The 144,179-nt window shown below is 40.6% G+C and overlaps 5 protein-coding genes across 10 annotated transcripts in view; 4 read left to right on the plus strand and 1 right to left on the minus strand.

Annotated features, from left to right (window-relative positions):
- Window positions 1-918: 918 nt before the first annotated feature.
- cUnh11orf65 (chromosome Un C11orf65 homolog) lies at window positions 919-5,237 on the plus strand. 2 transcript variants are annotated; one of them, XM_079661386.1, is made up of 9 exons: window positions 919-1,186; window positions 1,780-1,882; window positions 1,964-2,056; window positions 2,133-2,186; window positions 2,288-2,497; window positions 3,626-3,756; window positions 4,381-4,551; window positions 4,692-4,747; window positions 5,135-5,237. In XM_079661386.1, exons 1-9 carry the CDS (start codon window positions 1,182-1,184, stop codon window positions 5,200-5,202), a joined length of 891 nt encoding a protein of 296 aa, XP_079517512.1. In that variant the 5' UTR covers window positions 919-1,181; the 3' UTR covers window positions 5,203-5,237. The 2 variants fall into 2 exon arrangements, with proteins under 2 accessions (XP_079517512.1, XP_079517513.1); XM_079661387.1 differs by lacking the exon at window positions 4,692-4,747.
- A 1,127-nt stretch (window positions 5,238-6,364) lies between these two features.
- pomp (proteasome maturation protein) lies at window positions 6,365-8,485 on the plus strand. The gene is made up of 6 exons (XM_079661712.1): window positions 6,365-6,457; window positions 6,765-6,862; window positions 7,358-7,418; window positions 7,642-7,743; window positions 7,982-8,075; window positions 8,168-8,485. The coding sequence occupies exons 1-6, from the start codon at window positions 6,380-6,382 to the stop codon at window positions 8,233-8,235; spliced, it is 501 nt and encodes a 166-aa protein (XP_079517838.1). The 5' UTR covers window positions 6,365-6,379; the 3' UTR covers window positions 8,236-8,485.
- A 1,999-nt stretch (window positions 8,486-10,484) lies between these two features.
- On the plus strand, window positions 10,485-119,876 carry mmp16a (matrix metallopeptidase 16a (membrane-inserted)). 4 transcript variants are annotated; one of them, XM_079661403.1, is made up of 12 exons: window positions 10,485-10,696; window positions 17,426-17,467; window positions 73,147-73,295; window positions 74,342-74,356; window positions 74,715-74,837; window positions 80,893-81,197; window positions 98,687-98,848; window positions 102,053-102,270; window positions 110,067-110,205; window positions 113,559-113,709; window positions 114,440-114,555; window positions 117,788-119,876. In XM_079661403.1, the coding sequence occupies exons 3-12, from the start codon at window positions 73,192-73,194 to the stop codon at window positions 118,120-118,122; spliced, it is 1,668 nt and encodes a 555-aa protein (XP_079517529.1). In that variant the 5' UTR covers window positions 10,485-10,696; window positions 17,426-17,467; window positions 73,147-73,191; the 3' UTR covers window positions 118,123-119,876. The 4 variants fall into 4 exon arrangements, with proteins under 4 accessions (XP_079517529.1, XP_079517530.1, XP_079517528.1 ...); XM_079661404.1 differs by having other exon boundaries at window positions 10,485-10,669; XM_079661401.1 differs by lacking the exons at window positions 10,485-10,696; window positions 17,426-17,467 and adding an exon at window positions 59,411-59,928.
- On the minus strand, window positions 90,836-93,334 carry LOC307026205 (general transcription factor II-I repeat domain-containing protein 2-like). The gene is made up of 2 exons (XM_079661405.1): window positions 91,832-93,334; window positions 90,836-91,752 (listed from the first exon to the last, which is right to left on the minus strand). The coding sequence occupies exon 1, from the start codon at window positions 93,083-93,085 to the stop codon at window positions 91,844-91,846; it is 1,242 nt and encodes a 413-aa protein (XP_079517531.1). The 5' UTR covers window positions 93,086-93,334; the 3' UTR covers window positions 90,836-91,752; window positions 91,832-91,843.
- A 10,445-nt stretch (window positions 119,877-130,321) lies between the features above and the next one.
- Window positions 130,322-144,179, plus strand: part of LOC307026252 (cyclic nucleotide-gated channel beta-3-like) — a 91,589-nt gene continuing 77,731 nt past the window's right edge. For both annotated transcript variants that reach the window (XM_079661502.1, XM_079661501.1), the window contains exon 1: window positions 130,322-130,659. The gene's annotated coding sequence lies outside the window, so the exon portion shown is untranslated. The remainder of the gene's footprint in view (window positions 130,660-144,179) is intronic.

Here is a 144,179-nt window from a genome sequence, read left to right on the forward strand (position 1 = left end):
TCTAACAATAATGAACAGAACAGCAATGTCAACAAACCTAAAATTAAAAGCCAACTTAATTTCACACTAATTTCACTGCTTGTCAAAACTGATTTGTCTCACACAATCCGAAATGTATTGTGTGTGGTAGCCTATAGGAAATTGACAAAAGCTTGCTTATCCGCCTCTGCCTTCACATTGGCAGTCAAGCCAACAACATACTTAGAAATCTAAAATGTAGTCGTCAAAAAAGTTGGATTTCGAGAGTATTTAAATATAATAGGCTACTTCCACTATGTGCTGCAAGTCTGGGAACATTTAAATACAAATGATCGTCCTTGTTTGGAGTCAAGATAATAAACAAGTTGAAAGAAGAAGCCCACTTTTGCTTTGAAGAAAACTGGATGGAATTTTGTGACATGACCAAAGGCTTTGGTTAGGAAATGCATTCTGCAGATATTTACATAATGGACATCTGTCTAGTTAGCAATTCATATCAGCAACTGTTTTGGTTATGAATTATGAGCACAATTTGTTTGGGAAGCACACATGTCTATGAGATGGGTTATCTGTGAGCAACAAACATGTATATTTGCATATCCAGCCGCTCATAAATACAGAGAGTTTCACACTGGGTTTTTTTCTTCTTTTGATTTAAGTGTGAAACTGCCACAGTTGCCACAGTTTCACACTACATTTAGTGTTTTTTTGTCATTTAGATCTGTCAATTTTTAGCTGAAATTGAAAGTTTTATTTTTGGATGTAACTGGATTTGTATTTGATTCATTGGGTTCAGCATGCATGCTATTGGTGACAAGTTGGTGACTGGCCCTATAACATTTAATCAACTCAAAATATGAAGCACCAGTCTTCATTTTGCCAGAACACTGCAAATATGGCATGGGATTCTGTCTTCAAAATAAAAGCATACATTTTGGTCGTTTCAGGCAGCATTTTTATTGATATCACAAAGTGACCTACGTTTTTGTATTTTGATAGTTTTACCCGAAAATGTGGCTGCTGCAGTACTATATCAACTTGACCGTCAACTAACCCTTTTGTTTTGAAAGTAGTTCCGGCAGCTTTAGCCACTTGTTGCTAGGCAGCCTAATGAAATGATCTCTCAACTCGCGTTAGCATTTAGCTTAAACTAGCTAGTTAGCTTTTTAACTTTAGACATTCATGTAAGTACAGAGGAAGTTATGAGGTAAGAATATGTTCTTTTTGTATATATTGAGCGTGAATGCTAATTAACAACGTTTTATTCACGCTGTTAAATCTGGCATTATCAAATAATGTATCTGAAGCACGATGTGTAGCCTGTGTTTTGTTTTGTTTTTAAATGGTAGCTAGCATAGGATACTCTTTGACATGTTTAAATAATTCATGTAATTATGTATCACACTACACATATTTATTTATATATCAGTCTTAGACATCATTTGGATAAATAATTCATAAATCAAATCAAATGTTCTGCTTTCAAAATCAGAAACAAAGTTAAAATAGGGCTACAACAGTTGTATAGGCAACATTTAATGACATTATATATACATTTTTTGTATGTAAACTAATTGTTAATACAGGTTGTAGAACAAGAGGTATACTATTTCCCTCTGAAATGAAGTTAAGCCAAAGTGTAAAGAAGCGGATAATGATTCGGACTGTGCTTGCAGATAATACTTGAATACAAACAGAGCACCTTACAAGAAATATTATTAATAGTTTCATTTTGTTACACCTGACCTCTACCCATCTTCTCATCCTTTTCTCTCTTCACATTTCTCAATATGCCTCCAGCTCTCAGGACAAGGGTCCCCAGGAGCATCGACAGGAGACCCGACAGGAGACCCTGCAGCAGATAGCAGCCACAGTAATCCAGAAGGCCTGGAGAAGACATGTGGTGGGCGTACACACTGTAGTACATGCAAACATAAAAGTCAACAGACATTAACTTAAACTGTTTCTCTTTTCCAAACTGTAGTGCATAGAGGTGTTCAAGTATGTCAAATATCTTATCAACGAGTGCAACCAGCGCGATCCCAAGAAGATCCTAAAATCTGTCAATCCTCGAGAGGTAACAGAAATGATACTCCCTATAAAATGAAAAGAAGAAATACAATAAATAGTGAGATTTAATTTTCCTGTGGCAGGCAGAGTTGCTGGATGCTGCAGCTGGCGTGTTCATCAGATTTCGACTTGGAGGGGTAGGAGCAATATAATGAATAAGCGCTAAATCCCCTAACAGCTAAGTAAATGTGCTAATCAGACATACCTGATTACATTTTGCTAATCCTTTTTCCTCAAGATTACCTTTCCACCCAACATCTATTACAAGATCTACACCCATCGACCCATTACTGATATGTGTGCCAGCAGCCCGAAGGACTACACCCAGCCAGACCTGAAGAAGCCTGCGGCTCAACAGAATAAACAAGGCCATCCTCTTAAGCAGGAGGACCGATCAGGATGGTACCGGCGATTGGAGAACAACAGCTGGAGGCTCTTCTGTAGCAAGGTGAAGAGCGTGTCAGAGAAAGTTATCAGTTCTGCCTGTTATTTATCTGTAAAGAAAAGTATGCACTACAGATGCAGTGTTCCCCCTATATACATTCAACAGTAATGCTGCTGCTTTTTTTTGGTATACATTAAAATAATAACACGTGGCGCTCGCCTCATCGCCACGGAGGAGCACACACACAGCCTCTGTGAGCGAGCGAGACAGAGAGAGAGCGAGAAAGCTAGAGAGAGCACACCTTTGTCTATTCAATATAGTTGTAAAAAATAAATTAAGAAATCATTCCAATGTGTACTATAGGACAGTAAAAAAAAAAGTTTAAAAGGGGAGTGATTAGTAAAATATGCATAAATAAAAAGAAAGAATGCTAACTAGGTAACATAACATAAGAATAAACAAGTTTAAATGATTTGTTATTGGTTGTGATCATATTCTAAAGATTTTTGTATTATTGAAAAGTATACCGCTCCCTTTCATATGAGTGTTGAGAGCTGTATCCATAAATTCATTTTGTGCTCAAAGTGCACCAGATTGATGCATTTCACTTCAACATTTAAAAAAAAAATCTTCCCGGGGCTGCATGAGGGGACCCCCCTAGAGGAGGTGAGGCCCACCCCCAAATAAAGCAGGTTAAAATAATTAAATTGCATACATTTTATTTTGATTGTTTGTTATGTGGATGTGTAGTATTTGTGTTACTGTATGTTCAATAAAGGTGATTTAACAAAATACACCTGTAGAGCCTCCAAAGCCTTTCTTGTGCTGGCAGACACATACTAACATATTGGCTGGGCGCACTTCGCGAGCGCACACACTGAAAAATTCCAAGCGCTCCGCGCTCACATTTTACTGGACCCGCGTGCCTTAGCACCACTGCTATGACTCCATCCTAGGGAAACACTGAGATGAGAGGTGATATTTTCACTTTGTGGCTAACTGTCATGAAAAAACTAAACAAGCCTGGATCGTGCCAGGGTAGTTTGATGGACATTTCCTTTGGAACAATTTGAAAGGAGAACCACCTGTTTTGTACATTTACTTAACCAAACACATGGTCAGATTTGAGATCAACTGTTAACCACTAAAAGCTGATGTCAGTGTTTTTATGTTTCCTTTCCTATCTGATAGGTGGCATCCATGAGTGAGCCCGAAGAGATCGGCGCTAACAAGGAAATGGACTTTCACCATTCCAGGTTGCAGCGGCAACAGGATGTAGACATGTGGCGGAAGAAGAGGAAAATAGAATGGCTGAAGCACATGTGAGTTTTATGTATTTTTCTAAAGCAAGGCATTTGGTTTGTGCAACAGCCCCTGTGGCCTCAATTTGTCATGACAGGGTAACTGTAACGGCCCGTCCACACAGCGGCGTGCGTTGAAAGCTTCACCATTCACTTTGAATGGGGTGATGTCACTTTTCGCCGAACTGCATTGTGGGAAGCGAAGCGGAGCTTTGCTGGCGTGGCTCGCTGCAAAAGTTGAGCAATGTTCAACTTTTGAAGCCCCGGCAGAAGCGTCAGCCAATCGAATCATATGCCAGTACAAGCTCTAGCCAATCAAACCGCTGCTTGTGTGTCAGGGGCGGGGGATTCATGTGATTGGTTGTTGGTCGTGTTTCAGACACGCCCGCCGGCAAGCTTCAACGCACGCCGCTGTGTGGACGGGCCGTTAAGGCTAGCCTCGATTGTGTATTATTATCAAATTCCAGTCACAAAGCTGAACATCAGTTTTACTTAAAGACAGATTGCTATTGACTTTTGAAAACCCTTTCATTAACAAAAAACAAATGTTGTGGTATATTTAAAGATGTGAGAGTCTAATAAAAAACATTAGGGAATACAACTCAAAGGTGTGATTACATGTATGTCCTTTTGACTTGCATACAGGTATAACCAGGGTCGTCTGCAGACTCACCCGGTGCATCGACACATGGCGATACTGGTGGAGAATTCAGCACAGGAAGCGATGGGAACCATTAAGGAGAAGGGAAATGCTGAGATACTGGAGTGGGAGCTGGATGAGCTGCTGGCCTGGACCAACACTCTCAACTTTGAGGAGTAAGATCCTCTGCTCCACTGTCAACAAATGTAGCAAACCTTTGTGACATTCTGATGCTCTCGGTTGGAAACACTGCTTGTCATTTGAAATGATTTCATTATTTGTAAAACAATATATATATATATTCTTGCCTGTGCAGGTACATGCAGGATTGGAGAGGTTTGGCTTGCAGTGACTCCTCTGAGCCAAGCAAAAGTAAAAAAAAAATGTTTTGTGTATATGTAGTAGTCTGATGTTTTGTCTAACAGAATTATTAAGCTGTCTTTGAATAATAAAAACAAATGTAGTAAGCAAGATCAGGAATCCAGGAATTACAAAGCCAAAGAGGTAAACTAAAGTGGGGAAAGGGGAATATAATCTTTGTCACATTGGAAATCATGTTATGGTATACTGTACCGCCATCTGCTGTTAAAGTTCAGTAAGGACTACCAATGCTTAATTTATAGTGTAAATCTCACGTACTGTAATAGAAAACCTATTGATGAGCATGGCTTTGTTTCTTACAGTTTGCCATTGATCTGTTTTTCTTCCCTTCTTCTCCCTTTTATTTATTTGTCTCTTGCCCTCCTGTTCCTCTTACAGATTCATATTCATATCCACCCAGGTTAGATCAACACGAGCTTGCTGCTGTGGCTGCTGAAGACGGTTAGATTCAACAGAATAAAGTCATTTATGTTAAAACCATCACAGTGCTTATGTGATGATTTAACTATACACATTTAAACATAATTTCTGAGAGACATATTATTCATGCAATCAAGTTATTATCGATGCTATCACTTCAGAAAAATATGATCAATGCGATGAGTTTATGTTGATTTGTACTATTACAGCGGTTAAGTGATTATATTCAAATAATTATTAGTCATTAAAAGTGTTTTAATGAGATGAACTCCTGTTACCCACAATCAACTATCTATTATTGAATCTCTGTGACATTGAATAGGATCAAACTGATATTAGCTCGAGACATCTGGCTGCATCCACAGAATTCATTCATGTCTCTGACTATCACAGGACTCTAGGGTCTCATTTGGATGTTTTTACCTAGTTAGCCTAGTTGCCTGTTGGCCAAATATATAACTTTGAGTAAAGGCATCAGTATGTGTCCCTGATTTTCCATGTATGTAAAATGAGTGTTCAAAAAGGAAAACATGGGGTACTGTTCAAATTCACAAAGATGGCTTCAATAATTGGCATGTAAGTCAAATTAGTTGCTAAGAGAGACACTATTATAATTTATCAAAAAGTATTTTTGAGTCATTTCGAGGAAAGGGTGATCCCTCCTTGTGGCGCCTGTAGACGTTTTTATTGTATTTATTTTTGTTTTTTCTAATAACATTATGATATTTACTAGATGTCATCAAGTATCATCAAGTATCATCAAGTGACGAGCGCTGGTCAATTACTCTGAGACCCAGCTATGAGTGTTAGGAGTGTATGAAGAGGAAATGTTTAAAATTAAAAGCATGTGATGGATCGATTGCACTGATGTTAGTCTCTGTCTACCTTTCTCTTTCAATTGATTTCAAATATAAACTCAAACGTTGCAAAAGAGGGGGCATCCGGATTTGAACCGGGGACCTCTTGATCTGCAGTCAAATGCTCTACCACTGAGCTATACCCCCATATATCTACCACCTCTCATGGAATAATTTAAAGATATCCATGCAAGATGTTGACGTTTGCTGTATTATTTAGGTATGGTAGACCTGTCAAACATTACACAAATATTAAAATAAAACCTACTACGCATACTGTGCGCGAATTTAACAGACAACGGGACATTTTTACAAGTGAAAGGTACAGAGCATCGTCTTGAACCGGATGTGTCGTAAAGTAAACGGGACTCAACCGGATATTCAAGTGTATCCAACAGAAAGTGGAAGAAACGGAATCACAATGGTATGGCTATAGTCTTATCTCATGTAACATGACTTATTCTATCGTTAGCATATTTACTGTAATGTAATTGTTTTCTATATTTATGCGCATATTTATTCCACCTGCCCACATCTTTGTTTCTGTCTTTGAATTCTCTGAAGTCCATTTACGTTGTGAATTTGATTAGTCACTCGAGCTAATGCTAGTTAGCTCTTAGCTAACTACGAGGCTCCCTAACTTAGCTAAGGATGATGTTAGCTTTTGTTTTTTGTAATTTAGCTATTCTTATTAGATATTAGTTGTGAATGTGAATATTTTATTGTTACAGAATACACGAGGACTCCGCTCTCAACTGAAAGACAGCGTACCTGTGGCAGGCTTGTGTCCACAGGGAGCTTATGGTGTGCAGGACTCTCTGCGTAGTGGGTGAGACATGGCCACAAATAATATTACTGTTGTGTAATCTAATGCTATATATGAACCGTATTCTATATTGTTTGCACAAACAGTGCGACAGTTAGTTGTATGTTTGCCACTTAATTTACATGGATAGTTGTCCAAACACGATTGCCCTTTTCAATTTGTTTTGTTGTAAATATTATTGTCCATCCATCTTCTACCGCTTATCCGAATATTATAATTAACTCAATAATATTGTTTATTAATTTCATTAATTATTATTTATGAAATTGCTAGTCGCAACTATAACATAATCAATATTGGGTCGTTTGTACCTGTTATTATCCATTACATCCTGCCATCACACATAGTCTTGTGTCTGACAACTTTCCCTTGTAAGAGGAGGTTGAACTAATTTGTTTCTTTTTTGGTCAAAGTTTATAATAGTAGCACCTCTTTAAACCAGTACATTTACATGATACTGTATTTGACCTGGTCACGTTTCTTTTTGTTGCTACACAGATTTACCAGCGTTAAGAATGAGCTCCTTCCAAGCCACCCGCTGGAGCTGTCCGAGAAAAATGTGAGTAATCTTTAGAAAACTCGGCACAGTATATTTTCTTTCTGGTGTTTTAACAACAAAACCGTTTTGAGTTAGAATGTCTTCACTTTTAAATAGAACACAGAAAGCTATGTATTCTTGTTACAGCCATCAGTAGCAGTAAGAACAAGTGAAACATTGAATGTGTGAAAATGTCCTTGTTGTCCCAAAGTACTGAAGATGTTTGTCTTTCTGTGGTGTGCAGTTCATGCTGAACCAGGACAAGATGAACTTCTCTTCTCTCAGAAACATCCAGGGTCTGCATGCTCCACTTAAACTACAGATGGAGTACAGAGCCGCTAGACAGGTAACACACACACACACACACACACACACACACACACACACACACACACACACACACACACACACACACACACACACACACACACACACACACACACACACACACACACACACACACAGCATGTTCCTACTCCCAAATCCAGACTGTCAATTTTCTTTCTTTCGCCTGTCCCTGTACATTGTTTGTTCTTTTAAGTCTTCTCCCTCCATAACTCTTGTTGTCTGACTCCCCCTTCCAGATCCAGCGTCTGCCGTTCTTACAGAGTTCAAACCTGGCTCTAGATACGCTGCGAGGAAACGATGAGTCCATTGGCTTTGAGGACATCCTCAACGGTGAGAACCTCAGCCCTTCATCTTTACACAGCTATTCACTCAACTTTCTGAATAAGATATTTAACCTGTGTTTGTATTCTGTTCCCCTGCAGATCCAACCCAGAGTGAAATGATGGGCGAGCCACACATGATGGTGGAATACAAACTTGGACTGATGTAAAATATGATGGACACACATATTACACAGCTACATGCATAGATTTAGGTTTATTATTTGTCTGCATCCATTTGTTTATTGGCTTAAGGATTAAGTTGGTAATCTTTTGGGAAAGAAAAGGGGTTTGATGGGGTTGTGTGTGTTGAGTCACCCTGTCAATCAAATAGATCTGGAGTTTTAAACAGCAAGTATTCAGTCCTGCTTTTGTATGATTCCAATCCGGTTGTTATTTCTAATAAACATCATAACTTTCCTCATGTGATGTGTCGGGTTCATTTGATAAATTATTTACCTTGCAAGACAAGAATAATGTTTCATGTCTAAATATGTCCATTACAAATTCTGAAAGTGTTCATCAGGTCACAGGATGTTGTATTTATTCTTTCAACAGCTGCTATTCTTCAGTTTCGGGTAGTCTTTAAAGATAATCTGACATTATTTTATAGATGTCTGCTGTTTGATACCAATTATGCTACATTGCAACACTTAAAACTACTAAAGCTGTCATATACCCTAATACCGTGCTACTGGCGATTGTGTAAACTGTTTTTTTTACTCTTATCTGAGTACATTTTAAAACCATGTAGTTTAACTTTTAACTGAGACAAATGCTGTACTGCTCAACATTATTACTTTAATATACAGAGCTCTCTGTAAGGATGTGCTATAAATATGTTATTAAAACTCGAAGCTAAAACAGTCAAAAAGCTAGTCAATGCCGGCGGTGAGGGAGGGGAGAGAAGGAACGTAAAGGTTCTGTAACTCACTGTTGCAATCAATTGAAATCGGACCAACTGAGAATCGGAACAGAAAGTGGTGTTGTACTTATACATCAGCCTGGCTATGTGTCTCTCAGACACGGTGGAGAATTATTAAAACGACGGTCCACAAACGGATATAAATTATGAGTAAATATCCATGCCAATACAACATACATATTTGAGTAGATAATCTTGAAATGGCCAAATGTACAACAAATCCTGTCCCGCAGAGCATGCTGGGAAAAACGTCACAGCAGAGAATTTAGTTTAAAAAAATTTTTTTTTCTGATAGGCAGTGATTATAAGTGTTCATTGGAACTTTGAAAAATAAGTCTGTAGTCTGAACAATGGTGTACAAGTAAAACAAATACGATAGTCCGGCTGTATTTGAAGATAAAACGGTAATTATGACACTAACTAGGCTAGGCTGACTAACTATCAAAGATGATGAGTAAGTGCCGAGAGAGAAATCCGTCTAGTCACAAATCTACACTCAATGAAATAACTGTAAAAGTTGATGCTACTGCTGTTACTTTTTTAATAAGCTATAACGATCTAAGATTTGTTTTGCCCAATTGAAACACGATATAAACTCATAGTCGCTTGAGAAACAACACTAAATGTCATTACTTTAAAAATCAAAATGAAGAGAAAGATGGGATAATAAATATGACATAAATCTTCTAAATATGATACAATAAAATCGTTTGGTTATCCTTAAGTAAGGCTTCATGTGCCGACTGCAGCCTATATGATATTCATACTTTTAATATATTGCTTTGATGGTTTTAATGGTGAACGAGTAACAGACCCGTTTCAGGCCAAACTGATGCTGATGAAACACTGATGAAATGCATAAAAGGGAGCTTCAACCAACCCCCTTGGATCTGACTTTTTTTGAGGAAATATATGTGAAACTTCCCTATTGATTAAAAATGAATATAGCATACACTCGCGGAGTCAGTCATTCCCAACTTAAACAACTTGAACTTTAAAGCTACTTTGATCATGTTAGAAGACAGCCTGGAGAAGATACACCATAACGAACACAGTGTAGTTTGAGCAGAGTGGAAGGGAGATAGGATTTCTAACAGTTATTTATTGGATCTATTTAGTTTGGGTGATGATAAAATTATAAACAAAAGTAAGGAGCTTGACCTATTTAATTTTAGGCCTGTTATTGATTTTAGTGGTGGCTGTAGATTCAGAAGTTTTATAATAACAATTCAGCCTATTTACTTTATTTTATAGGGTATGCTGTATTGTTTATGGTAACCTGTCAACATCGAAGTGCACATTTTCAGTGACATTTAAACGTTTTAACTTATCTAAGCTAACTATAAAGCAAGAAATCTCATCTCATCATCAATGCGATCTACTTTACACCTGGCGGATGTATTCCTGCTGCGGAGCAAATGGCGTGCAGTTTATTTCACGTTTAATATTAATACGCTTTGACAAACAAGCCGCAATGCGGCCGACATGTTGTCTGCTGCAGGCCTTGTTGACAGCAGTTCACTATTGCCGCTGTATGCTAGATAAACTAAAGTTACATGCAAACAATTAACACATCATGAATGCTAGATATATAATAATATAAACGATTTCTTTTTCGTGACCCTGGAGTCAACGAGAATGAGGAGATATCCTAAAAGAAGCAGAGGGTACACCTGCACGTGAGTTAACAATTAGCCATCACTTGGGTGAGTTTTTGTTATACTGTTTTTCTCCATTATATGAACTCGTACTAACTTATTACACTTTACCGACCCAAGTTTCCGCCAGATACGTCAGGTATTATTATTATTATTATTATTAATTATTATTATTATAAAACGATTAACATTGTCTCGCTAGTAAGGCTTACTGGTTATCAAAGGAAAGTGTATGGTTATAATTGCTTTAGTGTACGAGCTTTGTGACCGTTTTTGATCTATACGCGGATTTCTCTCTTGACACTTAAAATACTCTTTGATAACTGTCAGCCTTACTTTCCGAGACAAAACAAATAATAACGGCCCATAAATACACTGTAATAGTCCAATTTATTCAATTTATGATTTTAAGTGAAGTTATAAGATTCGTATCATCTCCAAAACATTTACTTACTTTCTGTATGTAGCTTTTAATTAAATTGTTATGCTGATTATTTACGTCTTCAATTTACATCTCCTCCTTGACCACAAGATGGCAGTATTAATCCACACTGAGCTTTTCACATTGTCCTGCAGTGTTTCTGTTAACCCACTTTCTGATCCAGTACATTAGATAAACAGGTCCTGTGCTGGTAAAGGCTCAGCTATGAACATTTAGTTTTAGTACCTAAGGGGACTCAGTTGACAGCCTGATGCCATTCTTCATACATGGCTGGAAAGCAGCTTAGCGCAAGGCTGTTAAAGCCTCATGATGCTGTCTTTGACAACAAATAACACTCCCTGTGGGTCAGCCCGGGACAGCTGGTAGCCATGATACATACACTAGATATGTTTTCCCCTGATCCACAGTGACTTTATGCTAACATTGCATGTGCTATCACTGAGAAAATCCATATTATACAGCATGTAAAAGCAATGCCTGGAAATATCCGGCAAGCATTAAAAAGTGCATTGCTCCAGTGATCTCAGTGAATTTGAAACAAAACTTAACATTTAAGAAAATAAGTCATTAACACAAGGATGTTTTACTGTCACTGCTTAATGTTAATGAATACAGTTTACAGCTTTCTTCTGAGTAATTAAAATATTTTCTAGCGTGTGGGCATCACATAAAACTTACACTGTGGAACCAAGGATTTCTCATTAGGCTGCTTTGGCTCCTTATTTCTCTTCAAGGAAGAGAGAGGGAAGCGAGGAGACAAGCATCATAATTATGTCCTAGACAAAATACCTATAATCCTGTTTAAAATGTCCATGGAGCTTGTACTATACACAAACTTCACTTTTGACCTGAACAAGAGAACAAGAGATTCTTTAATTATTTACTGTTTGGGGTGTAACACTAAATCCATTAATCTTCTTTCCAATCGGTACACCTTCAAATTGATCTTGGCACAACATATTTATCTGTGACTGTATGAGTTAGTCTTTAATTTCACTGTGCACTGTAGTTGCTGCAGACTGCCTCTTTAGCTACACATACATGTAGCTCTGTGGTGACCATGTTGGTCCAGGCTGGAACTTTTGTACAAGTTGCATGAATTATGGTCGACAGGATAAATCATTTTGACACAAAGTTTACACTTTTGTTTTTTAGAGAAATGTCTTGACAACTGTTGGATGGATTGCCCTAGAACTTCCTTTAGGCACTTATGGATGAATTCCAATAACTTTTGTAAACACTTAACATTTCATCTAACGCCATCTTTCGGGCAATATTTTCAGCTTTGACCAAATATCCGCAAACTGTATGACATCGTTGTTAGCCTTAGCTGCAGGTTGTATTGTTGAGTACTAATCGACAATTTTAAACTATACCAATACTTGCTATACCATTAGCATGTTAGCTTAGTCATTTTGAGCATGTTAGCAAACAGATGTAGCTCAAAGCACCGCCGTGCCCAAGAAGAAGAAGAAGAAGAAGAACCCTCTTTAATGGTCACACATGCAGAGCACACAGCACACACAGTGAAATATGGCCTCTGCTTTTAACCCATCCTACTACCAGGAGTCTAGTACAAGGAGCAGTGGGCAGCTATTGTACAGCGCCCAGGGAGCAATGGGGGGGGGGGGTGTCCGGTGCCTTGCTCAAGGGCACCACGGCAGGGCAGGAGGTGAACTGGGACTTCTCCAAGAAGCAGTCCACACTCCATATTTAGGTCCGGTCGGGGACTTGAACCGGCTACCCTACAGCTCCCAGTCCAAACCCCTACTGAGCCACTAGCTCTGTACACTCTTGTTTATGTAGAGTCAAAGGCAGATAAGACATAATTACGATGATGTCAGGGAGACGCATTTATGAAAAAAGGCAAATAAAGCATGTTTTGGTGTTGGGAGGATACTTTCTCTTGTGAGATTTCCCAAACACTGCCTCTGATTTAGCTCTTGTTTCAGGGCACTGTTCACTGAGCTGCAGAGCTTTTTAATCCCAGTTAGTAAATCAACACTCTCTGCTTGACTTTATATTTCAGCTTTCAGACACTCTGGGATACCTTCTCACCCAAAGCAAACTTTTCGACCCCATTTCCATCTTCAACTCACACACAACATGTGGTTTCCTCCCCCTCCAGACTCAGGTGCTGGCCCCTGAGTGAGAGCCCGTGGTAGCAGACAGCGGCAGGATGTCACGCATTAGGCTGGACAACGACTTGTCTCGCTGAAGTGCTGCTTCTCCTCTAGCTGCGTGGTAATTGCTCCACAAATCACAATGAGTGCCGGAGGAAGTGCAGAGACGACGAGCCTCACTGCCCCTCACCATTCGGGAGCGGGTTGCCATGGTCACAGATGCACTTCAACTTCCTGGGAATGAGATTAGTCTTAATTAATGCTAATGATCAGCTTTTCCGCTGTATACAGTACAGTACACACTTCTCTTCTTAACAGTATATCAATACACCTCCCCTGATGAATAATAAACTTCTATTTACACCTGTGGCTGATCATCACACATTGGCTTCCTCTTTAACTACAAAGAGAAGAAGTTCTGTGACGCAAAAAGAATCAAATGTTTTTCCGCTATCTAGTTTCAGACTTGAACCCACACTCTGCAGTCTTTAAATAGCTGTTGATTGGAGCTGTTGCACGAGAATATGTGCGTTCCCGCGGAGCCTCAGTGGGAGGCGGATGCTATTCTGCGCGCTGGCTCTCTCAGCCTCTCTATTGACGGCCTGCGCCTCAGCAGCACCCACTGACAGGAAAACTGCAGGCTTCTTATCTCCCCTTTTAGGCAAGTTGATGATATAAAAGCTGCTGGTCGAATACTTTGAAACTCTTAAATCTAATTGTCAATATGCAGAAAAACATAGGCCGCAATGCAAATTCCTCGTAACAAGAAGGCGTCTGGGATGTGTGCAATCAAAATAGACAACTTCCTGTCCTCCTTTCATGGGGATTTGACTGATGGTGCGTAGCCTAACATCAATTTGTCGTGGGTGTTAAACTCTCCCTCCTTCTTTCTCTTCATGTCTCCCTCTTAGTGGGTGGGGGACGTCTCTACATCAATCGCAGTGCAGTCACACAATTTAAACTTGACTCCCACACCTTGTAAAGGACAGGCCTCTCCTCCCACGCCATCATCAAATGTCAGACACCCTCGCAGTCCCCGCTGCTTCCGCCACATCTCACAGATGGATAAAATGTCATGCTATTTGTCTCTCACCTGCCCCTTCCTTTCTTTTTTCTTTCTTCACAAATGTCAGTTCAAGTCAGACAGCTCCAATCTAGAGAAGAACAAAGGGATAGGCATAAGGCCTATCACCATGCTGCCTGGCCAAGTGGCTACACATTAGCTCCATATTGAGTCAAGCTGACTTTTTGTCTGTTTTTAACAAATGCTTAATGCCATAATTGACCTGCTATCACATCAAAGCATCTGACTGATGCTACATCAGTTAAAGGTGCTGATTCATGTGGAAGCTAAAGCTAGCTGGTGAGATAGCTTTAGAGCTGAACTCAAACCAAACGTAATCATTTATCTTTTTAGTTGTAAATAAAACTAAATGTTACAAATGAAATCTGTTTTCTTTTTAGCTAACATTATGGTAATTTGGTTAGGTACTCGATTTACTTTAGCAGTAAAGAACAGCTTGAGTCCTACTAATGAAGCTAGTTTAGCAGAGAGGCCGTATGCTAAGTGGCATTTCAGCATTTGTCTGTATACATTGATGTGATTGGGTGAGTTTAAGCTACATTTGAATTGCCATATGTGTCAATTCAATTAACTCATTTTTAATAAAGTAGCAAAACATAGACAACTGTTTAAATATAGCGATGTTTCTTGAGCCTATAAGGTCAGACTCAAACACTGCAGCTCATCTCAAATTGTTTTCACAAAGGGTTTGACACTTTCTCTGTCACTTAACATGGCATGCAAACCATTTCCAGTAGCTCTTGTTTATTCATTACTACAGACACGTGAATATGAGCCACATGCAAAAGTCCTTTAACATTTATTAGGGAACTCAGTAGTGCCGTGACTGGGCTTTATAAATGCACGCAACCTTTACCTTCTATAAAACACAGCTAAGAGATGAAAAGCCCAGCATGAATCTCTGTGACACTGGAGGATGTTTCTGTTCGCTTTGAGTGTTGTCTCTTTAATGAGATGGAAAAGAGAACTGCTTTGCCTAATGTTATGAGCTGATCCATCTTTATCTAGAACGACATCGAGAGCCACGCCGGCATCCTCCTCGACTGAACCACTGCCAATAAAACCAATCGGAGCGGAGAGACCCCCTCCGGCAACCTGGGGATGTGGGAGGCAAAGAGAGGGCGGGGGGGGAAGGAATAAAAAGTCTTTAAGTCACACTACATGATGTCTCTCAAGGACACAAGGAGGATTCCTCCGAGGCATAGCACTAGTTTGGAGAAACTTCTCACATTTCTCTCTTTACTTCCCACCTCACGTAGATGCAGCTCAGCAAATCAGACTGAACCGCGATAAGTCATCATGGAGGGGAGAGACAAAGTGCCTTTGCATACTTAAAAAAACACCAGTCTTTGATATATTGTGTTTTGTTGGGAATGTGCTAAATTTAAAGAAGTTTAAAGGTTCACTCGGGAGCCTTTCTAGATCCTCATGCCTATAACGTCTTAGAATTCAAAGCAACTTTATTCTGATCGGTATGGATTTACAAAGGCAGATACAGCCTTTGAACTTGCCATACCAAAGCCTTTTTAGTTTTTTCACCACATATATAAAAAAAACACAACTAGTATACAAAAAGGCTGCATTTATTTATTAGACCATATAGTTTGAAGGTTTACAAAGTAGGAAAACCCTCGTTCTTTTGCAGATGATGGTGGCTCAAAGTAGCAGCTCCTATTTAAATAATTCAATGCTTGTAGAGATTACTGCATTTCTTTATACTGCAGGAAACTCATGATTCATACTGAAGCTACAAATATGTGTATCATGTCTGACTGAATGGGTTAGATTTGACTCTGAGAAGTTTCCCAGAGGTTTACCCTGCACATTGAAGTGTGTTTATGAAAATGTTAGATCGCAGCAGTAGATGTGTGTACCCGCCCCCCCGGCCTGGACTCCCCTCTGCTTTTATCACAGTCAGACGACACGGCTCAACCTTTGACTTTCCTTATTCGATTAATCTAATATGGCAAGGCAACAAAGCACTGCTCTGGATAGCTGCCAACACACCTTTTTAGAATAAAAGTAAGATCCTGTCTCACAGATTAAAAGGATCAGTTTATTTCTATTCATGTTTTTCTTACGTCAATCCTTTTCCTCAGACGTATTTTATCCATGTTTCTAAAATTCCTCAGTCACTATTACATAATGGTGAAAATGGCCCATGTCCAATGTCAAGTAATCCCAGTGTATTGATTATTTGACATGAACTCTCCCTGTTGCTAGTGTCTCAGCCCTGAGACAGAGTATTACCCAATATACTAATCAGTATGTATTACATGCTGTGAGCTCAAGTGATGATTCATCACCATATGATTAGCAGAAAATTGCAGTGTGCTCATAACATGAGTCACCTTTAACTACAATGATTCCTGCTCACAAACCGTACACCATTTATATTAATGGGATTATCCAAGCCCCTCGGAGGGACAAAAATATGCAAATAAAAATCAGGAGGACAGAATTATTCCCATTACCATTTCTAATGTAAGTGTAATCGGTGGATTTTTCTGCACTCACCTGGAGGCATGGCTGCATAATAATGCTGTAATGTCTTAGTTTTAGACATGTTAAAAGTCAACACGTAAACATCCAAGTCCCCATTACAACATGATTTTACTCAAAGGCTTCAAAATATTGGATTTGGAACTTGATATCCAATAGTTGTTTTTTTTCAGTTTAAATTCAAACCACTTCTAAGCTGCGCAAAATTGTGCAGAATATAATTTGCCAACCTTTTTCGTTCAAAGTCTACATGAAATGGATATTAGAGAGGTTATAAAAAACAGCTGTTTTCGTTAAGTCTCTAAATAAGTTGTATGAACTGAAGAAAGATCTGATTGGTCGTTACCAAACCCCCATCCATCCAGGCAGGATTGTTGTCCAAACTTCTTGGTTGACAGGCTTCTAGTCATCAACTGCCGTTATAGTCCCTCGGCTCTGTAGGAAATGAATGAACTTCCTGTGAATTGTTGATCGTTTTTTCTCACAGTGCAAATGCACAGCTGGCGTTTAAGGATTTATCACTCTGGATTAGAATCAATGCTGCTTCTGCATCCTTGCTCCATACTTCAGATTTGTTGTGTTTCTTTGTTCTGCATACTAATCTCTTCCCTTTCCCCCCCTCCCAGGTATGGTTCCTATGTGTGTCTCCCTTTGGCTGTCCGTGGGTGGTGAGTTGTTTATTCTTATCACATTCTTTCTCTGAAGTCCCCCTCCAAAAAAATCACAATCTCTGCTGGGCCTGTAAACTCAATTTACACTGAGTAGCCCAAGTGGGTCCATTCCTTTTGTTTTGTAACAGCCAAAACAGCTGTTGCGTATGTTCATTGTCAGATTATCATGTTAACAGTAGTGGTTGGCTGATTGCACGTCGACAGGAGCGTTTTCATTAGCGTCACTCATCCCTGCGTGCAAGACCTTTCCCAACCTGCCACATTGGACACTCACAACATCTATTAGGGGAACATTTCTCATGACGTGACATGTGAAAATAAACTCGAGCATGCAGGCTTACGGGAGGTGTGTGTCGGGGAAGGGAGGAAAAATAGACCCCATACTGTACTGTCGAGCGAATCACGTCAGCTGTCGCCCTGACCTTTATGTAAATGTTTAATTAACTCATCAAAGACGTCAATAACAACATTTTGAGTTTGGATTGAATCTGGTTGTTCTGCTGGAGGAATAGTTTATATTTAAAAATGAGAGGAGGAATGAGCCAGCACACAGGAAATGGCAGCGTGTTGCTGTTTCTGCAGAGGCGAAAGGTTGAACTACAGGGCTGATTTCATTATTGCAATTCCTTGAGCACAAGTCTTTCACCCTCTGCACAGCCAGGCCGCCTTACAACGGAGGAGTATTGAATTAGTAGATTTAAAACCATGGTTACTGCAGGAGCTGATAATCCTTTAGTGATTAATTTATGATATCATTTACAATTCTAATGACAACTGTGGTTGCTGAAGACAAAGTATTTGCAGTGTTATTGACTGAAGCAGTGGGAGAGGTTGGTGTGTGGGAAGATGTAGTTATAAAAGTAGTGTTAATAGTGGTGATAGCATCAGTTGTGGTTTCTTTATGAACATTTAGTGGAAGATGGACCTCTTCTGTGGGGCCTGGGGTAAGCAACTCGTTTGTGTCATTACACACAAAGCAGTTGTTCTGATGCACACCATGTAAGTGCACTAATAACTGAAATTAGGAGGTAAATAAAGAACTTCATTTCAACTCAGCCCCCTCTACAAATGTGTGCCTCAATGTTATGCCAGTATAGAGCTACTTGTTTTTTGGTTTATAAGCTTTAGTTATTCACACTATCTCTAAACTCATTTGCTATGCATCAAATGAATACCATCTCATTGTTGAATTTAAAGTAGCCTTTGGCTCAAGAGTAAAAGTACTTTAATGTCACAAGATGTTTGGCTATAGGAACTAGAAAGGTTTTATCATCAATTCAAATGTTGATAATTGAAAGGAGGAACAATACGCTGACCTCTTGCAACCATTGCAATTATGACCGTAGCAAAGGATGAAGGTCCATTGACAACTTCATTATTCTGGGGGGGGGGGTTGAAAAAGTAAAAAACACTGGATAACCAGGGAGCTCACTGAACCAGTTTGGCTGCTATCACATTGTTTCCTTTGTTAAAGTATTAGTTTCTTTGATTGTTATTTCACAGTAAACTACTTTTTCTACTCAGTGTCTCACATCGATGCCTTCTTCCTGCCGTGGTCATCTCTGTCCTAGGATGGCCCGCAGCTCTGTCCCCCGCCGAGCTCCAGTGCCCGGCCAAATCAGCCATTTGTTTCCGTTTAACCTTTCACATAAATGTGACACACTGGGGCTGGTATTGATGCTGACAGGCCATTTGTGTTTGCAGGATGCATTTCTACTGGTGTGTATGTGTGGTGACTATTCCTCTGTGTAGTCCTCCCCCCCTCTCCCCCTAATGCAATGAGTTCCCTGGCCCATCAGTCTCCGGCCAGAGAGACACTGAAATGCTGCATCTCGTTTTTCTCGCTATCCAAGCTCGGCTTGCTAACAACGTGACAGTGTGTGTGATCACGTTTGAGGAAATTGTTTGTCTGGACAGAAGAGCTTTCGGAAAGTTTCATATTTTCCTCCTGACACCTGAAATGGCATACAGCTTTGTTTGGTTATATGCTATTATTTTGTGCCAATACTCCTGGCATGGGGGAAAGCAGGCTTTTGGAAAAGAGACAAAACAGAATTAAACACCATGGAAGGCCTATCAAATAAATTCACAAACAGGATTTCTTTGAAATATCAATTTGTGTATTTGGATTTCCTTTTTAGTGTTTTTCTCCAGTGTCCCCTCTTTAATCTGCTGTGTTTGCTGCTTGGTACACCACAGTGTCTGCAGATGCTAACTGTGCTCAGCCCGCTCTCGCCTTGGCACAGATTAGCGGCAAACAAAATAAAACCTGTTGCTTTTTTCTCCCTCGCTGCCTTTGAAATGCCTTTCTTCTGCCTTTTATAAGGCTCGCTTAAACAACTTTATGGAATGGCACATTGAAAAGGCATCAAAATAGGCAAGGCTCTGCTTCCATCTGTGGCCCAGAAGTGAATCAGCAGGAAGTTGGATGACACTTTAACTAATGTCAAACACAGCTTCGAAAGACACCACACTAGCAGGAGACGGCTGGTCAGGGGTGGAACTGTAGCTGTAAGAAAGAGACAGGATTATAAATGCTCTGTGGGTGTGCATATGTATGCGAGCATAGCTGTGTGTTTCACCATGTGGGCACCAGTGTGTGGGCACTCTAACAGGCATAATGAAAGTTTGGAGAGATGTGCGTATGACAAGCTGACAGCTAGCACATTATGCAAATCTGACAGGAATTCAATTACAAGACACAGACTTGTCTCCATGTTGTCAGTGAGTCTCCCGTGCTCCAGAAGCAAAGCCTTATTTTGCTCTCCTTTAACCATATTTCAGTTTTTATCTGTAGAAGACTTTTTTTAAAGACAGAAAGTCGATGGGAAAAAGCTGCAGGTTAGCCACTTTGAACAGATTATAATGTGTTTTGTATGATACATTTACTGTAGACTGCTCTGCTTAAGCCTCCCCAGGCTGATCAACATGTTTGTGAGTGGTGCATGTGGCGAAGGGTTAAGAGGGGAAAAGATAAGCAAGACCCCTTCGATCTGTGTTGTGGGTTTTACATTTTAAATTCTTAGTTTTTACCCACTAACTGATGCTAAAACTCCTTGTTTTTTTGTTTGCCACCATGCTCCTTGTGGATATGGTGCATGACCTCATCGCCAACAGATGTCTCAGAGATGCTTTATGTGTTAGAAAAAGAAAAGAAACATGTTTATCCTAATGCTAATCTTTAAATCCTGGGTCAGATGGAGAGTTTTCTCACTCCACAGAGAAACCTTCTGTTCACCATAATATCCCTCGTTGTTTGAGTAACGCCAAAGAAGTCAAGTATATTGGAAGGTCTTGTAAGGCCATGTGTGTTAGTAGGCTAAGCATGGTGTGTTGTCGGGCTTTGTGCATCAGAGGCTGGGGTGAACTCAGGTCAGACTCTTGCTGTAGTTTGTCCAGAAGACACAGATTGCTGAGACGCTGACATCGGCACCGCAGGCTGTTCAGGGATCAGCTTCCACCCCCCAAAGTGTTAGTCTTAATCCGCCCCCCCCCCCCCCCCCCACTAGTCCTGATGAGATTTAAGTCCTTCACTCTTCAAAATACCATCAACAGCAGCTCTGAATTGGGAGAATTGGAAAAAAAGAAAAAAAGGTCTCTGTATAAATAGATTTAAAATCAAACAGGGTCTGCTTTAAGTCCTTTGGGACCTTTGTTTGAGTTTAGACATCAGGGCATAATGTCATATTCTTTATTCCCCTTGTTCAGAGTTAATTTGTGGTCGCAGCAGTCTGCTAAAGCTCTGCCTTGCTGTTTTCTGAGGGAGGCTTTTTCAGGACATTTTTCAAAGCTTAGATACTGACTGTTCCTCCATCCATTTCAACTACTTAATCTCAACATATGCACAACCCTGTCTGTTGGTGCTTCAGAGGAAGCCCTTTCTAAAGACAAATGAGTTAGAAATAATTCTCACTTTGTTGTTGGCTGGTGATTGTTAACCAATGGGTTTAGCAGTTTAGCACAGCATTGCTGTTTTTGTTGGATGTTGATGGAACATGCGAAAGACATATCTTGCGGACTAAAAAAGCGTTTCATATACAGAAATACGCATGTGTGTGTGCTAAAGGGGCCATATTTAGTTTATTTGTGCTTTCCTGTAGTGTATTCTATAGGTTATTGTGTATGTTAATGGTCTCCAGAGGGTGTGTCTCTCCCACAGACTCCCCCTCTCGCCTGAAACGCCTCCATTTGACTCCATTATTCACTTCAGTAACATGTTGACATCAATATGTTATATTGCGCTTCTATTGGCTAGTGTTCCAACACATTGTACGTGATTAGAGGTGGGACATCTCCAATCTGTTGACCAATCACAACAGAGCCGGCCAGCTAACCAATCAGAGCAGCCTGGGCTCTGGTTTCAGACAGAGGGTGAAAAGAGGTGCTGCAGCACAGGCAGTATGAGAACAATAAAGACCTTTTTGAACATTAAAGCATGGAGACGTGTCCCAGTAGAGACACTACATACTGATATGAACCTGAAAATGAGCAGAATAAACTCCTTGTAATAGTCTCTGTTAGCTCTGTAGAGCCATTTCAGATTTGTAGGTCTTATTTTGTGTGGATCTAATTAAAAAAGAAATGCCCTTGTCATTAGAGTAAGTTGTGTCTTGAACATCATTGGATCTCTTGGCTAGTATTACATGATTTCTGATTGGTAATCTATTTCCAGTAATACACACGGTTGCCGAGATGTGACCATTAGTGGATGTGTCTTCAGGGGAGGCGAAAGAGTGCGTGGACACCGTGTCAACAGCTGATGGTAAAAGGAATAAAGGTGAATTTAATTATAACAGCACTTCAGGGTAGCAGCTGCCCATATCAATACTCCACATTCCTCCGAGTCTAATGAGAGGTTTCATTTACAGAGAATCATTTGATTAAATTCACCTCACTCCGGCAGAACTCATGTGAGCAGAGAGAGGGCAAGAGGAGCTTTATTTTGATATGACTGGCCAAAGCTCTAAATGAATTCAGAATTCAACTGCGAGCTATTATTTTCCTTGAATATGCAAATGATATGAAGAATTCATAAATGCTTGAATTGGATAACAAGCACATGCTCTTAGAGTAAAATGAGGTTGGAATTGACTCTTGAGCTGCAAACTGACCTACTATCGAACTCTAGGCATACAGTATGATGTATTATTTAACATGTACTGTATATCTACACTATAACAATATTATGTTTAACATGGAGAGTCTGTACACCATTTAAAGTCAAATGCAACAAATATATAAAATAAATAAACAATATTAATATTATTAACCCTTGTGCCCTCCTCGAATTTTCAACCTTTCGACCCCTCCGTGGCAAAAACGTACATGCCCATAATAACTGCTATGAAATCATCATACATCAATATTTTTTCTACTTTTTTTTTTTTCATGAATCACTTAAACAACTTATTTCGTACTCAAAACTACCAAACATTCAATAATGTTCTGGATTTTAATTTAAAAAAAATTTTTTTTACCATCTAACCCTTTTAACCCTATCAAAAAAAAAGTCAGGAAGAATGTACAAAAATGCCCGAGGAGGGCACAAGGGTTAAAACAGATCTTAACATAATTCTTACTCGTTTATTTGCATGATAACAAAATGTTTGAATGTTACTTTATTTTAAAAGTTATTTGGGCTGGCCATTTGCCTTAGTGGGAAATTCACTGTGAATTTGAACGGGACTTTCTTACGGCCCGTCCACACTACAGCTTCAAAAAAAGCTTGCCGGCGGGCGTGTCTGAAGCTCGACCAACAACCAATCACATGAATCTCCCACCCCTGACACACAAGCAGCGGTTTGATTGGCTAGAGCTTGTACTGGCATATGATTTGATTGGCTGACGCTTCCACCGAAAGCTTCAGAAGCTTCAAAAGTTGAACGGAAAGCTCTGCTCTGCTACCCACAATTCAGTTCAGCGAAAAGCGAGGCAACGTGACGTCACACCATTCAGGAGAATGGGCAGACGCGTTGGAAACCGTTTTTGAAGCTGTCGAAGCTGTAGTGTGGACGGGCCGTTACTGGCACTTGGGCTTTCTATGATCTATTTCACATTGAACTCATCAGGGCTCCATGCAACTCATGCTCGCTGTCAATCACTCCGGCGTGAAGATATTTTAGAAAAAACAAATCAGTCAGACTCACGTTGTCAATCGCTTCACATTTCTCTGTCCGGCTGCTCTGAGTCGATAAAAACTGAACCATAAACACATCAAACAAATACAAGATCTCCTTCTCCAACACTTTGCCCTCCTTTTCATCGTTCTAAAAGTGCGGAGCCCAGTCAGGCATAAACAGATCCTGAGGAGAAACAAAGACTATAAAAACCGAAGAGATGTGCTGCCGCAGATAAACATAACAGACAGACCACGGGGAAGCAGAGCAGCTTTGAGTGCCCTGCGGGATTTCTTTAACATAAAAAGAGAGGGAGAAAGACTAAAGGGTTTTCCCAAATGAAGTGGTGTTGTTCTGAGCTGTCGTACGTCAGTAAACAACATCATAAAATAAACATATCCGCAAAACAAACAACGCCATAAAACAAATGAGCAGTGCAGACAACGGAGCTAATTGCTGTGGGGTACATCATAAAAAGAAGTCATTGTGTTTTTAAAGTGTTCACTCCTGCGTGACAGCAATATGAATGTCTGTCATAGTCTCCTATTCATTATTAAAATATTGTTATTTTTGATTTGGCCCCCGAGTTGTCTATGCACACACTCACGTTATCCTCAGCAGATAAGCACGGGTTATTGCCAGCTAATCGAATCAATATTAATTACAGCAGAATTACCGATTCAGAATGCCGCTCATCATTCCCAGCGTGTGGCCTTATATCTCTTTTCAAGTCCTACAGTCATTTCATCATCAGAGTGATTCATCATGCCAGAGCTGTAAGCCTTTTATTTTTACAGAGAGCAGGACAACTTTTTTTAATTGAATATCCTGCAGGGCCGAATTGACTCCTCCATCTCTTCTCTCTTGTTGAAGGCCGTCTTGTAAATGTTCAGTCGAGCTGACCTTTTTCTGCCGATGACTCATGCGCGCCTGTTGTGCTGAGTCAGCAGACGATCACCTCAACACTTGGTTGAAGCTGGGGAAGTCAGCTTCAGTACCGAAGGAAAGTGGTTCTACTAAGTTGTAAGCTCGGGTTGTGAATCAAACAACAATCTTTATCATTTGATGCTGCACATACATGTCCTTTTGGCTATGTTGCATCCACTTGTGATGTTTGCAATTCAAGAAATCTTTGTGATCCTGGGTCGTCATTTGGCAGGCAATTATCCTTATTACCATTTTATAGTTATGCATAAAAAACCAGGGCAACAACTAGCATGTAAAACAAGTCTAATACAAGTAAATGTAGGATGGAGTGACGTAAAGGTAAAACATGAAAGATTCTACGATAAATGGACTACTGTTTGAAGTTGGATTTCCTTTGCCATTGTTTTCTAGTCACTTCACTATTCTATGAATATCAACAGGCGAAATGTACTTGAGATAGCCGAGCAAGCACTGAATACAAGTCTTCTTTATTATACTCACAAAACAGTTTTTTTAAGCGTACTATATTACTATAGGTTGTTGTTGTTGTTATTGTTGTTGTTGTTGTTATTGGCCACCAACCAAAAACAAAATGCTGGATCATATTGAAGCTAACTGGTTTACAACAGCAGTACTACACATGTAATATAAAGTCACATACATATAGGTCAAAATGTCAAGTTTCCAATTCCCTGAATGCAGACTTTGCAAATGTCCTGGCATAAAATGTATCTTTAAATGCATTTATAATAGTCAATGGTACTGCACCGGAATACACCGCAGTGCAAACCAGCAGTACGTCTTGAAAGGCTCACTATAGGAAGCACAGATAGATTTATTATGTACATACTGTGTTAGTTTGTGTATGCAGTGTGTGTGTTCTGTGTGTGTGAGGTCAATGCGATTGAATGCGAAGCAGCTTTAATGCATTTTTTTAAGGTAAATGAAAGGCAGCGGGGTCTCTGTGTCACCGTGGTTAACATAAGTGTTTGTGTATTTGGGCGGAGGTTGTGCTGAAAGGTCAGACTCATTGCATCGCTGCTTTTTAAATATGTGGCAAAAAGATGACCTTCACCTCTCCACGTTCCTCCAGCCCTCAGTGAGTAGACATGTGGCTTCAAGGATATGTTGAGTTTTCAAAGTAATTCCTGAAGTCTGTAAAGTTTCTGAACAACTATCTGGGGAATCACAGTCTTGCGTACAGTAGAAGCAGTTTATTGATTGCCTAAATGACACAATTTCCCACAATCTTCATAGTATGTTATTCTCTGTCTTGGCGTATTTTTGTACTTGAAATTCGAAGGCGGTGTTTGTTTCAGATCTTCTTGGAACATCTCTCCTACCGTTTCTGTTTTTGTGTGCTCTGTTTTTCTTTGCTTGCCGCTGATTTCACACTTACACGCAGTGCCCTCTGACGTCACTGTGTTTCCTTTTCCCCAAGAAGTGCTTTAGGGACACTACATGTCACACCCTGATTCAATGGCCGCATGTTTATTAGTTGCTCATTTTAAATGAACTTTCTCTCTCTTTGTCAGTTTCTAGAAGGTTGTTTTTACTATGCCTTGATAATGTGCTAATTTCATAGCATTACAAGAGGACTGGTAGAAGGCGTGACTCACTTGACATTTAAAGTTCCTCATCAACACATGTGTTTGACTGTAAGCGCTCTCCTGGCTGTGATCTCATGTTACTGTGAGTGGAGGCCGTATGGATTCATGCTACTCAGACTGATATCATCTGTGACTTTCTATTGGATGACCGCTCCTCTGATGTGCCTGTTTGGCCCTTGAGTTAATTACATGATACTCGATCGGAAAACTATTGTAACCCGAGAAGTAAAGGTGCATCACAGCAGCATGATGTCACAGAGCATGAAGTCACTGTGAGAAGATAAGGAGTATAGCCTCTACTCTTTATTCACCAGACATATTCTGCAAAAATGAAAAGGTCCCGGAGTGTCAAGACAAACGTGTGAATATGAATGTTTTCTTTGATATTACATTACATGTTACTTACATACTCAATACTGTGGACAATCCCCACAGGAGCAATTTGGGGTGAAGTGTCTCAGGGACACAACGACATGCTGACTGCAGTGGGGTTTGAACCTGTAACCCCTTGATCCCAACACCAACGCACAACCCACTGCGCCACACACCTCTTCTGATATGGAAAACAAAGTAAAAAAAAACCCACAATGCCTCTGCATGTTAAAAAGAGAACTGGGTTAACATCCCACACATAGTGCCACAAATAACATGTCCTCAAACATATGCTACATCTACGACCAGATCCTTCACATGCTAGCTTTAAGCTCATTTTCAGCCAAATCGTTAGCCGACAATTAGCATTTGTATTCCGAAATTGGATTTTGCCCTATGATTTTGCACCTAACATGATGTCAATACTAAACGGACTACAAATGCAAATCAAAATGCTCCTCTTACCATAATCTTTTCCCGTCAATCTGTTTCTAGAGATTACTGAGATGGTGCACATGACGATATGAAGATACATCTGTAGATCCACCTCCTGTCATCATGAAGCACTTCACATCTGTTCAACTCGAAACACTTGTTGATCTTTCTGGATTGCAATCCCTTTTTTTTTGCTCTCCATTTCCTGTTTTTTTTTCTACCATGTGTTTCCCACTTAAATAATAGGGGGTGTTTCCTTGACCTTGAAAGAATTTAATCAACTCACACATAACATCCGCCCACAAGGAAAGAGTCAGTAAGCAATGGCCCAGCAGCCGTAGTAACATTGTTGATTTGTAGAGCTAATAATTGATAAAAGTGAAAACTAATAAGCTCACACGCATAATTGGCCGAAGTATCTAAATATGCAGCTCAACATTAAACCATATGGCAGTCGTCACCGCGCCTTTAGGATGTTGGGAGCATATTGACTTTTACATGTCGGGCTCTTTCCACAACCATACATATTTAATAATGGAGCATATGGTTGTCATCGGAGGAGGTCAGTGCTAGAGGCAAAGCCGTGGCGGCGGCGTCCTGTTGGCTTTACATCTGCCCTTCCCCTCCTCTGGTGGGGGGAGGGAGGGAGGGAGGTATCAAAGAGGTGAGACACTTGAGCTGCACGAAGGAATGTATGCGTAGGAAGCTATGAATAAAATTCAGACAAAATAAAGTTGAAGTTACTGTATTGTTGTCTCCTATTTTACAAAGGTCAGTTGAGTTATCTTTTGAATCCCACAGCTTTATAAGACAGCAATACCAAATGGAATGAACCAAAAACATTGGACAAAAATAAACTATGTAGGGTTAAATAAAACTCAAAACCCATACCGGTAAATGATACCCGTCACATCAGAGAAATGTCAGCAACTGTTGCTTGAGGGAAAACATTGGATGTATTAACAAGTCAAGCAGATGTTACCATCATGAAAACAAAACCTAAGAAGATTGTCAACCATTTATGTTATTTTTTGTTAGATAGTAAAATATGTAAATGTTTTACCATATAAAACCCCAAAACACAAAAATGTCTCACTGCTTCAAATGTCATCATCATTTATCAAGTTCATGCTTTGAGTTTTGAGCAGAAACACACTTTGAGTGATTCCAGCACTGTTGCATGAAAAGATAAAGAAAAAAACGCATACAGTTGTAAGGAGACGTGAAGCAATTTAATATACTTCATCTTAATGAAATACACACACACACAGACAGACAGACAGACAGACAGACAGACAGACAGACAGACAGACAGACAGACAGACAGACAGACAGACAGACAGACAGACAGACAGACAGACAGACAGACAGACACACTGTATAGCGGTCTTTTCTTTTGCATTCTCATGGTGGCTTGTTGCAGCATGGCGGGGGTTGACGAGGCTGATCTTCCTAATGCACCCTCCTCTGCAGAGGTCATAAATTAGTCTGAAATACGGAGCGGTCCACCGTTGCCAACCTCATCTGCAAAGTGAGTGAAGTGAAGCGGAAAGAGACTGAGATGCAGCGTCAGGCTGTTCTCAATACAGAAGTCTGGCATGTCTTCAGAGCCCCTCCGACTCAGAAAGGAGATATTACATTTTGTCCTGTCAGAGTCCTCGTTCTGCTCCACAGCGAACACTGCATGCAGCGAGCACTGTACATCATTTTGACTGATTGGCCTCATTTTATAAACCCGGCATTAATTAGAATTTCTATGAGTAATAAAATGTATTGGATTTCCATTATTATAGAGAGCGAGAGATAAGGAGCTCTTTTTGTCTGAGCGGATTGTCTTGGCTTCGCAGTGCCTCAGGCGTGAGCCACTCTTTGAAAGGAAAAGAGAAAAGACATGAAGCAGACATTGCTGTTTCAAATGCACCATTGTAATTTCATTTCCCTAACCTTTTGGACCATAATGGAAATATAAAATCGGGCGTTCCAGGGAAAAGACACATTTTATTTTGACCCAAAAAGCAACCTTTTATCTGCATCTTTGTATTGTGTTCTCAAACGGTGTCTTTGTTTGGTTTGATTGGAAGGTAATTGCACACTGATTGATATAAACTCAACAATAGTTGCTTTTATTTCACTTCTAGACCAATATGTCTATTTATACATTTTTATTCGCCAACAAATATGATAATTTACAAGCAACTAAACTAAATTATACTGCCAGCAAACATCACATGAAAACCAATTAAAGGAAGCTGGAGGTCGTGCTCTATCAATCTACTTATTGCCTGAAAGACTCCCATTAAAAATGAAGAATACTTTTTGAGTATTAAGAAAGAGTATCTATCCTGCAGTCTAGACTGTGTGTTCATCCAGATTTCTATTAGATTTTACACCACTCTTAGAGAAAAAAGGTTACCTTGGCAGGGAAACATTTATTTTCCTGAGTTGTACAAACTAAGATTGATTAGCTTCCCATTCATGTGGCTGAGTAACAATTCATTTTGATGATGCAGATAAATCACAAGTGTCTCTGCTTGGTTGGCTGCATCGCTGCTGCAGGGGTTGGCTTTGAGGGAATGTGTCTCATGCGCACACTTGCACTACATTTCCAAGTAGTAAAACATAGTCCACTCACTTGATTTGGTTACAAAATTTGAAAATACATCTGTGAGAGCTATTTTTATTTTAACTTGGGTCATATAACCTGCGAACAAATTAACTGTTGTGTTACTTTGACCTTATGACAAACTATGAGGTTTTCTTGATGAGTAAATTGACCACACAAACTCGCAAAGTTCCTCCTCCTGTCTCGCTTAAGCAATATCAGCCATTTAACATTACTGTATAATCAGTAGGAGAAGAAGGAAGTCAGGTACAGGATTAGTTCAATCAGCCTCTTCCTCTTCCTGGCTCATTACAGTCATCAAGGTGCAAATTGCAGGTGAGGCTGAAACCTTTCCTAATCACTCCCAGCACAGGAAACCAAATTATTTTTAATTTCAATAATAAGCAGTTACAACATTACCTCACGCACATGATGTTTGTGACAGAACTATCTGAGAGGTCGTCTCTGAAAACTGATTGGACAAAGCAGGCAATTAAAAAAAAATACTTGCCATCTGTCAATCAAACGCAAAGCCAGTTGAGCGAAGAGCAACATGCAATGAAGATATACATTTAAGTTGTGATCAAATTAAAGGACCCATGACATGGCTATTTCTACTGATCATAATTCCATTGTTGAGTTCTACTAGAATAGATTTACATTGTTCAATGTTCCAAACTCACAATGGTTTCTCATACAGCATCTCTTTATAGTATGTGTATTCACTCTCTGTCCTAAACGCCTCAGCCTGAGCACACCCTGGCTGTGAGTGTGTGGCGAACTGTGAGTGGAGATCCACGGAGCCGCGGCTAAAAAAAGATAAGGCTGAGTGAGTGTGTGAGAAGCTCCACGGATTGGTCCATTTGGACCTGGGCATGGTTACGTCACCATACTCGGGAAGAAAAAAATGTAAAAAGAAAAATGTCCAACGAGGCGTAATGGGGCAGCATAGACAGGTGTGTTAGAGTTTCACTCTCTACAGGGTGTACTTTGAGGGTTTGTGACTCTGCAGACCGTTTAACTGCAGAAGAAGCTACATAACACACAAGGGGACGGGTAATAACCAGGACAGCATGGCTATTGCAGCGTCTACCCTAGCTTTTATGAAACCCGCCTTTTTTTTCTTTATAAAAACGGCTACATCTCTGTGTCCCTGTCACATCCCGCACAACTTGAAGCATGACAAGACAGATTTTTGTGGAATGTGAGAGGATGCATTATCTTGTGCTATCACGATAATCCAGCTCCTGTAAACAACGTATAGCTACCAATATCAAATCTTATGAGTTAACAAAAAGTATTGCCAAGTTCTGTACACTTCTGCCCCTGGAAGTACATTTTTGAGACAGTATCAGACTCTTAAATGGGGGCCAAGTTATAGATGACCTTTTTAGAATAAAAAACCTTGTATTTGTGCATCAATAAGCTAAAGTCAGCCGTCCTAATCAGACGATCCTCTCATTATTAACTGCGTCCCGTCAGATCTTCCCTTTTTGAAATGCTCATTTCAGCAGTCTTTCCCATCATGCCTCTGAACGCTCCCTGCTCACTGTCTGCTGCAGACACACTTAAGGTAATGAATAGCTGGGGGGGGCTGGCGTTCTTTACTGCAGCCCAGTAAAAGGGCACCCTGTCTGGATCCACAAGGCAAAATAAAATATCTTTCCGCCGGCATCTGGTTTGACTGTGCGAATTAGCACACTGAAGCTCTTTGGTTTTAAATGAAATCAGATGGTTGTATTACAGATACTTTATGTTGCTATAAAGGATCTCAAAAGCAAAGTAGATACAAATATATGTCTTTGCATTCTTCCCCTTTTCTATATTTGTCGTCCTGTATATGTCCGTGACTCTCGACAGGAAGTTCTGCTGTGTCTGTTCTTTGCCAATAACCTCGGTAAAGGTGAAGGGGGAGCGGTTTGGAGGACCTTTAGAAGAGGCTGATGAAAACACGGGCTTTTAATTGTCATCATATTTATTTGCCAAGATGATGTTGGCAGCATCTTTGAAACCTATTTTAGTGTTTACTAACGAATTCATCACATTGAGCCATATTGTTGGAATTGGCACTTTTAATGACCCTTTTTGGAGTCACGAGGGAAAAGGACTGCTTCATGCTGCTGGGTAAAAACGTGCAACACTTGTTTTTTGGCATCCCTAGTGTCATACCATAAGTTCTAACAGACTCATGTTACATAGTGATGGATGCAACTGAAACCCAAATACATTTGATTTAGGTTTAAGATTTTTCAAAAAGTGCAATTTAAGTGTATGTGAAATAAGTTCATACATGAAAGTTTTAATAAATATTTAACTTCGCAGATTTTTATATTATCATTTTGAACCTATAAATAGAAAATAATAGAAAACCATAAATAAGATACCACTATTTTAAACAAAGACAGACAGACAGAGCAGTGGCCCTATTTAAATACATACAATTATACATATTATTTCTATTTAAATCAGACAAAAATGTCAATCTGCTAATTGTGTGGACTTCTTTCAAATAAGAGGCTAACATTACATCACTAAATTACCCTGCACAAATGGCTTCAATTTCTCTTATTTATACAGAATCGGCTGAATACTCACAGTCAATAAACTCTTTTCTCTTCTGTTATGTTTCTGGTCACATTTCTATATACAGCTGTAATTGGTGACGCCTTCAGACTGTTGATCAGACTGCCTGTTATGCAAGAAGTGGGTCAGGGGATGTTCAGAGACAAGACATTGCTCGGGGAGTGTAGACGGGAGGATTCTGAGGGATTGGAAAAGCTGTTTGTTTCATCACCATTTGTTATTGAAGCAGAGGGGATTATGAGGGTAGGCTTGCATTTTTTTCTATCACTGTTTTCAGCACTACACTGTAAAGTGTGGATCTTTAGTGAGCTGAATTAGGTCAAAAGGGCACTGTAAAAGGCAAGAGATCCTTTTCAGGCCGCCGGTTTACTGTAAGCCATTTACATGAAATGCTGCCTGGATAGTAAGTGTTCCCAGGATTGTTCAGGGTAACTGAGGCTACATAGTGCTGGGCGTATGCTAGCATGGACATACTGAATAACATTTCAATATGAAAACATTTTGTACTGAAAAAACATATGTACATCATAGTAAACTCTCAATGAGTTATTTCTAAATATATCAACACAAATTAAAAACGACTCATCTCTGTGTGCATTGATAGCAGAACATTACCAACATGACCTTCCTAAGCTGAGGTTTGATTTGGGAGATGAGAGCAATAAATCGCACATTCACTGAGATTTAGGCAAACAGAAAACCAATTACACAGATCACACTCTTTTTAGGAGATGACACGTGTCCAACACTCATTGGAAACATGATGATTTGCCTTGTAAAATATATACTGTACACTTTGACGGATAGAAAAGTAAGAGGCAGCTGAATAAATATTAAAGTTAATATAAAATGCAATGGATTAACATTTCTCTGTCAGGGCTATACAGCGTTGAAAACTGTGTTTTCTTTTTCTCAGAATTCAAATGAACACATTTGTTCAATTAAAAGGAAAGTTAAACTGTCTCTATTCTCAAAAATGATTGTGACCATAGCATATTCTGTGCTTTTACAATGGAATCTGCGAAGTTGGAGACATTGGTACAGACCTTTGGCATAGGTCTTCAAGAACTCGAAATGATAAATATTTATAAGATGACGTTTTTCTCCCATTTGCCTAGTACCCCCGGGTGTCTAGCAGCATGTACCGTCAGTATCACAGATGTGTCCCCATCGACTTATTTCAGCCTTATTCAGGTCAGGCAATGAGACACACTGTAGCGCCGAGGGGCAGTGTACACTTCCATCCTCAAACTGTATATTGACATCAGACACTCACACACATACACGCTCACACACACACACACACACTGTAACCATGCATGCGTGAACTAGCAAGCAAACACAGACTAGCAGGCATGTACTCACACAAAAACACTCTAACATACACAAACACATATACAGGGTCATTTCTCGCTCTGGCGTGCTTCCCTTCGCTGAAACACACACACACATGCTGGGCGAGGAGGCCAGATGGAATCACAGCGTGGGCTGTTGGCCTTTCACTCTCTGGAGACTTGATTTCTCACTGTTTCTCCTCCTCCACCGGCCCTTTTTCCTCTTCTTCCTCCTCCCATTTACCCGCGTTCTTCTGCACTCTCATCTTTGTCAATGCGTCCTCGCCTCGATTTCACCTTTCATTCTGACCTTTTTATTCATTCTTCAGTTCTCTTTCGCATCTCACAAACAATACATGACAAAGGGCGATCGTATTGGGCAGATTGTTCAATTCACTTGGAGGCATGCATCTTTCTGAAGACACAAGAATAGTGGAAAGTCAATAGTTATCACAGTGATCCTTTGGATACAAATCACCATTTTGTCCTAAAATATAACCAGTAAGCGCACTATCAGTCTGACTGCAGTCTTTCTTAATCAAATCAGAGCCCAGAGAAAAGGAAGAAATGCTTAGTCCTTCAAGCCTTTAGGTTGTCTGTGTCGTAAATATTGATTACAGGTTAAAGGCAATTAGAATAATGGAGCAGAAAAACTCTGCAGCCTCGGCCAAAACCCTCTTGGCTGTGGTGTGCACTTCATAGAATAAAGATGGTGGACTACGCTTGCAAGCAGGCCGGGTTCTGATTTAAAGAGCCTGAGTGTCTTACCGAAATAAGCCCTTAATACGTCTTAGAGAGGATAATGCACATTTTACACAAACGATGAACATCCTGAGCAAGGGAAATCGCTTGCCAATGCCCAAGAGCCAAACTTAAAAGGTAAACCCAAAATTACACTAGGAAGTGTTTAAGGAAATCGACTGCCCGAAAACGCTGAAGATCTAATTAGTGAAAAACAAGGGAAAGTGTTTAAAGTCCCAATAGTCTCTATTCCGAAGAACAGGACGCCTGAGAGGCAGACGCACTGTGTCCTGTAGACCAATGAGATCCAGAGTTTTACTGTCTGATGTTCCCCACAGCCAAGTCGTATAAATGTAACATTTCTTCAATACCACTTTTTGTTCCTAATGTTCTTTTTATTGGATTCTTACTTAGATAGTATTCAACACCTATGAATATTTTAAGATCGTTTTTATTGCATTTGATCTTAATAGCTTTTTCTTCTGTCAGCTACACTGAACAAAAATATAAATGCAACAATTTTGTTTTTGCTCCCATTTTTCATGAGATGAACTCAAAGATCTAAAACATTTTCTACATACACAAAATAACCATTTCCCTCAAATATTGTTCACAAATCTGAAAAAATCTGTGATAGTGAGCACTTCTCCTTTGCCGAGATAATCCATCCCACCTCACAGGTGTGGCATATCAAGATGCTGATTAGACAGCATGATTATTGCACAGGTGTGCCTTAGGCTGGCCACAATAAAAGGCCACTCTGAAACGTGCAGTTTTGCTTTATTGGGGGGGTCTGGGGGGGTCCGAAAACCCTAGGGTTAAACCCTAACCCTAACATGTCACCCATTGAGCATGTTTGGGATGCTCTGGATCGGCGTATACGACAGCGTGTTCCAGTTCCTGCCAATATCCAGCAACTTGGCACAGCCATTGAAGAGGAGTGGACCAACATTCCACAGGCCACAATCAACAACCTGATCAACTCTATGCGAAGGAGATGTGTTGCACTGCGTGAGGCAAATGGTGGTCACACCAGATACTGACTGGTTTTCGGACCCCCCCAGACCCTGAGGCTGTGTATACGCCGATCCAGAGCATCCCAAACATGCTCAATGGGTAACATGTTAGGGTTAGGGTTAGGGTTAAACCCTAGGGTTTTCGGACCCCCCCAGACCCCCCCAATAAAGCAAAACTGCACATTTCAGAGTGGCCTTTTATTGTGGCCAGCCTAAGGCACACCTGTTCAATAATCATGCTGTCTAATCAGCATCTTGATATGCCACACCTGTGAGGTGGGATGGATTATCTCGGCAAAGGAGAAGTGCTCACTATCACAGATTTGTTCAGATTTGTGAACAATATTTGAGAGAAATGGTTATTTTGTGTATATAGAAAATGTTTTAGATCTTTGAGTTCATCTCATGAAAAATGGGAGCAAAAACAAAAGTGTTGCATTTATATTTTTGTTCAGTGTAGTTTTACTGTCACCTTTTGTTAGCTAAAAGATACTTTAGTAACTTGTTCAACTACATAAATTACTTATTGCTTTTTCACCATTGTAGCTAGCTAAATATTTAATCTGTTTGTTACCAACGGTTATGCATATTTATAGTTTTAGGTGGTTATTATTTTCCCCAGACTTTCAAAAGCCACACAAAGTAGTCAAGTGTTTTGGCAGACTCGGCATTAAACGATAATCCCTGTTTAAGTCTTTTTTAGTGAGTTGCACCAAATATGATATCTTTGCTTTTAAATGGAGAACAGTATAACTTAACATAAGATGATGGGAAATGTCTTCAGTGACCGTGCACCTGATGGTATATCACAACATGATCTGTGACTCCTCTTGATGCCAGGCTGCAGATGGCAGTAACCCCAGGGTCCTGTTTCAAAGCTAAGCATGGGGCGCAGTTCAGTTCTGTCTTCTTCATGTGTGCCACACATCTCAGGGCAAAGTCCCTCTCTCTCTCTCTCTCTCTCTCCCCATCTCTCTACATTTCTCTACACAGGCGCTGTCTGTGTGAAAATGTAATAAATATTTAAAGTGTGATCAGGGGACAGCAGCCAGCCAGAGATTCCCGGAGGGTCGAACTCCCATTTCTTACTCTCAATGCAATCCATTTTCTGGTCAGACTCCACGCTTTCCCACAGGTCAGAGTGTCCAACCCACACTCGCACACATACACACAAAGTCACTTTCTTTATCAATACGACCATTCAATCAGCAGCACAGGGGGAGAGCGCTGTGGAATACTCTTTAAAACTCACATTGGACTGAAAGAAAAATATTAGCTCTATAGTGAAAAAGCTTCTCTCCCTTTTGAAAATGGAAACTTCTCTCTGAACAGCAGCTATTCCTTGTCCTTGCAACTGGCTGCAAGATCGACCAGACGTAAATCCTACACAATTTCTGAGTTTCAGCAACCTTAGGGGGCAAATAACCGACTCGCTTGTAAATAACTAACACATATCCACCTCCAGTAAGAATCACCCCACTGTGAGATACTGTAGGATTATTTGTTCCAACTGAGACCAAATAAAGCGTACTATGATGATGATTCAGCTTCTAAAGCCATAAAGATCCTACATCCTAACTCGGCTCTGGTTTTACTAAATAAATCAGCCTTGCTTGTCCATTGAGTCCCACCGAGGGAAGGAATGTAAAGTGGCTGCCCTGTGAGGAGGGTTTTAAGGATGTACTGTCAGGCTTCTCTCAGACTGACAAGAGAGTGTGCAAGTGCAGGCATGTGGGGGCGCGCATGTTTGCTAACTTTAGTAAAAAATATGTGCATGAGAGGGGGATGCCGAGCAACTTTTATGAAGGCTTGTGTTTCATGCTTCTCTTGGTAATCTCTCAATCACACAGAATTGTATGACATTTTCAGAAATACATTAATTTGCAGTCTTGCCCAGAGTTTGATTGATTCCGCTCACACGTTCATCAGCTAGATATGGGTTAAGGCCAGCAAACAATTGGCTGAGTTAAGCATACGAATCCGGGTTTTAAAAGAAATCCCTCTCTCAGCAGCTCTTAATAAAAATAACAGAAATTGACAAACATGTTTAAGCTATGCTAATTGCCTGCTCTATCTTCATATGTTGTGTGCAGAAACGTATCCAATCCTCCACTGCAGTGGAAGCCCAACTCCAGCAGTAAGCACTCCAGGGCTAACAGCATTTCACCAAAAATCCATGAAACAAAATGTAATTATAAAATATTCAGGTTTCTTCCCTGCTAGATTCACAACAGCCTGATGGCTGATAAAGGCAGCAGACTGGTCCTATAATTACCTGAGCACATGAAATACTTATTTTTGTAGATATTAACAAGCCGTCTACTAAGTATATGTTTGCCTGAAGAGTGATCATTTACCCGATGTGTTCATTAAGTTCTATTCACAAGACAATTACAAAAACATAGAAAGACTATATTTTGACTATGCTCTTAAGCAATAGGCTATTATTTCAATTTAAATGAGGACGTTTTTTAAAAGCTAAAACTACCGCTGCTTTGTCAGAGACTAACACTAAAACCTGTTTTGTCACAGTAATCTGGATTTGGAAAGATTTATCCAAATAAAACGATTATTTTTTTATTATTACTACTTTTTTTTGAATTTTTTTGTTTTTGTGTTTCAGTTGAATTATACTTAAAGTTCAGGGTAATCAACTGTTAAAAACATACTGTTAAAAAAAAAATTCTCCAATAAATGGATGTTTTCAAAGTCAACGAATAATCACATTTAATAATCACAATTACAATTATTGACCCAAATAATCGAGATTATGATTTTTGCCATAATCGAGCGGCCCTATTTCATTCTAGAGCAAATTGGTGATGGATTCATTCATATTGCATCAAGAACGAAGATAAAAATAACCAAAGTCAGGATTCATCCTCTGGGAAGAATGAATGTGTAAAGTAAATTGTATGGCGATTTTTTTAGTAGTTGTTCGAGGTATGTTTTGTCTGACTGGCAAACTGAAGTGACACTGTCAAACAAGCTTTTCCCATTAGGGGTGGTATAGTTTGACGCTACATAATCTGAATCAGACAGTACAAATAGGTCGTCTGACAGTGGATCATCCCGGAGCCCAGAACTGATCTCTAAACCTCAGAGTTAACTCACTTTGATCCTTGATCCTCCTCTATCCTCTCTCTTTCTCTCAGAAAGTCCCAGAGGAGTTTGTGAAACAGAAACACATCAGGCAGATCAAACAAGGACCATGCATACAGAGACCATAAATCGCTGAAAGTAAAGAAAATGTGTGTGTGTGGAAGGTGAGATTCTGGGAGTGGAGAATTTAAAGCAGTTGTAGAGCAGAGGCATATTGATGTGCCGTGAGCGCTTTTATATATCCCATCGTCTGAGAGTGTAAAATAAGTTTCTGTAGTGCAAATATGCTTAGTTCTTGTTTGTGTTTGCACAGGACAAAGGTTGTGTGATATAGGCTATGCCCAGAGTGAGGGGAGGAAGAGAGAGTTGGCAAACCCACTTGGCTAAAATTGCTTCCAGCTTTAAAAGAAAAGAGGAAATACCATTCTGGAAGAGAGATCCTTTGCGTCTGTTAAACATCATTGGCATTGTTCATGTCTGCAGAATTTAAGCTGAAACACCTGCTAAAAGAGGCCCTGTCAAGCTGAAAAGCCTGTTTTCCCCCGTGTTCACTGTTGAAGTTTGTCTTTCATACAAAAAGATTTGGACTGCAGAGAGTTGTCATAATGGCCTCGGGTTAACCCTGCCAGGGCCATTAGCATTTGGTTCGGCTCAGGAAGGCAGAAATGTTCCACAGACTAAAGCACACTGGTGGTTTGAGGAGAAAATCACAAGGATCTGCTTGTATTGAACATGTGCTGCAGACAGGCTTTTGAACATTTAACTACTTTTTCAAGGCTACTCTAACAACTACTGTTCTGTTTTTACATCTCGATGTAGCGACGTGGGCACGCTATAAGCTTACATAATACAGCACTGCTGAGCCAGCTCCTACTACTGCACAAAGAAGGATTTCACCCACTGATACCTCATTCACACCAACAGTGTTTCAAGGCCGGTTCGGAGCTGGAGCTTGAAAAGCACCGGGTTTTCCTGTTCACACCGCAGCGGAGCAGCGTCTTAGTTCCGGAATCCGGTTCATTTCGAGCACCACATTTTTTTCCGGCCAGAGCAAAAGCACCGCATACATCACGCTTACGTCGAGGCGGGGCAGGGGCAGGGGCGGGATCAACTCCTGAACAACAAGAAAAAGCTGGCGTTTTAGCCAGTTCGTACACAACGATGGAGCAAATTAACAAGCAGCAGTAGTCCACTGAAGAGACCAGCTACCTACTGGGAATCTGGTCTTCCGAAGAGGTACAGAGGAAGCTGGAGCACAGTCGGCCATTGTTGTTGTTGTCGATGTGAGCTGTGAGGGGTTACCGTGCAGTTTGGCATCATGAAGCAGGCACGCAAACGGTTATGTCATGACGCAAACGATGACGCAATGACGCAGCACCAGTCGGACTCTGGGCAGTGTGAAAAGAGCCGGAGCTAAACCGAAGAACCGGTTCTGAACCTGAAAGGTGGAGGTGTTTGCAACCTGTTACTATATGTTTACGTTAAGGTTAAGTGACTACATCATCTTTTTGATATGTGGACTAGTATGTCCTCCTTCCCTGTAATGTAAATGGCATTATACGTTTTTTTGGTTGTTGTTTGGGTTTTGTTTTTTGGAATATATGCCACACCATCAGTGATGTAAGACTTTCCTAGCTTTAGAAGACTAAACATTTAAAAAGTTTGCGTCTCACTATGAAGTGACGACGCCTGTTAATACAGTCAGACAAGAGTGGGTATAGCTTTCGTTAATGTTCACTCTTTAATTGGACTATTTTTCGTGGTTGTGGTGGATGATGACCAGTAAGTCAAAACTCACAGTAATGGGTAACCACCTCAGCACTTTAAGAAGTAACATAAGCAATGTTTTTTTATCCCAGATGAAACTAGCAACTTTGAAACTTGGTAAGCTTGTTTACTGCCTCCGTATCTGTTGGAAATTAAGTGATATCCCCCCAAAAAATTGCACGCTTTGAAGCAGTCATAACAAATACCCAAAATATAAAATAAACTTCAAGAGATGTGTCTGCAGAGGATCACATAGTATAACACTACTGGTTAATAAATGTTCTAACAAATGGCCTTTTGTATATGGATTTTAAGAACCTGAACATATTGTGTTTATACATTCAGCTAAGCAGACATTGATTGAAAGGATCCGTGAAAGCTCCGTGTTCACGATGTGCCGGCTGATCCAAAGTACAAATGCATTTTTGTGTTAAAACATATAGAAACCAGCTGAAAGGAAAACCCCATTAAACCACTGAAAATATGCCAAGGAGAAGAAAAAAAAAGTCAGACATTTCCTGAAAAGAGGCTGATAAAATCAAAGGCACATGTTGTACATACCATGCCAGTGAACAAGATGTATAGCTGAAAAACATAAATCACTTGGAAATAAATGTTCTGTATTTGATGTCTTTTGATGCTGCTCGTCGGACAGGTTGTGAGGCCTCACGATGGTCACGCAGTACAGGACATAGTTCACCCACCCACCTCGTCTTATGTATGATTCTTTGGCTCTTCATCTCTCTCTTTCTCGGCGTGGAGTGAAGTGTGCACACGGTATCTCGTCATCGGCCATTTGGGTCCAGACTGCAGCGCCAGATGGATAAAACAAGAATCTTCAGCACTGTGAAAAGAACATTTTATAACTAATGTGATAAGAAGCGGGATGTTTTGACATAATCCAACTTCTCTTTGCCAAATTGTTTCTTATACAACCTGCCTCATTGATCATAAATGACACATAATTCAGCAATAGTTAAAGAAGTACCTCAAGGGACAAGGTCAGTTTGTGACTCTTTGCAGGGAATGTTGCTTAATTATAATGTGCTAAGATATTTATTGAATATATGCGAATTAATCACAGTGAATGTGTGAAATGACCTTAAGAGCAGAGTATAAACTGCTTATGAGGGACATACAGAGGAGATTAAGAACAGGGTAAATAATGTGACTGTCCCATTTATCATTTTCTATGAGCCTTTTATGAGCAAATAACTATTTCTGTGCTGTCATAACACCTGTGCAACATTACACTAAAATGTGATCTCTTTTTCAACCTGCGAGCATCTGCAAAATCCCACATTGTAAAACAGTATCCCCCACTAACCGAAAAAAGCAGCATGTTGCATTTAGGTGCCGAGTCATAGACGTAAGACAATAACAGTTTTATAGACTAAATGCATAACAAAATCCAACTTAAAGTTGTTCAAGAAGCAACAGCATAACAGATTGGACAAAACAAGAAATCTATATGTTAAGAGCACTTTCTGTTTGTTGTTTTTTGTATTGACTTCCAAAATGAATCACAGTGAGTGAACTATCTAAATCTAAACCAGGTGTTTTCTCCAGCAATATTACAACACCAATGCTACCCAATGTTTTAGCTAGCAAACATCTCAGCACTCGCGTACGGTTATTCGGTCACATAGAGTTCCCTGTTAAAACCTCAGGGGAACAATGGAAATGTTACCCTTTCAGTGTTATCCAGCAGCAGCAGGTTAAGGCTCATGATATTACAATGCTATCACAGTTGTCTTTGGGTTGCATTTGGAACCATGTGGCCGTAAGTTACATCATCGAAAATGGGATTTATTCTCAAGCGAGGACGAGAAGAATATTATGGTTACCACAAATTAGACTAAAATGAAACCAAAACTAAATCAGGTGCCAAAACTGCTTTTCACCTTGTAAACACCTTGCATGCACTTCTAGTTTAGCCAAGGTTGCCTCTACAAAGAGCTATTGCCATGCTGCTGCAAATACAGCTCTCCTGTGTGACTTCTCATGGATGTATCGCCCGATATCCTCACGTGTCCTCCTGTTCACCCCAAGGGCGCCTCTAGCCATTCTTCAGTGTGTCATAGAGCCAATCGCTCATATGATGAATAAGCTGTTTGGAGGCAGTGATACCCTTGAGGGGCACAATTAACCGAGTGAGTCGGCAGATATAAGCAAGGTAATATGGAACCCTTAACGAGAGCGCTGCTTGGTTGTCATTGATCACTGGAAGCTGTCATGAGGATGAACATGGGCTTAGATTTACTTTGTGTTTACAGTGAGTTAGAGTTGGAAGTGTTGGCTGGACATTTGAAATGGAGGCAGACAGACGGGGAGCAAAGGTGAGAGCTCAGGAGAGTGAAACGACGGTGATCACAGGTCAATGGGAACCTCATCGGGAGAATGTCAGGTATAAGTCAAAGAATGTTGACAGGACTGAGTGCCATACACTTCAGTCTAACCTACTACTTGGATTTGCAGCTTTCTTGCCCTTGACAAACCAGCCTTGAAACACTGGAGCAGAGTTTGTACCGGAATGAAAAATACCTCTCATCGAAAGGAATTCAGAGACTTCGACTCCCACAGTTAACATATGGAGCTGAAATGATCTGTTGACCTCCCTCTGAGACACAGAGGAGCATTTCCTGCCCCGGTGAGTGCCATGAAGTTGAATCAAATTCTATTCAATTACTCTCTTCTATAAGTGCAGCATGACCTCGGTGAAAATAAGCACTACAGGGCTCGCAGAAGTGAAGAGATGGGACTCATTCGGACAATCTTTAGCAGATTGTCAAGGGTTGACAACACCCATAACCCCCCGGTGAGTCAGAGTTTCAAGGTTCCACAGGAATTGGACATAAAAACAGTCCCTTAGGGCAATCATGCCATCTTGATTTTTATGTCACAGTATACTCCGACTCCATAAAATGGAGTCCTCTCATAGCTGACCTTGCCACACTTGAACGTTGTATTCGTTTTTTATTGATCACGTTTTTTCTCTTTCTTCAGCCACTTTCACGGTTGCTGCCTGCAGCGTGCGACACAAACAATGGGGGGTTAATGTCTTTTTGTTGTGCCTTCATGAGTCCTTTCTGCGTATTAATATTAGTTTTATTATTATTGCTCTCAAAGGTGCACTCTCATTGTAAAAGTTTCACCAGTTCAGTAATACACAAGCAGCAGTGATGGCCACAATGTAGGCTTTCAGCAACTTCTGAGCGTAACTAGTGTGCCTAAAGGAAAGATAAAAAAAGAATGGAAGAGAACCCTGTTGTTTTATGATCCTTTTTAATATTTTTCAGAAAATAAACTTTTGACTTTAAGCTCCAATACGACTCATTCAACAAAACAACTATTGCTGCTACTGGCAACAGTTTGCTGGTTGATTGGGTTTATTGTCTAAATTGTGATTTCGCCACAAATGTCTTCTGATTAACTCTTGAAAATGCACTTTAAAAATTAAACGAGATGGTCGAGAAAGAATATCCACAAATGACAAAAAAAGTTATTGCCTCCCGAGAAATAGCTCTGGAGATTGTCTCTTCGGGTGAGAAATCAAGTTTAACTAGAGGATGCTCACTTCTCACAGTATTTAAAGTTTGGGATAAAGAAGTACTTTAGTGAAAAGTAGACTTCCAATAGTCTTACATGTTGGAAATATAGTTTTTTCCCAAATTAAAGCAGTTATTTCCTGAAATTCTACCTTTTTAGCAAGTAATATGATTGTATTTTGGCCACGTTCTTATGATATAATCTATTCGTACTGTATTCTAAATTGCCGTTAAGACCAGTCATGTTGATTGTTGTAAGCCGACAGTTACTTTGATTTAAAGGTGGGGTGTGTCATTTTGGAGAAACCAGCTTGAGTGCGCTCGAATTTGAAAATACACAACCGGAAAAAATCTGCTACTTCCTTACAGAGCCCCTCCTCCAACACACATAAACGCGCACATTACCAATGAGGGCACGAGATAAGTTTGTGGACAGATGGAAGGCTGACAGGCAGGTAGGCCATCCAGTTACTTTAGCCGGGCCGGCTAAAATAACTGGATCAACTCAAATGATTGGTCGTGCTTTTTACAGCGCCACGGCTTCCACAGATGAAATATTTGTATGTATTTATTGTCAAAGCATTTAATATATTCATTGCTATCGGGATGTTAAGAGCATTCCATGGAATATAACAAATAATAAATTTTAAAAAAGTGTTTCTGAAATAAATTACATACCCCACCTTTAAGGCATTCAAACGACATGAAATGATTCAGGCCAAGACTTCTATGAAAAGTTCATGGGAACCTGTTTTAAACCGTGTGCGTTGCCAGAGGGCATTAACAGAACGACCTCCCAAATGTCTCCTTGGTGGGATGAACATTTGGACGAGCCGGTGTTCATTTTCTGACGCAGCAGGCTTGGAGGTTCTCTCAAAGTGAGTCGTAAAGTCTTCTCTTGAGTGTTGACTTCCCTCGGAAGTGTAGAGGGATATATAAAAATCATGAAATGAGCTATTAATGACCAGGGGAGCATTGTGTAATAAGCCCCAGACTTTTTATTTTCTTCTGTTTGAAGATTTGCTGACTGAACCTGCATTACAATTGGAAGCATTTTAGTTTATTCACAGCTGATCTGCTTATGCTGTGCTGTGATTTGGTATTGTCTGGACATAGTTACAGTTATACTCTGTATAACAAAAAACTAAAAATGGACTCGCAACAGGCTTATCTTTGCCCTCTATCAAAATGCATTTGTTAACATTTCTGTCTAACTATGTTACTTCCTATAGCTTTAAAACATATGTGATAGTTTATAGTTTGATCATAGCACAAGTGCAAATATATCGAAAATGTCAATGACACATTATTTTCTACTGCTCTGATGTTGTGTATGTAATGAGTATTTATTTCCCGACATTATCTCCTGCTCTTTGATTTAACTAATACGGTTTTCTTAAAGAAATACATGATAAATATTCAGGAAGTCCTGAGTCGATGTTTTTATCCACCCAAAAGTTGAGAGCGTTTTCCTCCACGGCCAAACGTTTGGCCTTCGTTAAAGCTTGTATGTTGTCGGGTGAAAGGAAAAAGATGTAGTGTCCAGTTCCAACACTTTATTTCTCTGAGAAGCGGCTGATGCCTGTACAGAATGTGAGCGAGGATATGTTTTGAAATAACCTGTAATCCAATCCGATCTCCCCAGTTCCTCCCTGATGGGACTCCCTCTGCAGCCGCTGTTGTTTTCATTTCTGACAACATGCTGGAGCCCATTTCATCTCCACAGTGAGCGACCTCCTCTGCAGGCCGACATGTCGGGCTGGTGTTACTGAACCAGGTGCCCTCGTTCAAAGAGGACATGCATTTTCGGGATGGTTGTCTCCTGTGGTGAGCAAACCACAGGCTTTTATGATAACAAGCTTTACACACTGAGTTTCACAGGACCAGAGCGCTCATAGCTGGGAACTCTGACTACCCTGCAATAACATTTGACTTTTATACCAAATCGTAAATCAATGGAAATACGAAACGTTTTCAAAAGCACAGGTATAATGTCAACCTATTTCCTCCATCTTGGATAAGGACATTGCATGCAAATGGTTGCAATTAATTTGTTTTGTGATTATTGTATTAAACAAGGAAACGATACTTTTAGTATGTGTTTCTGCAAATAAGACGGTATACATGGTTTACTTTCAATACCTGCGCCAAATGTCTTTCCTTTTGTTTAAAGCAACTCTTTACCGTTTAGCTTAGTCTCCTAGGCAAAACTTTTCATTGGTATCTTTTTTTCCTCTCTTTGCCCTGAAGCATTTATTTCTGCAAAAATGAGGCTGCACAGCTTCAGCTTCCTTCTCAAGCAATGGCTCCATCTGGGCATCAAATGAGATGTGGGTGGAGGGAAGGGGGAGAGAGGGAGAAAGAGAAAAAGAAGTGTGCAAAATGACCGGAGTCCCTCCCCAATGTCAGCCCTGTAACAGAGACAGATTGAGGTGGGAGGGGAATGTCCCATTTCTGAGTGAGTAACACTGAAAGCAGATGACAACATGATCTCATTCAAAGAGTCTGTCAGCGTTGGAGGGATGGACACAGAGAGAGCTAAATAAATGTATGTATTGTAAAACTGCCTCACACAAAATAAAATGTTTTTCGTGGGGCAAACCAAAATCTGTTGGGATATAGATTATTTCTGATGGCTTTGCAAATAAACTACTCTGATCCGTCCAATAATGCAACATGAAATGCTAGTTCTAAAAACGTTGTCTGTAAGAATATGTATCTTTTGCTGATTGTATTAAGCCTCAAGTCTTTGGGGGTGTGTTTCCCATGGCGGAGAGGTTCAGCCAACAGCAATTGTATTCTTCTCAGAAAGTGGAAGCTAGTGAGCTTAGCTTGATAACTTTCCTCAGAGCAGATGACTATCAAATCTAAAAGTCTTGTTTCTTCAGAGTTCACCATGTTAAATGTAAGACTTTTATCACATAGATTGAAATGTAATACCTTTTGTACAATTCAGAATTAGCATACCTTTATTCGTCTTACATACACATACATGTACATTGTTGCAGCAAAAGTGTAGATAGAGACAACCAATAAAACACTATTAGACAAAGGGCATGTGCACTCTAAAAACGAATTCAGGCGACCTTTCACCTCCACTTAATTAAATGCATGGTTGCAAGATAAAAATGTGAGTTAATTGATTTAGATAAACATTTTGAGTTGCAAACATTAATTTATAAGTTGTGTTGACGTAATAATGTTGGTAATTACATCAACTTAACATTGTGTGTAATTTGAACTCTGATTTCTGCGTTAATTGACTTAAAACAAAATTCAAGTTGTAGTAAGTAAAGCAATTGGCTTGATAACTTCATTGTTCTACACCTTGAGTTAAGGATGTCAAGTCCACTCCCACTTAACATGCCTGGACAAGTTCCGACAGTTAAGACAAATAGAAATATACAAAGGACATTTTAAGGTGAGTGTCATCTTTTGTCATTCAAATACAGTAGATAGCCTTGTAGTTGCACTGTATAGGCAAATTGCTGTTTGACCAAAATTAGCAGCCTTTGAACTGTGAATAGTTCTGTGAGAGGGTACAAAGTAGTAGAGGCTACTGTGAGAGTACAAACACTTTGGTTACTATTGTGATATCTCTTTTTATTCAAAATGAATCTCGGTGAAGCAGATCAAGGACATGCTTCTTGAGGTAGGATCGTTATTTAGAGTTGTCATTGAAATGCAAGTTGTTGGCAGTCACCCATTCAGAACATATTCATTTAGGTCATTTCTCTTTTTTTCCTTTTTCAAAAATAGCACAATACAATTGAAGTATGCAGAGAACTATAGCCATCTGCTGCCTTGTCGTGTACCTTGGAGAAAAGGAAGAGGACCTTTTCAAGGAGTTTAGCGACGGAATTAAAAATCTTGAAATAACATAAAATCCATGGGCACAGGACAAAAGCACTGCTCTCTGTCAGTTACATTTTGAAGCATATTGCATTTTTGGCCACACCCCAATCAATAATATCTTAGCAACGTTCAGCATGGATAGGTGTTGACAGCAATGGCATGGGAAAAGGATGGTGTACCATTTGAAAAGTGGCTTCTGCTCTTCACTTAACCGGTTCAAATATTGTATGGAACCTGCAAAAAAGATGAGAAGATACACTAAAACTTGCACGGTTGTGATTAACATCTGTCCACATGCATTTAAACACTAGGCAAAGTACTCAAAAGCACCTCTGTGTGTCTTCAGGACCACATTGCCATGATGACACACACATGCACTCAATAGGTGAAAACAATAAGCGTTGCTTTAGCAGCTGGTAATAATGGCTCTGAATTCGCTAAGAGTGACAGTTTAAAAAGTATGCAATTACCTAATTCATTATCTCTTAGGCGCTAAGCTACTATTTAATGTGCTTCAAAAGGACATGAATATCGCCTTCATCAGTGACCGGTCCACCCCAGGATCTGACCATACGATGGCAACCATCGTGGTCAAGGGAAACAAATGAATGAGCAAGCATTCTGCGTTAAATGTGTAAATAATGACTGTCGGCAGTGTAAACATCTTTGTTACACATTTTGCTAAATCGATGTGTGTGATCTCTAGATTGGTGGCCATTGAGAGTTTGTTTCTGTAGTTTTACAAAAACTTTACAGATTTTAAATATTTAGCACTGGTTTTAAATATGCAAAGGCCTCTAACTTCGTTGTGATGGCAGCATGTATTTGCTGTGTCCCCATTTCCCGTGGTAATATGGCTAATGTGTTTATTTATTATTTGTGGGGCAATTTAAATTTGTGTTATCTTTTTTTTTCAAGATTTAAATGAAGCTCAGCGCAAGTTCTTTCAGGAAGACTGGGTGTATATACATTCACTCCACAGCTGCATATAATCAGCTCATCACAGGCGTTCTCTTTAACCTATTACATTTCACCTCATTCTCCAGCAGCCAATCAACGTGCTGCAGCCAAACTATAAAATGGTTCTCCTCTCTCCTGCAGTCAGCTGTGATTTCAGGTGTTCATGCACCTTATCAAATGGCATGTGTCAATAAATGTTCAAACTAAATGAATTCTCTCCTGATTGAAACATCATGTGTTGAAATAAACAACTACAGTTCAAAATAAAAAGTGAATTGCCTGATATTTATGTTGTGGAATCAATTAATTTCTTTCTTTAAAGGCAAAAACATGAAAAAGCTAAGAAAAAAAACTATTGAATAAAATATATTTGGAGCAACTTAATTTATAAATGGCTGTCAACTTAAAAACGTGTGTTCATAATGATGATAATTAAGTGCATACAACTTAACAATCCTTTTAAATCATGTGGTAAAACTAGTCGGAACAATTTAATCTTTTGAGTAATCAACTTCAAAACTTGTGTTTATGCTACCAATTATGAAGTAAGTGGTAATTAAAAACACCTCTGATTGTAGAGGAAAAGCCTTCTCCCCTAACTCAAATAACTTTCTTGCTTTAAGACAATTTCATTAGAAGTTGTCTTAACTCAATAAACATCGATGTAAACTGTTGCGTTGATTTTCTTTGTTGAGCCAAGGCATTTGTTTTTAGAGTGTACATCACATTTCAAATGTGATTCTAATTTACATATTGCACGCAAATATTATTGCACGTCATTTTTGAAAATATAGTTAGCAATCAAATACAACAATAGTTTGTACTACTAATGCTAATTTGCTCAAATTTTATTGTGCAATGAATCCATTGTTATAAACTGTTGTTGACCTGCAGAGACCCAGAGTAACATCAGCTAAAGAAGACAGAGGGTAATGAAGCCGACACATTAAACGCTAAGTGCAAGCATTACATTGGAGATACATGATAAGTGATTAGCAGCCTCAATAAGAAATTCTCAGTAACTGTCTCCAGATCAATAAACTGCATGTATATGCATATTATAAACCATTTCCCCCTCTTAGTAACACACCACACTGGCACCTCTTTTCCGGCAGAGTGATTATTGTGTTCCTACTTGGAACATCTACCCTGCAGCTGGCCACTACGCTCAATACCCGCCCTGACACATCGCAGAGGACCCAATCCGATAACCCAATCCCAGCTGGCCGTCCAAACGAGCGGCTGAGCTGCCTGGATGGTAATTAGCCATTGATTTCAGCTCTCAATGATTGCCTATCATAGCTTTGGATAAAGCTCCAAGCACCCATGGGCTGCACACCCATACTGGGTTAAATGGTTTATAACGCAGAAGACCATTGATGGTGATATTGCAGCTGCAGCCATTGGGCTCTTCAACAGGCTGGAGGACAACATACAATGGATTGGGAGCAAATGAGCAATGGTGCAGGAATGAGTCCTAAACCCGGAATTAGGTTAGCTTTTTAACACTTCTTGGTTCCTGTTCATGCTTTTTGCAAGGAAATAAACACACAAATAATAACCACCATCTGCATGCATCCTATTTGTTGATCGGTTGAACTTGTGCTTGTTTTTGTGGACACCATCATAGCTTCAAAGGTTCAATAACACAGATAATATCATATTTGCAATAATCTTCAACTGTCTATTTCACACACCTGACCTATACGTTTGATAGATTTTTCTGAACCTGTGCTGCATACGAGCCGTGATCCCCTGGACTGCTGTTATTTGCTGTGTCATTATAACGTTATCTTGAGCTGTTCATCATCCTCTGGGAGGAGAGATCGCTGACACACACCACACACCCGAGACCAAACAGAGGGTAGAAATGTGCTCTTCCATCTGGGGTCAACAATCCTCACCTAATCCACAAACCTGTCTGGACTTACATAATGAGAAATGTATAGTGTGAAATGTTCTGTTGGTAAACACATGACTCAGTCTATCAGCTGCAGTCATGGTGCTCACCTTCTCTATATACCCAGCATTGGGAATCTAGCAACATCAGTTATGTAAGGGAGATTTAACTGCTTCAAAATTGTACAGCGGGTATTTGCTTGACTGTCTTTCTCCTAGAATTGGATGGTAATGGACTTTTTTATTTGAAACATACAATAGATAAAGACACATATTTTTTAGCTACCAGAAAAAGGGGTTGTGTCATGGAGGTGTATGTTTCTTTTGTGATATTTAAGTAAAACAAACTTAACTACTCGATCAAACCGTCAACAAAGACACATATCATCTGAAGTTTCCCATGATCCTTTTTTGATATACATATTCGTCAGTTCATCAAAAGTCAAACTGTGTGGCACTTTGTGTAACGGAGGATGTTCAGTGACTGGATTGGATTTATGCTAAGAGGCCAATAAACAGCAAATATCCGAGGATGTGACCTATCACTTCCTCTGTGCAGGGATCCAATGCTGATGCAACACACACACGAACACATTCTCACCCCCAGTTGGCCGTGAGGTTTATGAGTCAGGGTCAGAAGCAGCAGGCAAACTTCCTGTGATGGCATAACGTGTGTGCGAAGGGGGGGGGGCAGCCAGGAAATGACAGGTTGTCTAGGAGGCGATGCTGCCAGGTTGCTCAGTGAACGCACATACTCTTTCCTCCATTTGTTATGTGTGTATCTATCTGTGACGCTCCCCTTATGTTTCATAATACAATTGAAATCCCTTACGGCACGATTTCATTTTATTATGTATAATTTCCGTATGGACCACACGATCTCGGGTCGCTGTGATGGTGTATACGGCAATGGAGCTGGAAAACTCCATTGCTAACATGTCTTTATTTTGGTCATTTGACGCATTTGTGGAAAATAGGCAACATGGTGGACTTTGTATAGAATAGCGATACAAATACATAAGTATTGGAATTCACTATGCAAGTATTTGGTCATAAACAGAAGTCCAAATTGTATCCTTTTGCGGAAAAATCAATGTCAAAAAAAATAAAATGTCCCAAACTCCTTCCCTCTTTTGCTCCCAGTATTGTTTCCACTTCTCCACTTTCATCCATCTGGAAGTTGATTTTATTCAAGAGTGTATTCTTGTATCTGTGTCATGGTGAGACACAATACTGAACCCTCTGTACTCCATTTGACTCTGCACCAATGTTCCCAATTCACCCTGCTCGTTAGCAAGGCACATCTCCCTAATGATCACAGTCTGAGAGTCTTCCTCTTCATATCAGCTGCAGCATCGCTTCCTCCTCAAGTGTTTCTTAACTGTTTGAGCAATTTTGTCTTTGACAGCCCAGGGCTTTCTTTGCTTACAATTAACATTTTTAAAGGCCTCTCATGTCATAACACCTTTGTTTTAATGTGATCATCCATCTGGGAAGCATCTGCAGGATAATGGTTTTCCCATGGCATATTCTCAGCCCACGATTATTCTTGGCTCAGGGCTAATTTAGCCCATTACATTTTCTCACATTTGCATTTTAGACATGTAGCTAAGACCTCCACTATCTAGAGCTGCTTACAGTGTGAACTGGAGTAGGCTTCAATGTGAAGATAAGCAACATTACCAGAAATTAATGTTTGAAAATGTTATCCAATAAAACACTGCATGCAAAAATACTGTTTCTCAGAGGTCTGAAATTGTTCCATATTATTAATTAGTCTAAAACTCAGATGGACTGTGGAGACATTCAATTTCTTAGAGTTAAGCTGCTCTACTGAATATTTTTATATTAACAAAAGGTCAGATGCATATGTGTAATGTAACAAGTCACATTAGTTTTGGCGAACCTATGGAGACTTATCCAATCTGCAGTTCCCATCAGTCACTTTAAATATTATTGAGATTTAAATTTGAGTATTTTAGCATTTGTCCTATAGGTTCTGTTCATTTTCTTTCCCCCCCATGAGAAAACTGACAAAAACATTCTGTCTGCTAAGTCTTGCATTGCTTCAAACTACATGGACCTGGCCAGTCTAGGCCAACAATGCCGACACATTTTAAAAATCATACAGGGCCATGACTGCAGTCCGGATCCTGCTCTGCAGTCAAGTGTCTCGCTGTTCAACACATTCAGACTACAGGCTAATCTGAGCCGACAGCTATAGGGTAACACAGTCACACTCCTAACAAGAATAAAACTCATCTAGCGTATTGTAGCATTATTTCACATGCAAACTGCGACAGGTATAGGCTACCCACTTCTGCAGGCTTCAGTTTGCTTTAAAATGATGCTGTGACCAGAGCCAAGAGCCAATTTAGTACAGAGCAAAGAGCGCTGTGAGAGAGAGCTATAATCAATCATAATTTCTCAAAGTAGGGTGGTAAGTGCATTGCTCATCTTTCTGCTGTGGCATTCCCCTCACTGCTGAACTAGCATCATTCAGCTTTTGTTCAGCAGTATGTCGAGGTGGCCGACAGGTGGGGAACAGCAGTCATTAGCTGGAGGTGATAGATTCATCAAGGAAAGTATTCCCACCTTTACAGCAGCTGGATTTAAGCATACGGGCAAGAGTCTTATGTCATATCGTTCACACAAACCCCGTGTGTTCCCTTCAAACACAGGCATACAGGAAGACATGCAGATATCAATAGACTCTGACTGGTCAATTAAAGATCAGCCTGCCAACTCTCAAGCTGTAGGAGAGCATTTTTTGCTTCTTCTACGCAACATTTTGGGGGAAAAATACACTATGAATAATGTATTGGTGGCTGTAATTTATACTGTTTTATTTATGTCTGTTTACTAAACACTTTTGCTGCTTACAATATAACTTGATTGCTTATGATTTTTAGAAACAGAACTGCTCAGTGTCAGAATAGATCATTTAAAGCCTTTTTTGACCTTTACTCTGATTTATGATTGCACTAGATGCTAATTTCAGATTCGAAAACACTTCCCAAAATGTCAAAGTATTCCTTTAAACTCTGTGATTCTACCATTTCAAAGAAAAACACACTTAGTTCAAAATATAGACTCCAAGCCTCTGCACATAGTACATCTTGTCATGCAGGAGAAAGGAAGCGCCTTCGCCGAGTGTTATACTTCCCCTCCAAGTTTCTCCCACTGAAGTTATTAACAGCTCAGCCTGCCTTATTCCCAAAAGCACAAGTTAGAAAAAGAAACTGTTGGTCACACTGAGCCAGAGAGAGAGGGAGAGTTGGTTAGAGAGAGTCAGTTTGCCAACAGCGCCAATCGACCTACTTCCGATTTTGCGGTGCGGATCAGTTTCAGGTTTTTGGCCAATGGGAAGCCGCCTGGTACGAATGTTTACACGTACAGGAAGGGTGGAAACATTTCAGTTCAGGGAAGAGACTAAGGGCTTCAGAGCCGCTGTAACCACAACCAATCACAAGGGAAAATCTCCCAAAGCCATTTCTGAGAGTGTAGTGAATTAGCTTTAATTTCTCAGACTTTGAAGCTCACAGTTCTTATCAGATCTACAGGGAGGTACATCTATTTTTGACGTTGAATTGGCCTTCTGGGAAGTAAAGTCAGTAAAGTACTTTATGTTGGCTTTGTTTGCTAATAGTGATTTGGTGGATATGTGTCCATTCAAATTCACCTTTATTTCCTTATTATTTACTTAACAGAAGTTTAAAATAAGCATGTTTTGGGGCTACCCTTCAAATGCAATGAATATCCACGGGGTTAATGTTTACAATCAGCAGTTTAGCACATTTGACGTCACGTGCCAATGTTCTGTAATTCTGAAAAAAGTAAACGATACAAATATTTCTTCTTTTGATACTCGATTTTGAATAAATACGGTGCCGGCCAGCAAAGTGAAATGACACACAGTCATCCTAGTAATAAAGGAGCATTAATGTATTATCTATTGGTCTTATTCTCCTTAGATGAAATTAGAAACACTGTACATCTGTGGTTCGCCCACAAACTGAGACACACTGTTTCATATAAATACAAAACGCAACATTTAACAAACACATGTCACATGAGACGTTATGAAAATTGGATACTGCACAAACACAGAATTCCTTCACACCTCCTCTTTCTGCATTTCTCTTTATTCCTCTTTACATTTCTGTCTCTCAACGCAGCTTCCTCTTGTTAGGATTTCTGCTTTCATCAGCAAAGAGACAGACAGGAATCGAAAGCCAAAAAAATCCAATGTTCTCCCCACGCGTCTTCAACCAATCTACTGCCAAATCAGCTGACAACCCTTGTTTCTGCACAGCTTCATCTCCTTCTAACATTGTCTTTCTGATCTCTTTTAACCAACTCGGCTACATCAAGTCGAGGTTCTTCAGTGCATTCGTTTGTTAACCACATTTTGCACTCACAGTTCAGATAACGTGGACCCTATTTATTCTGCAAAGTGAATCTGTTTTTGTTGCTGGTGTGAAACTGACTGCGTGACTAAGCTCATTATGTAAATATTCAATCTGTTCTCGGTGATGGCTATAGTGTGGGCTGTAATCACGTTATTTTCACATCAAGCCGACCCATTTCTGCCGTTTGTCTGTACGTTCGTCGTGTGTCCAAAGTACAAACAAGTGGCCGGCTCATGCAAGGGACTCATGGCATTATGGTTTGGTTAAAAGAAGGTTAATACACTTGATAGAAGAAGGTGTGATCACGTCACTGATGGGCATGTGATCCGAGCCCAGATACAGTTGCAAGAAAAAGTATGTGAACCCTTTGGAATGACCTGGATTTCTGCATAAGTTGGTCATAAAATGGAGGAAGCCACTGCTGTCCAGAAAAAACATTGCTGCACGTTTGAAGTTTGCAAAAGAGCACCTGGATGTTCCACAGCACTACTGGCAAAATATTCTGTGGACAGATGAAACCAAAGTTGAGTTGTTTGGAGGGAACACACAGCGCTATGTGTGGAGAAAAAAAGGCACAGCACACCAACATCAAAACCTCATCCCAACTGTGAAGTATGGTGGAGGGAGCATCATGGTTTGGGGCTGCTTTGCTGCCTCAGGGCCTGGGCAGATTGCCATCATCGACGGAAAAATGAATTCTCAAGTTTATCAAGACATTTTGCTGGAGAACTTAAGGCCATCTGTCCACCAATTGAAGCTCAACAGAAGATGGGTGATGCAACAGGACAACGACCCAAAGCACAGAAGTAAATCAACAACAGAATGGCTTCAACAGAAGAAAATAGTCCTTCTGGAGCGGCCCAGTCAGAGTCCTGACCTCAACCCGATTGAGATGCTGTGGCATGACCTCAAGAGAGCGATTCACACCAGACATCCCAAGAATATTGCTGAACTGAAACAGTTTTGTAAAGAGGAATGGTCCAAAACTCCTCCTGACCGTTGTGCAGGTCTGATATGCAACTATAGGAAACGTTTGGTTGAGGTTATTGCTGCCAAAGGAGGGTCAACCAGTTATTAAATCCAAGGGTTCACATACTTTTTCCACCCTGCACTGTGAATGTTTACATGGTGTGTTCAATAAAAACATAAAAACATGTAATTGTTTGTGTGGTTTTAGTTTAAGCAGACTGTGTTTCTCTATTGTTGTGACTTAAATGAATATCAGAACACATTTTATGACCAATTTATGCAGAAATCCAGGAAGTTCCAAAGGGCTCACATACTTTTTCTTGCAACTGTATGTTGATTTCCTGTGTCCTTTGGCTGAAAGCTTAGCCGAGACTCAAAAGGACCACCGGTTTTTACATCAGTGCCATTATCTGGTTGTTTTAAAGACTTTATTGAATGTGTGCACGCTTTTTTTGTACAGCAGGTAATTGCATAAACTAGGTATATGATGCAATTTGGGAAAGAATGCTTTCCATCTTCTAAACTGAATAACTAAATGTATACTGGCAGACTTTTAATCCAAACTCTAATAAATCCAACGTAAGGGACGAAATGAAGAACTATTGAAACACGAGAACCAATATATTTTTAATAGAAGTGTCTTTTTGTACAATATTGTGAGTATTTGAGACTCTGTAGGGAATAGAGAAAGAACATAGTGGCACAAGAACAAAGACAAGTCGTGCTGAGAACTGCAAACTGTTGGTGGTAAGAAAGAAACCCTGTGAGAGTGAAAAGCACCCCGAAATGATTTTGGGTTTAAAATGGTCCAACTGTGTAAAAGGCTCTAGTTGAACGAGAGCAGTTATTTCTCACTGGAGTGTCTTTTTATGTGGCTCTAGCTGGCCATGCGATAACACAGCAATCAATCCCAGACCTTGTTGGGAGGGCGGCTTCCCTCTGAGCCTCCAACGCAGCCCTGGAGCTTCATCTGGAGAGTGATCCGATCCTGATCCCACCCACCCACAGGAAGCACATTAAAAGCTGATCATGCTGTGAAGTCTGGGTTTAAGATAACTTTGACTCCTAAATAAAAGAGGGAAATCATTAGCCTTTTATTAATGAGCTGAAATATTATTGCATGAGAAACACAGAGGCACACAGGAAATGTTAACTCCCAGAAAAATCTAGGTTTTACAATACCTTGAATAATACAATCCATTAAGAGGAGAATCTGCGCTTCTGTGCAGATCAATGCGTCTCTTCGTCTTCGCCTCACACTCTTTTTTTTAAATTCCTCTACTCAGAGAAAAAGGAGACAGACGGGAGGCTTTGGTTCGTGCTGCCAGGAGATCTAGGAGGTCTGACTGGGAGCAGATGCAGCAGTTAGGAGACAGTCATATTTGGAAAGGGAAGGATTTGAGGATCCTGGCAAGGCTCTGCGCTGGTGGGAGGACCAGTTGGAAAGGGCCAGAACCTTTCAGAAAGGGTATTCAGGATTATAGAGCGAGAGAGGAAATCATTAAGAGGGAGAGAGACGGTGAGGGCGAGAGATTTAAAAAAAAAAAAAAAAATGAAGGAAAGAGGAAGTCAGGATGAGAAAATGATTTAACCAACCTACAAACTTCTACATGAGCACAAGGAGAACAAAGAAAGGAAGTCTAACGTTCACACTGGCAACATTATTGTACACTTTTATCTCGGCTAAATACATTGAAATTATTAAATCCGAGGGATAAAGAAAAGGCTTACAAGTTTCTTTTTTTAGCTACTATAGTTGCTACGTTTTGTTGCTACGTTGTTACGGCTGTCAGACATTTGGAGTTTTGGAAATGCCTCAAATGGTTTACCTCTAAAACTGAATTTCTTAACATATTTTCTGTGAGAGAAATATACGTATAAGCGTTATCTCAACAGTGAGAAGAAATAAGAATTTGAATCATTGATCTACTCGTTACTCCCAGAGCGATTCTAGTCTCTATATTCTCATCACTTAAGAGGTAAATCAACAATCACTGTCTTAGATAAATCCCTAGAATTTTAAACGGAGACGCAGCTGTGCGAAAGGTAGATTAACAATTCATGAGTCTGCTACGTGCCTTGTTATGCACAGTGGGAAGTAATGGTGAGTCAGCAGACCTAAGAGAACAACACATCCTTTATCCTTTTCCCAAACCGTGATTCACCGTCACTTGTCAACCCATGAGTATCAGACCAAGCTTCTCACTTATTGTATCTACATTTGATTCACATTGTAGTAGTCCCGCTTTGACCTACAGTGAGTGTGATAATGTTTGTTTTAGTGTGAAAGTGTCCTACGGAAACTCAAGATAAGATGGACCTTTGTTAATCCCGTGGGGTAATTCAGTAGTTCGAACAGCAACAGGGTAAGGGTGAAAAACAGGATAGCACAGATTAATACAATCTAAAATAAGATAAAAATGATAATAATGGTAAACCCTGAAGTAAGAAATAAATGAAAATGGACATATATACACATAGAGTCATATATACATATTATTATTAGACTCATTGGTCAAACACTAATTGAAAACAAGTCAGTGTGGCTGAAACACTGACTTGTTCCTCATCCCCTGTTGTCAGTCTAAGTGGAAAATCATTGATCGGGCTCTTTAGATCTGACCCTTCTCTATTGTCCGTAGAAATTAGAGAAAGCCTTTCTCATTAAATCCAGTTTGTGTATTATGGGAGTGTCAATTCTATTATATTTTCAACAGCATTTACATTACCTTTAGATTATCTAAAATATGAGATATAAAATAATCTATGAATAGATGATTACACCTTGATGAAAGATTTGCCTGTAATAGCAGGAACTTGATACTTCACATCACATCATTTACTCTACACAGCAACTGCAATGAGAGTTGATGGCATCATTATCATCTACTGGTAACAGCGCTGAGTCACAGAAGGGACTCTTTAATACAGGTTGTGGTTATTTAAATAAGCTTTGAGCCTATTAACGCCCTCTAGTGGCCTGGATTGATTTATAATATTATCAGAGTACTGTATATTAACCCCACACACAGACTGAAACATCATGATAGACCATGCCGTTTGTATGGGTAGATGGAAATATTTAAAAACTAAAATAATGTAATGAAAAGCCAGAAATCCTACCAATGTGAAGAAATGATGTGAGGATAATACAGCTTTTCTTTGAATGTTCTATATATTCTCATATAACTCAAAGTGTTTTTATTTAATTAACGGGAACATTTGTGCCAGGAAAAAAGTAATTTGGGCTACATTAAAGCAAAGCTTCAACTCAACGCCAATGACTGACCTTCCTTTCTGCAGTTACCCCAATATTAAAATCATAAATATACCCAAAGTACGACGGGTAAAGCTTTTCTCAAATTTGGTAAATGTGACTATAAGCTGATGCTTTTATCTGAAGTAACGTCCAATAGTGAAATTAATCATAAATATTCAAACTCAGAACAATGGGAAAAAAGCAGATTTTCCCTTCAAAAAAGACAAACCATTGTTGGTGATGGTGCATTTGTTTCAGATGAGTTAACCCCTTTAAGTTCTACAATTTTGTGTTGGAAAAGTGTAATTGCATGAACTAATGATAATGTACTGAAATTTGCTAGTGAAGACATTTGAAACACTATCGGTCAGTGCTGTGACTGGACTGTTTTCATAGAGATTGGCTGAGGAGTGGGATGGGGGCGCTCGTGCCAGTACGCACATGCGCATTCGGTGGGAAACACGATTGAAAACGGGCAGCTATGCCGCGCGGTGCAGAAAACGGGCTGGACGCGTCCGCTTGGAACAACGGCAGGAGTACAGGAGGAAAGACCCGGGGACTGCAACACCGGACTTAGCTGACAGGCGTTAACTGCGAGACTTTTCCCCGGGAATAACCTCCTCCTGAACCAGCGGAGAAAGCAGCGGCGCGAACGGTCGACGAATCTCCCCTTTCCCCCTCTTCTCCTCCGCTTCCTGCACCGCAACAGAGACAGCGAGACATCAGCAATGTTGCTGCTAAACGTGTAGGATTTATCCCCGGTGTCCGTTTCTTTGTATCGACTGTAAATACAACTGAACAGAGACAATAACAGCGGGGTTCACTATGGTTTTATTGGCATTCCGCAATAGGAGATGTCTTAATAGCTGCTGTATGGGGACGTTATGCTTGCAGTTGTTGCTGTGGATTTTATGTGCCGTGAACGGAGAGGAGCAGCCGTTCAGTGTAGAGGTAAGAGCAGGGACCGTTATGTTTTCACATACCATTTGCATATAGGAACAGGACATTTCTGTCCAATAAGTGTGTTTTTGTGTTGTTTTAATTTAGAATTATAAAGCATTTGAAGCACATTATTGCCCATGTTTAGTCTGTGTTGATGTTTCAACAACAGGCTCTTTGTGAGGAGCCCAGCTGCATGGTACTTCCATCATGTCCTTTTTTCACTTTTGAATTTTCTCTGAATGAAATGTATGCTCTATCAGTTCAAATATTTATCACTAACCTAATGTATGCCCCGTTATAACTTGTTCATTTTCCCAAAGTGGGCTAACCTTTCAAAAGATGTCGGTACCAAAGTAAGAAGTAATGTAATTGGATTATATTACAAAAGAATAGAGAAAGTCTCCAAAAGACAATATATAGACTAGTTTAATCTCTGATAAAGTTACCTCTCCTTAAACTGTAATATATGTATTTGAACTTGTACCATTATAAACAAAGGCAACACATGCTCTTGTTCTAGTTCTGTTGAAAGAGATCTTATGTGTTCGCAATCAACAATGCAGGCAGCTAGAGGAGATGTTAACTGACTGAGAGGTTTCTTTACAAAGAGCGCTTTTATTCTCATCTCATAATGGATTGTTAAAAGCCTTCAGGCTACAGCAATTAACTTTAACACTCAATCACCCTGAAGCAGAATCAGTGTTTATTGTTTTGTCCATCAAGATTCTGCAGAAGCTTTTCTTCAAGAGAGAACATTGGGTTTTATCGAGGGTACATCTGTCTTCTTTACGTCCTTTTTTGTTTCCGGATCAATTCACCTTTGTTTAGCCAAAGCTACGGCTATCATAAAGTGTGACACCGCAACCCCTCGCTGTCTCTCACACTTGGCTGCTCACAGAGACACCACACAGAACATCCTGGCATGTCTACTGAAAGTCATCAAGTCCTGCATTCACATATCCACATGATTTGCAAGCTTGGCATGCCACACTGTTCCCATTGGAGAGGCAGGGAGCCGATTTAGTCCAGATGCTACAGATTATTATTCAGTTAAAGTGTCCAAGCTCACATGACAGACAGGAGTTAGTTCACCATTGTCCGATAAAATGACCAAAATAACCTTAACTCTCCGCCAATCAGATGTCAAAACCTATTATTTTCAAGCGATTACTGCTAGTATTGTTATAATCATCATACAGTATTTCATAATTTGTTTCAGGTTTCTTACTTGGCTTCACATTCCCTTCTCCCACGTCCTCTGCGTTGACTTGCATGTTATTATCCTCCCACAGCCTTTGCTTCTTGCCCTTTCTTTTCAGAGCTTTTCTTTGTCATCATTTCATGTGAATGTACTGTAAACCAGGCACCCGTCCTATTTTATATTTGTTACTTGTATTTCACAAAACTAAGCCTGTGGCAAGAGAAAACTATAAAATGCAAGACCTTTGACTTTTAAGTCTGCGCTTAGCCCTAAGAATAAAAACATAAGAAAACCCAAAACTGTTGCTTTTAAGAATAAGTTGTCTTTTTGAATAAATGTAAGAATAACAGTCATTTCTGCTTTTGCAAGAGTAAAGCATTATCAGATAAGTTTTAGATATGGCAGTCTCCTGCTATGCCTGGCATGTGTCCTGCCAACAGAAAGCATGAATATATGTGGTTACAGTATTATATCTGCGATCACTGTGTTTAGAGCTTCCTGACATACTGGTATGTGTCGCAGGAAGCTTCCCAGTTAGTAGTACAATAGGATATTTCAAGATGCCAATTGTATCTGTGTGTAACTGTTGATTAGATGAGAATACACACTCAGTGGGCTATGCATTGGAAACAATGTAATTCAAAATACAACTGTATTTGACCCTAAAGGGTAGTTGAAGCGGGATAAAGCTATAGTCTAACATTTGTCTTACTGTGAGTGCTTTGTAAATAGTTTTGTTCTGGCTTCAAAAGCCCAATCCAGCAGTATTATGCTCTGTTAGACAGCATTATAAAGGCAGTAACCAGGTGACTAATGTCCCTCTGTGGGTCTGTGATGTTCTAAACCGTTTCGGGCTTGTAAAGAGTGTGGAGGGCAGTGTTAAACTTGTTTCATTGGAGCCATTTGGTATGGCTTTTCCAAATGGCTGTAGTGCTGACTTCCTGGATTTGACTTCATGGCTGAGTGTATTGCCAATTTTCTAATTTCTTCCAATTTTCTTTGCTTTGGATGACTTTTTACAGAAAGTACAGCCTGTCACCGGGTGATAAAACAATAATGAATACTCACTTGTAACACCTCACTTCAGTCTGACACTACAGTCTGTGCTTATGCTGAAATATTTCCCCGAAAGCTCTTCAGCTTTTGTTTATCCGATTGTCTTCCCTCAAGAAGTAATTTTCTCTGCAAATGATTCAATGTCGTTAACAATGGCACAGGCGCGACTTCATTTCATTTATCTCCTTGTGAGTTTTATTTTCTGTTTCAATCCTTATTGGTTTTATATGAAGTCATGTTTTAATATTTCTCTGCGAGGCAACATACAGTAGGAGGGCTTTGTAAGCAGTCAAGCTATCATGGGTTATTTTTATCATTAGCTTTTACATAACACATTCATTAAAAGACAGATTGGATTTTTTAATCTCTTTTCCCTGTCTGTGTTTGACACTGTCACACAGTTAGGATGAAATTTCACTTAATATTGCATCAGAGTTGCCTCCGCTCATTGCCACAAACACACATCCTGCTCAGCTGTGTTTAGCTATCCTCTCAGTTTGTCTAAATTGGTTATTCAAGGCTTTCAGTTCAAGATACAACATCATATTCACCAGGTTAAGAGGCCACTGCGCTGCTGAAACTCTTACCCCTGTGCTGCTTCTTTAAATTGACTGATAATACCAGAAAGCGTTACGTGCAGGCACCAACATGTTCACTTTAATTAATTTTAATAATTTTGCCAACTAGAAGATTTTCAACTTTGTCTTTCCATGTGTGTCAAAACATTTCTGGCTACATAAAATTGTGATTGCAGTGTTTCCCCTAGGTTTACTGCTTTGGGGGGGTGCTGTCTCAGCGAAGGAGGGGGGGGGGGGGGGGGGGGGGGCATTGGGATATATATTCTTTAAATCCTCTGGAGCAGAGAGAGGAGCTGTGGATTATAGTTATTGATTAATGCATCAGTGTTTCTTAGGGTCAAAAACACTAAACTCACAACTTAAAATGAAAGTGTTTAGTGTTCAATGTGAAAAGTGACAGTAGATATAGATTAGTTGCAATTTGGTGCTATGTGTAAAAAAATATCTATATAATTTTTTTTTGTTGGTACAATAGTAGGGGAAACACTGGATTGTATCAGTCACACCAATTTCTGTGCTCAATAGTGGTACAATGGAGGCCAACCCGTCATTTAGCATCGCAAAGGCTCCCACGACAAACAGAAATTCGACAATTTTTATGATTTTGAAGCATAAATGCTATCGCCAAAACTAAAAAGCTTATGTTGGGCTGTAAACGACATCACGATTGCATAGCTGCCCGTCACTGTTTCTGAGCTACAGGCAGCTAATGTTCAGCTTTATAACGCATTTCCTGACATATTTCATGTCTTAGGACTAAACATGGAAGTGTCTTAAAGGTGGGGTAAGTAATTTTGGAGAATCCAGCTCAAGTGCGCTAGAATTAGAACACAGCCGGAAAAAATCTGACACTTCCTTACAGAGCCCCTCCTCCAACACACGCAAATGCGCACATGACCAATGAAGGCACGAGATAAGTTTGTGCACAGATGGAAGGCTGACAGGCAGGTAGGCCATCCAGTTACTTTAGCCGGGCCGTCTCAGATGATTGGTTGTGCTTTTTACAGTATTACGGCTTCCACAGATGACATTTCTTTATGGATTTTTTGTCGAAGCACTTAAGATATTCATTGCTATCGGGATGTTAAGAGCATTCCATGCAATATAACAAAAAGTGTATCTCGAGTCGGTTTCTCAAACTTACCTACCCCACCTTTAAGCGTGTGTCACCACAGACCTTATGTCAGGCTTTAACCAAATATGTTGGTTAGAGATGAGGGAACCAGATGTGGGTAAATGCTAACTCATTTTCCAGGTGTTAGGACTCATTCCTGAACCACTCAATAATGTCCCCTCCTTTAATGATGTTGGGAGTTGTCATATCTTGACTCATGGACGGTTTTTCTCACCACAGTAGCTTCTCTGGGAACACAAAAGCATGAACAAGTGCCAAAGCCTCATGAGCATCACATGGGTTGGACTTAATATTTCACATCAGGTGTTACATTAAGTGTTACATTAAGTGTTTTAACCATGCCACTACACTCACCAGAGACAAAGCCAAGTTGCCGAGTCAAAGATAATCTGCTGTACAAGAAAAGAGAGCGCAAAGTTGTTCCAGTGTGCTCCCATCTGTTAACACATCCTGTCTCAGATGGAGGAATGAATTAATAAAAGCTGTTTTGGCTAGACTCCGCCGACTGTCAGTTGTAATAACTCCATCAAGGATTTGATCTGTTCCCTCTGTTTGTCTCTCTGTCAGCGAAGTATCTCCACAGTCCATGATCGGATTCCTATGAAATCTGGTAGACAGTAAAACAAAACCAAATGGATTAGATTTTGGTCGCAATCCAACATTCCTCTGTTATTAACTTTCAGGCAGATCACATGAAACCGATTTGAAACAAGTACTTGAGATTACGAAATATAAAACAATGGCAGAATTTGTGTGGTTGTTATTTAAATCACATTTATGGAAAATATCCATTATAAATAACTGTATACAAATCGTTAATATATTACCTTTCAAATTATTCTCATATTGTCAATTTAAGCCCAAATTTGCACATCACTATTGCAAAAATATTAGTCTCATTATACCACTGACATTGAAAGGGCTATTGCAGTTTTCAGCACTTTCCTAATGCTAAGCAAAGCTCAGTCCAATGCAAACTACTTAGCGCTGTTGTCACTTTGTGAAGGGTCGGGGGAGGGGGGATAGAGCTTCATTCCTGTCACTGCTCATGTTTCCAGTCGGCATGCTCAGCCCCAGAGTGGCATCTAAATAATGGAAAGCAACTGGTGTGTACTGTGTGTGTATGATGTGTGTGCTGGACTAAACTGAGGTTTAAATATAACTGAATACAACTCATATGCTCATATTCACACCTCATATTTACTTCACTGGCATGTGTTTTTTTTTTCTTCCTGCATTTCTAAAAATAGCGTGGCAGTATTTTAGTTTCTTTAATTTCTTGTGCCATGGTTGTTTTATTAACCACGTTAACACAACTATTCAATATAGTCCCATATTAAAAACATTTAGCATGAAAATATAGTCTTTGTCCTTTGTTTCTCACATGTTTTTATCCTTATATTTAACAAAACACTTTTTAAATTGTTGCTTTGGTTTCTATGCAGCCATACTTTCCTCCTACATACAGAACAAGCTTACCTTCTCTGTGTGAGTGCATGCAGGCGTACTTTTGAGTGTATTTCTACTTGTGTGCTTTGCCCTCGTTTCTCACTGAGCAATCATATGGATGGCAAGTACACAAACAGGCACACACACACACATGGCATTCTTGACGTCATTTGGCTTTGTTAAGAGAGCAGATTTCAGAGCCACCGGGGTGTCTGTGTCAGTCTGTTACCCAATTCCAGAGAATACACAACACCTGCACTGACCTAAATGATTCATAGTCACACACACACAGACGCTGAAACACACTTGGTTTTCCTCACTTGTTGTTGTTATGTGTTGTTCCCAATCTTACTCGCTGTATTGTCAACAAAGCGTCTCTGTCTGAGATGTATGTCTGGTCACAGCTTACTGAGCTGCTAAATCTTTAATGTGACTGACAACTGCAACATTAGATGGTGCCAATGGGGCATCGCATGTAAGGCTGTCAATTAAGCTGTTGACAGAAACACTTGGGGGACGGTTGTGTGTGGATTTGTGTTCGTATTTCTTACACAGCATCAATTTGTGAGAAACTGTTGCAATCTGTTTCTGTGCGCACTGCGCAGTGATATAATCTTTTAGCAGCAGGTTATTACAGTTCATCAAAAAGTGAACAAAAAGCCATATGGAGATTCTGTCTTGTAGGATTGAGAAATGTCTACAAAGTGAGTTTATGAGACATCAGCTGGTGTCAGATGTCATGATCTAGACATCTGAATGCCTTGGAATAACCCAAGAGTATCCAGTAGAACAGGCTCTTTTCTGATCAGTATGTATGATCAGACCCTGACATTTATAGCGTGACATTTTTGTGACATTTGTCCTAATGGTGCCACGAGGATGGTGAACATGGTGTGCATGAAGTATTTTTTCCCGTGTGTGTGAAAGGGCTAAATATGAAGCAAGGCCCCGTTCACCCCCTGCTATAATCACAATGTACTGTGGGGTCATGAGAGTTTTTCTATCATTAAAAGTCATGTTGAGTAAATGCAAACTTTACAGTCGCACAGCAGTTAAATTATGTGTGTGGGTTTTTGGTTACTGGTGTGGGCAGGAAAGGCTGCGGTTGCCTTGACGACCCTAGCACACTCGCCAGCGGTTCAGCATGTAACTCTTGAATAATTCAGGGTGGTCAGCGGCAGCAGGCTTTCCCTGGAGGTGGAGATCATGTTCCCACCCTAACCCTAACCCACCTGTGCAGGGTCACCACCGACTGATACTGGACACACAGGACCAATGTTACCCAATGCCCACGTATTTAGAGTACGGAGATGCATTGCACACCCACTGGATGTTGTAATGCCTCTTCCTTGCTTTGCTAAATACTAAGAAATGTAGCAATAGGGAATTCAATAAAAGATAAAGTTGGGAAATGAGTGTGAGTTTACAGTGGATTCTTCTCTATTGTCTGCTTTCTTACCACTAACAATGGACCCACTTATCAGGGACAGACATTAGTTGATATTCTATTGAAATCTTTATATCGAGTGGTGCAATATTGAAATTGCAGAAACAATATTTGTTAAAGCTGAAGAGATATTCTTGCATGGAAATTGACTATACAGAAACATATTTGTTTGGTACAGATCTTTTAAAAAAACTCTTATTATGCAAAAAGAAAAGAAATTCCTCCAATATTGCAATATCAGACGCAATTAGTCATTTTCTCCCAGTCGTACAGCCCTTTTACTTTTCACACAATGAAGCCAAAATCAGATTTCTTCTTCAACTTTCTCAACTTTTTAATAATTGGTAGACCTAACTTGCAGTATGAAAAAAGACTCGGGGCAAGGTTCTTTTCTCCGGCTGATTTTCTGCCTCAGCAGGGAGCTAATTGTATTCACTCAGCATCCCTGGGTGTAAATCCTTCACTGATTAGATGAGTGGACTGAAGAGCAAAAGGCTCTGAGGCAAGTACTGACAGGAAGTCAGCCACAGCACAGGAACGTATTGACATTTAGCCGCCTGCAGCCAGAACCCTAAACCTGTCACACTGTGTTTGTGAAAGTGGCAAATGGCTCAACATGTCCTGCTAAATTATTGTGAAATATTATCCTGGTGTGTGGGGGTTACCATTCACGGTTTGACAGACGGATTCTCTAATTATGAAGAATATATTAGAGGATTAGATAAAAAAACAGCATTATTGGGTGTCTGTCGATGGGGATCAAAGCTGTCCGGTCCCACATGCTAAGTGCTAGCCAGAAAGCCGCGGCGTTTAAGTCCCGACTCTCCCGATGGCCAATCCGTGCCTCCCCTGACTGCACGTCGCTGACACAGTCTGCACTGCAGCGGTGTGTGTCCTCCAAGGAAGAGACACACGTTCACTAAGCCAAACTATATCCGGTCACAGAGATCCGCTATTTTAAAGTAAAGTCAACACATATCGACCCTAAATATAGTCTATATTAAGAACGAGAAAAGTCTTAACATATATATCGTTTTTTGTAAACATATGGCAAATGTGCGAGGGTGATGACGTCAGAGCATCGTCCTATGTGCCAGGGCTTAGCCCCGGACGGCCCCAGCCCAATTTAACCCCTGGGTATTTGTGAGGGAGCTCCTATATGGCATTACCCCACTGAAGCTCACCAAAGTTTAATATATTTCATAGTTCAAAGTTTTGTCAATTGTTTTGTTTATTGGTCAAATACTGGTTTCTAATGGTTTCTGAGGAGTTTTACTGGAATGAAAGAGCACAGAGTACAGAAGCAACAAAGCAGCATACTGCATTAAACCTGACCTTCACAGAGAGGTTGAAGTTCATGTGGAAAGGAGGCTTCAGTAGTCTGTCTGCACTCTGTTTAGTTATGCTATCTTACAATCAATATAGTAAATGTGAGGTAAAGTGTGTAATGTAACCGGTTAGAACTCGAAGTTGCGATGAGGTCTTAAAATGTATTGAAAGGGTCTTAAAAAAGGTCTTAAAAGGAATAAAATTTGACTTCAGGATTCCTGTATACCCTGATGTGGGTGTATTACCGTACATATAACTGTTATTAACATGAAGGAACAGTGTGTACTCAAACTGAGTAAAACTGCTTTCTAACGAGGAACAGTTCATCTCCTTTGACCCATTCTACCTATAAACCTTCTCTGAGTAGCCCGGGCTTTGAAACAAATCCTACTTTCTGAAAAATGGTTTTAGCGTCACTGACAAAAACACTCTAATCACAAGCATCATTTTATCAAATGTATTTTTATTATTATTTATTTTTTATTTATGCCATGCCAAATGTCTTCACTGTCAAAAGTCTAACTGAATTATTAACATTATTTGATAATAATTAATATAATTAATATATTTAATGAAACATTATTAATGCACATGTAAGTCGCATGGCGTCCCTGTAACCTGAGGGGACGGAGCTAATATCAGCTGATCGCTGGCAAACGTCAACATCAACAGCCAGCCACCACACGCCATCAGCACGTTCCCATGCCAACCGTGTTTCCTGAGGCACATCTCATTCATAATAGAGTGATCCCATCCCCTCGCAGGTTGGCCTTTTGATGGCACCCATCGACTAATTGGCCCTCCTTCTGCTCGTCAGGTGGTTGAGAGGTGCTCCGGGGACACGAGCGCTCCAAGTTCACCTCAGCTCAGTGCTCGTGTGAGGCATCTGGCTTCTGAGTCACTCCACCTCTCTGCCCTCCATTTCCTCATGTGTTATGTCTGTGGGTGGGAACTATATGGATTTCACCTGAGATTACTTTTATAGTGTGATTGTGTAGTTGTTGGAGACTGTTCTGTACCTCATTGGTCTTATATAGCTGGATAAGAGCCCCAGAGAACCAGCATATTGCATGTTATATATTATATACAGTTAAAAGTATCCTATTAGGGCAGCCAGGATTTGAAACCACAACTTGTTTTTCTCTTAGTGTAGCAAAGGTAAAAAATGAAAAGCACTGTTTGTGAAGAAGTTAGGTGAAGCCGTGTTTTTCCACCATCAGGAGCAAGAGAGAAATGTACTTCAAAGGCGAGTGAAATCAAGTGTGGAGAACCCAAAAATAGGCGCTAATGCATTTTAGCCTTCATCGGGGCACGCTAGTGGACTCCTTATCTTTCCACTTCAAGAGAGCCTTGATTTGTGGAGAAGTTTAACCTCATTAAAGCAGGCCACTCTTTTTTTAACCAAAGTATTATGAGATGAAAGACTTCTTTTTGTTTAAGCATGGTTACCATTTTGTATAATTAATATTACAACTACTACAAATTGCAGATCTATTGAAACACAACCTTGTGCTTACACGATCCCTTGTTATCCATGTACAGAGAGAGAGTATGGGGGGAGGGGTGGTGGGGGGGGGGGGGGGGGAGAGCTTTCTGTCTTATTGAATAAGGAGGGCTGTCAAGCTGCAGCCTCCCGCTCTCAGGAATCCTTACATTGGCAGAACACCGGGAACCATAGATCATGAAGACAAAGAGCGGATCAATAAGAAAGAGAAGAAGGCAGCCTAGCGGGAGGATAGGGAAAGAAAACAGACGGAGATAAGGACAGATAGGAGAGTGAACGGTAGGAAAAAGCAAAAGGCTCGCTGATGATTAAGCAGTTTGAGCATGTCTCTCCTCTAGGATTATAAGAAGTTGGGTCATTATCCAGGAAGAAGTAAACGGGCCCTAGCAGCTAAAGGTGTGCTGTGAAGTAGGCAGTATCAATACCTGCTGTATATCTATTTTGTCTAATATGTTTTAATTCCCGTTTAACTTTTCATAATATATACACTGGCGATACTCAAAACTCAAAAATATCTAACTCCAGAGCGTTAAGAAATCCAAAACACTGATTCAAAACTGATAATCGTTTAAAATTCTCAACATATTTTGTATCTATCAAAAATATTTTTCCGTAATCCATTTATTTTTTTGGTGTTTCAGAATTTCATTACATATTCATGCACCTGTTTTAAAGGAGTTCTCTCTCAGCATTCTATTAGATCCTTTTTCACAATTTTGAAAGGAGGATGGCTACATAAAATAATATGAAGACAGATAACTTTTAGATATACCGGTAAGTTAAAATCAAGGACATTGGGTGCAGCCGTACTTTGGCGTAATGATGGAATCAAAGATCAGAGACTTGGATTGAATCTTTGAAAATGTTTGCAGTATTCATTTATTTGAGATTTGAGCTTCTGTTAGTCTTCAAAAGTCGAAGGGTTAATTTTGATTTCTGTTTGACCATGGAATTGCAAATAGTAGCAAAGAATACAAAGTGATAACAGAAATACCACGTTGCAGGTGTGTGGTTTGAAAGATGTGGACACCTACCAGGCAATATTCTTTTCAATATGTGAAATGTAAAATAAATTATTTAATTTAAATATCTTAAATATCTCTAGTTGTATATCCCTGCTGTACCCAATGTTCTGCTGCCTTACTGTTACAACAGATAAAAGGCATCCGGTGTGACAGCTACACCCTCCGTGTCCTGTCTGTCTCTCCATCTTAATCTCTGAGCACCCCCCTCGCCTCCTCACACACACACACACACACACACACACACACACACACACACACACACACACACACACACACACACACCATCCAATATCCTGTCAATTTCTGAGTGACAGACATATCTAACAGCAGCCTCTTTTCGAATACATGTCTGTGTCTGATAATGGCTGCATTGTCTGGAAGCCCAAACACCTCACTTTAATACATACTGCCAATACCTCCGGAAATGTTGTTTCAGTTGCTGCTTCTCATTTACATAAAAGTGGTGTTGCTCATACTGTGGATACATTTGATAAACAACAAGGAGGATTTCAAAACATCTTAATCCTTTCACATATGACAGCAATGTTAAATGCAAAGTCATTCAAAATGTCCAAAAATTAGAAAACGTAGTCCTACTGTTTGAAAACCCTGATGTCTTCTCCTCTAACTCAATCTACCAGTTGTACAGTGTTCTGAGCTTTTGGTTACTCCATAGCGTTTGGATTTTAGGAAAATATGCAGTGCCACGTCAAAATCAATATCTTTTTTTGTCAATCGGAAAAGCAGCTGGGAATTCACAGAGGCAGTGGTTATAGGTTAGGACAGAGCCAAGCGTGGTTACAAGGAAAGAGGACATGTGAGGGACGGACAGGGATGATTACAGACAGGAACATGGAAAGTAGAAATTAGGAGGAAAAGGAGCGGCTGTAGAGAGTGACTCAACGAGAGAAGATGCGTGTGTGTGTGTGTGTGTGTGTGTGTGTGTGTGTGTGTGTGTGTGTGTGTGTGTGTGTGTGTGTGTGTGTGTGTGTGTGTGTGTGTGTGTGTGTGTGTGTGTGTGTGTGTGTGTGTGTGTGTGTGTGTGTGTGTGTGTGTGTGTGTGTGTGTGTGTGTGTGTGTGTGTGTGTGTGTGTGTGTGTGTGTGTGTGTGTGTGTGTGTGTGTGTGTGTGTGTGTGTGTGTGTGTGTGTGAGATTACAGATCTGTATTGTCAGTACCCGAGCATCCAAATAGGGAATGTCGACCATGCACTGCTTCCCCCTGAGGTGCGTTGAGAGTGCAGGAACCTGACACACATCATAATGTTTTCTCCCACCCACCGAGTGTTAGCGGGAGGAGAGAAGATAGAGAAACAGAGAGCAGAGAATGATGATATTCTTATGAAAATGAAAAGTGAAAGGAGGCAAACTGTAGGTGCGGAGACGTGCAAAACATTTGAACCGTGACATAACATGTTGACATCTGCCATACTGACAGATGTTGGACATGATACGTGTAGGTCATTGTTGCAGAGTGAATCTGTGCATGGGCCAGTTGTAAGGAGACAGGAAGTAGGCAGGCATGGATTTGTCAGTCTACCAATCAAAAGAAAAACTATCTAGCGTCGTTGACAGTGCATGTTGGTTCTTTCTGTTGACGTTGGTTTACATATTTACAAGTGTTCAGGGTCCTTTTGGTATATTTAAACATTCCCAGTCAGATTTCCATTAAACCTGTTTTTTTTCCTGTCCCAGTTTATAGCACTTTATAAAATCTACCAGCAACCCGTCCACTGAGTATCTTAAGAGTCTTTTGTTACTGCTTGGAGCCTGACACTGTCACTGAGGCTGTAGACTCACATTGTTGAATAATGGTTTTCCTTTTATTGCCTTCTCCTCGCCCGCTTCCACCATGCTTCGCTTCCTGTTTAGTGAGTCCCCTCTCAGTGTGTATGCTAACCTGAGCAGCAGGCCGACCGAATGACAGCAGCTTTGACTACATTGTGTAGCAGAAAAACACTCAGTTTCACAGCTCAGAGTTGCAGAATAAAGAATTAAAATGTTCTTCTGTTTTCCATTTGTTGCTTGACGCTTCAATCTTTTAATTGGTTCAATTTCTTTTTATTGGTTGCTTGGCTTAGTTTTTTGCCAAATACAACAAATCTGTTTGCCATTGGAATGATGAAGACGGAGAGAATACACAGAGGCTGGCACTATTTCAATCCCTAAAGTCTCTTCTGTGGGAAAGCTCGAACGATGCCCTCGTCTTCTCCCTGGTTGCAAAGATCTCAGCTGTGATTCCCTCTGGCAGGATTTGATGGGACGCTGAAAGCTATTACACAACAGTCTTCCTCTCACAACCCAAATGCCTTGAAAATAGATGAACTTTTGCACTATAAACTTGTATATAGATGTATTTGTTATTACATATGCCCTATCCTAACCAAAAGTCTTGGGAAAGTGCCTTTAGATTTATATTCTCTGATCCATTTCGTACTGTTTTCCCCTGGAGATCCCTTGTACTGTGATATTTACCATTCCCTATGTGCATGTTTTTGTCCACAGTCATGGCTCCAGAGGTACGGCTACCTCCCCCCTGCAGACCCCAGAATGTCGGTGCTGCGTTCTGCTCGAGTCATGCAGTCCGCTATCGCTGCCATGCAGCGCCGCTACGGCCTCAATGTCACAGGGTCCCTGGACAGCAGCACTGTAGGGTGAGTCACGCTGCTTTAAGGATGCCACAATGTGGGACATGGATTTATGAGCCTTTTGGAAACATGGGTGGGAGACTGGGAGTTATCAAATATAAAAGGATTGTTAGTCATGGTCGGTTGTTGATGGAATCCATTGAACATCCTTTTAAGATATTATCCCTGGTGTGTTGGTGTCATTTGTGCTTGATTTTTATGATTTGATAAACACTACAAGCTGGAATTAAATCAACAAAAATACATCTATTATTTACAACATTTTAGTCAACAACTACACTTAAGTAAACGTGCAGTAAACCAACCGCTTCTGGTAACAGATTTACATAAATTGAAGTACACATCTTCTAAATGGGGCCAAATGGTAGATTCCTCCCCTGTTTTGCATGCATTCGTTTTGCCAGACTTGACTTTACTCCAACATGGATTAAGTGGGAAGTTGTAATTTGATCAAAGGGGCCTTTTACTGAGAGTGCACCTATGTTGTCAGATCAAAGGCTGCAAAAAGCCCAAGTGTTATAACTCTTACATTAAGAGCGGGAAGAACAGTGACAGCGTTTGGTCTCTTTTTGTCTGATCTGTCAAACCTGAATGCATCAGACAAGTGTGGCGTGGGTTTAGAGTAAGAGCTTATTTTTACTACAACAACAATGATATTTCTGAGGTTTACATAAGAGGTCTCAGCAAATTGTACTTTACATTCAGAGTTAAAGCGATATAAGTTATGTAAGGATATTACTGTTTAATGTCTGTTTTTAACCTACTGTCGCTCAGATTATACCTCGTTTTAACCCTGGGGATATCGTTTTACCTGCAAATCACTGAAACCAGTGTTCACTGACATTTGTCCCCACCAACACTGAAATGCCATCTCTGCTACAAATAGCACAGAGCTGAAATTGACCGCTGAACTGTAACGTGGCGATGTGGTGGCCAGCGGTGTGAATGCACACTAACAGCTGTCCAACCACCGGGCTGAAACAGAGAGAAATGTGATAATCTAACAGTGTGCCTGTTTCTCTCTCCTCCTCTGCTTCTCTGTGTCGATGTAGCGATAACACAATAAGGTGAGGATTAAGACAAATGTGCATGTGCTGTGTTAAGATTTCAAAAACACCCTTATGTCTGGTGCGTTTATGCATTTTTATGTGTCTGTTTTGTATGTTTATCTAATACTTCATATCATGTTAGAATTTATTTTACATACAAATGCATATAGAGCTTCATATGAATTATTTCTCATTACTTAAGTTTATAAATATCAAGAGAAACATTGAATCTAAATTGGTTTGTAGTCACGAGGGCTGCAGGATTTAGAAAAAACAAGTAATTGCAACCATCATTATCACGTCATTCCAAATCTGCACCCACAGCAGCATGAACTGTCTACTCCGTGTTGAATGGCCTCCTCTCGTCTTCCTGCAGGTGGATGAAGAAGCCCAGATGTGGGGTTCCTGACCAGGTAGGAGGAGCTTCCAGATTCAGTGTTCGGAAACGGCGGTACGCCCTCACAGGACAGAAGTGGCAACACAAACATATCACATACAGGTGGGTGGTTTTAAATATATGAAGATTACGTCAAGTTTAATAAAGAATAATAATCCAATTTCCCTACAATCCCCATAACCAACCCATCCACACACACTGACTCTACCCATCAACGGGGCTTCTATCAAGTTGTGAAGAAAACCAGTGAATAATATTAACCCAGCATGTGCATCCAGCCAAAAAGAAATAGCATGTGCACACACACTGGCATTTGTACACAAACAGGGCTATTGACCTTTTAATTAAGAAAACACATTCCTTTAAAAGGGCAGAACGAGAAACAGAATTTTGTTCACGCAGTTCTTGCTCTTGTTCATGCTCTTTGTATTCCTTTTAAACAATGATTGGACTGTGTTGCACCTTTTATAGGCTTTTGGGCTTAAACATTTCCCAATTCCCTTTTGTGGATCACATAAGCACATACTGCACACAATATTTGGATTGTACAGAAAGCTACAAGCCATAGAATAAACCAACGTTTACCATTGCTTTAAGCCAAACGGCAAACATTACACACCAGGGATGGGAACGATTGATCGAATATTAGAATATTCAAAATTATTCAGGTATTCGAATATGAGCTATTCATTTTTTTTTTTTTTTGGAGGGGTGCCTAAGTTGATTACATATGATCAAATTGAATAATTCAATGTATTCGACAGTGCCATAGCTAAATGTGTCAGGTCTAAAGGTGTGTTTTGCTCCGCTCACCGGTCCCTCACAGCGGGCAGAGCTGCAGGTGCTGATCTCTCTCTCTCGCCTCCGGTTATACTTCACTCGCGTTTATGTCCAAATCCATCAGATCTAGCTATTTCTAGCTAATGATATGGCTGCTGCCCCTCCCTACACGCAGATCACACAGACTCAAACCTCATCTTTGGCCCAAATGCGGCGCAAATGCTCTCCGCAGCCGTTGTGAGGTTCCGGCGCGAACAGTTCATGAGCGTGCTCCCACGCTCCCTGTCAACACTCGCGACACATGAGCGACACATGAGCCTAAACAACAATAAGCACTGCTTGGCAACCGTGTGTGGCGGCAAAGTACATAGACATTTTGACAGGAGAGATTTAGTTTTGCCGGTATTCAACATATTTTACCAGTCATGGTCCGGTAATTATTTACACTCTAAGAAGAGTCTTACACAACAGACATGGCGTCAAAAAGGAGTAATGTGTGGAAATATTTCGACCAGGTTAGTGAGTGCGATGTAGAGTGCAAACTATGCCAAATTAAACTTACATGCTATACCTTGCTATACCTGCAACTGGAGCAGTGACTATAAATCTCGTTGTATTCTGTACAATGACAATAAAAGCTTTTTGAATTTGAATTTTGAACCTCCGTTCCAGCTGAGAGGGTCTTCTCTACAGCTGGCCTGATTGTGAATCGCCTCCGCAGATGAAAGCTGTAGGCCTATAGCTGTCAAATTGTGATCACCAGTTCAATACATTTGACAAATTCGACTTGGTTTTTACATTTATTTGAACATGTATTCATTTTTTTCCAAAAGTTATTGAACATTTCTTTTTGGAAAAAATGTTTTAGAATTGTTTTTTTTACCCATTTTTTTTTTTATAGGATATGTACATTTCGGTTAACCGGTTAACCGTTTTTTGGGGGGTCGAATATTCGAATATACATTTGCTTTCAAATTCCCATCCCTATTACACACAGTTGTTGCTCTTCAAAAACAGTACTGAACATGAACCAGATGGATCCTCTTAACATGTAGCATCAATGGGAAAAGAGTGTACATGAAAGAGCCGTGCATGCACCAGGGAACTCATCATTAATTTCACAATTCTGAAGCGCATTTCCTGGCATTCGGCTAAATGAGTAATGTATAGAACAACGTGTTATATCATATTTCCCTCTTGATTTAGTGAGGTCAGTAGCCCGTATCATTTTTTCTACATACTATGCCATAGCTTGCCCGCAGCTCCATGTTTTATAGGATAATCCTCAAGAAGTGGGCTTGGTTTTTATTATTTTGCTCTGCCCAGAGGATAAATGTATAAACAGTATTACATGCAGGATTTAATCTAGTGGATCAGCGATCTACAGCTGAAGAAGCGCAGTATATCACTGATGACAGAACTGAACAGATGAGTGCCTATGCATTTTCTCTTTTTAAAAAATCACACTGGGATTTGGATCATTTGTGAGGGCATGGATTTGAAAAGAAGAAAATGAGCAGACTTGGTGGAGAGTGAAGAAGTAAATGGAAGGATTTGAGGAGGTGGGGGGGGGGGTGGAGGGAGTTGGAGGAGAAGCAGCTGCAGAGAGAAAGAGATGAGCTGAGAGGGGAGGAGAGCTGAGGAGGAAACCCCAGTGGAAAGCAGAGGGTGCTTTCTGACAGATTAGGGTTATGTAATGGGGAGGGAGGTGTGTGTGTGTGTGTGTGTGTGTGTGTGTGTGTGTGTGTGTGTGTGTGTGTGTGTGTGTGTGTGTGTGTGTGTGTGTGTGTGTGTGTGTGTGTGTGTGTGTGTGTGTGTGTGTGTGTGTGTGTGTGTGTGTGTGTGTGTGTGTGTGTGTGTGTGTGTGTGTGTGTGTGTGTGTGTGTGTGTGTGTGTGTGTGTGTGTGTGTGTGTGTGTGTGTGTGTGTGTGTGTATGTGTGTGCGTGGCCTTCAGTCAGCACTCAGATTGGCCAGCAGCTGCTCCTTTTAACTCAAATTGATGCAACTAGTGCACTGCCCGTTTCGCAACGTGACTTTTCGGAAACAGGCAGATTCCTTGGCATCCGGTATTTCTGGAGAACTTATCATCCAAACAACTTCACACTCCACAATGCACTTCCTCATCAACACACCCGCCAAGTGTGAGATTGATTAAATTAACAATTGTTGAGAAAATGACAGATAAATACGTCCTGTAGATCTTGCTCTTCCATGTGCTTGAATTGACTCTATCAAACTACGGAGAATTGTACCCTTCATGCTTTACAGTCCTCTCTAAATCAGTACATAATGTGTATACAACACACTACTTATAAAAGTAAAACCTCAGACTTTAAATTGTACTTCCTTTGGTCCTTAGTAATACACCTAATAAACAGTTGTTGTAACAATTAAACAAAGGATAGACATACAGAAGGAGACTGTCCATTTTTGTATATGGAGTAAGAGTATGTAACATTCTTTCTAAAGACATCCATAACCGGTTATCTTTAGCAGTTCTATGTGTCACGCAATGATTCATCTTTACCATTCCGACATGTACCAAAATGTAAAAAAAATATGATATATTTTTCCGTTTTTGTTTTGGTCCTGTCCAAGTGAAGTTGCTGAGATCTGTGAATGGTGACACGGCTACAACAAATTATAAGCGAAATGTTGAAAAACAACTCTGGCATCTAGAAGATATAACGAATGCATGGCTTTTTGTGTAACCACATCCAGTATTTACTGTAGGAATGCACTAATTAGCCTTGGCATCCTACAGTTAGCCCTGCATGCAGCGACCATTAAAGCACATGCATTGTATCCGGAATCATGATCACATCACGGCGTGTCGTATTTGATATGTCCTCAGAGCAGGTTGGAGATTCTTCTCCTTTTTCAGCTTAGATTAAATGCATTGCTCTTAAAGTAGGACACACAAACTGTACAGTGAGATGAGTAATAGAATCAAATAAACGTGTCTTTGTATTCCTCAAGAGGACACAGTTGGTGCTAAAGCCTCTCATTGTAACCCCAGACAGAGCAAGACAAGGACATGTTTTCATGGAGAACCCTTGAGGTGCTAGAATATTTATTCTTCATTTGAATCTCAGAAAAAACATTTGTACCTCTGCAGACTCTCTCTGGGTCAGATGATATGGATTTGAAGTGATTTGATTTGTAATTCTCGCAAATCTCTATCTGCTCTACATAAGCACTTCAAAAGACAAAAGGGCCATTTTGTGTTTCCTCCATAAGTGGCCCCAATCAGACAGACTGTTAGCTCACTCTCCAGCCACCATCGCACTAACAACACTTCAATTGTTCAAGATGGTTTCTGTAATTCAAGAGAACTGGCAGTTCTTGAGATGGAAGCATTTATTACTCACATTTGTTTAAGTACAGTTGAAACAGAACCAATTTCAAGCTTTAATTTGATACAATGTAACAATAACAACCCTCAACCATTTTCTGCTGTAAAGCACTTTAAGCCCTCAGTATGCTACCTTACTAGCATGGCAGGCAAACACAGTTAGCATCTAGCTTTTGAGCCAGGTTTAACTTGAACAGTTTAGGAACTTATTTGGCTCTTAAGAGTGGAGACCAAAAATAGGAGAGATTATTGGACATGTAACATATTAACTTCAAACTTTTTTGAATAAACTCCCATCTTAGTAGATAAAGCCGCTCCATAACTAGTGACTAATTAAAAAAGCTAACGTAATATCTGTCCAGAACAACTTTTTCTACCAATGCATTTCGGATGGCTTTTTTTGTAGCTTTATCTTTAAGAATACCATCAATTAAATTCATTCACGACTGTGTCCTCTGTTTCTGTCAAAATAGAAAAACATTAGCTGCAATTGAAATGTTCACCAAAACTCTGCAAGACTGTAATCGAAGCCAACACAACTTCGCCAAAGAGTTAGTCAGCTGTCAGCATGTCTGTGTTGAAAGAGTAATGAGAAGTACAAGTAATTTGTGGTTTGTGTCAAGTAATCCGGACATTTTTTAATGAACATTGAACATCTTCAGTGGCACTCTATTTATATCTCATAACCAGTCTGTATGCTTCCATTTTCACTGAGTCTGATTCAATAATTAATCTCTTAGCTAACATACAATATTAATTTGCAGTATATCAATGTTCCTTACCCACCATGCAGAAGAAGATGAGCAAGATTCAAGGACAATAAACGCTCTGATAATATTTATTTCTATTATGGAAAGTGACAGCATGACAGCCAAACAGAGATGGAAAAACAAAGACGAGGAAACAAAGGACAGTAGGTGACACATCAAGGAAACAGGCTGGATGGGAGGAGGAAAGGGGATTCCGGCTTAAACTACTTGAAACATCGAAGCAAGGAGAAAGAAATAAGACAAAGAAATTGTCACTTTAATTCCACTCGGCACTTATCACATGAGCATCAGACAACTAGCTTCCCTCTAAACTCAGACAGTGCGCTTAGAGGATACAGAGTGTTGTGTGTTTACAAGCGTCTCAGTTGAGTGATGTAAACTACACCTATCCGTCTATCCTGGGAGAGACACCACATTTTAATAGAGCGTGACACTGTGATATTTTCAAATGAAGTGGAGTGAGTTTTTTCCTGATTGCCCAAACCAGGCGGGGGCTCTCAGCAGGCAGTGGGCTGTTGATAATCCTTAATTAGAAAATAAATTCCAGTGGCAGGAAATTGTCCCGGCCTCTCCACACCTGCAGCAACTCAAAGCCGACGGGGGAGGACTCAGCTGCTTTCTCCCCCAAATCGCTCCATTTAGCTCTCCATGAGCGTGAAATGGCAGCATGCAGGGAAACGGTGATAGGGATGGAGCTTTTAATTTTTTGGGCATAGTTCGACTCTGCAGGTATTATAACTGAATACATCGTTTTGTATCCCACAATTTCTCATGCTTTACAGGTATTGAATGCTTTCTTGGATTCTAAATAACCCAATAGCAGGGCTGCTCGATTATGGCAAAAATCATAATCTCCATTATTTGGGTCAATAATTGTAATTGCGATTATTAAATGCGATTATTCATTGACTTTGAAAACATCCATTTATTGGGGGAAAAAAATTGGAACAATATGTTTTTAACAGTTGATTTCCCTGAACTCCAAGTATAATTCAACTGAAAACCCCCCAAAAAAAAAAAAAGTAATAATAATAAAAAAATTATCGTTTTATTTCGATTACGTTGTTTTCGTAATCGTTGCAAGCCATAATCGTAATCGCGATTAAAATACGATTAATTGAGCAGCCCTACCCAATAGTCTTTTGAGAACCATTTACAATATATTTGCTCATCCTGTTAGTTTTAACATTTACATGACTTCTAGTGTTCTCTCAGTCTAACTTTCCTTTTCTGTATCCCGTGTCTCTGCAGCATAAAGAACGTCACACCCAAAGTTGGGGCGGAGGAGACCCACGACGCAATTCGGCGAGCTTTTGACGTTTGGCAAAACGTGACGCCGCTGCGCTTCGAGGCCGTTCCCTACAGCGAGCTGGAGAGGACCAAGAAAGACGTGGACATCACCATCATCTTCGCTTCCGGTTTCCATGGCGACAGCTCGCCCTTTGACGGCGAGGGTGGCTTTCTGGCCCACGCCTACTTCCCAGGGCCGGGAATAGGAGGCGACACACACTTTGACTCGGATGAACCGTGGACTCTGGGCAACCCCAACCATGACGGTAAGCGGTGGTTAATGTGCTTAGGGATTTTAATGATGGCTGCCAAACAAAAAAAAAAACGTAATTCCCATTTTGCGCAGATGTGCCGAATTCTACTGCCTGTTACGACCCGGCTGCACTCAACTTGTCTCTTTTTTTTATTTTCCATTCGCAAAAGTGGTCCATAGTACCTTGAATTGTCTAAGGTCCAAGCTACCTGAGCCAATACTAGAAGGTGGGTGGTAGACCAACTTGTTTGGCAGGGTACACCATCTTTCCTGGAAGAATCACCAAACCTACAGCAGATTGATGGCACCATCCCAGTTCTTAATATGCCCCTTATTCAATATCTGGCCATTTCAATATCTGGCCATTTGCGCATGATATGAAATCATTTATATCCTCTGGAAGTCTTTGAGTGGCTGAAAGCTAACCTTCACATATATCCTGGTGAGGGACACTGGTATCAGTCACGAAAATTATTTGAACAGCTTTGGGCAACCAGAAATGCTGGAAGACTGTAGTGCAAGGTTTTTCGACTAAGGTCACACAATGATGACTAGAAGGCCGAGTTAACTTGAGGTGACGCAAATTACTACAAGGGAACATACTCTCAGGTTCTACAGGAAGATGCTGAAGTGGAGATCTGTCTGATGTATAAACAACAGCAGTAGCAACCTGAGAAAGCTTTGAGGTGAGCTGTGTTGGAGCAGGAATGGCATAGAATGAGTGATTAGAGCTCTGGATGCTTATTAAGTAAACAGGCCATCATGTTCTCTCACTGAACCACAGATTTTGATGTTCTGCTAGCATGTTATTGGTTTTGCTAGTGGCTTGCTGCAGATTTCCAGTCTGATCTGGTGTGGTTTAAGTCTTGAGGCTCGCACAGTCCCGTCTCTTTGTAAACATCCCAGCCTGCCAGCAGATATCTCCCCTGGTGAGCCGCAGTAATCACAGCACCTCTCACTCCACCTCTCACTCCACTTCGACCTCCAGCTCCTGCCCTCGCTGAGTACTTGCCCCCGGAGCTTTACTGCTTGTCTGGCTGTATGTAAGGCTTTAGCAGGGTCCAAGAGGCATTTCTATTGTGTGGGTTGCATGTTGAGCTGCTTTGGTGCTGTTTAGCATTGCGTTGAGGCCCAACACATCTCTTCTGGTGTGTGTGGCAGCCACGCAACTAAGCTCCAACGTTGGCCTCTGACCCCTCTGCAGCATTCTGTGTAATGATGAAAGGTGCAGGAGTGGATGGAGGAAAGAATGGAAGAAAATAGTGAGAAATAGACATAATCCAAGTAAGGTTAAACGAAGCAGTAAATCCAACCAAGTACGGAAAGTTAAATGGATTCCTTTTTAATATTCTTTACTCTGGGATTGTTAAAGCAGCGAAATATTTGTGTCTCAGAATTTAAAATGTGTTTTCAGCTTTTTTTTTTTTTAATTCATCATTTAATCTAAGGGGCAAAACCTGCCCCATGGTCCATTGAGACAACTCAAAGAGGAGTCATGCCTGTTACTGAGTCACGGGTCAAAACAATGACTGAGCAGGGGACAAGGACACACTCTTAAAACAACAAGGACACAAATGAGAAGGTAAAAAAAAGTCAAGTTACTAGCAGGAAGGCAGCGGAGATAAGAGTGAAAGAGGGGATAAGAGAGAATGGCAGAGTATCACTAGACAAATATTGGAGGTTCAAGAGCTCACAAGAGAGATAGATGGAGAGGGAAAGACAGAGAAAACCATATAGTGACAAGTAAAGGGAAAACATTTGAAGAGGAGAGGAGATGAGTGGGAGCTGTTGAGCGTCGAAAGAGAAGTGTGGAAGACTGAATGTTAAGAAGGAGCGGGGGGGGGGGGGGTTTAGAGGAATAGATAATAGGTTGCGAATGGCTGTGTTTAAGGCATTTGATATTGCCTAGATTAATGAAACGGACAAAAATCAAGGCTATCAACACAAAAACGTTTTGAGATGTCTGCTTTTCACCCACATGATATGCTTAGACAAAACTCATATTAATCATACAAATGTACACATGTGCAGTAGGGTGGTCCTTACTGCCATGTACATTTTCGAATTCATTTATTTTAAGCTCCAACCACCCTAATGGGCAGGTGAAAATCCAGTCCAAGCACACACACACACACACACACACACACACACACACACACACACACACACACACACACACACACACACACACACACACACACACACACACACACACACACCACACCCACACCCACACACACACACACACACACACACACACACACACACAGGGCTGTTGTCCCTGCTGTTGTCCCTTGCAGGAAGGAGAAGCAGCTGTCAGTGAAGGCTATGATTCACCCCTTCAACACTCACATACAGACACACTTTTTCCCTCTACCCCTCCGTGAAATATTAATACACACTTCTGTCAAATCATCCCATAATGCATGTTATTACGCACACTCCAGCTGGCTTTCCTGCCAAATAGGAACATGCACTGGCTGAATCCTGGCACTCGCTATTGCGGGGGGGGTGCTCTTGTTCCTGCATGATGACTTGAATGCATATCTAAAGGCTCTTACAGCTTGACGTTAGCCCACTGAGAGTACAAATATCAGGTACTGGTATTGTTTTATGTCGCGGCACTAAAAGCAACATTTTCTGAGCCAATGCGTAGATTTTGGCCGACCAAAACTCAAAAGTGTATGATAAAAGTACTGCATACTAATGTTACTACTTATAAGTGCCATGTATCAGTATGTGAAATCAGCGCTCCCTTTATCAGCTTCATATGTCAATCTCCTCTGATATGATATCGATAATCTGGCTGCAGTATTTCTGAGCCAGCAGTGCTTTCTTTTCTTTTAGTGATCACATCCAAACCCTGAAATAACTTTGTAGCTCTTTGGCATGGAGAAGTGGTGTGTGGGTGTATTTGTACATTTTGGTACACACAGTTTAATCTTGTAAAACAGAAAGCTTTTCACAATGCAATAAAAAATACATTATAGACTTGATTCCTGTTTTGTAAGCAATACTGGATCTTTAAGGCCATTACTACTAAAAAATCAGACAATTTATTGAACCAAATATTAGTTTTAATAGCAAATGCATAGAGGATAGATGTTCATTTTAATCTAAGTATTGTCTCCAAATCTCTTCCGGCAGAGGTAGATAATTCCCTATATTTCCAATGAAACTAGCTCCTAGGATTTGTAATCCATCTGTCATCCATCTCCTCCTGTATCCACGCTTGGTCGACAGCTGGGAATGATGTAACTTTAGCTCGGAGCAGCACATTACGTCTGTGTCAGGCTTTTCCTATTCCTCATCCCTCTTTCTTTGAGTCTCCTCTCCCTCCTTTTATTGATTTTTAAAAGTTACAACTACACACACTCTGTAGATGAGCTGCCGTCCAGTAAGCTGCCCTGTACCTTAATCCTCCGCGGTGTTGTCGGGAAGGACCAGTTGCCCTAGCGATCGTCGCCAGAGATGTTTTCTGTTGTTGTATTGGATGATGACATCACGGCTGCACATTGGAGGATTAATCCCCAGCTGCATGGTGATAAACACTCTCAAACACGTTTTGAAGTACTCACACATACTCCCACCCTCGCTCTCACACACACTTATGCATCTGCACAGTTTTGTTTGCACCTCAGCCCGTGCTGCAACTCTGAGAAGAGAGGATTACTCAGAAGTTACATTCGGTGGGATTTTTAGCACACACAGCAGAATGAAGTTCTTATTAGGATTAGCTAATGGTAACAGAGAGTTGGAAACACAGTCTGTAGCAGCTGCTTTATATAAGTGTGTGATTTGTCGTTTTTATCAAAGAGGAGAGTGTGATGTCAGCAAAATCTAACCCTATAAAATGCAGATAAGCATCCAGAAAGTGTGACGGATCTGAGGATTTGGTTGCAAAATGTTGATTCCTGATGGAATTAAGTACACTTGCTACTCAATATGTTGCATATTTTAATGACAGTATTTTTTTACAACACAGAGTTGCATTAATCTAAATGCCTAATTTCCCCTCTAAACCTCAATTTGTATCCTCTTTTTACAAAGTATACTTTTGCATTTCCACCCTCACTCCCTCTCTCCCTCCTCTACAGTTACAACGTGTGTGTCAGCCTTTGGCAGCGATTATACAATAGAGCTTGCATTCTAGGAAAGGATTTGTTTAAGCAATGTTTAAATGAACAAATGTTTCCAACAGTGGATTAGAGAAGCACTTTTGGCTTTGAGAATTTGATGGTTTTATTCCATCATTATCAAACTCTGGTCGCATCAGATCGGTCTTGTTAACAAAGTGGAACACATCTGAGGGCGACAGAAAAAGTCAATTGGCTTTGTAGCACCTGGCAGTTAGCAAATGTGATGTTGTACTTAAAGATACTCTACACAAGAAAGATCAACATTCTTGGTGATTTTAGGAAATTGAGCAACATCTCTGAGGATTTGTGGACTGTGTGATTTAGAGATAAACACCGTTGTGTAATCATAAAGCTTTTGGTACCTCAGATCAGTTCCAATATTTAAAAGAAATGTGATCTTTTTTAAACACAGTATCATTTGATCTTACACTGTTGGAATTCACACATATTTGTGTTACGGATTGTGTAATTTTAGCTGCAAGCATATTTTAGCCAAGTGTAAGACAACAGGGAAGGAGTGGGTGATAAGCCAATATCCCCATTGAGATTGTAACATGCCTGGGGGCAAAAGAAAGAGAATTGGTCCTGGAGCCCCTTTACTGTGGCTGCCCTACGTGTCTAGGCTTTAGAGAGTGATGGATGAATGGCTGTGAGGGATCAATAGATGGAGGGACAGATAGACGCATGGGAACATAAACTAAAGACACAACCGGTTTCGACGAAGGAGGGCAGGGGTTGGATTGGAAAATTATCAAACGAGGTTAAGAAGATGAAATATGATTAGATGAAACATCGTAGAAAATATTTCAACAAAGGTAGAATTTGGATGCAGAGCGCTGGAGGGCATAAAAAGAGGATTGAGAGTGGATTTAGTGTGAACACGGGATAAAGAAACTGGAGCCGGAGATAGAAATAGAGATGATTAGATTGTCTTTTCATCAGAGCTCAATGTGCCACGACCACTTATGAAGGGGTGCAAATTCATAGGAGGCGTTTTGATTTGACAGTTTTCCATTTGTGCCAGAAAAAAGCGAACAAGCATAAGCTCATCCACGCTTTATCACAAGGTCATCCTTGTGGGCCGAGGCTGCTGTGTTTTTCTTTGTGAAAAATCAAAGCGATGCGCGCTGGAACAGATAAGACAGATTTCATTGTGACTTTCAGTCACACTGGGGCTGATTGGATTTTACAAAAAAACAGCTTGGCAACAGAAAAAAAGGCATTTCATCACTGCCACTGCATACCACGGGTGAACACAAACACCCAGTCCCACCCAAGGGTGACTTATAAGGCTTGGTATGCCCTGAAGGACCTCCAGCCTCCAGTAATATCAGTGAATTCTATTTAACATAACACAGCATGCAGGCTAGACCTACACACAGGAAATGAGAGATTCCAGGGCTTTATTTTTTTCTTCACCCTTGTCCCCAAAAATCAGCCGAAGAGGTTAGAAAAACACATGAGGAAAATACACCAAGAATGTATGCATGTCTCCAGGTATCAGGATAAGATAACGTTGGCTGATTTGCTGGGGCGGTCGATCGCAGGGAGATGATTGGCTGAGGGAGGGGATGTCGCGATGGTCTCAGCATCGATCAGCTGATTGATTGATGGTCGCAGGAGAAAGCTTGGATCCCTGGCATCGATTGGCAGAACGGTTTATCATTGACGTCCAATCCGGTACACTCAAAGCGGACATCATTTTGGGTGTTTTGACCAGCATACAATGAAAGGACATCAATCTTCTGCTTCTTAGCAGTGGACCGTGCGATAAGAGAGGATCTCATCAGAGACTTTGGAGAGTGTAGTGTACAAGAGAGGGAAAAGGAGCAGATCTTGAGGAGCATATGGTGTCCTTGCAGGTTTATTTTTAGGTTGCTACTCCTGGGTGATGAAAAAGAAGCAGTTCCTGCGTTGTCTGCAGGCAGTAATGTATTTAACAGCCAGCCCTACCCCAGAGAGTCATTTCTCCCTGTGGTCCAGACATTGAAATTACTGTGTATTTTTCCAAATGTTGGAAAGAATGTCTCTTCACGTTTGTCGGAGAAGTTTGGGGAAGTTTTGTCTGGAGAGTGAGGTCCATCTATTTGCTGTCAGAAGACGATCATTAAGTCGATATATTTTATTCTTATCTTATTTGTCTTTCTTTCGTTTATATATTATCATCTGTATAAAGGATAATTTGCCTTCTTAATCTTGTTCCTGTCTGTAATTAGACTAGCTATTCCTAATTGTTGTTTTAACCTCACAAACCCATGGACTTGCAGTATGGACAAAGATAGAAACTGATATCTATCTTGGGTATTTGCCTCCCTGCTCTAGCTCAATAATAGAACAAAGTTCCTCGTTCTTTCAAGGTTATTCAGCTTCTCAGAAAACCTTCACGTTCTACAAAGCTCTTCAATCTCTCCGATGTCCTTCTGTTTCTATCTTTGTCCCTCTATCTCCTCCACTCAGCCGCTGCCTGGCTCTATCTCCTAAAGAAAATAAATAAGAATAAGATTCTTTTTTCTTACCGGAGGAGCAGATCTTTATCCTTTACTGGAAGCATGTGTCTGTGTGCGTGTCTAGCATTGAATCCAACGTGGCTCCAGAAATTATGGTTTTTATGGTTGGGTTGCGGTAAGTGAAAGAATTTGTGAAAGGAAGATGCCGGTAAAACAGCAAAGTAAGCCACACACATTTCAAGGGTGCTTGAAAGTACCTTGTAGGCAGTTTATCTGAAGGATGCGATATGACAGTTGACATCAAATGATATAACACTATGATATGATTCCAGTGTAATATAATGTATAGAATCAGGGATGTCCCGATCACCTTTTTTTGACAATTTGCCGATACCGATTTTTCCCGATCTGATCTTTATGCAATGCATTAAGAGAAAAAAAAGTAAAAAAGCATTCAAGTTGTCACTTAAGGTTATTATTTTTATTTAAATTGGATATTCTATCCAACATGGATATAGCTTCTTTCTTTCACAGCAGCATTGGATCAGTTCAGTTGTGCAGCATTGGATCAAAACAAAATAAAGCTTATCAGTACTCGTTAGCTTACTGCTACAATTAGACACTGCGCCCACTCTGTTGCCAGATTTGAGAGAAATAAGCAACCAGGTCTATGAAAACAAGCCCCAAAGAAGCAACACATACATAATTTGAAACCAAAACTAAGGCCTCAGGATGACTTTAAGACTTGAACATGGTCATTTTTGTTTTGCAACATTGAATACAACATTTAAAAAAAGTACTTATATAAAAAAAAAAAAAAAATACAGATCCCCGATTTTTTTGTCCCGATTCCGATCTTTTGAAAATCACATGATCGGCTCCGATCCCCGATCACCTGATCGGATCGGGAGATCTCTATATAGAATCCTCCATGATGCAGTCCAGGAACATGATGAATATACCACAATATATGTTTTACCATCTCAATATCATAAATCTGGGAGATGTGAAGAAAATATTTTTTAGTAACACGGTCAAATTAGCTTTGACTTAATGTAGTGACATCAACGTCTAAATCCAAACCTAGCTGATTTGAAGCCTCATACATAGCATATATCAATATCAATGTAACGTTAACACAATAGCACATGTGTGAGGGAGGCTGTGGCTCAGTGGATAGTGTGCTGGACTTCGAATCAGGGGATAGCAAGTTCGAGTCCCACTGCAGTCAGCATGTCGTTGTGTCCCTGAGACACTTCACCCCAAATTGCTCCTGTGGGGATTGTCCACAGTATTGAGTATGTAAGTCGCTTTGGATAAAAGCATCTAACAAATTACATGTAACGTAATGTGGGAACATGGCTGCTAGGTTTCTTGCATCTCACTATATGAATGTTTGAATTTGCTACACAGAGCTATAATATTTCCTTTATTGTGTGCGAAAATGTATTTTGTGGTTACACCCTGTTAGTTTAAATTCCAAATACGAATACCACCTTTCGGCGGGATAAGGGATTCGAATTGCTTTCACAAAATCTCAAAAAGCAATGAAGAGAAAGAAAGCAGAGATATCAGCATGCATTCCAGCCCACCATGCCTCCACTAGAAATAGACGGCCACCTACCGACAGCAGCTTCAACTTCCAGGTGGGCCGCAGTACTCTCTTCCGCCCCCACACATGGATACACACACACACGCACACTTACACTCTCAGAAGGGCACGAAAATCACACACCTAGGGATGCTTGCCCTCCCACTAGTCTGTCAGATGGTTTCATAACCTCGTACCCATAATCCTTAGCAAACAACAAGTGTGAAGAGCCCTACCTCGCTCTGAGGACACATTGTATTACTCTTTAAGAAATATCACAAATCCTCATTGATGTGGGGTCTGTTTTTGTATTTAAAGGATCATTTAGTAATAACAATGGTTACGGAAACACTCTGGAAATCCTAAAATAGGCTTGGGTTTCTAATACTGTAATAAAAGTCTCACCATGGTAACTATTTAAATCATGACAATGTGTTCGCTACAACTCATGAGTCAGCTTCTAATATACATCATAATGCTAGATTTGGCTTTTAGTGCATTTTACACCTTTTAGGACTAAAGATTTAAATAAAGGCTATTCTGATGTTTGTACTGGGTACTTTATTCAGCTAAAAAACTAATGATCTGCTAATACCCTCTCTTACATAATGTAATTCAATGGGGAAAGTATTTTTGGGTCAAATAACGTCTCCGGATGACACAGAAGTTGTAGTACCACCATAACAAATGTGCTTCAACTCCCTGCGAACTTAGTGGATTCCTTGGTTTAGTGTAAACCTTTTTTATTACTACACCAAAAGTTAGAAAAAAACAAAAAAGGTTTCTTTGTAAAAATGTAGAAAGGAGAATGACTGTTAGTTGAAGAAAAAGAGATGAATCGAAATTGTCAAATTTTAAGCTGCAGTGGAAGCACTGAAAGAAACTGACGCTTTGAAACGTCTTTGGCAAACACTCAAACAAAGTCTTCCTCCCCAAAGACAGAAAATAACTAAAAGCTCTGACGTTTCTAAAAGTTTAGGATTTATTGGTTTGTGGGTCATCGCTTGTTTGCGTCCATGGACACAGCTGCAGAAGTGTGCTTGCGAATACATTATTAATGATTAATGATCACAACTGAAGCGTCCACACGTCCCTGTCTCTTTCCCAGGTGCTGCACAGAGATAAACATGACAAGAATTAAGGATGTCCTTTCCTTGGCAGCATTTCTTTTTCCTCCTTGCTGCTTGTTTATTTACCTCGAGTCCACAGGAACGGACAATATTTGGATCCCTGGCAATGTTCCACACAGAATGTAGCAGTCTGTGTAAATAAATAATTACTCCAGTGTACATGTGTTGCTCCATTCAGCTGGGATTTTGTTCTCTGACAAGCTGGTGAGAATGAAGTGTAATGGATTCAACAGCACAAAGTGTTGCTCTACCAATGTCAACTGCCCCGAGAGAGACTGAGAAAGAGTGAGGGCAGCAAGTAAGGGATAGAAGAAGAGCTAGTGGTACAACAGACTATTCTCTAAAGCAGGGGTGGGCAATTATTTTTTCCATGGGGCCACATGAGAAACAAAAAATATTGTGGAGGGCCGGGCCAAAAGGCTGAACTCAATTCTGCATAATATTAATTGTATTTCTTTATAAAAAGCAGTAAATAGCATTGTTTTGACAAGCTGGTAAGAGTATATGTTATAGTTGAGCAATGAAAAAGTGAGGTTGCCTTACAAAAAATGTAATTTATTCAATCAAATTTCCCAAAACAATGGTAAACAAAATGTGAACGTTTTTCACCATTTCTGACTCATATTAGTGAACATTTTCAGTCGCATTCACTACAAAACACATTTTGAGTTTCATATACTGTTGGAAAGTTGTGTAAAGGTTCTTAGCATTCTTAAGACATCACAACATTGTCTTTGTGCTCCAAACATTCAGCAAGATACATCATATTGAACTGTCACTGAACATCACTGAACTGTGATTTTGAGAAAAGGCTTCCAAAGAAAGTGTCCCAGTTCACTGCTAGTTGGTTCCTTTACATGCCTACATTTGTAGTCTAACCACCTCATTTGGTGTTTTTAAGTTCTTTTTTCTTGTTCAGTGAGAGAAATCTAGTCTCTGCTGGGCTTTAACGAGTGCATCGAAGTCAGGTTGAATGTCTGAGGTGGAGATGCGAAGCACAGCTGACAGATGATCATCAGTGAGAGAGGATCTATACCTGGATTTCATAAACTTCATCTTTGAAAATGTTTGTTCACATATGTAGGTAGAGCCAAAGAGAACCAACATCTTCTGAGCATGTCTCCTCATGTTTGGAAAGTTCTCCTCCTCGAGAGAAGAGTAGAAATCCAGCAGAGATCCTGACTTAAAGCGCTCTGCCAGTACTGCATCAGACTGCAGGTCAATGAGTTCCAGCTGAACATCACTGGGTGCATTATCCATACTGCAGGTAAAGGGAGAGGAAATCATGAGCATTTCATCCTCGATTGTTCGGAGATCTTCAAATCGCCTTGAAAACTCACCATGCAATGCTCCTAACATGGATGGATTTCATGAACAAAAAGGCCCTTGCCTTGCAGTTTGGTGTTCAGTTCATTCATCAGTGCAGTCACATCAACAGCAAATGCAAAATCTGCCATCCAGTCCTCGTCTGAGAGCTCTGGGATGTCTTTGCCTTTCTTCTCACAAAACTCTTGAATCTCTGCTTTCAGGTCCCAAACTCTTTTTAGCACTTTGCCCAGGCTGAGCCATCTGACAGCTGTGTGGTAGCCGATGTCACTATGCTCAGTCTCATGCTCCTCCAAAAGTGCAACAAACTGTCTGTGATTCAATGCCCGTGCCCTGATGAAGTTTACTATTTTAGTAACAACATCAATAACATGGTGAATTTTTAGCACTGACTTGCACAACACAAGTTGGTGTATAATACAATGCAAAAATACCAATTTCTGATCTGCGTCGATTTCAGTCACTTTATCTTGCATACGTTTCAAAAGTCCAACATTTTTACCTGTAAGATTTGGACAACCGTCTGTTGTGACACCTGCCAGTCTGTCCCATTTCAGTCCCAGCGTGTCCATGCACGCATTTACCTCCGTGAACAGATCGCTCCCTGTCGTCGTCCCTTTCATCGGCCGCATTGCTGCCAGCTCCTCCGTAATCTTGAAGTCCGGCGTTATCCCACGGACAAATACGAGTAACTGCGCTGTGTCGCGGACATCACAGCTCTCGTCCAAAGCCAAGGAGAAAAAGTCAAAACTTGCCACTTCATGTTGCAGCTGAAGCTCCAGATTCCCCGCAATGTCCTCGATCCTTCTCGTCACGGTTCGCCTGGACAGCGGGACTTGCTCAAAGGCTTCTTTTTTTTCAGGGCATATTAGTGCTGCAGAGTCCACTAAGCACTCTTTGACAAACTCCCCCTCTGAGAATGGCTTACTGTGTTTAGCTATTTTGTGGGATATCACGAAGCTGGTCTTGGTTGCTGCATCCTTGGATGTGTGAAGCTTGGTAAAAAAGCCTTGCTGCTTTTGCAGTTTAGTTAGCAAAGCGTTCGATGTGCGCGCCCTTTCAGCATCAGTCAAGTTTTTGTATTTCTCCGCGTGTTTCGTCTCGTAATGCCGACTCAAATTGTAGTCCTTGAACACGGCGATCTGCTCCCCGCAAACTAAACACACGGCTTTACCTCCGACTTCAGTAAATAAATACTTAGCAGTCCAATTTTTGTTGAAAACCCTACATTCGGCCTCTACCTTTCTTTTTTTAGCATCAGCTGACATTTTTGAGCGCTAAAGTCGTCTTGTGACAATTATCCAATAACGCGCACGTCTTGATTTGGCGTATTGCGTCATTATGTACGTGAATAAAAAACAACTTCAAAATAAAAGCATTGCAGCTTTAGTCCATGCATGAGGTAAAATTAGAAAATATGTTTATTTTGTAATTTCCAATTAACCTTACACGGGCCGGTCAGAGTCAACCAAAGGGCCGTATGTGGCCCGGGGGCCGTACAGTGCCCAGGTCTGCTCTAAAGGATAGTGTTTCTGAGAGGATAGTGCAGGGTACTGACACTAACATTGCCAGTATTTATTTTTCAGACATCAAACATATTCTAAATTCAAATAATGTGACAGCTCTTGTGTGAACTTATGGTATCATTTCCAGCTTTATGAAAATGTTGCTCTGACATACTGTAGCATACCACATGTGAACACCATGGTATCACACTTGTGGTAATGGAAGTTCATTTGGTGAAATACAAAAGGTTGAGCTCTGCCTGCTTCTCTTTCGTCCTGTATGTTGGAAGCAGAGTGTGTGAAATTGAAGCAAGCAGAATGCAGCCATTGTTCTTTGGCTGCATTCTTCACAATGGTCACTCTGTCACGTCGGGCTCACAGCTCTGTTTTGACAGCCAGCAGAGCTCTGTGTGCCCCGGGCCTCTGAGCCAGGCACTGAACCACCGGGTGAGATGCTCTGGCAGCCTGTCAGCACAGTGAGCTCACTGCTGCCTCTCTGCACGTTTCCCTCTCACTTCACATAGCTCCAGCTCCCTCAGTGTGAAGGTTGTCCTGATTTCTGATGACGTACCGACTAAAAGAAACAATATTCAGTTTCAATATTGTCAACTGCTCTTCTGCTGGTGGATAACAGCTGATTTCCTTCCTTTTCCTTTTACTGCTCTCTACTGTTGAGCTCTCTGTCAGTCTCAGTGATCACCGTGAGGGCTTCACCATCGGAATAATAAAAAACTAATTCAAATACATTTGACTGATATAGCAAATATGACATGATATATCTTTAGGGGGATCTGTAACTTAAAAGCCTTTTTTTAATGTCTATATATAACACCTTCTCTGCAGCTCCACAAGACGTGTTTCAGATATTTTGTTATATATATACCTCACCAACCCAATTGGACCGTTCAATTGTATGAAGATGTTCTTAAAACAATCTCCACCTAAATAAATAGTGTTTAACACCATCCAATCATTTACAGTAAGCACAATTGGAACATTATTGTGGTTAAAAAATAAAAGGTTTGTTCCCACTGCCTCACTCCCAGAAAATATTTGTATTTAACCACCTTTCGCATTTCCTTCCCCCTGCAAAACAAGTTTCTCCCAGACCAGTTCTGAAAGTGCAGTGTCAGCCACCTAGGGATCTGTGGGCGCTGAACAATGGGAAACATTTGAGGTCCTCCGGGACAAACACAGTGCTTGCTTGGACTTGGACGGCATAACAACAGCAATGAGACGCAGTACACAGCAGTAACAATCGCTGCTGTGTTTTCTAAAGAAAGGGTGGAGGAGGTACAAATGGCCGGTCTCTGCTGGGCGTCTGTACAATTACATTTTGTTATAGCTTTGTTTGCGGCCGATCGCTTGTTGTTCATATGGTTTTAACATTGCAGGGGTTGTTCTGTTCTCCGAAAAAGCTTTCCTGCCTGGAGAGAAATAATGGGTCTCTCGATGAACTCAAACAAGAGTGATAATAAACACTGAGCAAAAGGGATTGAAGAATAGAAAAACCAACAAGTGGACAGCTTACTGCTCCCCAGCTCGTATCTGACGTCAGATGTCATGTATTGAGTGAACCGTGGGCTCTTAGTTAAACAGTAAGGCAGCAGAAAGGGATACAAGCCTCTGGAGTCCTGCGCTGACAACTTGAGTTATTATTGCAATTGAACAGTGGTGTCCAGGGCCCCGTGTCTGATTTGTGGGCCGGTGTGTGTTTGTCCATGCGTGTTTATGTCTGAAACCCGCTTTTTCCATGTCACATCAGCCAGCAGATGGGATGTAGCAGCGGCAGCATGTGCAGGGAGTAAATTATGTTGAAAGGAGCAGGTAGAAGTTTCTGGTTTCTAATCACAACCGCTGTTTACTTTATTGCAACCCTGAGGGGAGAGACGGAGAGAAGAGGCACTTCTGAACATAAATCTCCGGTGACTCTCCTCCTCCATTTCTTCCACTTTATCGTCCCTCAGTAGTTTTGCTCGGGAGTTTTTTTTAAGCACTATCTAATTAAAGCAACCTTGACCTACCCATGGGGAGTCTGCTGCCACCGCGGGCTGCCACTAAGATCATTGCACACGCAAACATTTAAATGTTTGTGTTTTGTTGCATCAAATGTGGCTTTTATGATTTCAATAGTAGCTTGGGCTGCCTTGTTTTCATGCTAAACTCTTGCCCAAACCAACGGATGGCACAGATGAATCACTGCGTGGTAAAAAATGTCTCTTCTTTTCCCCCGACAAACTAAAAAGTTGTTGCCCTCAGGGTTTATCACACAAGCCCTGCACAGCTTTATGTATTTCATCTCTCAGCATTGTTTTTCTTCAAATGTATCCCGCTGTGGAAGCCCTCGCTATATTTTTGCTTTATTTTTGCTCTGGCCGAGAAACAGCCACGGACATGAGGATGATGATACAAACTCCAAGGTCAAAGGTTACAGTTGTATAATTCATTATCTCCATCTTTTGTGATTGCAGGGACGTTGGGACATCTCACAAGATAAGAAATAGTTCCCAACTTATCGCTTTCCTCGTCTTAGTGTTGCCCTTCTCTTTATCACCCTGTGTTTTTCTTTCCCACTTTTCTTAAGCAGTTATCGCTCCAAACGCCCTTTCTCCTCTTTTTACCTGAGCGTTTGATCTGTTTATGTATCGACTAGTCTCTTCCTCCCTTCCCTAACTTTTCCCTTCATCTTTCTTCCTTTCTCCCCTTGTTACCTCTTTGTTTCTCCCATCCTTTGCCTCATACCCTCTCTACCTTCCTCTGTGTATATACTGTCCAGCTGATAGTTAGCTAGGCAGTACAACCATCCTCAGCTTTGTTTGTGGCCCCGGGGCCAACAGGACATCCCTATCCACCACAGAGACTTATATAAGCAGCCGAAAACAAAGTGACAGCGCTGGCCTCAAATGGCCCCAGGTGGCAGAAAGGCTGACTCAATTTGAGGGATAGAACAAGATGGAGATGTAAAAAGACAGACAGTCTTTCCTTTTACTCGCACAGCATCTTTAGTTATAGGACCTGCATTGGTACAGCTCTCATTTACCAATACTGCATTTGCTTTGAAATGACGCACTTCTAGAATGACGTATTATTATTATTATTAACAATATCCTTTTTAGCCTGTTTTTCCTACTAAATAATTGGCTTCTACTGTAAGTTTTTAACAATACTATAACGATTGATATATCCAATGGGTTTTTTGTAGATGGGTGTTATGATTTAAACTCTTATTGATTATTTTTCATGCATTATATTTTATGGCAATTCCATTCAGTCCCAATGTAATTGCAGGATATAATACATTGGTACAATCTTTCAAATACACTGACTAACTGTGCATTGGCTTGCTGTGATGACATGTACAGTAATTATTGTTGTGATTTGTATAGTGTATTTCAGTCTGTGGAGGCCCATTTAGCATGCTGTCCTGTCTCTTATGAGTTACATACATAGATCACTAGGAGCTGTCCTGTATCTTATGAGTTACATACATAGATCACTAGGAGCTGTCCTGTATCTTATGAGTTACATACATAGATCACTAGGAGCTGTCCTGTATCTTATGAGTTACATACATAGATCACTAGAAGCTGTCCTGTATCTTATGAGTTATATACATAGATCACTAGGAGCTGTCCTAACTAGGCCTAAGAGTTGCTTCTTGCAGCTTTGGCAAGAACCACTCATCCAGACAACTTGTCACTCAACACTGCGCTCCCTTGGGTCCCCAGCAGTACACCAACCGAGGGTCAATTCAATAGGATGCACTATAGCTGAACTAAGATAAACATACATGCAAACAAAGTCTCCTTCCCTTTTTTGTTAGATGCATTGAAGCTACATTTAAAAGCCTCCATTCACTCCCTATGCATTTCATATTCAAAGGGTCATTCAAAAATGATTCCCCATTGCCTCAGTGCACACAGCAAACACACGCATTTCCTTCAAGAAGTGCTTTAGTAGTTGAATGGGTTTACACCAAAAATACATCGACCTTAAGGAAACCTACCAGTGCCACAGACCATTCTGTAGAAAAGTTGCACAAGCTTGAGCTTTTTCAGCAAAACCTTGGATAGCAATGTCTGAACTTTAACACTTGTGGAGGCCTTAATATCACCTACATGTAGACTCGCGGACAATTCTACAGTCAAATATCATCAACCAGGTTCCAATCAGGCCATCTCTTTTAAGAAGTCTGATGCGTAAATTCAAGCATTGTACTGAACCTGCTAGCAAGTGTTCTGAATCACTGTCTGTATCTGATGATGCGTTATTCATGTGGCAGATTTGCAGCAGATAAGTGCCTCATTTTCGTAGGAAATGCAATGAATAAGTGATGCTATTTTTCATGCCTGTCGAGTCTCTCAGCGTGATAACAAAAAGAGAGGGAAAGGGAAAAGCTGAGGAAAGATGGCAGCGGGGACAACATCGTTAAAGACAACCTGGATCAAAGAATATTAGATCTTGATCAGTCCATTTCCAAATTTCTATCAAAAAAGCAGCTCTGTGTCTCCCAAAGTGTGTTGACTTAAAGAAGTGATTCAAATACCCAAAGGTCATAGTTTGCTCTAACATTGCATTCATGAATGGTTAGAAAGACATCCACATGAAGTACTGTATTTTAAAACATTAGATGTCTCCTTTGAATCACATAAATAGCTTCCCACAGACAGCCTATAAATTATACATAAGACATACTGTACTGTAGCAACCCTTATTGTACAATCACGAGTTTCCCAACAATGATGAGTTTCCTTATGGGTTAGATTTGACATATTGGCGCAACATCAGAGAGGAGGATTGTTTTTGTTGTTGTTTTGGTTGCCTGTGACGTAAGTCCAATAAGTTAAATGGGACACAGAGGGGCGGCTTTAAATCCCAAACATCCAAACCTAATACAGTTGGGATTGGGTTGGGGCTTTGCTGTTGGCCACAGTGGGCTTCTGAGTCAAAAGGTCAACCCAGTGTAGTCATCGGCTTACCACCGCCCGGAGACTAATTACACAGCGTGGGGGGGATGTGTGTGTATGCAATATTAATGTGTTCATATATAGGGGCTGTGTAATGTGTCCCATCAGGTGCTGCAGCCTGCTACGTAATCCACTCATGAGGTACATACATAATGGATTATCTATGCTCATACACATGTGTTTGGCTACGTATTTTTTCATCGACATGGGCTAATTTTGTTGGCTAACCATCAACTGAAACGTTTCCCGCTAAAGTCTGTTTGGCTTTATTTTGAGGGAAACACACTCCCAGCGCCAACTATAAAAGGAGTAGCTTATGTGAGATATAAATTGCTACAAAGACATTTTAAATGTGAGCATAGCGTTGACGGACTGCTCTCTTTCTTTCTGTTTCTAGGTAACGATTTGTTCCTGGTGGCGGTCCACGAGCTCGGCCACGCGCTGGGCCTCGAGCACTCCAACGACCCCACGGCCATCATGGCTCCTTTCTACCAGTACATGGACACCGACAACTTCAAACTGCCCATGGACGACCTGCTGGGCATCCAGAAGATTTATGGTAAGGCTTCCTGGCTTCATTTAGATGTAGAAGGGTACGCTACAAAATAGTAGGACATTTAAATGATGTGTGTAAAAGAATGAGAAATAAAGGGATCTGATCCACATTCCTGGGGTGAGTCTCGAGTGGCAGCTTACGAAATCAGCTGGAGCTGTCTAATCGATCACAGGAGGCGAGCGTTTCATCATCAAAGCACCTACACATGTCTCATTGACACACATTTGGAGTTGTCAAAAGCTGAATGCGGTGCTTTGTCTGCTCATAAAGCTGATGTAGCTCAGGGGCGGGTGTATCAGAAGTGTGAAATTCAATTTGACAGTCACATATTTGTGTAATCATCAGCGTAGTCTTCATTTCTACTCTCTCAGAGTTGAATTAGTGGCTCAAAGGGAAGGATTTTGCTATGACTTTAATTTAAACATGTTTTTTTACATTTCATTTGTTGTGGAGGAACCAATCATTTTGAGATTCATGAATTCTTATTTACATGTTCACCTGAGTTTTACGTCAAAGTTCAGAAACAAATTGGTTGGAAGTGACAGTATTATCCCGTACAGCTGCCATGAATGTAAACCAGTCACACTCCGCTGAGATCACTCTGGTCTGTCACATGAATGGCTGCACATACTCACACACATACACAAACAAACACACACACACACACACAAACACACACAAAAGAACCTGCCATCTGCTTACATGGTCAGGGCTCCCTCAGGGAGTGACAGACCTGGGCAAGTGATCAAATCTGTCTTCATCTCTCTCGCATTTAAGTCCTTTCCGCTGTTGCCCCTCCCGCCCCCCCTCAGTCGCAGCAAGAGTTGAAGGGCAGGACGAGTGATGGGCATCTCCACTATCTGTCTCCTTTTTTATTTCCAGCAGCAGTTGGCCTCCTTTTCTTCCTCATGGCAATGATGTAAAGGCTTAAATGGGACATTGGTATGATCTGTACATTTGGATGAATTGGTTGTTTGAATAAAGATATTTATTTTAAGAGAATGACGGGTGTAGGAGCCGGGGCAACGGATACGGAGACTTTTCATGTAGGACTTTGTGTTGCAGGTAGTGGAAGCCAGGAGGTATCACAGTGAATTGTGGGAATAAAAAGGTCAGAAAGGCAAAGGATGTGGAGGTTCGATTCTCAAGTACACTTTTGGACATCTATCTGTAGTGTGTGTCTGAGTCCTACAGTTATAGTAGAATCAGAAATACATGATGGATGCATTGATCCTTCAAATTATCTTACTAAAACCCATAAGTATTTCTATCTAAACTAAAGTATGTTGTTTTAGTCAAGTATACATAAAAATCAACATATATTCCTAACATAATATTTACTACAAATTATGCAGGGGCGATACATGTATCGAACTGCATCATGGGAAATGTAGGATACCATAATAGGGATTCAAACGTAGGCTTTCTCTGATGTATTGTGTTTTTATTATGCAACTGTTGTGTGCTCCTTGATGTTATGATATTCGAACGCTGTGTAACCATGTGTTGACACTCAGAAGCTCTTCAGACCTCCAGTCTAGACTAATGACTACATTTCATCAAGGCAAAGGAGTTTGGAGGGTTTCACCACAGCCAATCACCACGCCAGCTGAGCTCCGACATGTAGGGCAACTCCCAATGGTTGGGAAAAAAATGTTTTGTGGCTCAAATTAGCTCAAAGATCCTAAATCTGCCTGATACCATGTTCCATTTTCCTTGCCATGGTTTTTCCTATAACACTGCGCTGTGTGTACACATTTGTATGTTTGTCTACATGTCCATCTGACTGCGAGTCTTCCCGATGCTTACACAACAGCAGAGCGCTTAGACTCCGCTAATCTGGGGTGTATTTCAGGGGATTTAATTCAGTCCGTGAATGGGATCTCTCGTGTAGACTCGCTGATCAGTTGTGCGAACTGGCTGGTGTCTAACAGAGCAGAGTCCTCTCGTCATCCCTCAATCACACGGGTGTGTTCACCAGTTCGATGGTGATTTCTTTGTTTGATGGTTCACTTTAGTTTTACTCCTTTAGTTCAAGAATTGCTCGTTCAGTTCCTTTTAATCCTCTTATAATTGTACTTTTTAATGATTTGTTCACTCATTTATAACTCCTGAATATGTACTGTAGCTTTCAAGTTCATTATTAATACGAGCCAACATTGATACTGTGCATGATGGGGGGCGGGGAGGGGGGGGGGGTTGCACATTTCCATGTTTCATGTTGCACTCATCTATTCCTGCATCTGCTGGCCCCAATCAACACATGGCAACTCATATCCTGGTTTTCACAGTTACACTGTTATTCATGTGTTGTCATGTGCTCAAATATTCAGACTAACAACCCACTCGCTTGGCCTCCCTCTACCTCTCTCCTCGCCCTCCTTTTTCCCTCTCTATGTTTCCCACTCTCTCTCATGTAAATCCTGAATGTGGAATGACGCCGAGGCTCGTCTTGGCCTCCATTTGGGAGCAGATTTTATTTTTATCACCACAGTAGCCTTTATACATTGATGTCCCATATGCGCTTTGTTTCTGTTTTATTCATCTTAACATATCATATTACGCTTTGGAGAGATGAATCCCTGAACTTGGCACTGTTATATCCTACCCGCTGTTTTGTTTTTGTGCATGACCTCTTCTTGTTTTTCCATCTTCTCCTTTATCTCATGTGTTTTTGTCTCCAAACTCACTTCTAACTTCCTCTATCGCCATCATTGTCAGTTGAATTACATGTGAAACAAATAGTTTTGCATGCTCAGGTGGCTGCTTGGCTATAAATGGTAAAGCTACTGTATAACGAAAATGGACCACAATAACCTTTCATGCATGTTTACATCGTTAACTATCTATCTATCTATCTATCTATCTATCTATCTATCTATCTATCTATCTATCTATCTATCTATCTATCTATCTATCTATCTATCTATCTATCTATCTATCTATCTATCTATCTATCTATCTATCTATCTATTAAGTCTTGTATAATCTAGTTTTCCCGTTCACTTCATCATACCCTGATCAGATCCTGAATTAGTCTCCAATTTCTAACTGTCTTAAATTGGTTGATTTTGGTTTTCCAATATGTTGTTCTTAGGGTATGTAAAGGATTGGTCTAAATGCATCTTCCCACCCTCGTGAAATTCAAACTTGAATATGTGTTTTTTTTTATCAAACAATTGAGATATTTGTCTTGGCTTCCTACAGGGCCTCCTGATAAACTTCCCCAGCCCACCATGCCTTTGCCGACAGCACCCCCTCCTCGCTCCCATCCTCCATCAGACCCCCGCAAGCCAGACAGGCAGACGCGACCTCCGAGGCTGCCCCCAGGAGACAGGCCATCCCACCCCAATGCCAAACCCAACATCTGCGATGGGGGCTTCAACACCCTGGGCATACTGAGGAGAGAGATGTTCGTCTTCAAGGTAAGAGAAGAGCCTGTGAAAAAACCTGAGGCATTTTCACTTTGTGTTTGTTCTGAAGAGCCATTTTGAACCCCTGGAGCTGTTTCACCACAAACTTGGATCTCTTACTGTAGCTCTCCAAAAGCACAGCAATCAGTCTCTACAGGACAAACCAACTTGTGACACCATGGTTGAAGGATAGAATCATGTGATGTTTACAAACCAACACCGTAAGCCTTTCTTTTTATAAACTAGCTAGCTAGTAAATGCAACAGAAAATAACTCATCCATTGATTCAGACACATTGAAATGGCCTGCAGGTTTGAAGCCCCCCGTGGAGTGAGAGCTGGTTAGAGAGCTGGCCGGAGAGCTGCGAGGATTACCTAATATACAGAGCTTTTCTGATAAGCTGCTTCATGTTTTGTATGTGCATGGTGTGCATAATGTGGAAAAGGCTTGGTTGAGTTTTCTACACGTGAGTAGATTTGTTAGAGGAGAGACGTTTGAAACTGTGGTTATGCATGTGGAAGTTTGGTGGACTCTCCTCAGTTATCTGAAAACTATTGCCATTTCAGTGCATAATTAAAGCAGCTATGAGCTATGACCAGATTCCTTTGTGCCACTTGAGCAGGAATCAGAACTTCATTTGTATTTGACCAAGAATATAATGCAATGCACAGTGTAGCACAGTTACCTCCTAACATATTCAGTTTTCATTCCTGTGCGAAAGGCAAATGTGCACATGTCCCTTAATGCATATTTATCCGTGGTCTAAGCTTGTGAGAAAGTGGATACATGCGGTGAGGAATGGAGAAAAACCTTGAGGCAACACAGAGATGTGCTGTGTTCTCCACCGAAAGGAGAGAGAGAGTGCTTCTCATTCTTTATGTGAGAGTGACTGTATTTTCTCTGGATATATATAGATAGATTTCAACGGTTAAATAAGGGGCCTGTGGAGCCTGGGGAAACCCCCTTTCTACCCCGTCTCCGAGTGTGTTCTTTAAATATAAAAATAATAAACCCAGCTCGGACACAGAGCTCCGACTTGTGAAGGAATTTAACCAAAATTCTACCAAATATTTACACTGTCGCTGATATATGTATTTGAATGGAAATAAACTGTGCTTGTGACAATAGTCCAAACACAGCCCCTGTGTCTCTCACATGTTGCCTGCAGTGGATGCTCTCACCATTGGATAAAGGGCCTGATCTGACCGAGTGGTGAGGATCATGGGATTTGTGCATAGCTCAAAGGTGCTTAGAAACATGAAGGACGTTCATCACTCAGCCAACATTTTCATCATTTTAGGAAGTGAATGATACAGTTTGGCTCTAAATACAACACTCTTGTGTCTCTGGGTATGAAATAGAATTTGGGTGCATTCGCGGAACAACAAATTGAGTTGTCAATAATTTAAAGAATAATTTCTGTAGTATTACTATTATTATAAACATGCCAGTCCTTTAACTTGAAATGACCATAACTGATGCGACATGGCTTTGAAGTTGTTCTACCTGTGATCTCTTGTTTTATTGACCAAAATCAAATAATAATCAAAGGCTTTCTTTCACATTAAGAAAACTGTCTCTTCTCTTTATTATCCAATCTCCAACTCTAAATACTTTCCTGATGTTAAGCTCCTTGGAAACGTGCATCAGAGAGGCATCTCTTTTGTTCTCGTTTGCATCCAGCAAGCAGCTTTTTAATGTGCTAATGCAACAGACTAATAGATACAATCACTATTGTTTCATTGGTACTGTACCTGTACTCTTGCCTTAAGGTTTTCGGGAACCTTCTCCTTGATATTCTTATGTAAACTGTATCAAAGATAAGATCTAAAACCCACAGTCCTGAGTCTCGTGTGCCGAATGAGCATGTGATCCACAGGGGCCACCCACGTCAATTAAACTTTCTGCTTGTTACAGCCAGCTTTCCAATTAATACTTGTAATTAAATGTATATAATTAACTTAAATTATGGGGAAATGAGATGTACTGTATGTATCTTGAAAGATGTGTTGAAATGGAACTTTTTAAGCAACCCACGTGCAAAAGACACGTCTTTTAATCCAAATGAAATGCTGGGTTTTTGAATTATGTATGATATGAAACAAAAATACAAATTTTAAAATGGTGAAGTGTGCGATACCACTGATGAGTAAAGGGCTTTGATGTATGTGTCTCCTTCCTGGCCTTTGGAAGTAGCACCAGCTCACACATCTTCAAAGGTGTAGATTAGTGAAGGGGCTGCCAGACAGAGGGTGATGATTTGTGACAGAACACATGTAAATGAAGTTTTAAATCCACCATCATTAGGACCACCATTAACATTATGACTCATAAATGATTTGCTGGCCATAATCAGCGGCTTAGCCAGTGAATCAAATGTGTTTAGGGAAGTGAAATCAATAAGGGATCACTGGTTTGGAAGCGTGCTTCACAGGAGGAGCAGTTGGTCCTAATATGTCTTGATTCTCAGTGATAGTTTGGCCAATTTTTTCCAAGAACTCCGAGGTATCATGTTAATGCCTTGCTTCCTCCTGGCAGATGAAGCTGCCCGACTGTAAAACAGTTGATCTGCAATCCTAATTGGAGAAGGTTGTGTTACTCCAGAGCTTGATATATTCCCTTAAGAGCGTGCCAAGGTCTACGTATTAGACTAAAGACTGATTCAAATGATGGCTGACAGAATAGGAATTATGTAAAGCTCTGGCTTACTTCTAGTTTTATTTCAAGCAGCGTCTCGTGTTGCTGGCATTTAAGGTGCTTTTTTCCGTCTTTCTTTCGATTATACGATTGATTATCTTCTTAGTTACTTCACGCTGTAGGTCCGTGTCCTAAACAGCAGGACTATACTCACCATCCCTACTTGATTGTTTTGGACGAGCAGAGTCAAGTCGATGCCAAGTCATTATAGCAGAGTTCTCAGCAGTCCCACTGGCCCTGAAGTCCACAGGTGGTCCGGGAATGTAAAGTAGGTAGGGGTTTAGAGGGAAGACTTAACAAGACTTTATCTTGTGAAATACACTGAGAGCACTGAGGTCTCCCAAGGAAAGGTTGCATAGAGGCTTTTTGAATGTATTGCTTTGACTGAGAGTGATTTCTCATGAGGTTTTGATTAATCTTAGTTACAAAAAAGAACCAAAAGTAAAGGTCCAAATTCCCCATGTTTGAGAACAAGAGTGGAGCCTGTTGATTTCCAGAAGGGGACATAAGGTAAAGGAAAGACAGGCAAATGGTCAGTTGGATCTTTACCTCATTAATGCCACATCTCTACCTCTGACAAAAGTATATTCAAGACTACAGATTTGTACTCTTTCTGTACTAGGATTCAACATTCGTCTACTTCTGTATTCTAGGTTTTAACAAACTATGCTAGACTATCCAATCCGTGCTGATTTTACGCATCTCACTTAAGAAACCCAAAGCAATTGTATAAATGTATTCCTAATACAACCGGTATTAATACATGTAATTATCAGGTGATACAACTAATAATGGAGAAAATCACACATTAAGTATTGCACTTCTGTCACATTGGCGGACACACAGGAAGAGGCAGAGATATCCTAACCTTTAGACCTAAGTATGGGTCAAGCTTGGGAAATGTTTGATCCTACACTTCCCATAATACAACCCTAAAACATATTTTTAATAGAACCACTTCCTTCTTTCTCAAACGTCACTCCTCAAAGCCCAAGATGGTATGAGTCTAATGACATCATGCAGGGTTATTATTCAACTTGGGGAAACTGCTTCAAAAGACATTATTTAGCTGTTACGTCTAAACTGAACTGTAAAATCGGTTTAGTGCCCCTTTTACTTCAGTGATAATGTTTCCGTTACAGATGGAGGTAAAAGGTTAATTGTTTTTGTTCTGCCTTTCAAGCATAATGGTTGTAACTCAGACTACTTGGATTATATGAGAGAAAGGAACATCACAAGTGCTTTCACAGCTGGAGGAACTATTTCAGGTGACCAGTGGGTTTAATAGGTTTTGTTCCCCACAAAGCTGAGAGGCTCCTGATTTATTCCAGGCACGTTAATCTACAAAGGCAGGTTAGAGTCATGCTTGTTAAGGTGGTAGTTTACGATCGATCATCTTCCTCTCCGGTGGGGTGACAGAGGGTCGCTTGAGGTTCAAGGCGTGTAGATCCAGTGTCACCAGTAAATGCCTCTGTGAAATTACACAGCTACCACTTTTATGGCTGGAGGCACTTCAGCTTCAACTCTCTGTGAACCCTCAAACTGTATGAGACAGAGAATAACTCTTTCATGTATATGCTTTTCTCAGTCCCATTTTCACTGCTGTACTCAAATTGTACTAGACTGTGACCTCACTTATACTGTCAGACAGCGAACCAGACAGGAAGACACCAAGAGGACGTTCATTTCCCATCAGGCTTGGAGTGGAGTAAAATATGTACATACAACCTTCGACCAGCCGACGTTTAGAAGTCTGGATTTGAGCTTGTGGCTCGTTGCCATCTTGTCAGTTTGTTAAGCAAGAAAAATCCAAACCAGGCTTTCAAGCCAGACATTCCTTAAGAACATACTCCTTTCATAGTCTAGTATTTTCTTAATGGAACCATTATTCTGGAAATCAATACAAGGTGTTCCAGAGAGTTTACATCCATATACCTAACAGCCATTTGAAGCTAGTGAAATACCCACTGTTCAGTGCAACCTTTACATTAAAGCGTAGATGAAACACAAATTCTGGAAAGCATTGTTTTAGTAATGGTTTCAACCTCTGCTCTCATTTAATATGATGCATGTTGGTTTTAGCAGACCTACAATCAAAGCCCCCTGCACTGCCTACAGTCAGGTATAAAAGACACATCCCCATCAGTCCAGCTCCACCCCCTTACCAGCCACTGGGAGACCTTGCTTCCTTGATGTGGACAGATTTAGAGCAGGGGATTCTTGGACCCCAGAGGTTGCCTTGCGATTCTGGATTGGCCACTTGGTCGCTAATGTTGGAGACAAGCTTTGATGCCGACATCCATTAATGAGAACACTGTGTCCAACGGGGCACTGAGCTGTCCCCTCTCATCAGTGTCTCTCCTCTTTGTATAACTAGGAGGAAATAATATGGTTTAAACTTCTTAAGCTGCCATATAAGGATCAAAACGGCGGGTTATAAAGCTGAACAATTGCTTTTAGTAGGGATGCTCCGATCGATCGGCCGATATTCACTCTCTGCCGATCGATCGGTGCTCTCTATAAAGGCCGATCAGGAGAGCCGATCACAAGACGTAAAATACTTTTCTCTGTGCGCGGCAAAACAAGCTCGCCAAAATGGCTTCACCAGTCTGGCAGTATTTGAAGGTGTCCGAAATTGACAATAAGATAGCTGTGACGGACCGGTGAGCGGAGCAAAACACACACTAAGAGTTAGACCTAACACACTTAGCTATTTTATCTACCTCTGGAACTAGCTAAACTAGTTATACATATATGTATTATTCACTGTCGGGTCACTCATTACTGGGTCAGTGAGCTGCATGAGATACTGAGAGGCTGTCAGGAGAGGGAGAGAGGAAAAGAGAGTGCTTCCACTCATTTCTCCCTTGTCATTTTCCAAAGTTAATGTAAACTTGAATAATGAACTTCATTTGAATGTAATAATGATGTTGGTTGTTGTTTGTGGAAGCTCCAGTGAATGAGCATTAACTGAGTTTTAAACATCACTTAAATGGAAAATCCCCATAGGCCCCGCCCACTCCATCGGATCGGTATCGGCCGGCGATCGGCCCCAAAATTGGCGATCGGAGCATCCCTAGCTTATAGCTTAAGCTTGAAGAGAGTCTATATAGTAGCTTCGAGTTGAGAAAACACAACAACAACAACAACAACAACAACAACAACTCCTCTGCAGTCCTTTTCCTCAGTAAAAGGTGATTGTGTAAAGCAATACTGATGGATGATGTGTCCTCAGGCTTCAACCTCAATCCTCCACACCTCTGAATTATTTACACCTGCAGTCTGCTCTCAGTCAACCATGTGTGTGTGTGTCACATTAGCCGAGTGAGGGGTGAGCGACACGGTCATCGTAACACCGCCGCCTGTCATATTCTCGCCTCTTCACTCACACGAACACACACATGGCGGCGGCAGATGCTCACCGGGGACCGACCTGAATGGCGCCTGGTTCGAGGTTCTAAAATAAAATGAGAAAAAGCGAGGATTTTTGAGAAAGAAATGAACAGTATAGCAGAAGTCAGGTCAATCCTTGCGTCTGATTGGCTCTTCCTCTCTGAACATTATTGCGATTAATAATGTGAAAAATTGGCAGTGGCTCTTTAAGTATACTTTTAATGAGTATCTGAAAAAGTTATTCTTCTCTTTTGGCAAAAACATCTCTTTAATTTCTAAAATGTTATCTCAATGTGTTTCTCTTTCTCTCTTTTGTGGTCATTATGGACTCTTTGTAGGGATTTGGAGTTTCTTTCAGTCATTTGATTGACTTTTTCAACAAGTAATCCATGACCTAAATGTCATAAACCTACATTTGTAATTATTCTAGACAGTTGTGTTATTGCAAAGCTGAAGTCGCCTAAAGGTGGAGCCCGGGCTGGTCGGGCATTCAGGTGGAAGAAGGAACATTCTTGCTTTATAAATTCAAAATGAATTCTAATGGATCCAATTTCGCAGTTGTATCTGTTTCCAATTACTGGCCGGCCCATGTACAGTGGAAATGAACAATTGAAATCCATGGAGGCAGTAGGTATAAAGACGGAAAGGAAGAGGAGGAATTGGAATGAGGGACAAGGGGAAATGAAAAGAAAGAGGAGGAAGAGTCCAGGGAGAGAGGAGAGTCCCGGAGAAACAATTGGATTAGACACAGAGAGAGAAAGAAGGAGAGAACTGAGGTTTGATAAATGGCCTGTTTACTCAGCTTTCACTGTGAGTGAGGCGGGTAGGGATGATGTGTTGTCTCCCCTCTCTCTGTCTCTGCGTCCCTCGCTAGGAAGTCAGGCTTTCTGGCCATCCAAGACCCAATTGGCCGTTTATTGCCAAAGGGTGGGACGTCTCTCTGCTTTCTAATGGCTTTCACAGCTGGGCCTCCCCTCGCCTCCCTTCAGTCATCAAGTTTCATCCAACATCAAAAAGACACACCTTCCACTTGGCTGCGCTCACGTCTCCCCTTCCCCACACTCCCTCTGAAGGAAATCAGAGACCCTTGGCTTCTCATAAAGCTCCTGGCGATCACTCTGCCCCCGTTCCTTGATGGATTTCCCAGTACGTTCTGCGTGCGTAGCGGCAGCCTCGTGGGCTTTCCTCGGCAACCTGAGAAAGTAAACGCGGATCTTAAAGCCATCAGAGATATCACAGCAGCAGCTTGAAGTGATCGTCGCCAGCAGCCGTGAAAGTGAGGAGCTGGCCTCAACTCACCTCCATCAGATGTTCTAATTCACAGAATGTCGCGTCCCTAAAGAAACAGTCTGTTAGGATGGAAACCGTCTCATCTGCTCCCCTCTCAGAAACTCAAGATTCGCACTTGTCATGACATCGACTTCTCTCAAATATTTTACTAAAAGATACTTTCAGGTAATTGGAATATTCCAGAGCACTTGCCTACTTTAAAGTGAAATCACAGTTTCATTCTGTTAATCAGATCTTCATCCCCTTAAGTGTATCGCTCGCAGAGGTCAATTCTACATTTCAATTCAGGTTTTGGGGTACCAAATTATGGAATGCTACAACATGATACCAAGTGCAGAATGTATTAAACGTTTACTTGGTTCAGGGCCGTTTGTTGTTGAGTTTGATCGTGCTTGTTTCTCCTAACAGCGTCCTTTCGTCTCTTTCAGGATCACTGGTTTTGGCGGGTGAGGGATAACTCGGTGATGCCGGGGTACCCCATGCTCATCAGTGTTTTCTGGAGGGGCCTGCCGGCTAAAATAGACGCCGTTTACGAGAACAGCGAGGGAAGGTTCGTCTTCTTCAAAGGTAACCATCATCGCTGTTGTCATAGTGCTTCTGTGTAAAGCTCTTTGATCTTTGATTTCATTCATTTCAGCCCAAAAACACATTTTGTACAAGTATGCACATGTCTTTGATATTCAGGCGTGTCCGTACAAAGGAACACACTTTTCAAAAAATCTTTAATCGCTGCTGTATGTTCACTCAAAGAAGTGCCTTGATCTTATCCGTGTGAGAGTTCAACATAAATCTGTAGAAGATGAATGCAACGTTTTGCCCACTTAATCCACCATAATCTGCTGCTAGATATATGTTTTAGGTTAAATCTCCAACTGTAGCTAAACATGATTAAAATACGTGGAAATCACTGTCAGGGTCAAAGAGCTTCAGTACTCACTGTCTGATATAGTCTACGGTTCATTTTTAACCTCTGAAGAGATTTGTTAACATATTCAAATCTACACTAACTATGTTTAAATCCAAAAGCCATCACTATTTCCAAACAGAGAAAGAAACAGAAGGCGAGTGTGTTAATGAAAGGAAAGGTTAGCAACGAAGGTCAGCTGAGATAAAACGACAAATCTCCTCTCTGACATGTTTCTATTTTCAACAACAACCATTTCCTGGAAGCCCTGCTGGTCTCGCGTGCGCCGCAATCTCTCCACGTTGGAATCCGGAGCTTTATCCTCCCAACAACCTGCTCTCCTCCCCTTTGGTGGGTAGCAACAGGATTGCGCACAGGTTTAGAAAACCTCTACTAACAGAATGCTATTTTTCATTTGAACACGCACAGCTGATTTCCCAGAAGGCCTTATTCTGTCTGTCTGTCCCCATTTGGAACAAAACATTAGTAAGAAAGTCGGTCAGGATACTAATGCAGGTCTTCGTCTAATAGCGCCTCGTCTGATGAATTCTCCTGAAGTGAAACGCACAGATGGAGGCTTCAGAGTGTACTTTCAGAGTCATGGCTGAGACACTGATTAGCTTAGCGATGTTCAGCCATCACAGAGCAGGTCAGTGAGCAGACACCACTGGCTTTTATTAGAAATAGATTCAGCATGTGTTCTTCACTCCTACAGTCCGGACTTCTGCCCATTTTGTTTCCAGATCTTAAAGTACGAAGGTGTAGTCGACTTTTAAAAACAATAGAATCAAGATATTCCATTACCCTACATTGCAAATTAAGAGGTTGCATTTCGAACTACAATCAAGGTAATCAAACAACATTTTTCTATCAAGGTTTCTTAACAGCACCCTACACATGCAGTAAGATCTATATGTCTTAATGTATTTCCCCTCGGGAGGCAGGATCCAATCAGAGCCTGATTGCTGCCTTTTGGTGTCGAAGAACACAAGTTTCATTTACCTCCTGCAGAGATGTCTGAGAGCATGATCTTTAGGATTAGAGCTAGACGATTCATCAGCAGGGCCCAAACGTCTGCAGACATATGCTTATTGCACATTTATAAGTATTCTATATTTTGAACTTAAAATGCAGAAATGGCGGACAGAGAACTATCAAGCTTATATCAAGAACAGATTCATTTTATAATAATAACGTCGCCAAATACATTGCTATCAACAATACTGACTATTTATTGACCATTGTCACTTCCACAAAAATATCAATGATATTTTAGATCACATTTAGTGTCACATTGATTGTACATAATAGTTTCACTACACACACGTGTGTTTCATTTGGCCAGTGTGTGGCCTGTTTATGGAGGAGGGGTCTCTTTTTGGATCAGCCCTTCACCCTACAGTATACATCCCTCTTCATACAGTGTTGAGGGCAGGCTGGGGATTAGTGGTTCACTGAAGCAGACGCTGCCACTACATCAAAGCTGCCCTCACTGCTCTGAAGATGAAGCCAGACTTTTATGTGGAGGGCAAAAAGAGTCAACTCCAATTTTTCTTTTTTAAAACAAGAAGATAAAGTTTGGAGAGCTTTTTTAGTTTTTTCTGAATCAAGTCGAACTTTTGTGGTTGGGATAATCTGAGGGTGTGTGTGTACCCAGAATGAGTACTGTGAAGGAGAGAGGTGAAATGACAGGAGCTTCCTCTCCACAAAGAGGCCACTGCAGGTCTCTTCTCTCCACTTACATTCAGCCTTTCCTATCTCTCCATCTCTAAATCTCCCTTCTTCCACTTAGCCGTATAGAGTAAACACTCTCTGAAGGCCAAATGTCAGATTTGTGGTCTTTATGAGGCTAAAGCACGAGTGCTGGGATTAAGGGGGCTTTATTTCACACCCTTTTCCTGCAATTGTGCCGGTCATTTTACAGCTGACTTTTCAAAAGTACATCATAATCTACCTGCCATTCATGTAGAGGAAAATGTTATGTAAAACCTGATTTATGAAATAGTTGGTAATTGAAAACAGACACATATTTTTCAGACGTTTCATCTCTCATTTCTCTGCTCATCTTTACTTCAACAAAGCTTACATAAAAGACAAAGGGCCAGATTTATATTTTGTCGTAGCTGAGAACGTTTTTACAGATTTGATCACATCCATAGTCCTTGTGATGAATATTCTTTCCACTCTATGGAATAATGAATGCTGACAGGCTGAAGCCTCATTTAATTGATTAATGAAATGGAATGGTCTGAAAGTATTATGATTTAAAGTAGAGTCTTTGTGACATGATTCAACTCTTTATACCACGTTCTTAGTTTATCTGCTCTCTATCTTCGTCATTCCACCTCTTCAACTTCCTCCTCTCTTGCGACACACTTCTCTTCCCATCACCCCCCACCCACTTCCTGTCGGAACACCCTACGCCTCCACTAGTGACGCAAAAAAGCACTTCCTGGGGTCACACTGTGTCAGGATTGGTCTGTTTAACCCTAAACACTTTCCGGAAGAGAAAGAGGGTCAAACAAAAAATTGCAAAATGTAATGTGATCTGAAAAATCAAAACGCGTGACATGTTTTTGGGATTTTTAAGCAGAAAGCCCTCCACAGTCTTCTTTAAGTTCATGCATTTGTTTTGATGCTTGGGGCTCGGAAACATTCTTTTAAATATTTGAGTCTGTCTCTGGTCGCGCATTTTCCCATGAGGGTCGTTGCCATTTATTTTTTCTCAGCTGGGTGTTAACAGCTCAGTTTACTAATGCTCAAAAGTTCCCAGAGTTCCTTGAGGCAAGGGCAAGGAGAGCTTGTCACGACGTGTGTCCTATTTTAAATTAGCAGAACATCAACTTCAAAAAGAGTAATACAAGGCAACAGGTTATTGCCTGCCATTTGTTGCAAGGCTTGTATCTGTCCTTGTAAATCTGCCCTTCTCCGTGTTTTGCTCCTGGAGGGTAATCACAGTTGTTTTCTTGTCCTTCTTCATCTCATTTCTTTCCCCCTTCCTCTTCCTCGTGTGCAGGGAAGCAGTTCTGGGTGTTTAAGGACACGGTGTTGCAGGCTGGATACCCCAAGGACATCGCCCAGTTCGGACACGGCATGCCGGCCCAGAGCATCGAGACGGCCGTGTGGTGGGAGGACGTGGCCAAGACCTACTTCTTCAAAGGGGACAGGTGGGTGCAACGAGGAAGTGCTAGGGCTGCACAGCTTGGTAAAAAATAACTCGTAGTGATTTTCTTTTTAATGTAATATTGCGAGATGATTCAGGGCATTAGAGGGAATGATCTTTTTTTAAACATTATTTACGAGATAAGTATAACAAAGTTATCGTGTTGGGTTTTTTCTGATATTTACACATTTTGTATTGAATCTGTAGAATAGTGTTTTGTAGGCCGGGACTTCTCTGCGATGCCTAATGAATTAATATACATTTATATGTTTAAATATTTTACCTTTAGCAAATATTGCGCTTCAATTTCCATTCCAAGAGAAACTCGGAATTTCAGATTGTAGCCTTTGCAGACCCTTTACATAGACACAAACCTAAATAGCACACTACAGGAAAGGAAAAACCACAAAAAGCATAATAGGGCCTCTTTAAGTTAGAAAAAAACACTTTCTATCGAAGCAGATTCACTTTTTTCAGAAAATAAATTGATCATTTGAGGATTTGATGATGGGAGTGGAGATCTTACATGTAGTGTTAGTCAAGGTCGCTGCATGTGATGATAATTAGCATTGCATTATGAAGTTGGAAGGCGAAAAAAAAATAACAGTTTGACATATGGTGTTACGATACAACACATGAAATAAATGACCATCTGTTGTCACCTATTTCCCTCGGCCTGCATAGGGATACTGCCTGCTTTGTCTTCCCGCTGCTCATCATTTGTTCCCCTTTAGGTACTGGCGTTACAATGAGGAAATGAGAACCATGGACCCCGGCTACCCAAAGCCTGTGACAGTGTGGAGAGGTGTGCCTGATTCGCCACAGGGGGCCTTCGTGGACAAAGCCAATGGTACGAGTTGTCCTGCCTGATACTCTGCTTTGGCATAACAGCGCGCTACGTGTGCCAGCAGCATTGATTTCAGCCGGTCACTGGCACGCGCTGCACGGGACGTAATCCAGGGTAGCATTGATTGAAATTTGCCCCAGTTATTATACTGAGGTTTAGTGGGTGGCACGCTTCCATACACGCCATATCAGGAGCAAACAGACCGATAGTGCTTGTGTACAGCAAATGAAAGATGAAAAGAGGTCCGTTTTTATTGTTTCACGAGCACAATGTTCCAAAATCAGTCCGTCCTGCTCCATGAGACCCAGTTGGAGCAGGATTGTGGAAAGCAGAAAGGACAAGACCACCGCTGGGCCCTCATTCCGGTTTCAGCCAGTTGGTCCTCGCCAGGGCTGGGGGAGGCGGGATTTAAAAAATCTCAAACACCTCTCCCATAGGCCAGCCTGACAGTGTGAAGACGTGAAAAGCTTTTTCCATTGGATGATAATATCAGGTGGGCTCGGGCCTGGTCTTGGCATCGCCTGGGTTGGAAAAAGCAGGGCAGGTGGTGCTGAGGCTCGGCCATCTGTGCTGTGGATCTGATGCCAGATCAGTGGCCGGGGCGTGTCCAGGTGGAGCGGGCATCAAGCGAAGCATGAAGGGTGGGGAGGATGTGTGCATCTCATATATATAAGAATGGTTCTGCCTTGTGTTGTTTGGCGGGCTATCTGTTTGCAGACAGTGTGTCAAGTGGCACGCTCATGACTTTGACCCAGATAACAGGCTTAATTGAGTTTGATGATGATGGTGTGTGAACATGTTGCCGAGCAGCGGCCCCCGAGGCAATGAAGACCTTTCTCTGACCCACAGAGCTCAGGCTGCCTCACCTCTCACCCCCCCTCCCTTCTCTCTCCCTCTCCTAATATTCATGCTCAACATGTATCTGTTGCTTCATCTGGATCTCAGTCTCTCAGTAACTGAACTTCATTTGAGTTCAATGTAGGAGAAAAGTATTGCAGCAGCTGATCTCCAGATTGGAGAACAAATACAAATCAAAATACTCATCTGAACTTCAAATGAGGTTTTGAAGTGGGTTGTGTCAAAGGATTGATACCACTTTATGTCTGAATGCTAAGTATATAGCTTAGCATGCCATGAAGCCACATTTGTACAAAAACAGAAATGTAAAAACAATGAGTAACTATTTGAAGAACAGGACTCCAGGAAATACTTATTGCTTACTTTTAGGAGAAACTAACAGTTAACACGTGTTACTGAAAAGTCACCACAAGACACAATTTAAAAGATAAAATACTTAAATGTGTGAGTTTTCTATAGACAATGCCACAGTGTATAAGAGTTTACCCATGCTTCCAGTCTTTAAGCTACGCTAATTTTGCTATTGGCGTAGCTGATCGATTCCTGGCTCAAACTACTTTTGGCAGGAAAGCTAGTATGTGTTTTTCCCAAAATGATATGAGAGGTTTCCTACTGCTCATAATCAGCTTGAAGATGTCTGTTGTATAGGCATTCAGTCGTTCTCACGAACTCATACAAGAGGACGTATTTGAGCACATCCTCTTCCTCTTCCTTCATGCTGTTTGATCATGTCCTCCCCTCCCAGATGAATCTTTTAAAGCTTCGTTCTGGGCTCCCTCGCCTCATGCCCTCACAAGTGATATAAAGAACACCTGGCTTTTACAATAGCCATCTAACTGGAAATCTAGAGCAATACCTAGCCTATTTTTCCCAGAGCAGAAGCCTGTGCATTAATAATGAATAGTGAGAAACACGGTGTTAAAGGGGCCAGCCAGGAGGAGGAGAGCTTGAAAACCTGCCAGGCTGTCATGCTCAGTTTTACACCGAATATATATTCTCACAACCAGGGACACATTTAACATTTGGCAAAGTAGGAGTCGTCATGTCAAGGCGTTTAAATATAATGCTATTCTTGATTTTGTTATATCACAATTTATTTTGTGTCACAATGTCTGCCGGAATGGGTTTGTGAATAATATTTGTCGTCGTTTTAATTTCTCTCGACACAAACAAAGTATTTTCTCCTCTAGGGGAGAGCATGCAAAATAAACACTGACTCCTTAGTGAACTAATGAACTTGTGTGACATCGGGACAATTGCCGCCCCAAAAAAATGCTCACTCTTTGGAGAAAGCACCAGTCATGGCTCTGGATGACTTGTTGTTGTTGTTGTTGTGTGATATGAGCTGTGGGCTCTGGCTCCTGGCTGGGTGTGTCTCCTCCTTTATGACCAGATATAATGAGTCCCGAGGGATAGGCAGAGACACCTCAGCTGAACAATGGAGCTGAAATGGAAACACTACAAAAAACAATTGTCTGAGGGGCTCTCTCTCACAGCACAGGCAGGTTATTGTCACTTAGGTTTCAGTTCCATCTCTATGTTTTCTGTTCGGTATTTTCATTACAAAGAAGACGCTCCTCTTGGATTGAAAGTGAGCTGAACATTGTCCTGCATGGCACACATAGTGTACAAACAACCTTCTACACAGAAACACATTCTAGGAATAATTTCATTGTGTTTTTGTCAACACTGGCGGGATATACTTGGCACTAGTTTATTTGTACACATTATCTTATTAAATAGGATGCTTTGTCACAGGTGAAACTACTGAACTATATTATAATATATAGTTGTAAATTATAGCTATTTTAGATACAATCATTTGCCACAACATTGAAATGCTGCTTTAATGTTACTGTAGCAGTAATCAGGCTCAAATCATATCATGTATAAGCTTTTTAAATGGCAATTATGCAGCAAGTACATTTTGCTAACACGAATGATGCCCTTTTACTTTAGTAAAGTGTAGTAAGCACTTTTGAAATGAAGTTTTAAAACATGGATATATGTACTTCTACGGAAAACAAATCCAACTTGCATAGATATTTATATCTTCCGCCAAAAAGACAAATTCAACTGTTAATCTTTCCATCACTTCAAATTAAGTGTCATTGTTTTATCCAGTTTATTTCAAAGAGATGGGATGGCTTGTTGTCCAGTTATCGCTTGATTTTAATACATTTAAATATGTGTTTAAAGAGCAGCAATAAACACACCCCGTAAAGCTTGTTGCTGATTTTAAAAGTGTTCACCAAGTTGTTCCAGTACACTTTGACATCACTGCTTAAGGAGAAGCTGACATTAAACAATGGAAGCCAGTGTGTTAGCTAACTCTAGATAACAATGTTCTCACATGCCCTCTCTTTGTTTCCTCCAGGGTACACCTACTTCTACAAGGGTAAGGAGTACTGGAAGTTCAACAACCACTTCCTGCGGGTGGAGCCGGGCTACCCGCGCTCCATCCTCAAAGACTTCATGGGCTGCGACCTGATGCCCGTCGACCCCGCCCGGCCGCCGGCTGACGACGGCACCTCGGACGTGGTGATCGAGCTGGACAACGAGGCCAACACGGTGAAGGCCATCGCCATCGTCATCCCCTGCGTGCTGGCCCTCTGCCTGCTGGTGCTGGTCTACACCGTGGTGCAGTTCAAGAGGAAGGGCACGCCGCGCCACATACTGTACTGCAAGCGCTCCATGCAGGAGTGGGTGTAGGCCGAGGGAGGACAGCCCCACCTTTCACTAAGGAGGACAGTGGACTTTGGACTTCTTTAGTGACAGCCACGCCTCCTCCTTTCGGCTGATCTGATACTTTTGTTCAGAAACAGGCGGCCCCTCGTGCATAAGGTGACCCCAGGACTGAAAGCTGACTCCGCTCACCTCCGCCTTTTTAACAAACAGAGGGGACAGCTTGTGGGGATCTTCTTTGCTTGGAATGACAGTAAAAAAAAGAGGGGCGGTATCACTTTGTATCTCAGAAACTTGACTTCCTATCCCATAACTCTTTTTATTTCTTTGCCTGACTGCTCTTAATCAGAAAGAGGACGCACTCTTCCCACAGGGCGCTGCATTGTCATCCGTCATATCAGGCTGTTGATGAAACAGCAGTTTTATATTTTCTGATCTCGGTGCCCCCTTCGCTTCATACTGTGCTCAAAAGATAAACTGTCTCGGATACACACGAGTTAATCACGTTACCAATCCCACATCTTTTATTTTGTTGAATTCATTTGCAAAATGAGGTCCTCACTGTTCCCTTTAACACGCTCCTGAGAAAGAGACCAAACGAAACCAAATAATCAATTTCTCTCCAAAGAGGATCACTTTCTTTTTTCCATTTCAGCTCATCCTCCCTTCCCTTCTCTGGATCTTTGCAGCGATTAGGAGTCGGGGAACTCTGACTGTTGTTTGAGACACAGGGGCCAAATTATTCTGCAATATTTTAACTCGCCTTAATTATACATCATAATACTTGTGATCGGTTTTGCTGTTTCTTGGACTTTTATTTTTTTTAATTTTGTATACCGCTTTTGTTTGTTTGTAAAAGAACTTAATCGAGCGCTTCTTGTGATTGGTATTTTATGTTTTTTATTACATTACCCAGAGTTCTCAGCACTGGCTTGCTGAGCCATTCTGGACAGATATACAGTAGCTCAGCCTGTATTGAGAGTAATGTATTGTATCGTAAAAAAAGATGTCGGAAGGTTCTGGAGTAAAGCCACTATTTTTTATGTGTTAAAATATTTGTTAATCATTTCCATACAACAGAAATCAGGCGCATCATGAGCCTGAGAGCTTGTTACTGGATTTTCTTTTGTCCTCGGCCCATATTCCCCTCTGTTTAAAGAAGTGTGCATCCAAAATGGTCATTCTGAATGGTTATTTGTGAATGGACAGACCATTTCTTTTTTTGTAATCCTGTTGACTGCCTTGTTGAGAGAGCTTACAGTTCCCAGAATGCTCTTTGTCTCCTGACTGAGGACCCACAAAGTGAGACACCAAGTCATGATCAGTGCCTGTGTCAACGTGCATGCAAGCATTTACTGTACATCCAACCAGTTCTGCTCAACGTGGCTTCAGAACCCCTCAAAACCAGAGGAGGAGGTTTGTCTTGAAAATACTGTTTGAATTTATTTTTGTACATTTGAAGTGTACCCCAACATCCCCTCCCCTTACTTCCAGGTACAATTAAATCAGAGAAAAACCTTTAAAAGATGAAAGTGGTACATCTGGGGGATTGGCTAATCAAATTGGCTTCTGCAAACTTTAAGTGTCCTCGCTGTCATGGCGCAGTCTTTGAGTGTGTGTTTGTTTTCATGATCACATACTAGTTTTTCTTTATTTTCCTGTTTTCTGGTAAAAAACAAATTGGACATCTCACAATGACTTCTTTGTGTAAGACTTTGGGACACCGGAGAAACGTGTCCTGACAGAATGAATAAATTGATCAATATATGATTAAGAGCTGCCTTTGGACTCTTTGCTCGTCTTTTAATGTGCATGTGTTCAATGCGGGTCCATGATGTCTCTGTAAGTGTTCCCCACAACTGATTCTACTGAGTGTTTCGGAAACCCTTAGATTATGTTAACCCTACGGTTAAAGGGGCCGTATTATGCCTTTAGGGGTTTCCCTCTCCTGTAGTGTGTTCTATAGGTTTCTGTGCATGTAAATGGTCTGCAAAGGCTAAAATCCCTGTGAGGGAGTTTCTCTCACTGTTTTATTACAAAAACATGGGATTTCAGTTGGACTTTAAGCAACTTGGCTGGAACCAGCTTTATACAAACATTGCAGAAAGAACTTCGGTGAACCCTGAACTCCAGAGATAAACTAGCCATTAGCAGGAAAGAAAAATAAGAATATGATAAAAAAAAAAACTGTATATGTTCTGATCCAGGTCTGAGAGTCCAGCAGTCCTATTTTATGCTTCTGTATTTTCGGGCCGTGTGATACAAATCAGTGCTTTAGATCTAGGATCCCAGCAGTGCAGCGTGGGCATTTATTGCAAAAGTGAAACAGGAGCCGTCTACTGTTTATTCTATCTTTGCCTGAACACATTTGACTTACAGTTTATGTTCTTACAACAAAGAAGCTGAGGTCAAGCCAGTGTACTGACTTCGGTGTGTGTGTGTGTGTGTGTGTGTGTGTGTGTGTGTGTGTGTGTGTGTGTGTGTGTGTGTGTGTGTGTGTGTGTGTGTGTGTGTGTGTGTGTGTGTGTGTGTGTGTGTGTGTGTGTGTGTGTGTGTGTGTGTGTGTGTGTGTGTGTGTGTGTGTGTGTGTGTGTGTGTGTGTGTGTGTGTGTGTGTGTGTGTGTGTGTGTGTGTGTGTGTGTGTGTGTGTGAGATTAAATTACACTCAGGGATAACACTTCATCGGGTCTCGTCACAGGCCTGTTCGCTGGTGAAATTGCCTCTGCTTTTGGACAAAAGCATTATATGCTCAGCTATGTTTAGATCGCTGCTTTTTCCTGAGGCTCTTTATTGTCTATTCTCCCTCCGTCCCCGTAAAGTAGAGGCTGAGTGTGTCCATGTGCCTATTTCTGTTCTCCCTGATGTGTTTTCTGTACGCACCTGATAGCAGTAGCACAAGCAGTTGTTTAAAAGTCAGTCAGCAGTCTTTCACTTACATTAGGGTGTGTGTGTGTGTGTGTGTGTGTGTGTGTGTGTGTGTGTGTGTGTGTGTGTGTGTGTGTGTGTGTGTGTGTGTGTGTGTGTGTGTGTGTGTGTGTGTGTGTGTGTGTGTGTGTGTGTGTGTGTGTGTGTGTGTGTGTGTGTGTGTGTGTGTGTGTGTGTGTGTGTTAGAGAAGTAATACGTTGGCCCACAAACCTCATGTTGCCCGCCTTGGTGTAGTTGAGTCTCTGTCTGGCTTACAATAAGTCAATCTCATCCTGCTTCTTGGTCTTTTATTTGAGTGTTTTTGCAACCTCACATTCAGAGACATTGCAATCCATATGTGCCCAGCAGCCTGTTCTACAACTGCCCTAGACTATTGGTGCTAAACTGACCTGCACTGGCCAGGGTTATTTTTTAGGGCGCTATTTTTGGCAGCCCTCCTCCTCCTTCTCCCGTCATTTTTGCTCAAAGCTTGAGTGATTACAACAGCAACCGAAGTAATTCATTTTCATTTACCCAGGTCCTTACTTCGCCCGGCTTAATGGCCCTACTCGTTTAAGAACCATATATCCTAGTGCTGGTTATTAGCGCAGTACAGCAAAGCAGCTTAAAGGAGCTTGTTGAAGGTCAGCAGGGTCAAGCTGTTGCTTTGGCCCACAAGAAAAAGGATATAAAAGAGACACACACACAGATTAATGTTTTCCTACTACAGTAGTTATATATTTTATAACTACTGTATATACTTCTGTATTTAATCAAATACCAACTGATTCAAAAATGACTATTCATAAGGTTGCATTTCTCTTAAATGAGTCTATTGACATATGAAAGAGCCATACCTGGTATCTAAAATCTTTTTTTTTACCTTACTCCCCAATTTTTTATATCCACAACTTGATCAAATGTCCGCCTCTCATGTCATTCCTCCCTCACCCACTCATGGATCCTCTATCATTCCTTCAGAGAGGGGAATGGAGCCGTGGCATAATTTTTTTCTCTTTATTGCAGACGAATAGAATAGTCATTATGTGGACTGTTACAGATGAAAGCCATCTTCCAATCTCCCTCAGGTCCATACAGATGCAGAGAGGCAGAGAGCCTTTTTCCCTTCTAGCACAAAACGTCTTCATATTTCTGCTTCGATAAACCCACTCTGTAGTTCAGATGGAGGATAAAGTTTGTAACGCAGCAACATGAAGCATTATATTGAAAATACAAATCAATGACACCTCCCTGCTGCAATACACCTCCGAAGAAACACCCATTTCTGTGTCTGCTGGCTTTGAACAAGCTGCACGGACCAGATGGGCTCGTAATCTGTTTCCAATTTCTATCATTCCCATCATTGGTTCCAAATGGTTTTTTCCTTCCTGCACCTTCTCTCTGAAATCTGTTGGAATAACACCTACATGCATATGAAAACATAGCCAGGGCACATTGTACATTCCAGACACTCAAAATGAGGCACATTATGCTTTTGTTGAAAGTATAACTGCACTGTTGTAACAATATTAGACTCCTTTTTCCCCCCATTTGCAGACATTTTGTTTAGATTTCCCACCATGTTTTGACTGAGAATTTTCTTAGTTTGTGATTCTCCATCTGTCCCTGGCCCGCTGTTAGTGTGTGTTCACATCATTAGCTTCAGCGGTATGGGGCTGATGGAATGAGACTCAAAGGAAAGAGGTTTAATGCGGAACACACCTAAATGAAATAAGTAAATACTTATTTCCTGTACTCTCATTTGCTCCCTGTAGAATACATTTGCTTTTCCTACATTAGGGTAGCCTACTGAGGGTAGTGTATGGCAGAACTGGGGATAATTTTACTATAAGGTAATATACACTTAATACTTTCTGCCTCTGAGGTTTCCAGTAATACAAAATAAACTTGCTTGAACTTACTTCATACACTACTATAATAATGATACATTTCAGTAAAGGAAGATGACACTTACATTGGCTATCTAAATCAACTTCATTTTTAAAAATTCAAAATGTTCATTTTAATGATTTGGGGGCCCTCATTTTCACAGTATCCCATAAATATGTATTCTTTTTATATTTGCATGGCTTAAAACTGTCAAACATGTAAAAGATTGAAGTGTTTTCAGCACTTTTTAAAAGTTATTAAGATAAACAATATAGTACTACAGTAAACGCTTCATGAGGTTACACAATCCACTGAGTAATGGAGTCACAGAGCTTACTCATGTTGTCAGCCTCACACCTTGATTGTACAAGCCCCTGTGGGCCTATTTTCTCCCTCTCCCCTGCACGGGCCACAAGTTCATATTTTGTAGGGGTCGTCCTGAGATACCGGCCCCAGGAGGCTCCTTGTTTTCAGTCGTATCTCAAACAGTGGTCTCAGGTGGCCTTTGCAGCTACATTCACAGAGAAGGGCATCACAAATGCGACCCTGAAACTGAGCTCAAGGTTAATGTCAACGAGAGATGTTTTGCCTATTGTTGCTGTGGGATTAAAATGTCAACTCTGCAACCCGCCTTGACCTTATGCTGACCTTATCTTCACCACAAAGCATTTTCCATTTTGAAAGGGCTTCACAGTCATAAAAAGAAGAGTAAAAAACACCAACTGTCGAGCTTTTTACACAAAACTGAGGTGAAATCTTACACTCACATTGACTGTAAACTCGATCCCAAATGGCTGATGTCTAGACTAGCTTAGCTTAAACAGCCTGACCGGTTATGGCTTGGAAAATTGATTCTGTGCTTGTCTGTTCTAACGTTAGCTTACCACCTACAATAATAATAACATAACCCAGTGTTAATGTATAGGTCAAGGCATATAATATATTTAAAGCTGTTTTTCTGGGGTTACAGGATGTGTTTATAAGAGGCCAAATGTATGGGGCTAATGTTAGCTTGCTTGCTATCTACAGCTACTAAAATCAGCTAGCTACAAAACAGATGGTAGCTGGGTACAAATGAGAAACTTGCTTTTGTATACTTCTTTTAAAAGATACATTGTTTGATTAAGTATTACTTCGACTAAGGACGAGACCAATTTGTCTGAAGTACCAACCCAGACTCACGGCATTTCGTGTTAGTCACAAAATTTATTTAATCTATTGAATCGTGTTCACCAACACGATTTTCGCATTTTTTTTCACGTCACACAGAACGATTTAAAAAAATAATGTGTATGTTTCATGCCTGCACAACGTCTTTTTATCCAGTCAGGTCTTGGAAGACCAGAAGCTGTGTGGTTCATAAAAACATGTTCTTACTCAATATCTTACCCTAAGCCTAACCCTATCCCTTTTATTTTAAATTGTATAATGTCAGAGTTTTTTTGCCGTCTGCGAGGAAAAATAAACGGGGCTCAGAACCTCAGAATACTGAAATCTGTATTTTTTGAAAATCTTTTTTTCCTTCTAATTTGTTATTATTTCGTGCAGGCACGACACATACTACCAATAGAAATACATTGCTTCTAAAATCGTTCTGTGTCAGAATACGGAAATCTGTATTCTAATTTGTTATTATTTACATTGCTTTTAAAATCGTTCTGTGTGACACGAAAGAAATTGGGAAATCGTGTTGATGAACACGAATCAATAGATTAATGTCGTGACTATAACACGAAATGCAGTGAGACTGAGTTGGAAGTGCAGGTGTTGATTTCGTTTTTCTCCTACTATTGTGTTCTTGTAATGATGGAAAATTGCCTGAAACAACAATGTTGTTACGAAACAGGTATGTTGGGTAACATTTCAAGTCAACACACTGTCAGGGGTGGACACTGCGGAGAAGGTCACGACTGAGAGCCGCCGCGGTGCATTCAGAGGCGGCAGGCTGCAGTCCCTGAAGACCTGTCGTCCGTGGCTCTACCCTCCGCTGTCCTCTGTCTCTCAGCAGGACTCTCATTAGTGAAGCAAACACATTATCCACACTAACTTCCATATCTAGACAACTGGAAGGAGGGGATGGAGAGCAGGAAGTAATGATCCGTAGTGTCCAGGTAAAATTAGCTCCATTAATCACACCATTGATCGGTCAGCTGCAGAATGCAAGGCCCCTTCTCTGTCCCTTTCACAAAAAGAAAAAATAGGCATAGCTCCATGGTTCACTTTTAATAATATGTTTTGATTGTGGGGGGATAGTCTTTGCTGAAACGTCTTTGTTTATCCCGAGGCTCTTTTCTCGTGCTGTTTGTGTTTTCCAATCTTTGGAGTAACAATCAATACCTGTCACCTTGCAGATTAAGAAGAATTGGGCTGAAAAACTTCCTCCATCCTAGGCTCATTCAAAGAGACTCAACAGCAATTTGCCAGAAAACTTTTTAAATCTCACTTTCTGCATCACTACCTTTGTCCTTCCTCCTTCCTGCCTCCGATAGATTTTCTCTCGGCTTCCTGACCCACACATTATGAACTGTTTTCATTTTATAGTGGCCATATTCCAGAGCGGGAGCGAGAAGGCTTTCTCTTTGATTGATATCAGCCTTTCAGAAAGATGTATGAGATTTCAAAATGGAGAGGCCATTACTATGCATCAACCTCCAAATATACCTGGAAACGTCAAAGGAACCCTGTTGTTATTTTCCAGACCTAGATTTCTACCGCTTCACAGTATAAACACAATTGGAGAAATGTAGGTCTGTCTCATCTTACAGCGCAATTTTCTTTCTTTACCTTTTTCTTTCTCCAACTTCTATACGTTATTTTTTCAACCGCTTATTGCCAAGAATACCTACAATCAGAAAAGCCTTCAAATAAAGACCTGTTTACCTGCATATTTTACTTTCAAACTGCAGGGTTTCTTTTGGGTTTCTGCACTTTTTCATTTGTAATTTATAATCCAGAACCTGGACGCTGCACACCCGGCTGACATGCCCCCGCTAAACACAGAGCCATGAAACAAGTGCACCCACAGTTCTACTGTTCATTGTTGAGTTTATTTCCTTCTCACCCACAGCTAGAAATAAAACAGCTAAAAACAGATCTTCCCCACACACTATTCCTCCGCCCGTACCGGTCTTTGAAGCAACATTTAAATCAGACAGACAAACCTAATATTGAGGTTTGGTGGAAACAAAGAGAAGAAAGCCATGTGGTATGTCAGTTTTTCAAAGGCTGAAGTCTTTGAACCAACATCAGAAAAATAACTTGTGTTTTGCCTGGTTAATGCCTGTGTCTTTCAAAAAACATGCCCCAGTTTGTAACACAAGCTTCCCATTTAAATGGTAATACTTAAACCAAAGTCATATTGAGTAGACTGAACTGAAGTTGGTGCATTGCCCATTTAAAATGTCTTTCTATCTCTTTAGGAGTGGTTACATGAGCGTGAGAACATCAGAAGAGCATAAATATCACTTTACTGATTTAACAGCTTCCTGCGACAGTGATAACGTTTTATCAGCAGGAGACATGGGATACAATCGCTTCATGTTGAACTGTACCATTTCTGAGGACCTCAGCAAAATCTGCTAAATCAACACACCCCAGACATTTTTTTCCTCGTTGGTGATTATTTTCAGTGAGTGGAAACTCAGGCTCAGGAAGTGTTATGCATTTCAAACAGTCCAGAGAGGCCGGCTGCACGGCTACCCCGCTGGCACTCTGTCTTATTTGCTTTCCTTTTACTGTGTCTCAAACCTCGATGTGAAGATAATATGACAGGTCTGACTATTTTGGTACTGTAGCCATGAAGGACCCCTGTTTCTGTCTGTGCTCAGCAGAATTTCTAATTTCAGGCAATTAGGATAACATCTATGGGACGTTATTAGCCTCTAACACATCTACATCTTCACTATAAAATCAAACATTTTACTCCTACAGTATAAGAAGGCTTCAACATGGATTAGGTCTCTGAGGAATATGTTAAGCAAGGAAATGGGGGTTAAAGTAGGATGACAGCAGGCCGTGTGAGACAAATGACTGTGGGAAAGAGCGGGGTGCGTAAAGCAGAGGATGTGATGTAAATGGCTTTGGCCTTGTAACGTAAAGTGCATGCTATGTATGCTTTTCTTTGTGATCACAAAAGAAAAGACTAAGGTCACTGAAGGGTATAGCCGCATGGTGTTCTACTTACAGGATGTATGGTCAGTGGCCCGCATAGCCTGAAGTATGTTTCTGTGTGTAGGCCATGTTGGTATGAATCCGTGTGCATGGATGTGCTTTTAGTATGACTCATGGGCATCATGGTGTGTGTGTGTGTGTGTGTGTGTGTGTGTGTGTGTGTGTGTGTGTGTGTGTGTGTGTGTGTGTGTGTGTGTGTGTGTGTGTGTGTGTGTGTGTGTGTGTGTGTGTGTGTGTGTGTGTGTGTGTGTGTGTGTGTGTGTGTGTGTGTGTGTGTGTGTGTGTGCAGCTTCATCAGCTGGGTCACACTCACACAGCTTACTAAAGGCCTTCAGGCTGTTCATAAGATATATGGCCCATCATCTCCATCAGGTCAATTTACAGACACCAGATCACATGTTTCGTCAACAAACCCTTGGAAGGTTACATGGTGTGTGAAATATGGGGAAAGAAGATGTATGATGGATGTGTGTAACTGGTCCCCATTTTTAGTCTCTTGGGGAGTAAAGACAATTTACTGGTGCAAGAAACCTTAAAGGTAGGGTAGGTAACTAACTTCAGAAACACGTTTTGTTATATTCCTTAACATCCTGAAAGTAATGAATCAATTAAATGCTTTGACAATAAATGTACAAATATTTCATCTGTGGAAGCCGTGGCGCTGTAAAAAGCAAGTCCAATTATCTGCCTCGGCCCGCAGCAGATAATTGGATGGCCTACCTGCCTTTCAGCCTTCCATCTCGTGCACAAACCATAGGCACAAACTTATCTCGTGCCCTCATTGGTCATGTGCGCGTTCGTGTGTGTTGGAGGAGGGGCTCTGTAAGGAAGTCTGAAGGAAGGGGCAGATATTCTCCGGTTATGTACTTTCAAATTCTAGCTTACTCGAGCTGGTTTCTCAATTCTTACCTACCCTACCTTTAAGTAGAAGTAGCAATATGATAAATATTTTGTTGCAAAAAATAAATAAAACGTTTCTTGAGTAAATGTATGAGCATCCAAATCTATATATTTGTATTTGATTATATTTATTGACACTTTACTTTGTGTCACTTTATGTATGGGCTATTGTTCCAGTTATAAAAGGTGGCGCACATTTTAAATACTTTAAACTACTGGGTCGCTTGAGAATTTCCCACTGGGCATTTATCTTATATATCACCATTTATAAGTAAATGATATACAAGTAAACGTGATCTGTAAAGTATCAGAATCAGAATGAGAAAAACTGTATTCATCCCACAGAGGGAAAATGTATAGTCACAGCCAAAGTGAAGATAGTGACTAGAAACTACTTATCAGATAAATGTAGTAAGCTATAACTTACAATATTCCCTTTGAAATTAAGTGGAATTGAAGTTTAACATATCATAAAATGGAAATACTCAAGTTCAAGTACCTCAGATCATGTACAGGACTGTCTCAGAAAATTAGAATATTGTGATAAAGTTCTTTATTTTCTGTAATGCAATTAAAAAAACAAAAATGTCATACATTCTGGATTCATTACAAATCAACTGAAATATTGCAAGCCTTTTATTATTTTAATATTGCTGATTATGGCATACAGCTTAAGAAAACTTAAAAATCCTATCTCAAAAAATTAGAATAGTTCCTCAGACCAAGTAAAAAAAAAAGATTTATAACAGCAAAACACAATCAAACATTTGAAAATGTCCATTAATGCACTCAGTACTTGGTTGGGAATCCTTTTGCACGGATTACTGCATCAATGCGGCGTGGCATGGAGGCAATCAGCCTGTGGCATTGCTGAGGTGTTATGGATGCCCAGGATGCTTCAATAGCGGCCTTTAGCTCATTAGCATTGTTGGGTCTGGTGTCTTTCAGCTTCTTCTTCACAATACCCCACATATTCTCTATGGGGTTCAGGTCAGGGGAATTTGCAGGCCAATGGAGGACAGTAATGCCATGGTCAGTACACCAGTTACTGGTGGTTTTGGCACTGTGGGCAGGTGCCAGATCATGCTGGAAAATGAATTCCTCATCTCCATAGAGCTTTTCAGCAGACGGAAGCATGTAGTGCTCTAAAATCTCTTGGTACACAGCTGCATTTACTCTGGGCTTGATGAAACACAGTGGACCAACACCAGCAGCTGACATGGCTCCCCAAACCATCGCTGACTGTGGGAACTTCACACTGGATTTCAAGCAACTTGGATTTTGCTCCTCTCCAGCCTTTCTCCAGACTCTGGCGCCTTGACTTCCAAATGAAATACAAAACTTGCTTTCGTCTGAAAAGAGGACTTTGGACCACTGTGCAACTGTCCAGTGCTTCTTTTCCTTAGCCCAAGTCAGACGCCTCTTCCGTTGTCTTGAGTTCAGAAGTGGCTTGACCATGGGAATACGGCTATTGTAGCCCATTTCCCGGACACGTCTGTGAACAGTGACTTTTGATACCTGGACTCCAGCTTCAGTCCACTGTCTTTGAAGCTCCCCCAAATTCTGGAAGCGACTCTTCTTAACAATGCTGTTAAGGCTGCGGTCATCTCTCTTGGTTGTGCAGCGTTTCCTGCCACATTTCCCCCTTCCAACAGACTTTTTGTGGATGTGCTTTGAAACTGCACTCTGTGAACAGCTTGCTCTTTGAGAAATTTCTTTTTGTGTCTTACCCTCCTGATGGAGGGTGTCAATGACGGTCCTCTGGACAGCAGTCAGATCAGCAGTCTTCCCCATACTTGTGATTTAGTTTACTGAACCAAGCTGAGTGTTTTTCAAGGCTCAGGAAACCCTTGCAGGTGTTTCGAGTTAATTAGACGATTCAAGTGATTCGTTGAACACCCTACTAGTATACTTTTTCATGATATTCTAATATTTAGAGATAGGATATTTGAGTTTTCTTAAGCTGTATGCCATAATCAGAAATATTAAAATAATAAAAGGCTTGCAATATTTCAGTTGATTTGTAATGAATCCAGAATGTATGACATTTTTGTTTTTTTAATTGCATTACAGAAAATAAAGAACTTTATCACAATATTCTAATTTTCTGAGACAGTCCTGTATTGTGTACTTACATAGAGTAGACTTGGGTTAAATGTAGTCACACTACTTTTCACCACTCTACCAGCTCATTTTATACAATATGAAAATCAATAGTGCTTTACATAAAACTAAAGTATAACAACAATGATACGTGAAATACATACTGATATGGACAAGAACAATTTAAATATATACATGATAAGATAATTACTTCAGGTGCTTAAGTGAGCTGCCAACCTGGCACGTGAACTGCTGGCCCTTCTGGGACATGAGTCGAACGCACCTGTTTAGTTGCGTGGTGTCTTTGAACTGTAAGTGCAGCTGCAGACTGCATAGTATACCCATAGACTGTATAAAGTATACCATAAAGCCCGTTTTAAGCTAAACTGCATGTTGAAAGTCCAAAAGTGTCGGTCCTGAACGTTTTGTGGAGGACATATTTTTGAACCCTAATCCTACTGGTTTCTTCGACTTCTCCGAAAATTCATGTTAGAAAGCAGCTAGCTAGAAGTTGAAGATGGACATTCGCACTTTGAACCACTCTTGAGGGGGTATTCTTCGCTGGGATGCCAGGACAACTGCTTCCCTTGAACAAGGTAAGAAATTGTTTGGCAAACAATTGCTTAATAATATTAGTTTGTTGATGCTACTGTCATGTTATTGTTGTGCAGTGTTTGTGAGGTGTCATGGTGTTAGCTTAGTGCTTAGTTCTGCAAATGCTATGCTAGCTGGCTGTAGTATTAGCATTGGTATGATTTGTGAAAAGCTCTTACTGGGACTGAGCCTATTGTTGTCATTACTATATGATACTTATGTGTGTATGTGTTTGCTATTGACAGTATTGTTGTTGTTGTTGTTGTTGTTGTTGTGTTGTTTAGAGTTTTTGTTAGTTGTTTTGCAGAGGGACTATAGGTTGGCTAAAGGAAATGAAAAAAAGGAAAGTAAACGTAGAGTGTTGCACCTTGCTAATTCATTAAGTTTCCCTGTAATGTTGGCTCAATAGAAAAGTCAATAGACTATGGCTTTTGTCCCATTCAACTTAGATAGGGCACACGTTTTCAACATACTTTATATTCAGCTTATCTCAGTTTCCTGCAATTTGTCATATTTAACTTTATTAAACTTTATCTCCTTTACCTTGGTTTTGCAATGTTGAGACACTCATTGCCAACTCCATTTAGTTTTTATTTAAGTCTTCTGCTACCTATCTGAGTGAAAGCTATGCTTCATTGCACTTAAGGGTACTCTCTAATTTAAACCCTAAAAATAGACATGATGTGAAAACAGTCATTTCATAATTTGTTTGGGCAGAACTAGTTCAAATAACTGTGGTTTCATTAAGAAGAAACGCACAAATTCAGAGTTTCTCAGAACTAACTGCCAAGAAAACAATTGTTAAACTTCGTCAGATAGTATCTTGTCTGGGAAACGGACATTTAGATACATGTGTGTTTGTCATTTTTCATTGTCATATTGTTGTAGTTCAACAGTTTCTATTTTCGGGAATTTTGGAAAACACTTGAGATTTACCATTCTACATCCTTGGCTCACATTCCCTCACCCTGGACTCTCTTACAGCTTATTTATAATAGTAGCAAATTACCAGCTGTTTTACTTTTAATGTTAAATGTTGCTACCACATGCATGGATACTGCAGGTCACCCTTGAAAAAGAGATCTTTTGATCTCAAAGGGCTTTCACCTGGTTAAATAAAGGCTACAAACAAACAAACTGCATTGGATTCTGCAGTAGATTTGAATTAGCATTTGGTCATACTGTAGCCTGTAGCTTTGTATATTTAATGTGTGGCCTGGAGAATGAGCTGTATGCAAAAGCACCTGATGTAATTTAGCTGTGGATGAAATATGCATGGATCATGAGGGTAGTTACCAAGGATCTTCACTTTGATTGCTCTCGTTATCCACACTCGTTAAAGCTCGTTAGAAAAGACTCAATGTGACGCTCTCAACAGTAATATACATGCTTCAAATATGAACCCTTCCTGCCTTTTCAAAATCTCTACTTATGCACCGCTTGGCATGACTTTATGATTTGATTTAGGGCTTCATAATGGAATTTTCATTATTAATGATTCAGTGCAGGCATGATAAAACAGTGGCAGTTCGCCACAGATGGCCTTTTGTAGCAGAAACATTAAAGTACCACAAAACGGTCATTCATGCTGGCAGCAACTCAGGGTTGTCACCTGTACAGTGAGGACACAGAAAGATGTCTATTTACAGAATACACCAGTGCTGTGGAAATGTGCTGCTCAGCAGACAGTGTGTATTTATAGTAAGTAGGCGCCTGTGTTATTGTTGAGTAGCCATAGCTCTCTGACAGGGTTACTTAGCAAACCCCTGTGGGCTCAGACTATCTATCCCTTTTACAGGGAAGTCATTATAGAAGTGGATTATACACGACAGCAGAATCTCATTTCCAAACCTCTCAGGAATGCACCGGCCGAAACGTTCGGATTAAAATGCTTGGGGCAAATATGAAACATACATTTGCACTCAATGTAAGATGTATTTCTCACTGGACACACTCAACTGTATTCATTTGATGTGGACTAAAACAACCTTCGATGTACTTCTTGTTTGATAACTGATGGCATCTCAAAGATTTGGATCTGATTTTAATCTCCCTTCTAATCCCACCGCACACAGACGCCTTGACCTCCCAAATTCATGAGATCATCATTCAACCGTCTCGCTTGTGAGGGAATTAAAGCTGTTTGATGTTGAGAAAGGGAATTATAAACAGTGTATTCAAACAAAGCTCTCTAAGTATTAAGATGATTTATTTTAGAAAGTAAGATATTTTTGTCAAATCAACAGTCTTTTTTTAAATCATAGCTCAGATATAGCAAGTAGCTCAAAGAATGGTTGCCTTTTAAAACACACTTTAATAGCGTTCATTCATGCTTGAAGATGTTTTGATGACCTCATTTTCAAGTGGATTCAGTGTGTTGTGAAAGGATTTTGAGAAACCTTGTAGCTCTTGACATAAAAGAACCAAAACTGGAGGAGATTCACATCCAGCTGAGAACAAACCAGGGATTGGATTCATCTGATGTCTGAGAGCATGTGAACTAGCCCTGAATATCTGGGTTCAATAAAAGCTGCCACAAAGGTATCATATCCCAGTAAGGGAAAAGTGACAACAAAGGAAATATATGGGACATTTTTAAAGCAATCAACAGGTTTCTGAATCAGAAAATAATTCCCAGCACATGGTTCCTTCACTTTGGCCACACGTCGCACCGCTCCCTTGTTTCTGTTAAAGGAGGATCTCTGATCTTGGAGGTGAGTGGCCTCCCTGAATGTTCTCTGAACCTTTGTTGACTCCTGATGCATGACCTTTGACCCCTTCTCAGGGCCGGCTGAGGCTGTTTTTCATCTGGTGGTCACAGGTGTTTTGTCAAGCTGCTGTTTCAAAGGTCAAGAAAAAACCTTTCAGCTTAAATGCGTAACATGAAGTGTCGGTATTCCCTTTGTAAATCAAAGCACAAACGACATTAATAAAGCGGATCTAATGGCACATTGGAAGGTCATTTAGCTTGCACTGTGACCATGGTTTATGTACATATCAACTTTATAATGGAGCATCTATATTTGCTTTAGCCTCACTGTTTCCTTGTCTTTTGCGATATTGTTGAGCATCATCATAAAGAAATTGCCTTTATCCGAATCAGGTCATTCCTTAATTTGAGTGGTCACAAAAAGTCCCTGTCCCTCTCTTATTGCCTTCATGAAAATGACTTATATAAAAGAGGCTAATTAAAAATGGTACTAATTCTAACACTGAGTATGGATCTTATCTCTCTGACGATCTGTGCATTGCGTCAAAAGCAATTAAGGAAACTGGATGGGCTAAGTTGGCTTTTGTTCCCCAGTCAGTTTAATTAGTGTGATGAATTGTGTAGGAACCAGGATCTAAATGCCATTCAGAACAGAACTCATCGGAGGAAGTGTGTTTGGTGCCGTTTTAGAAAAAACGCTTTGTCTTGGACTATTTGTCCTTTTTGCAAATGGTTCTTTTGTAATAATTTGCTAAGGTACAAACCTTTTCACGTCTTTCATGCTGTGATTGAACGTGGGCTTTTTTCTCCATTTCTCTATAAATCCTCAAATTATTTTGTAATATTCTAAACTTAGATTATGTATTTCCTGTTTGTCTTCAGTATACCTCTATTTCCTCACCTGTGTGTGTGTGTGTGTGTGTGTGTGTGTGTGTGTGTGTGTGTGTGTGTGTGTGTGTGTGTGTGTGTGTGTGTGTGTGTGTGTGTGTGTGTGTGTGTGTGTGTGTGTGTGTGTGTGTGTGTGTGTGTGTGTGTGTGTGTGTGTGTGTGTGTGTGTGTGTGTGTGTGTGTGTGTGTGTGTGTGTGTGTGTGTGTGTGTGTGTGTGTGTGTGTGTGTGTGTGTGTGTGTGTGTGTGTGTGTGTGTGTGTGTGGAAATATTGATCCATTTCCAGCTACTTGAGTAGTTTCCATATTATACCGGTTGTGCTACAGTATAATGGGTTCTAAGGGAATCCTCTCAAAGGCTTCATGTTTCAGTGATTCCCCTCAGTGACCTTACATGCAATGTAAGCAACCTTAATGTGAACATGGTGATCCCCATGAGTGTTGTACAGTAATGGGGTAATATGTTAAGTACAGTATGTTCCTAAAGGTTTGACAGTATGTAGTAGAAAATGTGTGCCTAAAATGTATTAGTGGAATATAATCTAGCATTTGTTATTCCTCAGTCGTGGGGAAATGCACTATCATCACAAATCAATATTCACCTGTACTGTAGATGGTGAAGACAGTTTGATAAGGAAAGGTCACCAGCTTAGTCAGTGACTAAAGAAGCTATAATATATATATTTGTTTTTACCAAGAGTCTATCACATTCCTTTTTATGTGTCGTAAGGGTTAGTGAAACAAGTATACAATTATAGTCTATTGCAGTTACCATCAGACCTATTAACCATTAGCATCTTCCAGCTCATTGTTTTTGCAATAACCTATTATGATTATCTGATTGATGAAAATAGAAAGTCCTGTACAGGTAAATGTTAGATGTATTTCTCAGTGGATACACTCACCTGTATTAAGGCCTACATGATACATAATAATCAAACTAAAGTCTTAAACAATGCCTACAAATATATCTTTTTGGGATTGTAAAGTAAATATTTTTAGCAGCTTTTCAGTCCTTAACTAAATTAACTTTCTACAGTTTGAATATTTAGTACCAGCTGATATACAATAGCCAATACTATATGTTTTGCTCCCGCTGCTGATGTCTTTGAAGCTCTCCTATTAAAGGATGCAGTATGCTCTAACAGTGAACGTTTTAGCATACTTTTATGTAATGATATCTGACATGAAATGGTTTAGATGCTCAAACTGAATTCTTGAGGAGACCCATGGAGTTGTTTGTTATTCTATACATGTATTGTAGATATACATAACAGAGGCACATAATGTGAAGATAACCTCTTGTGCTCTGTCATACAGCTCCACGGATAACCTTCAGTGGAGAAGTAAATATAAACACAGACTGCACTGTCATGTAGGACATTTACAAATGAGTCAGAAATGATCTTCAGATTCCCTCCCATCACAGCCGGGACCAGCCTGATAAATAATACATGGTGATATGCAAACAGCTACCGTGAAAATATGTGTGTAAAAGTTTACTGCGATCACAAAAATATGCAAAAAATGTATGCAACGCTTGGGATGATATATGATCTCGACTTCCTCTGTTTATGAAAACTTAAATGTACTCCCACCCACATTAATATATATGATAGATAGATGGCATTATGTGGCCAACCCGCCCCATTAGAGTCTCATCCTCCCTCTCCTCAGCCCACCAAACCTCAACCAGGGGTCAACAACAATCTACATTTCAATTAGGGTGGAAAACGCCACTGATGGAGACCGAATGAATGTTGATGTCTCTTCGTCTGAGGGTTCAGGTTTCAGCGGCTGCTTTGGAAAAAAAGCATTTGGGGCAATTATTTCATTATCTCAAATCCGCTCACAGCGGGCCGGGTCACAGCCCCGACTGAGATTAGGCGGAACCACAATTATTACTACAATTAGAAAGCAGACAGCCCCAGCCGAAGTGTTTTGCCCCAGGAAAAACTGAATGTCAACTTAAGATCGTTATTAGAAAGCTGAAGAGAAGATTGAGAATGCAGAGAGGGACGGGGAAGGTTTTGGATATGTTTGTTTTTCACAGGCTACAGCATGAAGAAATATGTGCTTCGTTGCAAAGCCTGAAGTGTAACGGAGGATTAAACAAAACAAAAGTGGAGCCGATTGGTCGTTAAAGTTAAACTGGGTAAAACGTATCTTAACCAGCTGCTTTAAAGAAGAAGCTGAGGACGAATGAACTGAGAGTAGAAGGTTTGAAACATTGATAACGTTTATGTTAACCTCTTAGGGTTCATTGGGTTGAAAAGGTGAACTGAACCAGCTTTGATTATCGAAAAGAAATTACTCCGCCAAGCTTGTATTCATTGACTAAGTGGAAACCAATAAGAAGTGACATTTAATGCAAAGATTGAGAGGTACACCCTGTACCTAAGAACATCCAATTTGTATTAGCAATACAAATCAAGTCCAGCTGCATTTGACCTACACCATGCATCTCCAATTACTGTTAACAAAATAAGGGTGCAGATCCGTCTGTGTGAGATCAAAGAGGGAGAAGAACCAGGGGTTATAGAGGCTAGAGGAGGTGAGAGGAGATACTGGAACTTTTTGTATACTTCCCGTTGACATTTTGCTTGGTTTTGTCCCATGTAATCTTGGTTGTTACTCCTTCAAGCCTTCCAATGTTCTGGTGTTGTTTGGAACAGTCTGAAATACTTCTGAAAAAGTGGGATGATTTTTATACAGACGCAGACCAAGACTAGGTTCTCATTTGTAGTTAGTGACTATTGATTTTGCTTCTGTTGCTAGACTTCAACAGATGTAGTTATAGCGGCTGAAATGTTAATGTTTCCTACTTACTTCTTCTTAAAAGAGTATCTTGTATGCCCAATTTAATATCTATCTCTATCTAGGGCCTTCTACCTGTTTAAAAGCTGAACTAAAACTAAAATGGAGCATAGTCATGATCTTTTTAGTTTAAAATGTACAGAAAACATGTTATATTGTGATAAGTCCTAATCAACATGTGACCTATCTGCCAACTCAGGACACCACTAATAAGCACAAGGAACCTAATCTGTTTGACATTATTATACTATGGACATTCTGGTCTTCTTCTTTTTGTTGCTGTTGTGTCTTTTTTTTCCGGCCGCAACAGCAGGATCCAACTGCTAAGAAATAAGATTGTGTTTGGTTTACAATATCAAACCTGTCAGGAAAACATTTCAACGAGTGAAAAACAATCTGTATTGGTTCTACTTAGCAGCGCAGCTACGATGCTATTACTAGCACCAACAAGAGGGTTTTTAGGGAGAGGATGATAATTGGAGATCTGTAGAGGTCGCCTTCCTCACTAATTGACTCCAGCTTAGAAGAGGACCCCAGTGGACAGTTTCCCGGCACGTTCCTACCAATGGTTGATATCAATGTCGTGGTGAGGTAGCAGAAATGTCATTCGGAGATGCCAGCGTAACTAGTTTTTGATTTGTTTCACGGCAGGGGAGAAAATGGAATGAGGTCTCCAGTTCCGCTGTGTATGTGTTTCCAGCATAATAACGATAATCATAGTCATAACATTAGTGTCAAGGCGTGATAATGTTTGGTGCAGCGGCGTTAGCAGGAGCTAATGGTGCATAATGACTGTGGGTCTGTTTGCTGGGAGGTGGGATTGGTGTATTGGAGAGTGCTTTTTCAAAGGAGCAGGATGCTGAATATACAACAGATACAACCTGCAGCTTTATACAATGAAACCTTTCATGCTAGGATGCCATTTTACTCTTCACTTATTCATGTTCTCCAAACAGAAGGCACTGTTCCCTAGAGGAATTTCTTTATTTAGATGAAGATCATTAAACATCGAAATTCATTATATTATTACAAACCAATTAATCTTATTTACGACTGAATTGTTCTTGGATACATCATAGTTGTTTTTTTCTGAATATAGAACTTATAGCTATCCAGCATTATCATTTAGTCTCATTTGATCAAAGGCATGCCATCTTTTGATTAATGTCGAATTATTCCACCAATTTGTCATCCAGACGAAACAGTATTATCCCAAATAATGATCTAATCCAGAAACATTTGTATGCATTTTATTTGGTCAGTTATTCCTAATGTTTGAGTTTCATTATTCTGCAAGTCATTCATTTTCCTACCTCTCTTCCTTTCCCTCTTAATTAGCAGTCAAAGCCGTCAGCAGTAATCTCACATTCTGGAGTCACCCAGTGTTGTTTGCTGCAGGAAATCAGTGCTGAAATAATCAAGCTCATTGGAGGTGGAAGCAGCCGGTAGGCGGGTTAGCTGCTTCTGATTAGGAAACTGTCTGTCTCTGTCGACCCTCAGTGGAAGCACTCATTATCAGACTTTGGTAATATTCAGAAATGAGTCATCCTCTTTGTTGACAGAAGGAGGAATCTTGAGCAAATTGCAGCATCAGAAAATATCAATCTTAAATGAGACAAGGCGTAACGCACTCCTTTATAAACATACAGTAGGGGTGTAACGGTATACGTATTCGAACCGAAGATATTCGGTATGGGCCCTTCGGTTCGGCACACGTGTGTACCGAAGTGTACCGAAGTGTACCGAACAAATATAACGTTAAACGTAAAAAATTGAGAACGTGAAGAACTTTTTCGAGAGGCATACTATGAGAGCTGGTCACAGGGATGCGTTCAAATTTAGTCAGTAATTTGAGGAACTGTCGAAATGGCGAACGCAGATAAAGTTGAGCTCGAAAATCCTCCAGCGTCATTGAAGTCTCCGGTTTGGGAACATTTTGGTTTCGCAGTTACGTACAAGGATGACGGACAAAGACAGGTGGACCGAACCAAAGCTGTTTGTCGGCATTGTTCAACTAAAATTGGTTACGCGGCTGGCAATGCATCAAACTTGCACACTCATTTGAAAAGGCATAACCCGAACGTGAATATAATCGGTACCAAAAGAAAAAAGACTGAAGTGCAAACCCAACTCCCGCTAGCATTTAAGCCTCCACCGCTTGCAAAAAGTTCAGACCGAGCCAAAGCTATTACAAACGCCAAATATCCTTATGTTGCCATGTTAGCAAAGCGCTACCTGGCTGTATCTGCTACCTCTGTCCCTAGAGAGGGTGTTCTCCACAGCAGGAGACATTGTTAGTGCCAGCAGATCTGCCCTTTCGACAAGCAAGCAAGTCCTAATGTCAAGCTGGTTGCTTAGGTGAGTACTCGGACAGATTATTTCAGTTCATCGAAATGCTGCACCTTAATTTTTATTTTATTATATTTTGTATTTATTTGAGTGAATACATTATTCACAGTTTAATAATAATTTAAAACCCCCAACAAATATTTCATGTTTTGTGATCATTTTTTCTGCTGTACTGAAAACGTACCGAACCGTGACCCAAAAACCGAGGTACGTACCGAACCGAAATGTTCGTGAACCGTTACACCCCAAACATACAGCGTAACTAAGATGAAAGTGGATTGTAAACCATGTAAGGGTTGGATGTCTTCTATTGGTTTCAGTGTGAATCCTCCACTAGGTCAGATTAGTTTTCATCACCAGTTCTCGTATCTTTCGCAAAGGCAACTGGTGACTTTTACTGAAGTGTCCTCTCTTTAATACCCATAGATGCTTCTTTTATCTCTGTTTTAGTACACTTAATTTGTATTCACACATTAGTTGACATGGGCCCATTGCGGACATCACTTTAGTTAGCATTCTTACAGTACGGTACAGAGGGCTGGTAATGCCATCTATCACTTTTATCACGGACTCATCTGTCATCTGAGTCAGCTAAAGGTCACCGTGTGTCAGTGCTTTCGAACATGATGGACGCATGTTAGGTACTGGTGAGTGGGTTACGGCGTAACTAATCTTTACATTAAAGCAGTGCTAGTGCAACAGCAATTAGCTATGTTTTTGAACAAAGGGTTGAAGTGCAGCTCTACTTAAAGAGCTGTTGCATACTCGGCACCTTTCAGCTTCTTCCATTGCTCATACATAAGAAGTGTTTTAGCTGTTTTTTTTGTTACATTAATACAGCTACATTAAGCTGCACGAGGAACGGTCTGTTTAGGATACATGTAAGGATGCATGAATTGTGACATCTGGGCCGGAACCAATAGTTATGTAAAACATAAGTATTTGGTGGATTTTGGTTTCCTTGATATATATACTTTTGAGCCTGCAATACAGCTACTTACTCAATGAATAGTTATTACTGTTTCGACCCGCATACCAATTTGCAGAGGGTGGCCAATATCATCTGAAATTTGATGCAATACAAATTAAAATGGTTGGTCAAGGTCTTTGTACAGTTTTTTTTATTGCAGTAACTGGCCATTAGGGCCTTTTTATATAATGCCATCCCACAAATGGTCTGGCAGTGTTCTGGCCAATTTTATTATACATTCATATTTCTTACTGGCATTGAACCAGTCAAGGCTGTAACTGCACTGCTCATTGATGCTATAACCACTCCCTAATGCTTTTCGCTAAAGGTATATTTATTATGTTGTGTGGCAGAAATATATAGGCCGACGGATGGTTTGTAACTGTGAATTAAAACATTATCTTAGTTACCAACATGCCACTCTAATGATCTAAAAGTTAATAAATCGCCCGTTTGTTGATTAACTTTTGAGATAGCAGCATGCCTGGCTCCCTATGGTGCCAAATTGCTAATTATTTATGAGTAGCAGCTATATGGATGTGAAGTGCTAATGAGATGGCACCCCCTGCTTCGGCCCCCCTCCCATCAGCAGCAGCACAAGCCTAGTTTTAAAGCGTGCCATCGGCCGACACGTGCCACAGACACAGCTGCCAGCGAGGCTCCGGACATTGACTCCACGTGACTGTGAAATGGATTCCATTTTTTTTCTCAGTGTCTGATAATAAATTCAGCAGGGTAATGATAGGTGTCTGAGCTGCCTGTAGTCAGAGAACATGAATGTTTATCTCTAATGGCCAGCAGTTTGCCCATTTCAGTGCACACACAGCTCAGCATACACCAATATAACCCTTTTTACACATCTCTCCATGCTATTACTCTGCTCCCCATCACTCCATCCCTACAGGTATCTCCTCCCTTCAGTAATCTTTCCTCCACACCTTCCTTTCCCTCACTCTACCCTCTCCTCTACCTACTCCCTCCATTTTTTGCTCCAAATGCTGCCATCACTCCTTATTGAGGCCATTGCCCAGGCTCATCACGCAAAGTGCCGCTGGCTGCAGCTGAATGCATCTCTATGGGCCAGCAGTGAGAGCCAGAGGGGACAGGCCGGAGGATACATCTGCCATGACAGTAATGCACTGACTCAGCGCTCAGTGCCGAACACTGTGGCCTGAACTGGCCCCTGAGGGGTCTGGACACACATACTAACATGCATGCACACACAGGAAGTCAGCAGACACAGAAGAGTGTGCATAAACAAGTGCACAATGGACGTTTGTTTAGTTAGAAATTCCAAAATGTTGAGGAATATACAGATGCATAAACAAATACAGAATTTATCAGCTGAGAGGTGGGACAACCCCGCTCCCTTCACTGTCTCCTCTTCATGTTCACATAGAAATCCAGATGACAGCCCATTCTCCAGCGAGCGTCTGGAATACAAAAACACATCGACCCTTTGGTCATCCCTTCTCTGCCAAGATAAAATGTGCTTCCTTCCAACGGCGCCTTGTGTTTGCCTCCTTCTTCCTCAGCTTTAAGTCTGCCATCATTGTAAATTGCCTCCTTTATAAAAATATACAGTGTGAGGGATTCTTACAAACTCCCACACTTGGAGGATTTTGTGGGGATGCTGGGAGTGCTGCAGCTGTCGTCCTTACAATGACTAATGACAAAAAGACAGGTTGAGGTACTTCTGTCTTTGTTTGCGTCGGCTTCAATTGTCCCCCTGAGCAGAACAGTGATAATGTCTTTAATGGCCCAATCTCCATCAAGTTCATGAGCAAAACATGCACAGGCATGTGTGCCGATGCACACACGCTCACAATTACTGTCTCGCCCATATGCTTCGATTCCCACGTCGCCCCTTTCCTTCCTCCTCCCCCCTCTCTACTGGCCTTGATTCCTCAGCTCATCTGTGCTGCACCCTCGCGTCGCTTTCTTCTTGTCCGCTTTTGTTCCACGCCATTATTTGATGCCAAGGCCGCCCTAATGAATCGTCTCCGGTCGTACATCCTACTTTCCAAAAGCACCGTGGAAGGAAATATGTCATAGATCAACAAATGCTGGTACATCAGGCTTATGGGTAGAGAGTACACTGCAAAAAATGTTATTATTCAATTTGTTTTATATTTAACAGCAGTTTTTAAATATATACAGTATGTGAAGAACTAGAGAGTTAACCAACGCATTGTAATCAGTTTAGCCAGACCACAGTGCTACAGTAATCTACTTCAAAATACTGAACCCTATGATTTGTGAAGTGTAAAAATATATAACGTTTATAATAAATTGTGGCAAGCTTTGACTGTAATACATTTATCGGAAAGACTGGAGAGTCTTTCAAATTTAAAACTGTGAGTTTCCCTTTTGAATCAAGCAGCAAAACTTGTTCAGCATGACAGTTTGAGTTAATTTGCCATTATTGCACATCCTGCTACATAACAATGCTGAAATGATGTGACATATATCCTTTAATTCAGTCAGGGCTCGACAGTAATGGTTGCCAGGTTGCCATTGGCAACCATTCAGAAAAAATGTCAACCACTTCTTGGCCTTTGGTTGCCATCAGTGGCAACCACTTTTTAACATGAAGAAATAAGGACAGCAAACAGCTAAATGAGCACCCCAAAATACATAAATGTTAATTATTTGTTGTATTAAGAGTGATATTTAATTATTGTTGTGAGCAGTCGGAACCTGATACTTAAGTTGCACGTGCTTTGGTGTGATTACGGAGCCAGAAAGCGATGCACGTTTACTCGCGTGCGCGGTGCGCCGTGTGTTTGTTCTACAAAAAAATGGCGAAGCAATTTAAGTTGTTTGACTGTGGGGTAAAACCAAAACGTTCGTGCAAGCGCAAAATGAACCCGAACGAAAATCAAAGAGGAAATGTGTAAAGTCTTGGGAGGCGAAATATATATGTACATTCTGCTCCGTTGTGCATTCACTTCCGGTAAAAGTTCCTTCAAAATAAGATTCCTTATCTTATTACTACCAAAATAAAAGTGCAAAACGAAACTTTACCATAGGAAAATATTGGCATACAAATATAATCACTTCTATAAAACACATTTTAAATATAGTTAGACATATTAATAAATCATTTACAGCATTAATAATTATTATCTAATTCTTAACTGTGAATGGTTTTCATTTATTTAACATTAGAAATGTATTAGTCTGGCCAATCCAAGACTTCAATGCTGAAGGGCCAATGCGTCTGTGGTGGGGATCAGCACAAAGGTCAAGAAAACCCACATTTGAAAGGGAGTCAACAGAGGACAAAGAAACTAGTGACTTGCTCAATTCATTTTTGGATCTGTGAAGAACATGACAACAGCTGCACTACTGGTATTTTGTATACCAGCAATTGAGGGTGGGCAAGTTTACTACCACTTAAGTTTCAAATAATTGTGTTAATTACTTATTGTAAAGCATTTGAACATTCTTTTGTGTCACATTTTAATATTAAGTTGATGTATAACTGTATAGTATCTTAATTATTTAAAATATAAGGTGACTAGAAATGGCAACCGTATTTTCAGTTTTGGCAACCAAAAGCTGGTGCCTGGTGGCCAGCCTGGCAACCACTTTTAAAAGTTAGCGTTGAGCCCTGTCAGTACAATTTTACTTGATCCCAAATCAGTTACCAGATGTTTTCGTCTCCCAGAACTAACAGTATGCGTCAGATCTGAGTCAGCAACAACTGTTAGCATTTGAAAGCTACATTCCAAAAGAAAAAGTGATTTCATTACATGTAGTTAATGCAAGTGTCTAAATACTTCTT

The sequence above is a fragment of the Notothenia rossii genome (assembly GCF_949606895.1).
Source record: "Notothenia rossii genome assembly, chromosome: 12".
In the NCBI taxonomy this organism is placed as follows: Eukaryota; Metazoa; Chordata; class Actinopteri; order Perciformes; family Nototheniidae; genus Notothenia; species Notothenia rossii.

Bases quoted from the DNA above. Each gene is read 5' to 3' on its own strand.
- cUnh11orf65 (XM_079661386.1), top strand. The intron at 2,187-2,287 runs GTAGGAGCAATA...TTTTTCCTCAAG, and splicing joins TCAGATTTCGACTTGGAGGG to ATTACCTTTCCACCCAACAT. The intron at 2,498-3,625 runs GTGAAGAGCGTG...CCTATCTGATAG, and splicing joins GGAGGCTCTTCTGTAGCAAG to GTGGCATCCATGAGTGAGCC.
- pomp (XM_079661712.1), top strand. From the start codon at position 6,380: ATGTGTCGTAAAGTAAACGGGACTCAACCGGATATTCAAGTGTATCCA. The intron at 6,863-7,357 runs GTGAGACATGGC...GTTGCTACACAG, and splicing joins CAGGACTCTCTGCGTAGTGG to ATTTACCAGCGTTAAGAATG. The intron at 7,419-7,641 runs GTGAGTAATCTT...TGTGGTGTGCAG, and splicing joins TGGAGCTGTCCGAGAAAAAT to TTCATGCTGAACCAGGACAA.
- mmp16a (XM_079661401.1), top strand. From the start codon at position 59,803: ATGGTTTTATTGGCATTCCGCAATAGGAGATGTCTTAATAGCTGCTGT. The intron at 102,271-110,066 runs GTAAGAGAAGAG...CGTCTCTTTCAG, and splicing joins GAGAGATGTTCGTCTTCAAG to GATCACTGGTTTTGGCGGGT. The intron at 114,556-117,787 runs GTACGAGTTGTC...TGTTTCCTCCAG, and splicing joins CTTCGTGGACAAAGCCAATG to GGTACACCTACTTCTACAAG.
- LOC307026205 (XM_079661405.1), bottom strand. From the start codon at position 93,085: ATGTCAGCTGATGCTAAAAAAAGAAAGGTAGAGGCCGAATGTAGGGTT.